At 37.0% G+C, this 144,179-nt stretch overlaps 5 protein-coding genes and 1 pseudogene across 12 annotated transcripts; 5 read left to right on the plus strand and 1 right to left on the minus strand.

The window, feature by feature from the left end:
• Window positions 1-8,699: 8,699 nt before the first annotated feature.
• On the plus strand, window positions 8,700-49,541 carry LOC113055215 (pleckstrin homology domain-containing family A member 6-like). The gene is given in 28 exon segments (XM_026221297.1): window positions 8,700-8,971; window positions 11,737-11,820; window positions 14,595-14,727; window positions 15,664-15,774; window positions 15,950-16,022; window positions 21,893-21,993; window positions 30,487-30,686; window positions 31,653-32,090; window positions 32,652-33,150; window positions 33,611-33,697; window positions 34,053-34,106; window positions 35,609-35,689; window positions 36,431-36,499; window positions 36,606-36,686; window positions 36,870-37,019; window positions 37,133-37,228; window positions 37,677-37,788; window positions 38,391-38,527; window positions 40,140-40,200; window positions 40,203-40,321; window positions 41,208-41,274; window positions 41,472-41,575; window positions 41,803-41,979; window positions 42,353-42,502; window positions 42,613-42,746; window positions 43,097-43,239; window positions 43,995-44,091; window positions 46,666-49,541. Coding segments are annotated over 27 exon segments (3,588 nt in total). The 5' UTR covers window positions 8,700-8,939; the 3' UTR covers window positions 44,090-44,091; window positions 46,666-49,541.
• Window positions 49,542-50,616: 1,075 nt separating this feature from the next.
• LOC113055217 (vesicle transport protein GOT1A-like) lies at window positions 50,617-52,342 on the plus strand. The gene is made up of 5 exons (XM_026221299.1): window positions 50,617-50,841; window positions 51,101-51,192; window positions 51,525-51,703; window positions 51,933-51,996; window positions 52,180-52,342. The coding sequence occupies exons 1-5, from the start codon at window positions 50,817-50,819 to the stop codon at window positions 52,219-52,221; spliced, it is 402 nt and encodes a 133-aa protein (XP_026077084.1). The 5' UTR covers window positions 50,617-50,816; the 3' UTR covers window positions 52,222-52,342.
• A 306-nt stretch (window positions 52,343-52,648) lies between these two features.
• kiss1 (KiSS-1 metastasis suppressor) lies at window positions 52,649-54,479 on the plus strand. Of its 2 annotated transcripts, XM_026221300.1 has the most exons (3): window positions 52,649-52,815; window positions 53,605-53,719; window positions 54,023-54,479. In XM_026221300.1, exons 2-3 carry the CDS (start codon window positions 53,635-53,637, stop codon window positions 54,283-54,285), a joined length of 348 nt encoding a protein of 115 aa, XP_026077085.1. In that variant the 5' UTR covers window positions 52,649-52,815; window positions 53,605-53,634; the 3' UTR covers window positions 54,286-54,479. The 2 variants fall into 2 exon arrangements, with proteins under 2 accessions (XP_026077085.1, XP_026077086.1); XM_026221301.1 differs by lacking the exon at window positions 52,649-52,815 and having other exon boundaries at window positions 53,249-53,719.
• A 2,279-nt stretch (window positions 54,480-56,758) lies between these two features.
• Window positions 56,759-72,573, minus strand: LOC113055216 (uncharacterized; annotated as a pseudogene).
• Window positions 72,574-74,879: 2,306 nt separating this feature from the next.
• On the plus strand, window positions 74,880-99,461 carry LOC113055219 (epiphycan-like). 7 transcript variants are annotated; one of them, XR_003277506.1, is made up of 7 exons: window positions 74,880-75,036; window positions 76,135-76,204; window positions 94,433-94,529; window positions 94,759-94,797; window positions 94,882-94,961; window positions 95,743-95,833; window positions 98,793-99,455. XR_003277506.1 is itself a non-coding variant. In XM_026221303.1 (5 exons), the coding sequence occupies exons 1-5, from the start codon at window positions 94,401-94,403 to the stop codon at window positions 98,807-98,809; spliced, it is 384 nt and encodes a 127-aa protein (XP_026077088.1). In that variant the 5' UTR covers window positions 93,919-94,400; the 3' UTR covers window positions 98,810-99,458. The 7 variants fall into 7 exon arrangements, 3 of the variants coding, with proteins under 3 accessions (XP_026077089.1, XP_026077088.1, XP_026077087.1); XR_003277507.1 differs by lacking the exon at window positions 94,759-94,797 and having other exon boundaries at window positions 74,883-75,036; window positions 98,793-99,454; XR_003277505.1 differs by having other exon boundaries at window positions 74,883-75,036; window positions 94,759-94,961; window positions 98,793-99,433.
• A 19,194-nt stretch (window positions 99,462-118,655) lies between these two features.
• Window positions 118,656-121,080, plus strand: LOC113055697 (vegetative cell wall protein gp1-like). Its single transcript, XM_026222089.1, has 2 exons — window positions 118,656-119,027; window positions 120,392-121,080. The coding sequence occupies exons 1-2, from the start codon at window positions 118,908-118,910 to the stop codon at window positions 120,707-120,709; spliced, it is 438 nt and encodes a 145-aa protein (XP_026077874.1). The 5' UTR covers window positions 118,656-118,907; the 3' UTR covers window positions 120,710-121,080.
• Window positions 121,081-144,179: the final 23,099 nt, after the last annotated feature.

Raw genomic sequence — 144,179 nt, forward strand, 5'->3', positions numbered from 1 at the left:
GATGAGGCAAAGGGAGATGGATTTGAGCTTCGGCCAGCAAACCTGAGAGTGGGCACTAATTAATCTTCACCGCGGTGATGTCATCAGGGTGTGTCTGACAGATTTACTGTCTGCTGGACGACAGGAGGGATATTCACAAAGACCGATCTGTGAATCTTTTTACAAAATATTTGTGTAAGCTTTGTGTTTTCGTGGCCCGAAGCCAGTTTCACCCACATGATTTATCCATTGTTTATGTGCGAATATTTAATATATCATGATTTATTGAGTATGTGGCAGGCTATGGGAAACTACTAACAATCAAATTAATAAACAAAATAGATGGTGAGAAAGTCTGAGTGATGAGCTTATTGAAAATTGTAGTGCTTTAGGATTTCATTACTTTATAACTTGCAGCATAAACCTCTTCATTGCAAGGGGACTGACTGATCCTTAAAGGGATTGCTCATGTAAAAATTAAAATGTGGTCATTATTTATTAAGCCATATATGGTCATTTTGTAAAAAGTTGGGTAAAGATCATTCAAAATGTTTTACTTTCATGATCCACAGAAAAATAACTGCAGATTTGACATGACATGAGGGTGAGTAAATGATGACTGATTTTCATGTTTGGGTGAACTGTTCCTATAAAGTCAGGTATTAAATGCTGTTAGATTAAAGGAAAAGCATTTTAACGGACAGTCTCATGCCACACTGAGCACAATACTCAATAGGATAGTCCTGAGAGAAAGCTTTGTCAGCAGCTTTTTTCCACCAGTGTTCATTGATCCATTTGGGTGAGTCTTAACAATCAATACTCACTGCAGCCTCCATCATTAATTAGACACACAGGTACATTTCCCCACCTCTGCTCTTTTATTTTATTACTGCTGCCTTCCTTTCTCTTGTTCTCTCTCACTTTCTTTTCTCTTCTTTCTCTGTGCTATGAGATCACACTTGGTGAAGGTACAGAGGCCTGGGCAGCTCTTGGCAGTTCGAAGATGTAACCTTAGCTTTGAAGAACATGAAGGGAAGTAGTGGGAAACTCCCTGTATCGGTTTCCATGATGCCTCCTCCTGAAGACAGCCACTCACAGCAAATTATACGCTGCTCTGGGATCAACCCCAGTATTTGCTTTTGTTTTCCTTTGGAGATATCTAAACTTTCTTAAAACAAAGTTGCATAAGTTTCCCAACCATTTTTGTCTTTTGTACCCTAGCTTTAATATCCCATTCCCAACCTGAAAGAAAATGTGTCCCTTTCAACTCATATAAGAGCTATTTTCAGAGAATGTTTTAAGTCAGATTTTTCTTGTTGTTTTTCTTGTTTCAAACATTATCCTCTCTTAACTTTGTTCAGATTACACTATTGTTAAAAAAGACTTTATTAAAAGTACATTTCTACTTTTATTCGACAAATATGTATTAAATTGATAAAAAGTGACATTAAAGACATTTTATAAAGTTACAAAAGGTTTTGATTTATAATAATAATACTGTCACACACCTGGACTCATTTAGTGTTTTTGCCCCAGTGACCCAGTTTCTGTCTTCCGTGTTTAGTTTGATTAGTTCCCAGGTGTGTCAATTCTATTCCTCATGTGTTCCATGTCCCTGTTAATTTAGTTATTCCATCCACCTGTGTTTCCCCATTATCCTTTGTACTTAAGCCTTGTCCTTTCAGTTCTGTTTTGTCGGGTCCTCACTTGTGCTCACTTGTGACCACTTGCTACTTACGTTTGTCTACCTCTGTGCTCCATGTTGGATATCCCCTGTGTTGGATATATTAAAAACCTTATTCCGTTTACCCTCGACTCCGTATTCCTTCAGGCAGCGTAAAACCGTGACAGAAGACCCGACCTTCAAAAGAGAAAATAGAAAACTGCGTGTTCTTCCCTCCGTTTTGCTTTTGTTTTTTCACAGTCTTTTCTTTTCTTAGTGTCTATGGATCCCCTCTATCGTCCCGAATTCCTCATCCTCCTGCTGAAGCAGGAAGGACGTTCTCTCGAGGACCATACCAGACAGTTTTTCCTATTAGCTAATGCCACCAGCTACCCGGACGGCGTGCTCTGCACCTTCTACAACACCAGCCTGAACTCCAAATGCAGAGCGTTGTCGTCCGAAGATGGTCCTCGAGAGGATTTCGCCGCATTCGTGGAGTGGACTCTGGCGAGAAATGGCTCATCTTTCACCATCTGCCCCATAGAGGACCTCGCCAGCCCCACTCCCGACCCAGAGACCAGCCAGCCACCATCACGCCGCACGGAGCCAGAGCCCACCGCAGCCGCAGAGCCCGAGCCATCCACTGACAGGGAACAGGATCTCGAGAGCGCGACTGACCAGGTGTGTGAGCCGGCCACACCGTGCATCGTGGGAGTCCTCGTGGAGATCGAGGGCATGGAGGAAAGCCCTGCCCACACTCCTGCTACTGAGGGTGAGCTGTATGCAGTCTCTGAAGATCATATGGAGCAAGTTCTGGATCTGATGGACTGGTCTATGGAGGTAATCCCTAATTTTCCTGTTTCCCCGCTGGTTCCGTCCAGCCCTGATTCCCCTGTATACCCTCTCAGTCTCCCACTCCTACCTCCTCCAGTCATTTCCTCTGCTCCATTTCCGCTGGTTCCGCCCAGTCCTGAGTTTTCTGTTTCTCCGCTGGTTCTGCCCAGCTCTGAATCTTCTGTTTCTCCGCTGGTTCCGCCCAGCCCTGAGTTTTCTGTTTCTCCGCTGGTTCCGCCCAGCCCTGAATTTTCTGTTTCTCCGCTGGTTCTGCCCAGCCCTGAGTTTCCTGTGTCTCCGCTGGTTCCGCCCAGCCCTGAGTTTCCTGTTTCTCCGCTGGTTCCGCCCAGCCCTGAGTTTCCTGTGTCTCCGCTGGTTCCGCCCAGCCCTGAGTTTCCTGTTTCTCCGCTGGTTCCGCCCAGCCCTGAGTTTTCTGTTTCTCCGCTGGTTCCGTCCAGCCCTGAGTTTCCTGTGTCTCCGCTGGTTCCGCCCAGCTCTGAATCTTCTGTGTCTCCGCTGGTTCCGCCCAGCTCTAAATCTTCTGTGTCTCCGCTGGTTCCGCCCAGCTCTGAATTTTCTGTGTCTCCGCTGGTTCCGCCCAGCTCTGAATCTTCTGTGTTTCCTGTATTCCCTCCCAGCCTCCCTCTCCCGCCTCCTCCCAAACCTGCTGGTCCCTCTACTCCTCTTTCGCTGGTTCCGTCCAGTCCTGATCCTCCTGTCCTTCCTCCAATCCTTCTCCTCTCTCCTCCTCCTAGACCAGCCAGTTCCTCGTCATCCCTGCTGGTGCCAGCCAGTCCCGCAGCTCACCCTCAGTCCGCGCCATCGGGGCGCGGTGGTTCGCCGCTGGACTGCCAGTCTCCAGCTCCGCCTTGGCGTGTTAAGGCCCTGTCTCCGCCTCCAGCCTCCGAGCCCTGGACTCCTCCTCGGTCCTTCGACCCAGCGGCTCCGCCTTGGCTCTTAGCTCCCTCGTCTCCACCGTGGCCTGTCATCCCACCTGCTCCACCGGGCTCCCTCGTCCCTCCGGCTCCACCTTGGTCAGTCGTCGACCATCCGCCGCCTCGGGACTCCACTTCTTCTGGTTCCACCTCGTCACTCCATCCCTCCGGCTCTGTCAGGCTCCTCCTTCCCTCCGGTTCCACCTCCATCCTCGGTCGCTCCGGCTCCACATCGGTCTGCCAGGACCCCGCCTCCGCCTTGGTCGCCTGAGCCTTCTGCTCCACCTAGGCCCTCCGGAACCTCGACGTCCCCCTGGCTCTGCGGCTGTGCTGCTCCATCTTGGGCTCCTCACCCACCGGTGCAGTCTCCGCCTGTCGGCCCCCTGGTGTCGTCGACCCCTCCTTCACCATGGCTCCTCCCGCCGTCGACTCCACCTTGGATCTCCGTCCTGGCTGGTCTCTGGTGGACCATCTGGCTCCTCCTGCTCCTGTCTCCTCCCTGGCTCCTCCCTCCGTCGTCTCCTCCCTGGCTCCTCCTTCTGTGGTCCCTGTCTGCTGGCCCCCTCCTGGGAGTCCGTCCTCCACCGGAACCTCCTCCCAAGTTCCCACCCACGCCTCCCTCTGTTGTTTCTACGGTGCGAGGACGCACCTACCGGGAGGGGGGAGTACTGTCACACACCTGGACTCATTTAGTGTTTTTGCCCCAGTGACCCAGTTTCTGTCTTCCGTGTTTAGTTTGATTAGTTCCCAGGTGTGTCAATTCTATTCCTCATGTGTTCCATGTCCCTGTTAATTTAGTTATTCCATCCACCTGTGTTTCCCCATTATCCTTTGTACTTAAGCCTTGTCCTTTCAGTTCTGTTTTGTCGGGTCCTCACTTGTGCTCACTTGTGCTCACTTGTGCTCACTTGTGCTCACTTGTGACCACTTGCTACTTACGTGTGTCTACCTCTGTGCTCCATGTTGGATATCCCCTGTGTTGGATATATTAAAAACCTTATTCCGTTTACCCTCGACTCCGTATTCCTTCAGGCAGCGTAAAACCGTGACAAATACATACAGAATCCTGAAAAATATGCATCTGAAAAGGTTTTCACAAACAATTTAAGCAGCAATGTTTTAAATATTGATAATGTAAAAAATGGTTCTTTGGGAAGGCAGCAATTAGATTTGATTCATGAACGATTTTTGCAAATTTAGAACAATTTGATTTGAGTCACAATTAAATTTGATTCGATTCGATTATAACAATTTAAATCTGCATTCTTAAAGTGTATTCACAGGAATATTTAATGTTTCCCCTAAATTGCAATCGCAATCCTGTGAAAGTCTCGGGTGGAAAACAGTGGAGCACATGAAGGACAGTTTAGAGGCACAATTTACGAATACTCTTCAAGGTCTCCATTAATTTGTGTATGTAGCAATTTAATGTGTATATATTTTGAAAGCATTGAATCGCCATAGAAATTGTGATTCATTCGATTCTTAGTGTTTTGAATCGATTAATGTCCGAGATCGGCAATTCACGATTCAAAAATCATGTTTCAAGATCGATGCATATGAATCATCAGGGTTAGTTATCGAAGCATCGAGAAAACGAGTGAATCGTTACACCCCTATGTAACACTGAAGAGTAATAAATGCTGAAAATTCTGATTTGTCATCACCGTTAGTACATTAAAATTAATTCAATTATATTTAAATTTCAACATAATATGATTAATTTACATATTTATATACAATATATTAAAATAGATAAGTTAATTTAAGTTGCATTTATGTTTCACAATGTTATGTTTTAAAAAGTTTTTACTGTGTTTTTATTTAAATGATTATTCAAAACTATGTTTTGGTGAGCATAACAGGTTTTCAAACACCCTTTTTCTTTTCTTTTTTTTTTTTTTTTTTGGTAGTGCACGTTAGGGCAAAAAAAAATGCCATTGCGGTAAAAAAAAAATTTTTTATTTATGTTATATTCTCTAGATTTTTTTTGTTTTGTAATGTTGTGCTCAAGTAATATTATATTGAAATGTCACTAGGCTAATATTACTTGAAAACGATACAAAAATAAGAATCAAAATAATAGCATTTACAAAGGTAAATAAAGTGTTTTTTTTTGTTAGTTTTTTTTTCAGTCTATCCTAACTTAATTCATCGTGTGCCGTATGTTTTCCTTTTTTTAAATTATGTTTATAAACACACACACACACACACATATATATATATATATATATATATATATATATATATATATTCCAGCTGGTGTATTTTTCTGTGAATGTTTGTGGTACCTCCTTCAATAGCTCTGTCCTTGACGTTCTCATTGCGAGATGAGTCATTGCATGTGAGTGTGAACACGCGTGTGCGATCTTAGGATTGCTGTTGCCAGGAAAACTGCTGAAACACCACGTTTACTTCTTCTCTTACCTCCAAGACAACAAATACTGTGTAAAATGATTTAAAGCTATCTCATTGCATAATTAATATCCATGATTAATTTAGTCTATGAGGTCATGCATCACTGTAAAACATCATGTGTAAAAACTGAATGATCAATGCACCTAACAATAGAATACAGTTTAAAACATTATTTTTAGAAATAATAATAATAATTAAATATTTTAAGTAAAATAAATGACATTTTCAATCTTATATTTTGAGTATTTTAAATATTAATATTTAAATATTTTTAATTTGGGATTCTGTATTTTTAACAATTATTTATTTAAAAATAATAAATAATAATAAATAAATAATAATCTCACATTTAAATCTCACGTTTTGAGTATTTTAAAATTAATATTGAAAAAAAAAATCAGTATTTAATAACATTTCCGTATTTTTATTGATTCTTTATTTAATTAGATATTAAATCCCATATTTCAAAGTGGTCTCACCCCACAGTATAGTGTTGACAGCAATAATTATTTCACTTTTCATTATTCACAAAAATAACACTCAGATTTCCATCTTGCCAATCTAAATGAGCAGACATTATATTTCATAGCCATAATCATAATTCCACCCCTGCACAAAACATAAACCACATATTGTTTTAAGTCTGTCTGTGGTGTTCTCAGATGATCTCTGAGTGGGCGTTTTTCGTGGAGACAGCGCTCATACGAGTCGTTTGAGTCCCTCAAGCACAGATGACAAACTGGCTCTCTGGCTGACCTTCACTCTTTCACCGCAAAGACGCTTTTAATTTGAGTGTGTAGCTCTCGATTCTGAGCGCAGCACAGAAGGAAGGTTTTTTAACAGCACAAACGCAGCAGGTAAATTGTTAGCAAATGGAAGTGCTGTTTAGACTCGGCATGCCACGTGTCGTTCTGTACAGCAAAAACCAGACACATTATAAGCTTATATGGTACATTCCATACCAACTCTGTCTCAGTGTTGAATGAATGTGCGCTCTTTATATCCAAGGTTAAAGAAAGGATAATAGCTGAGGAATGAAAGCTGACGTCTTACAAAACACAATACGGATTAGCTGGGAATGCAAATGATTAATGTGAAATCTATAGGGTTAGTTCAAATATTCAAGAGTTCAGTTAAAATATTCATAATATATTTATGACATCTTTAAAGAAAGCAAGAGATTGATATGAAGGTTTGAAATCCAGGGTGAGGAGGGCGTTTCAATATGTAGGTTATGCCTTCAGAGGGGCAGGTGACCGGCCTCCTTCAATTTGTACGTGTCCCTATCATATGTGTCTACAGCAGGGGACTGGGTACGGAGACCATCTGGTGAGACCACTTATATTTGAGGCCCACGGATAGAAGAACTTGGACGACGGCCGTGTGTTTATAGTGGATTTGACAGCTGACACATCTCACTAAGGCAAAGTGTAAGACTGACCTCAGCAGATGCCACAGGCTTCTTTTATCTACGTGGATGGAAACTATTAATTTCTTCTTGATCAAGATACACTAGGAACAGGTATTACATAATCTTTCCACGGTCACTAAGGGTTCTTGTTTTATCTCAGCTGCATAGAAACTGTTAACTTCAAAACTATGATATAACTAGTCAAGTGGTGCGTGACTGTATAAACAATGCTAGAGTGTGGTGGGTGTTTGCCACAGTGTAAAGCAGTCACTAGGATGTTCATAGTGGTTTCTAGGGTATCCTGGGGAATGCTATGGGGTTGCTGTGTGGTTGATTAATGGTTGATTGGGTTTCTGAGGGTTTGTTAGGGTGATGGGTTGTTTCTAGATACCTGCTAGAATGTTTTGGATGGTTGCTAGGGTTGAAATTGGCTGCTAGTGTGTTCTTGATGTTTTGAAAGGAACTTACTCGAAGATAAATGAGTCATTAGAGTGAGAGAAAATGGTTGTATGTCCACTGACATAATTAAAGTCAATATGACTTGAGTATATATGACAAAGTGGCATTTTAACCACATAAACCTATTGCATTACACCAAATACACCAAATAATGTTATTTTTAGCAATGTCATATGATTCCTTGTTGACAGTTGGTTGGTGCGTTTTTTGCCACGCCCCTCCTCCCCTGTGATTGGTTAGCTGACTGAAAACTGACGGTGATGAGCGGTGCGCTTTGCCCAAAGTTTAACATTTATTAGCACTTTGTTGTTCTGCTGGCATCCTAAAAATGTGGCGCTCCCATTAAAAACAATTTTAAGAATATGCTAGCCTCAGGAAAAAATGCTTTGGTGGATACACTGCCTCAGTCTGTTAAACAAGTAGATCCTCGGCTCTCTCGGGGCCTACCTGCAGTAATGATGTGCCACTGTTTTTCTTCATTCGACTGGTCATGACATTCTGGTGTTTATATTTCATGATTCTTCATTTAAGTGATTATTTAGCATTTTAGTGAAAATTCTAATAGTGTTTTTATTTTTCTAATAATTACTGCAGATAGAATATTTGAATATACAACTATTCGTGCACACCCCTAATTTTAATATGCTTGAATTTTATTGTTTTTAATGCTGAGCTTATCTCTGTGTGAGGTACTGATCTAATTATTTCCTTGTTGGTGTTATATGTGTGTGTCTCTGGGTAAGGTTTGACAAGGGGCTGGTACAGATGCAAAGCCGTCTACCTGTTTTTTGCCTCGGCCACTCTCCTTCACCACAGCCAAGGCTGTCATGGACATCTCAGGGGAGTTCTGGTCATGACTCCTCCTCGGTTAGGCTTGTGGATAGCATCTAAATCTCAATCTGATTTGTGACAGGAGGCCCAACTTGTGTTTGTGAGAAAGAGAGAGAGAGTCGAACGAAACCAGTAACCAAATAAGCTGAGCCGAGCAGATCTAGAAGGCAAGAGAGCCAGAATGAGATATAGAGGTTGAGCCAGTGAGGGAGAAAGAGAGAGAGAGTGTGTCTGTGTGAAGCTGGCTGGCAACAGCACACATGCTCAAGGGGAGAAAAGAGGACAGCAATTATTGTGTCCAGCACCCTACAGCTCCTGCAATAAAGGCTCGCTGCTGTCGATATAACAAAACTGCTATTCTCTCCACCTGGCCTCATCCCACTGATTTATATGATTGATCCGGAGGAAAATGCTGAAGTTCCGCGCGGACCGGCGAGTGAGGTAGGTAAGGCAGGATGTTGGGAATGAATTTATAGCGGCAGACAGCGGTGTGAGGGGAAACTCTGAGCTGGAGGTCAGGCAGGACTGCAATGCAGTGCCTGCTTTCCCATGGACTATCTTTACGAGATATTGAGGTTTATTCTCAGCAAGTTTGATTTGTGTTGACACCTCATTTGTGTCCCTCCTGGATTCCAGTGTGGATGCCTTCAAAAGCTCTATTCTGATGCTGCTGAATCATTTCGTGTTCACTAACAAATCAAGTATTGATTAGTGGTCATATTAGCGATGTTTATGAGCCTCTATGACTAGTGCCTCTACGTAGGTTTATAGGTTACACACGAGCAGGTGTGCTCCATTGCAAAACCACATTGGAGCACGCACATGTGTGCTCACACATCTCAACCTGATTTTGGTGGCTGGGCTGTTGTGCTAGATTTACCTAAGTGTTTGTCCTCTGATGTTAAATGGAGTGCAGGGCTCTGTTATACGTACCTTTTTGGTGTCAAGAGGTAGATGCCTTCGGCATGAGTGTATTCTTGGCTTGTGTTTCTTGTCCCCGACCTATCAGGCCACGTGTGTGTTGTGTGTCTACAGAGACTGCACAGAGTTTGTGTTCTTTTTGTGTTGTCCTTAAGTGGTTAATGCCAAAATTTGGCATGTTGTTCGAGTGCACTTCTATGGCCTATTTAAAGAACACTTATATGGTGGGTTTGCTGTATGTAGGAATACCATCAAACTGAAATGATAAGACAAGAGCAAGAGGAATATAAGGGCCTTGAGTCTAGTGTCTTTTCAGGAGAGCCAAGAAATTGTTAACTGATGGCCATTGGTTACCACATTGATCTGGGGTAGTCAGGATTTCAGATTACAAATGTGTAAACTTTGGGTTAAAGTTTCTTACTTGCAATATTTATGAGGTTAATAATATTGGTCAAATTGAAGTATGTGACTTTTGCACATGTGGAATTTTCATATCATAAATTCGCTAGTAGTGTTGGCTACTTTGTAACCTTTTCTCTGGTAATGAAATTAAACAGAGCATAAAGGTTTATGCAACTGAATATTTCATGCAGCAAGAATTGTAAAGTCTAAGATTCGTTGTCGGTTCCTGTAAAATGCTAGCACCTTCACAATATACATGTAGTGTGTAGCTGAGACAGTAGCAAGCAACTGGAAGAACTAATAAAATCGAGTTAATGTTGTTATGAACAAAAACATCTCCCAGTTGTGTAAATGTAGACATTTAGCACTTTGAATGAAGTTAGCATAACATTTAGCATAACATGCTAACCCCCTTTCAAAATGTGAAATATTTACTTACTCAAGGTCGTAGTGGTCTTAACTATGGGTTAGCTTTTTTTAACCCAAGGTAAAGCATAGTGTGAAAAGCCTTAAAGAACTCATTAAGACATGTTCGCCTGGCAATGATGTATGGTTTAAATGTGGATTAAACTCTAGCTAGTCACGTGACAGTCATGATATTAAATGTATATTTTTTTGCCTTCACTTATAAACATTTACCATGACTTTTAGACAACAAGGAAAATTAATTGCTAAATTATGCAAATAATGAAATGCATTTAGCCATGTACTATAATTCTGCATCATTACAGTAACATATTACGTAGGTTCATTATCTTTTATAAGGGAGAAGTTAATTTCCCTTACTATAAAGTTTGGTGTCAGTGTCAAAGTCTGTGTGTCCAATACTTTTAGCTTTAGCTGATTTAGCTTGTTAAATTAGACAGATGCCAACATGGATAGGTAGTATATCTCTTATTCTCATATCTTTTTAGTTATGTGTTTTTGTCTTTTTTTATTTGTATTACTTAATTTTCAAATATTTCTATCAAACTTTAATAACATTTTTATTTCAGTTTTAGTGTTAGTAATTTTTATACTTAACCATGTCAACTTATTTTATTTTAATTTAGTCTGTTTCTAATATTCCAGTTTTTTTATTTTTGTTTCTTCTCATATTTAAATTTTATTTTATTTTAGCTTCATTTAAATTAACAAAAACAATTTTAATAATTTAGTTTTGGTTCACAATAACAACGCTGCACTTGTCCAATGTAAAATCTGGTTCCTGAAGCAAAACAAGTCTAAATTTCACTTTACTCTAACTGTAGAATGACTGAAATTATATATTATGGCCTGGATCTCCTCTAAATGCTAGTTTGAATGTCTCTGCATGTCCCTCACAGAAAACAGAGAAAACGTATTTGCTTGCTCCCTGTTCAGCAGTTGTAAAATCAGTAGCCAGGAAAGTGACATGCAGCAATGCAAACACTTGTAGGATTTACACCCGAGACACAAGTTACAAGTGCACATGGGAGTACACACGAGCCGAGGTCAGAGAAAGTGTGACAGGAAGTTGAAGCTCCATTCTTCAGGCACTGTATGTGGACAAATGACACGGGTTCTCTGAATATAGACTCAATATAATAGGTGTGTAAGAGCTCTGACATGTTATGCTGCTAGAACTGTTCTTGTTGATATTTTGACACTTTACACACTCTTTCACAAGAGCTGACAGCCATTAATTTCCACAGCAGTTGTATTGATCGGACCTAATGTTGTAATGCTGAATTATTAAACAGGTTTTAAGCCACAAGAATGAATTGTGGAGCATCTTAAACAAATGGAAAATCAGTTCCCAATGCTGTTGGCTTCATATTCTTCCAGAGAAAAAGAAAGATGGTTGTGGATGGATTGAAATGTGTTTGTCAATGAAATTCTAAGCAGTTTTTTCTTCTTTTCAGTCAAAATGACCCTAATGGAACAGCTGGACACCAGCAAGTGATCCAGACACATCTAGAAGAGAACGGACCTTTGAAACCCTTTCTGTGAGTGAGCTTTAGTTTATTCATTTGTAAATGTGCTGCTGCTTTTATACTGCCTTTGTTAAATCTGTGGGGGACAAAATCTGTTTCTAATAAAAGCTGCTCTTTTCAACTTTATATTCTGAAAAATAACCTGAAAAACATGGTTTTCACAAAAATATTAAAGGGGGGGGGTGCTAAAATGCTATTTCATGTATACTGAGTTTTTTACACTGTAAGAGGGTTGGATTCCCATGCTAAACATGGACAAAGTTTCAAAAATTAAGTTGTACGTTTGAAGGAGTATTTTTGTTCCCAAAATACTCCTTCCAGTTTGTCACAAGTTTCGGAAAGTTTTTTCCGAGTATGGCTCTGTGTGACGTTAGATGGAGCGGAATTTCCTTATATGGGTCCTGAGGGCACGTCTGCCGGAAGAGCGCACGCTCCCGTATAGCACAGCACTGAGAGCACAACAGACATTCACTGATCAGAGCGTCGCGAAATGTCACAAAAGGAGTGTGTTTTTGGTTGCCAGGGCAAGACAACCCTGCACAGATTACCAAAAAAAAAACAGCATTAAGGGACCAGTGGATGGAGTTTATTTTTACAGAGCATCAGCGGAGTTGTGCAAGTGTTTTTGTTTGTTCCCTGCATTTCGAAGATGCTTGTTTTACAAACAAGGCCCAGTTTGACACCGGATTTGCGTATCGTTTATTTATTAAGGATGATGCAATCCCAACGAAAAAGGGTCACGATCGTCTGTTGGAACAGCAGGCGGAGAAGTAAAACTGCTTAAAATATCTCTGCCTCCTTGATAGTGCGTCCCCTCCCATGCCGGAGACCCGGGTTCGAGCCCCGCTCGGAGCGAGTCGTTGCTGCTGCTGCTCTCGTTCAGTTTCAGCCTCGGGATCTGATTCTGGATCATAAATAAACAGCTGAATCTGGCTGTAAGCCATGGTTTGTTTTGGATGATGGTTTTTCCCTCACGATAATGTCACAGTTTCCACATGCTATCAACGCAAAAGCCTACTGGCGCTCGTGATTCTTTAGCTCCGCCCACACGTCACGCCTCCAGCCGGTCGTGTTTTTCCGGGAAAAATCGGTACAGACTATCTTTCTCTTATGAATATAATAAAACTAAAGACTTTTTGGAGTTATGAAGGATGCAGTACTACTCTATAGGTACTCAAGATTAACAGGATATTGAGTGAAAACGAGCATTTAAAGGATTAGTTCACTCCCAGAAGAAAAATGTCCTGATAATTTATCCACCCCATGTCATCCAAGATGTTCATGTCTTTCTTTCTTCAGTCACAAAGTAATTAAGATTTTGAGGAAAACATTCCAGGATTTTCCCCATATAATGGACTTCAATGGTGGTCAACGGGTTGAAGGTCCAAATTTCAGTTTAAAAGGGCTTTACAGGATCCCAGTTTAAGAACAGGGGTCTTATCTAATGAAATGAAACATTTCAAATCAGCTGTATCTTAGGTAAAAATGAAATGTAATTTTATTTGGACAAGAAATCAGTTTACTTGCTGATAGAAACAGTGTTCTCAACGGTCACTGTCACTCACGTCGGTGGAAATCATCAACTCTCACTGAAAATGAATCATTTCCATCTCTTTGTTGCAGCAAACGTCAGTGTGAACGCCCTTGACGAGACAGAGAAACAGTTACTTGTCAGACCAGCCCTGTTTTGTCTGCCTTTTTGTATAATAGCCACTATACAGTAATTGTAGACTAGCGGAAACATAAATTAAAAAAAAGAAACAGCACTGTCTGGATAAATCACACGTAAAGCATTTTATTAATTAGTCTTGAACTTTATCATATTACATGTGGAGGATAAACACGTCAGGATTTCATTGATTTCGTCTATAAATTTACTAAAATATTCCTCTTGGACAAAGAAAATGCACTTACCTCTGTCAAGATCCCACTCTCCTTTGGATCGATGTAATGCTGAGTCGAGAGCCGAGAGCACATTATTAAGGGGCAATGCCATTAAAACCGAGATCCATCCAGAATTTAATTTAATTCATTTCCTGGTAAGACACAGGAAGCAGTATCTCCAGCGAAGGTGAAATAAAGCCATAGATCATTAGCACAGAGATGATTCTAGTGTGGGAATCATGTCCTAATGTATAATTGTTATTGTCATATGAGTGTTCCCACTTTGTGCTAATGATGGTGTGTGTTTTTATGTCTCCATTTGAAATGTGTTAATGCTCAGTTCCTTATGTTTATGTGATGTTCTTAGCTTCGGAGACTCATAATGACTTGCGTATGGCTGTAAACTGACTGCGGATGGTGCCGTGCACCACAGCAAGCTTTCCAAGATGGAAGCTTTAGCCACCGAGCGGCTTTAGGGGATTGTAAATTCATCTGTCTTGCTGATCGGTGGATCGAAGGGTGTTGGAGAGGGCCTGGGTGTCCTAGTAAGGAGATCAATATGATTGACCTGGGACTGCGGGCCTGCATCCACCAACAACTCTTTCTCTTTCTTCCTCTTTTCGCCCACTCCAATCACATTCTTTGTGAACCAACGGCCTGTTTTTAAACTGCAACATCAGGGGTGCGGCCTTTGCGATGGTGCCAGTTGGGAATAAAAATAGCTGCGCCCCAAATGCCTGTGTGCTTCCTTCCCATAAACCCTCAGTTTTTCACCAGTTTGAGCTCAGTACATTGGTTTGAAAATGATTCCCCTGCATTTGTGCGCTGAACGCAGGCAGATGAGAGGTTTGTTACGTATCAGAAGCTGGGATGGCTCAGTGGCTTTGTGTGTGTGCTCACAGGAGCTCTGATTCGGAAATGAACGGCAAGGCGGTTGGCAGGGGGCCAGTGAACAAAGCCAGTGAAGCAAACAGCAACACCAACAATCTCAGCATGGTGTCTGAGACGCCCCCGGACTCCCAGAACTACTCACGGGTCAGTACACATGCTGTAAATTAAATAGTTGACAGAACTAGAAATTATAATAATTATTTTTATTAGTATTGTTATTATTATTATTAGTATTAGTATTATTATTATTAACAGTAGTAGTAGTAGTAGTAGTAATAGTTAATATTAATGATTAAGTTAATAATAATTTGTAATTATTTGTATTATTTTTAAAATGAATTTTAAAATGAAGTATTCTTTTTGTATCCATTAATATTATTTAATGGACCTCAGCTAACATAAACTTATGTTTGTGAACTAATATTAACAAAGATGAATAAATACATTTTGTTGTAACTGTAGAGTTTTCATTATTTTTATTATTATAAAATATATTTTTAATAACTCATAAATACTTTGATAAATAATACTTAGAAATGATTGTTGTTGATGTTATTATTATTGAATTTTAAATCAAAAAAAAATATTTATTAAATATTTTTTTACTATATTACAATTTTGTAAGATTATAACTGTTAAATTTAAACTTAAAAACAAAGTTTTGTCTTGCTTTGATATTGCAACTTTAATATTATTTATATACTGTACTATTATAGTATTTGAATGATTTTATATTTATATATTTAATTTTATTTTATTTTTTGTATTTTTAATGTTTTTTTAATATTTTTATTAGTTATTTTTTATTTTTATTTTTTTTGCCTTAATTTATTTGCATGTCAAATTTCACTAATTTTTTTTTCAGTTAGCTTTTTCTAATTAATAAGAAATAACCTCTAACATTACCAGTTTTATTTGACGTCTTTTTGTTGGATTTTAATTAATAAATACTACAACTATTCATTTTTTTTTTTATTTAACAATTACAACACTGGATGTCTGTCATTTATCATTAGAGTGTGTGTGTGTGATTACTGTTAGTGTTATTATGTAAACACTCCTCCGTGACTCTCCCACCAGGGCACACGCACACCCACACCCAAGAGAGCAGCCACGTTCGGGAAGCGCTCCAACTCCATGCGGCGCAACCCCAACGCTGAGGTGGCCCGGCAGGGTTGGCTTCACAAACAGGTACTGTTGCTCATCCTTAAACCTCATCATCATCCACACAAACAAAAAACACATACACAGCCCAAAGCCACCATTCCATAATCCAAACTTAAGCAGCTCTCTTTCAACAACGTCTAGGCACTTAGATGTAATTTCAAGGCCTTGATTTTTTTTCTTCTCATTTTCTGTAATGTAGGCAAGCAGTGGTATGAAACAGTGGAACAAGCGCTGGTTCGTGCTGACAGATCGATGTCTCTTCTACTATAAAGGTAAGTTGTTTGTGTACTGTAGATGCTGGTTTATGCATAAGGCGTGAATTAGGTTAAACATTTAGTGAGTTCCCAAGAGCTCAGAGTTGTATGATTTTAATGTATTTTTTCCAAACCAGTTTGTTCTGCAAAACATTTGAATTTACCCCATGGCAATACTTCAGTGCTCAGGCTGTGTACTGCCAATAGTGAAGGAGAGAAGTATAAAAGTAGATCTGTAATGACAGTCTAGCACAAGCACACATCCTCTATGAAGGCCTTAGGAAACTCTTATCCATGTTGTATCAAAGAAAAATTACTCTTGTATTATGAAGCACTGTAAATGCATGGTAAACCAACCCCAGAATTTTGAACGTAAGTATATATATATATATACATATATATTATGTATATGAAAACTTAGAAAGGACCACAGTACAGCCACTGAAATTTTTTCGAAGGGTTATCTTGTACTTTTCATTACGTTAAGTGCTAAAAAAAATAGGATTTCATGTTTAGACCTGTTTTGTCATGTCTGTTATCTCTCTTGGACACTGTGATGTTGTCATGACAGCCGCAGGAGCTGATGTTGTCATGACAGCACTCTTGAGTTTTACATAAACCTGAAGTATCCACTGAAGTATCCAACTTGTGGTTGCCTTGCAGCCGAGGCATAGACAAGGCATTGGTAATTAAATTTGATTTGCTTTGAAATAATAACATGTTTTTACATGAGATTTCGTTTTTTTCTTATATAATCAGCTTGTTGTTGGAAAGAATTTAATGAAGTGTAGCTGGATTCCTCAGGAGTGTGTAATATTGGAGATCTAAGAAAATAAATTATATTAAGACTAAAAATATTTTTAAAAGATTACATAATATTTTATTTGTTTGGGATAAGTCCTAATAAAATTTAAATAAATAAAAAAATATATTTTTTTATAATATTCATCCAAAACAGTTTACTTTATTCAGTTTGTTTAGGTATCCTTAATTTGACAAAGTAACATTTGCTCTATCTGTCGTGAGTTTTGAATGGAATTTTCCACTCTTTGTCTGGCCAGTGGAAGACATTTTTGTTTTTTCAATTCAGTTTGGTGCAGAAGTGACACACTTCACCTTTAAGTGTGAAACAAATAAGTGGAGAATAGTTCCAACTTCCTATACTATCCAATCACATCCATCACACGCTCTGGACTGTGATCTGTGTGATGGGAATATATGACCCTCTCATTTAGACTAGCCTCAAAGGCCTTCACAGCTCATTCATGGAGAATCAATCTCATCCAGATGCACTATGGGATAGAGGAGGATGTTAGGATAGTTGGTATACAGCCTTGTCCAGATTTACCTTTGTGTTCTTCTCTCATTTAAATCCCAGAGTTCTGTTCTGCTCAGTTCTTCAGACACTGGTCACATCTGGGAGTTTCAACCCTTTCATGATGTCCATGCTTTATATATATATATATATATATATATATATATATATATATATATATATATATATATAATTTAAATTTAGACTCCATTGGCAGATAGCATGCCCTTTATAAAGGAGTGGGTTTGCACTGGGCATGTCAGTACATGAGAGGTTGCCCCGCAGGTGTGGATGATGCACGTCAGCTGACAGCCTGTCCAGCACATGTCCCGTCCCCTTTTCTGTAACCACAGACAGTATCTATCAACAGCAACACGCTAGTTCACTGGCTCTCATTCCTTTCCACCCTTCTTGTTTTTAGTTTGTAAAGCATGAATTTCTGTCTTCCACCCCCACCCACACACATCCCCACAAGAAAAGGTAGAAAAATATCTTTAATAACACTAATTTTATGTAATAATTTTGTCTTGTCTATATAAATATATATATATATATATATATATATATATATATATATATATATATATATATATATATATATATATATATATATATATATATAATATATATACATGACAAAAAGTAAGTCTTTGGAAGGAAAGAGGATGAGTAAATAACAGAATTTTTCTTTTAGTTCTTAATATTATTTTTTCTTTAGAATGTTTCATTAGAATTTTTATGTGTAAAAAATTACTAAAAAAAAAAAAAAAACAATCCAGTTGGCTTTTCTTTCCTTCTTTTTTTTTTATCTGCATAAATTCCCTCATTAATCAAAGTAGCACTGTACTTTGTTTTTATTTTGTTTTCTGTTCATAATTTCCTTACATGGTTTAAAATCCAAGTACTCAACTGTACTTTTTTTTTCATCTTGTTACATAATTTTACGACAATACTCTTGTCTGTGATTCATTGCGCATTGTTTAAAAAGCTAACAGCACTGATGGCACTACTATTCAGTCACGTAGTTCTGGTTTTCAATCCAATGACTGTATTTTTGTGTACTTATGTGTGCGCACCTGACAATAGTTGACAGTGATACTCTCTGAGGTAATGCAAATATGAGAAACTGTGTTCTCAGAGTCTCCCAGCAGCTCCAAACATGTCAGACTTCCTGTAAAACTCTCTTCGCTTGTTCTTGGTGTTGTTCTTAGTGTGTTCTCAGCTTTCAGAGACTGGCTTCTTGTTCCATGTGCATCTGTATTCTTACATTCCATATCAGAGACAGACTTGTTTTGTGAGATTGTGACGGCCAATCACCCATGTAAAAACAGTGAGGTTATCTTGGTTTTTGAGCACTATGTATTTGCTCAGAAGCATTATGCTAGCTGAAAGTGTTGAAGCACGTATCCCATTAGAATTCCAGCCAAAGCGGATTTTTAAATGCAACTAATTTTAAAATGTTATTTTTTTTTACTTACTATATGTTGCATGTCTGTTTTTGCAAAAAAAAGAAAAAAAAAAGAAAAAAGTCTTCTAATGCAATGCAAATTTACCATATAGTGAAATGGGATTGTTCACCCAACAACAAATCATAATTTACTGACTTTTATGTCGCATATAACACAAAAGAAGATACTTTCATAAATTTTGTCCAAATAATGTGTCCTTTGGGTCCATTGTTGTTTTGGACCCAATTAACTTTCAGTGAATATGGACAAACACATTCTGTCTGTCTGTTCAAAATATCTTCTTTTGTGGTCTGCAGAAGAGAGTATGTCTTCTATGTTTGAAACAACATGAGGATGAGTAAATTATGACACAAATATCATTTTTGGATGATCTGATTTGAGTAATTTAAACCATTTCCATGGCAAACAAAAACTGCGCCATGAGACCAGCACGTCTTACACTACCAAAGATGTTTTTAAAGCTTTCTGTGTGCAGCAGAGCAGGTTTAATAATATTGGTGAGTGCAGCAAGTAAGGCCTGTGGGGCTACAGCTGCATGATTCAACCCTGTTGACTTTGCCCACGTCTTTCTGGCTAATTACTTCACACTGCCTCTCTTTACCCTCATATTCTGAAGGCAACATCAAAACACGTGCTCCCTTCCCAAACCTATAAGCCTCCTGTGGAAATGGTCCCAAATGCATTGTGGCAACTCAATGAAAAAGTAAAGACAAGGTTGAAGACAAAGCAAGAAGAAATGATCATACATAAACTTTCATTTCTTAAAAAACGTGTCAATAAAAATATGGCTGTATTCCATACATCTCCATAGCTGCCCTAATATCTTGGTCATGGTGCAACACCCTACGCCCTCTTCTCACCCCGGATTCATCTACCCAACTGTGCTGTGCAAAAGAGCTTGAGAATGTGTGACAGAGCGATTTAATGCCTCAATTGGTATTCTGAACACAGAGAGATGATGAAAAATGGCCCGCTGTTGTCGTCGCTGCAGATATCAGAGCTGTATGCCAAGTACGAGGAAGAGAGGGTAACAGAAAAAAATGAAACTGATTGATAAATGTGAAAATAGATCTGGGCAGAACCATGGCAGCGCACATCCAGACTTTGGATCCAGTCCAGAAACGCGATCGCACAGAACAGATCATCTGCACGAAATGGCATAAATTAAACACTTGTATATTAAAAACTACCCAGCCTCAGCATGATTATGACCACTATTTGGTTTTACTAAGAGTTACATATTGAATCTTGGAGGCAAGACTGTGGCTGTCAAATGCGGCTTTACCGAGCTCAACGGCTATGGTGAGCAGATGTAAACAAAACGCTATTGGCTATTTTAAAAGGGGGCGGGGCTGCTAGATATGTGCCGCCCTCTCTTCCTGTTTCAGTTGAAATTACATCACCACATAGAATAATGTTGAGTGTTTTAAGGCACTTCAGGGGACCTTTAAGGTGCAGATGCATGAATTAAATCTTACCGAAATTTTGCAAGCATAAATGTCCATAGTCAGTAGCGATCTGTTGGCCATCGTGGAAAATTTGTGTAGCCAGTTTGAACCCGTTGAGAAATCTGTATATTCCTATATAAATAAGATTTTGGGTGCAAAAAGTTGATGAACCGTGGTAAACATGACATCATTTTGTTTATAGTTATATTTATTTAAATATTTAGTTTATAACTAAAATATAAAATAGACAATAATTACATTAAAGCCTCGCCTTTTGTATTGACATGCACCTGTTATTATGGAGGGAGTGATTGATATGTCAGCCCGTATGTTGTGTAATATTTCTACTGTAAAATGATCCATCAAAGAAAAAAATGTAGAAAAAGATTGGAAACTCTGTATTTTTACCTTGTTTTCCAGTGAACACATCTTAAAATATTTAACAGATAGTAAAAAAATTAGCAAAAGACTTGAATATGTCTTTTTTTTTTCTTGTTTTAAACAAACAATTTTTTTAAGTTTAAGTTTTTAAATTAACAAAAGAAAACATTATGCCAACAGGGTACATAAAATAAATTTAAAAAGTTAGTTTAATCATTTCATGCAATTGTACTTGTCAGGTAGATTTATCTTGTGGAAATCAAGATTGAAATGCTGTATTCTTCGCGAGTCAGGTTAGATTTATGCAGACAGCTAGTCAGTAACCACATTTCTAAGACTGGGAGACTAAGCATAATAATTCAGCCATTGAAAAAAAGTATAATTTGTTGACCACAAATCTGAATATGGGGAGTGACATTCCTTGTCAATGTCTGTACTGATTACAAACTTGACAGACAGGTTTGGATTGTGCTTTTCATGTTCGTGTTCATTTCATTGTGTTTTCAAGCATTTTTTGTTGTGGGGATAAAATAAATAGATTTCCATGTCAATATATGTTTCTTACACAGGATTGTTTTTGCCTAGGCTTTTGTTGACAGAATAATAGGCTCTGATTGGTTGTTCAGTGCAGGTACAGCTGGTAGAGAGCCAGAATTCCTGCAGCACTGAGTCACAAGAGCTATCTTTTGCCTTCTCTTTCTCTCTCGCTCTACCCACATCTATACAACACAAACAGCACCTGCTCCACCCCTCGTCTCCCTCCGTCCCTCCCTTTCTCTCATTCACACACAGTGCTGTCAGAAGACACGCGCGGGTGGGTTCACTGCATTTCCCCGACAGCAGCTCTCAGTACAGGAGAACGAGAATGTGAACGCTGGATCTCCGTTGGCCTCCACACTTCTGCACTTGCTGAAAATTTAACGATGTGCTCCATTATTTAACCAGACCGAGCTCTTCTCTCCAAGGCTGTGTGCTGCTTCTCGCTTCAGTGCCATTAGTGCTACGCTGAGATACAAATGGATATCTATTATGAGATTCACCTTCAGTTTACCTGCTTTTCTATTACCATTCCTTCTTACCACCAGTGTAGCGGCACACAACAGGAAGTTGGACTTTTCTGATTTAAGACGGAATCATCACTTAATTTTAGAATCAGCTTTTTAAAATCTAGGTTGGAATACAAATGTTTTGTTTTTATTTTTCATTGTCATATTTTCTTTTTACTTTATGATTAATACTTGTTTCCTTTCATTTTTCAATGTTTATTTCATTCAGACGAGAAGGAAGAAGTAGTCTTGGGCAGCCTTCCTCTTCTCAGCTTCAAGATTGGACCAGTCCAGGCATCAGACAACATCAACCGCAAGTTTGCCTTTAAGGTCGGTGATCTCTTTCAGTTCTGATCAGTTTTGAATCCTGTCAGGAACAAGGGATGGGCGGGGTGACAGGTAAACATGATATTTGGTGTCAGTGTAGGTCATATTATCATAGGAAACTGCAAACTGTGTGTCTGAATTAATCATGATTCAATGACCGCATATCTGTTTTTAGTCCAAACAACTGAATCCCTATTTACCCTGATTGAGCACCCACACATGCAGTGGACTTTGCATCTTTGCATGCGTTCCCGAGTGTGTTTGCACACCATGTGCCAAAAGGACATAATGTCAGATTATATTTTCATCAGGACCCCAGGCAGCTGGGTTTGAGTACATAGACCTTTAGAGCAAGCATTCTGTACTGTACTGTGATTTCTGAGGAGATACGCCTATGAGAACGTTGTTGTGGTGAGTTATCATAATTTAGAAAATAAGATTAAGCTTGTTTGCGAGGCTTTATTAGATTAGACAGGGTGCATGCCGGGTAGCATCTGAGGACAAGTATTGAACTGGGTTTGTAATGATAACATACGACTGTAGGTGTGCTCGTTCCACTTGTGGAGACCGTTATGTGTTTGGTAACTGTGTTTATGTCTCTTTCCTCTGACTCTGTGGGGGCCCCAAGGGTTGGGCTGGAGATGCTCAAGAATCTGAGGTCGTGTCTCTGCAGGTCTTGTTAGTTTTCTAGTAAAACTGCTTTTTTTTTTTTAAATAGCACCTGGCTTTCAAACTGACCAATAGAAAAGAAGTATAATCTGAGGCGTTGATGACCTTTAACACTACTTTTAAAAACAGCAGGTGGTAGTTATTCAGAATTTACTCATTTGAATATTTGGTTATATATTTGGAATATTCAGGTGTACTCGTATACATTTTTGAGTTTAATATTTAATTTTTTAGATATGCTTTTTAATTATACTTATACTTTAAACATTATTTTTTACAATTATTAAAAATAAAAAAATATTTTGTTTGACTTATTTTATTAATATTACTCATATACACTACAGATCAAAAAGTTTAGGGTCAATATGATTTATTTAATGATTTTTAAGAGAAGTGGTTAGCAAGGCTGCATTTATTTGATCAAAATAAAATATTATTAAATAAGGTAACTTTTACAGTATATTTTAAAATAAAGAAACATTTTGTTATTATAAATGTTGAAAACAGTTTGCTTAATATTTTATGCAAACCATGAAAAAACTTTTTTCGTGATACATTTGTTTATTCATCACTGATGAATATAAAGTTTAAAAGAACAGCATTTATTAATTTATCACTTTTAATTAATTTAATGCATCCTTGCTAAAAGTATTAATTTATTTGACAAAAATGTACTAATCCGAAACCTTTGTATGATATAGTGTTTATTTCTAATATAATATTTGTATTTATTTATTTGTATTTCTGAATATTTTGTGTGTATGTACAGTGTTATTAAATATGATTCTAAATAAATATTTTTTTATTTAGATGTCATATACTTTCGCTTCTATTTGAATTAAATTGCATTATCATAGACAACTCCTGTCTAATATCGTGTAGCATGTGGCTTGTCCTTTGCACAATATTGTCGTTGTCCATTAACTAATATTGATTTTTCAAGAAAGTTGGGGGTTTATCATTTCAGTTATTTGACTTTAAGATCATATTTACTTTAAAGCATATATATAGTTCTCAAAGTTCTTTTCTCAAAGTATTTTTACATCTCACATTTACTTCTAATGTTCATCCCCTGTGGAAATGGCGGGTTTGGAGACACAGCTTCACTAAAACCCATGTCTGCCTGTCCACGTGTTTTTGAAAACATATCCAAAGCTATTCAGTCTCCTACAAAAGAGGGACTATTTTATACTCTAGAGATATATTTGCAGAACAAAGCAAACTATCAGTCATAAGTATCCAGTAGCTTCTTGCATCTGCACCCTGAGGCAAAAGCTGTGCAGTGTGTCTTTTCCAAATCACAGACCCTTGTGCTGCGGTTTCAGTATGAAGCCATGTCAACGCAGTTCAGTGTTCTTTTCTTGGCAGTCAAAATAAAAATCATGCCTCCATCATATATGTCACACTGTATTTCTAAAAATGCCTGTGTGCATGTTTTGACCTTATAACCTTCCTCGGTGTTAATAATTAACCAGGAAATGATGAGACACATATGTGTGAGGGAGAAAGGAAGGTGTGTTAATTCAGCCATTCTTCATTGAGCTCTGTGACAGAGAACGGTTACATGTCTCATGTTGCCTTCACAAAAGACCCTGAAACACTGATGCACTGCATCTTGCCCTGGGTCTTTTTATTCAGTCTCGTCTCCTGGAAGTGTTGCCAAATCTTTTACGAATTCCTTCTCCGGTGTGCAAGGATCAAAAGTGCCGTTTGTCATCTGGGCGCAGGATTTTCTTCAGTTTCTCTTTGTGGAGTCTCATACTTTCTGGTTCTGCATTGCTGTAGGCCTTATACCTGTCTCTGTGTGTGTGTGCATATTTAGATACACTTTGGGAACAACACAGAAGTCATAAGTAAACCTGACTAAATTTCCTTCTTTCCTTCCTCTCTTTTAAATGTAAGATTGGAATTAATCCAGTTCACGCCAAGAACTATATCTATAAATATATTCGTTTCCATACCATTGGACTAAAATGCTCTTTCAAATTTGGGTGGATTCTGAAGTTGGACATTCTGCTTTTTCGTTCATCACCTCACCTCATCAATGTTGTGCCTCTGTGGACTTTGCTGTTGTCATAGAATTAGAACAATGTTTTTTATTAATAATCGTCAGCTAGATTTATTTTGCGTCCTTGTTGTGTACAACCTTTTAGTCTGCAGTACTTCTAATTGGCTGTATATAAAAACAATAACTTTACAGTACTTTAGAGTATGGGTCACCATATTTGGCCATGTCACTTTAACTGATCCATCCATAATTTCAGCAATTTATTTAATTCAAGTATTTTTTTTTCTCTCAAAATGTTGTTGTTGTTGTTTTAAACTTTCCGCTTTGAAATGGCTTCTAACACCATTGTCTTTTTTTCCTATAACTAATTATTATTATTATTTTTATTTTAATCTACCAAAGTGAACTTGGTAACACACACACAATATAAGCTTTTATCTGCAGTAGTTCTCTAAAATACGTTGGGCTGTCAAACTATTAAAAACTGGAATTAGTTACATTTTTTGTAACTGTTGACAGACCAACTTATTTCAGATGGGAGTAAACATTTATATGTGTGTTTATGTGTTCTCTTTGGTTGTTTTTCTTTTACTCCTCTCTTGTTCCCAGTATAGAGCTGCTGCAATATTAATGAGTGCTGGTTGTGTAACTGCTGTGCGGTTGTAACTCTTTTAGCCTAAGATTCGTTTTTTCTTCAAGGGATGGTCGGCAGAAACATGAAAGATCAGGAAGTGAGTCTGTGACTCAGGCCATCAGACTTACAGCTGAGAAATCCTTTCCTGAGGGAAAAGTCTTCAGCAGCTGAACCTGCATGTGAGATGCACAGATACGGCCAGACAGCTTTCATATAGTTTGTAATCGATTCGTGATAGGCATATTTGTCTGTGGTAGAGTGGACCATGAAAACAAGTTTTCGCAGCCAATCTGAAGGAGCTGTTGATGTGGATTTGGATCAAACCTCCCGTTCTCACCTGTCTCTGCTGTTGCTGTTGTCTGTCCCAAGTTCACTTTGTTCTTCCCGGCAGCCTTGGGCTGGTTACCTTGTCCTACTGTGTGGGTCTGAGGTGTCTTTCTTATCAGACATGTCTGTTTGCTGTGTTTGAAGTACACATCAGAGTTTTCAGAACCGAGAGACACTATCCAGAGAGTGCGTGTGTGTTTGTGAATTACAGTGGGAGACCGAACACACACACACACACATGCACACACAAGAGCCGTCCATCCCTGTATGACTCCTATTCATTAAAGGTTGCTGCAATCATTCATTTTGCATCTGTCCCCCATATTTTTGCTGTTGTTTGAGCTCGTGCTGTTAACTGCTTTGTCAACATGTTGGAGAGCATCAGATTACAGCTGTGGCTGTAACCTTCCTATGTTGCATGAGGATTTTTTTTTTTTTTGTGCATCTGTTTGCCTTCCCCCAGCTGTGTTGCAGGTTGGACAGCGGGGATAGGAGATTTTTGATTTATATAATAATAATAATACTCAAAAACAATCTTTATTATTATATATAGACTTTTTATAGACTTTCAAGTACTTGTCAAGTTAATATAAGAAAGAAAGTCAGTCAAAGGGATGTGTCTAAAATATTTAAATAAAAAATTATTTTAAATAATGTGCGTTGCTTTTTAAGTACTTCTAAATAAATGTATAATAATAATAATTACATTTAAAAGCAGATGCTTTTATCCAAAGTGACTTACCTATGATGTGTTCCCAGGGAATCAAACCCCCAACCTTGCGCTTGAATGCTCTACCAATTGAGCCACAGGAACACAATAATAATAAGCTATAATAGTATGATATATATATATAATATTTATAATAATAAATATTATATATATAAAACGTATTTAAAAAAACTAATAAATCATGCATCTAGCCTTTCCATTCAATTTGCATTCTTTTAAATATAATAGTTATGGATATGTAGTTCTTTGGTATTTTTGGTACATTTTTGGTATTTTGAAAGCCCCATTTGGTGTCATGCTTTTCTGAAAGCTTTTTTATCTACACAAGCACATCTCACATCCCTGAACTCCAGGATCAGCAAACATTTAAGCTCTGCATGACTGAGAGTATACAACTACCTGTCAGAGGCTCAGAAATAGAAAGAGAAGGCATTTCCATATCTGCTGAGGCTTGACTGTCTGCTTCCTCCACTATCTGGCACTCCAAAAAAAAGCAAAGGCAGTTTTAACATTGAGCTGCTCTGGGCATTGGTACCTGCTGTCCAACATAACATGTCCCGCCATGTCTCATGCTCATCGACTACTGAGTGTAGACAGGTGAGCTTTTCCTCCCAGATAGTTCTCAAGATGTGACAGTTTTGTTTAAATTTGAGGATTGTATGGGAAATAATACAGATATGATTCACTAATACTTTGCTAAGAAGTACAATTTGCGTAACCTTGCCTAACAGTTATAAGAGACCACAACAAAATTGGTTTCTTTCAAGAAAAAAAAAAAAAAAAAAGATTCTCCCTAAAACTGTTGTTTTGTTTGGTTTTGGATTTCAGAGGCCATTGAGGGAAAAAAAAATGGTAAACAAATCCCATCAGAAAATCCCATCTAAACTGTAGCAACATACTTTATTTTTTATTTTTTTGTAAAAAAAGCCAAGTTGAACGGCTCGGCTCGGCTCGGCCTTAGATCAAAGCAAAGACGGGAAAGTATGTCAGCTGATACTATACTGAAAGGAAATAGCCTACAGTGAGTTTCATTGTGACCTGTTGAAATATATGATCAAACATTAACAATAAATTAGCAATCTTGGACATTCGATTAAGTCTACAGTTTAAACATGGTGCTTTTCCACCACTATGTAATAGATCTGTGTAGATAATGTGTCCTGGGCCGCACCTCTGTGCCAGTGCCATAGGAGACGGAGAGCTCTTGGCACAGATAGAGACAGCAAAACACAATGAGACTATGTAGCTTGACCTTCCTTTATGTGCATTAAAAAGGTGAAATGATTGTCAGTTTTATCAGATCATCTGCTAGTCTGGTGTGTTACCATCACTTGCATCACCAAACGCACAAAAAGAGGGCGTCATTATAATAACACAGAACGAGATTCTAATACATGCTTTCCGATTTTCACAAGCACAGGCTTATATCCCCAGGCTAGTTACAATAAAAGTGATGTTGAGTGGCTTCTGTCTATGATCTTACCAAGCATGTGGTTTTACTGAGGACGATATTGATCTCTCACGTTCCTGAGAGAACTATGCATGTTATTTCTCTTCACACACCCCGATGATGACAGACATTTTCTATTAGGTCATAATTAAGGTTTAACTAAATAAAGTCCTGCACTGACATACTATGTGACAGGAAGTCAGCTCTTCTTTCTGATTTGAAAAGAAGGAAAGAAGGCACCTGTGCTTGTTTGGATAGAAGGGTATCTGGTAGTTAAGAGGAATTCTGTAAAGATAGATCAGGCTGACATGTGACGCCACATCTTCTGTAAACCACAAATATTTCTCTAGGATACACTTGGACTCGACTCAGGTGGTTATTACAAGCCACCTTTGAGGAAGTGATTTACAAGCATTGAAGCATCACTAAAAACCTGTTCAACATGGTTCATTTGTCATGCGTCTTCACAAAGCAGTATACTGTAAGATACCTTTTGCACACTTACCTCCTCCTACAGTTTATTTCCAAAAATAAAGTAGTGCTGTAAGGTTGGAAACACTTTAAAGAAGGTTTTAATGAAGACCGGCTATATTAAAGTTAAGCAAACATTGCCAAGCAAGTGCCAGCTCTGAGTCGCATAGTAATAATCTTTCACAAGAACAACGGCTTCTCTGTAAAATCAAACGCAAACAGTTAGCACAGAATTTGCCAAGCCCTGCAATGAATCAATTGTGCAGGAGTGTTTGACGGTTTCCTCTGGGAGAGGTTCATTCAAAGGAAACAAGGCATTCTTTTGGCAGGTACAAAGGGGATACAAAAGACTTGCAAAAGCATGGCTAGATTTTTGTATCAGATTTCTGTAAGTTTGTTGATCCACCACTGCAATGCAAACTTTTGTTTTGACAGTCTACTTCCATTGAGAAACAGAAATTTAAGCATGTAAACAAATAGGAAATAAATGGTTTGATTAGTCTAGGTTTGTTATTCTCGTTAATTGAAGTTATTTTGATGGATGAATGGATGGTATAATGAAACGCTAAGGGATTTTCTCCTTACTAGACATTTCACAAATGAGCATTTTTATCTATACTGTACTATAACTTTGTGTGTTTGTAAAACAAACCCTGTTCATCAGGTTTTGTCTATTCAGAAATACAGTTTGTTCCTTAATGGTTTGTAGTGTCAGTTAGCTAACTGTCCTGTGGAGCAGTTAACTATTAGATTGTATGAAACAGCACACCTTCAGATGACTAAGTGCAGGTTGTTGTTTTATGCGACACTAATTGATAATGTTTGGCATTAGTAGAGAAGCTTAGTTTTATGGTCAGATTATTGTAGCTTCCAGTGATTGTCTGGTTTCTCAGTGGTCACACACCCTTTTCATGCAGAACCTGCTGTGTGTTAAACTGTCACGTCTTTTATTGAAATCTGAGGTGTAATGGGCTTTCTGCATCATGACCTAAGATGCCACCTGAAAGTATGAAAAAAGGCCCCAGTTATTTAAACATTTCCTTTTATTTTAATGGTTTGGAGAAAACTGGTCTCTCAGGTAAAAGCTGGAATTGTATATTATATTTTATTATATTTATTGTCCCTAAATACCAAAGGTTAGTTTTAGACATTAGCCATAAATTATGCTTGTAGATTCTGAGGTTTGTTTATTTCATTTTGACATACTTTTAGCTGTGCATTTGTTGAACACTTTTCTTCTGTTTGCTACTGAATGAATTGTCCACAGTCAACTCTAAATCGTTCTGTATTGCCCCCATGTGGTAAAGTTCTGAACTGCAGGGTTTTGTATAAGCACGCGTGTGTGTAATCTATTGTGTTGCTTATTTAAATGTAACACATTAACACAAAGGTTTTACATTGTCAGGTGTGTGTGTGTGCTCCATAAAACTAATGTTTTGTATCTGTAACAACACAACAAAACCACATTTTTTACTAACTGCCATTTCTTTCAGGATATTAATACACATTATGATCACTCCATTATGATAAACCTGCCCACATCTAACCTGCTCTTAAAGTTAATATTTGATCTAGTCATCCTTATGTAGTTTTTTCTCCTCTGTTCCCAATCCCCCCATCTTTGCGGACCCCTGAGTGAGTTTCCTCCAATATTTGGATGAGCCACATTTAGTAGGTATTTCAGAGCACCTCTTTTTGCTCCAGTAACTGCATGGCAAGAATCAAGATCAGACTCACCTGCTTACATTCCTAACATGAGCTGACAGTAATAATTATGTTGACAACAGTAAATAAGTATCTTCAACCCTCTACATGTCATAGTCTAAAATGAATGTCAGTTGTTTATAGACAATAATTAAACTGGATTAAATTACTTTTTGAAAGTCTTCAATCGCATGTCAGCTAATGCTGAACTTTTAATCACTTTAATTGTCTGATCTGCATGTACAAAGCACACTTTTCTCCAGTGTTGTGCTGCATATTAAATATCGACACATTTAGATTCATGACTTTACATGAGAAATGTGGTCACTGCATGACCGATTTTTTTTGTTTGCATGCACTGCATTTTGCATGAGTTCTGTTGGATCTGTTTTGCATGCTCTGTTGTCCCTGTGGCATTTGGTTTGCAGTTGTTTTCTTGCACACTGGGAGTGGCTATATGACAGTACAGTAATATTCTCTTATTCTCTCTTTTTCTTTTGCAGGTGTGGTGTGAAACCAGCGAAGAGGAGCAGAAGGAGGAAGAGGAAAGTGAGGATTTAAAGGCTAGTATTGCGTTCTGTTTGCAGGTTGAGCACACAGGAATTCGTACATACTTCTTCAGTGCAGACAGTCAGAAAGAGCAAGAGGAGTGGATCCAAGCCATGACTGAGGCTGCCAGGGTCCACATCTCGGCCACATCCAGGTACACACACACACACACACACATACAGAGGCGGAAAGTAGTTAACTATTTTTCCTTTACTCAAGTACATTTAAAATTGTATATTATATTTAATAATTAAAAACAATATAAATGTAGCACTTTCTTGTACTCAAGCAAATCGCTTAATTACTTTTACTTGAGCAAAAGTACGAAAGTAATAGATTTGTTAATTAAATTAAGAATTCAATGATATTTAATATGAAATGTAGTGGAGTAAAAAGTACAATATTATGCTTTTGAATGTTGTGAAGTAAAGTTTTGGCCTTTTCAAAAGTGAAGAAATTGTTTTAAAAAAGTAACTAAAAAGGAATTAATCATTGTAAGCAACCAGTAACATGCTGTGTAGGAATCTTATTTTTCTTAAATAAAAACCAGGCAATGCTAATTTTAAATGTACTACAAAGTGAATATGGCATAAATAATATAACCACATAGTGGCCACATACTTGCCTTCTCAAGTGCATCCATGTGTGTTTTCTGTGCGTCTGCACTCAGGCACCATGTTTTCAGCACTGTCAAAATAAAAGTGCCGTTTGCAACACTTGTCGGTCAAACAATAAGACGTATTCTCCACTGACAAGAGCTAAAAAAATAAATAAATATAGTGCTTTTGCGAATCTTTATTCAGTACAAATAATAGTTTTTTTTAAATAGAGTTCAAATAGTAGTTATTCAAGATTTCCCCTTTTTTCATAGTTGAATGTTATACGGTTTTGGATGTCTTAATGTCTTAAAAGACACAGATACATGCAGAGCAACAACAGAAATAGCACAGATGGAGCAATAGAGTATGTTGTTAATGCTGCTAGCCTGGTACTCTGGAACATCCAGTCATGTGCACTCCTTTTAAAACAACATTTCACTGAGCAGATCAAAGGTATCACTCTGTTGATGAAAGGGTTTTAAAACAGATGTTTTGTCTTTCTCCTTCCTGCTGTTCTGCAGAAATCAATCTGAGCATGTCCATGCAGCAGAACAAAACGACGTAGTAGCCAAACGTCTCGAGCCAAACTCTCATGCAGAGAACGGCCAGAGGATAGATGTTCACGAGCTTAACGGCGTAGAAACCAGAGACGCCATGCCCAGCACCCCAGTGACCCCAGCTACCTCTTATATAGAGGGCAAGATAGGGGAGAAAGGAGGCCTGGCACCCCATCACCCCAACGGCTGGGGTACCTATGGTCCTCCCAACGGTTCAAGATACCAGTCCCAAGACAACGTGAGGGACATGCGGGAGCCGCATGAGGAGAATGTTGTGATGCGGAGGGGCTTTGTGCCTAGGACGGCACCGGAGAGACTCGCCCAGAGGAAGAGCTCCATGACGCAGCTGCAGCAGTGGGTCAACCAGCGGCGGACCACAGTGACTCAGGACGACGGCCGCAGGTGAGGTCCAGACTGCCTTCCAAACCTTAGCATTTTCTTCCCAGCAGGGTTTTTAGAGTTTATATATATATATATATATATAAGTTTAGTAAGTTTAGTTTTATATATACGTTTAGTAAGTTTAGTTTTAATATGTGTTAAACTATTTTTTTGACAGTGTTGAACCAAACTAAATAGAACAGGTACATTAAACTGATTATCGTTTAATTTCTCTGCGGTCTAGTTTTATTGCTGTGTCAAAGAATCCTAAATTAAAAATGCATCATGGTTTTCACAAAAATAATCAGCCGCACAACTGAAGACTGGAATAATGGCTGCTGAAAATGAAGTGTTGTCTTCACTGAAACAAATTATGTTTTAAAATATATTCAAATAGAAAAACTGTTATTTTGAACTGTAATAATTTTTCACAGTATTACTGTATTTGCTATATTTTCATCAAATAAATGCAGCCTTGTCACCAATAAGAGACTTCTTAAACCCCATACTTTTGAATGGTAGTGTATTTTTATTTACATTTTAATTCAGTTTTCTTTGAATGATAATTACACCTCTTCTTAGTCCATCCAGGTACTACACAGTAAACCGCGCTATGTCACCAGACTGTTACGGTGTGTACAGCGGCCCTCCGTATGTGGATGACTATCCCCTCTACCCACCGGGTGTGCGGCCTGAGAGCATCTGCTCCATGTCTGCTGCTTACAACCGACCACCTCCTCACTGGACCATGGAAGAGAGGAAGCGGTCATTGCGAGATGGACCCTTATATGGTCAACCCCGAGACCCGCAGTGGATGATGGGACCCCACGGTCCTGCCTATTACCCCCAGTTAGACTCAGCACAGAACTCTATGAGAGGGCTTTCCATACAGCCACGCTCACGGTCAGTCCCTCGTTCACCCTCCTCTTCATCAGGAGGACACTATTCTCCACACAGCTTCGCCTCACCTGCCCGATCGCCCAGCGCCAGGTTTGATCGGGGACCCGGAAGAATCAGTGAGGAAGGTATATATGCTGACCCCTCAGTGTACGGGCTCCGCAGGTCACTGAGCTCACCCAAGGTAAAGCACCTGTCAAGCAACTTAGTATCATAACCAATTATCTTGTGACAATTACAATTTATTCTGGCCAAGAACTCCAAAATATATTATACACTGAAAATTTATAATATATAAATTACCATAATTAATTCTTGTTTTAATATTATTTCCCTGAAGATAGTCACTCCTGTATTAAATAATCAAATATATGTGATGATTTCTATTATATTATGTTATGTTATGTTATGTTATGTTATGTTATATTATATTATATTATATTATATTATATTATATTATATTATATTATATTATATTACCCAACACCAAAATATTACAGAAGGACTTGCCTTTTCTTGTCTAACACTACTGTTTATTATTAAAACATATAATATAATATACAGTAGCATTATAGCATATATTCAAGCAGATCTTGCCTTTTTTTGTTTCTTACTTTAATTTATCATTATTATTCTTGTTTTAGTATGATTTCACTGGAGATCGTCGCTCCTACAGTCAAGGAATGTACCACTACAACTACCCAGCATCCCCTTCGGTCCATAGAAAAATGGTAAGTCAACACTTTTAAGCATTTGTGAATGTGTTCAGCATGGTACACTCCATTTACAGCCTTGTCAATTTAGAACCAGAAACCATGTGATCATGTGACTGATCATTGGTATGTGCAGCAGATCAAGTGCACTAGCTTTGCTAATTAATGATTGATGAGGGCATGTAATTGTCTGGTCTTATGAGTATGAGTGTGCTGCACCACGCGTCGCTGTGATTAGCAATGCCGTTATAAGCATGTGTCTGTCCTTACCTGTGTCTCAATTTCCATTTCTCCGTCCAATGCTTTTGCGTGCTGTATGCTGCTGCTGGGTTTAACACACTGGGCTTTGCTGCTGCTTCACTGCACACATCAGGAGGACATTTTAGACGTGCAGCTTCAGAGGAACCTGGAGTACCTTGATCAGCAGGTAGGAGGCTCGATCCAACAACCACAACTGAGATTCAATGCTGACAACACGTTAGCTCTGTTCCGAAACCTAGTGAGCTGCTCAACTAAGCAGCATTTCAAGCATGAAAAGAATATGTTCCGGTGGCTCTAATGGGAAAGGATTGCGTTAGCAGTGCAAGGTTGTGGGTTTGATTCCCAGGGAACATGTTAGGTAAAAAATGTTAGCCTGAATGCACTATAAGTTGCTTTGGATAAAAGCGTCTGTTAAATAATTTAATATATTTATATTAATAATAAAAAGGATGCTTCTTTAGAAAGCAGCTGCATATAGACATACAGAGGCAACTTAATAAGTTTTCAAAGTGAGCTTTTGGTTGTTGGCTTCACATTAAAGGATGATAAAGAACAAACTGACCGTTGTTTAGTTGTCCACCTCAAGACATTATCAACCATTAAGTAGTCACAGTCCTCTCAAACATTTTTCTGAAGCTCCACCTCCTGCTCTCACTTCTCTCCTGTCTCCTCTCTGTGTCAGTTCTCACATTGATTTGAAAGCGTTTTCTAATTTTATAACAGCTGCATGTTAACAGCAGCGGCTTCTATATACGGAAGGCTTCTTTGTAATTGTCACATGGGGAAGTTGTCACGAGGGTTATATCTCAAGAACTGTTAGGTTCTGAGTCAAGAGTCACAAATATGTGATTATTCTAGCAGTGTTTTTTTCTTATGTTGGTTTTGAAAAATCTTGATTAAAAAAACTGTTTTAAATCGTTATTTTGATGTCAGTTCTGGACATGATTTTTTTAAAAATATCAGATTGAGAAATTTTTACCCAACATTTTTATTGGGGCAAATTGTCATGTTTAACAGTTTGTAAAATGTACATTTACAATAATTAATTTACAGTTTATTTTGCTGTTTTGTGAATTGTTTATTGTTTAATTTATTTTACTGATTATATTTTGTTGATATGCCTATTATATTGTTTATTAAACCGGAGACATTAACTTCCTTTGCTTCAAAGAACCTGAGAAAAGTGAATCACAGCTTAACAAAAATATTAAACAACAATTGTTTAAAACATTGATTGTTAGAAAGGCTTCATTGTTAAAATCATTTCTGATGGATCATATGCCTGAAGACTGGAGTAATGGCTACTGAAAATTCAGAAAAATAGAAAATGATTTTACATTTTAATAATATTTCACAATAGTATTATTTTTACTGTATATTTACTTTATAATTTTTCATCAAATGATTGCAACCTTGGTAAGTATAAGATACTTCTTTTAGAAACATGACTGAACCACACTTTAATAGTAGTGTAATGACATTCAAAAATAAACCTACCATAAGAAAAATTCACTAGAGTTAAAAATAGTGTGACAACTTGCCCCGGTCTCTTCTACAGTATGTCCTCTGTCTGCTGTGGACATTGTAATATAAGCTGGGTTCCATCAAAGTCAGCCGTATTCAGAGTCAGGCGTATAGCCAGGTGAATGAAATTGTGTTCTGCCCTAGATGACAGATGGTGATCACCTAATCGGCATGGTAACCAGAATGGTTGAGCGTTCCTCTCCTCGAGCAAAACTATTTTCACAAGTAAGAGAGTCGAGACTCGTCCAGAGAGGCAGGCTATTCCTGCACTACTGAAGCTCAGTTCAGCCTCTTTCTGGAAAAGTTAGGCTCACACGAGGCTGTTCTGAGGCTGTGACGGAGCCTGCCTCTCTCTCTGTGCATCCCGGTCGATGTGGCATGTTGGCTGTTTTAATAGTGCTTTAGGTTTAAGTGAACAGAGATTTAGTTTTAGAGCCTTAACTTTTAAGTTCAGCTATGAGAGCCACAAGTTTTTTTGCTTTAATTTATAATATCTGAATCCCGCCATTTCCAGTGCTTGTTTGCCCAAAATCACATCCTCCATTGATTGGTCATTGTGTATTGCTATTGTCCTTTGTGTACAGTATTTGCCTCATCCACTCATACCATCAAGCAAGAAAGCCATTTTCAGTGGATTGCCTTCACACGGTGGGGCTAATCATTGACACAGCATTTGGGATGGTTTTTTGTTGCTGAATAATGCAAACAGCACATTGCAGTGGCTATTTATTTTATAAGTTTTGCAATTTATTTATTTAGAAAGGTTTTGGTCTTTAATTTTTTATTAATAAATAAAAACAATTTCATTCGTTTTTTTTTTTATTAGTGTTGTTTTATTGATTGTTTTTTTTCATTAGTATTTTAAATCTTATTTACTCCTTATTTATTCAAAAACTGCTGGTCTTTTCAAATGAGAAGACAAATTTTCACTATAATTTCCATTTTACTTATTCTCTCTTGTTATAGGTGCCTCCATTCCATGATGTGTACAGTGACCTTCATCCCGCACTGAAGCGCAATGAGATTGAGACCAGTGTACGTCACGTTGTCTGATCAAAGACGTGCATAGATGTACAGCTTTGCAAATCATTGTCATTCAATTAAACAGACCCATGAACTCATTCATTTTGTCTCTGTACAGAAACTTCTGCACGGCTTGTGTGAGCAGAATCGACTTGTGAGAGAGCAGGAGGCTGTAGTGCATCGCTTGCGAATGGAAAAGGTACATTTGTAGCTTTTAGGAGTTCTCTAAAAAACTGTTATGAAATACTATTATAATATATTTTAATATAATATTTAAACAAATATTAAAGCATTAATTTAATATTACATTCTCAATATAAACCACCCAATTATGCCTAAAACTACTGTCCTTACATACTTGACTGCTTTCTGCAATTTCCAGGACAGCCTAGAGGGGGTGCTGGTGGCCACGCATCAGGAGATGGAGCTGTACAGGAACCAGCCGCTGGCCATGGAGAAACTTCAGCTGAAGAAGGAGAGTCTACAAAACAAGCTGATTAACATCAGAGGAGAGCTGTCTCAGGCCTCCAGTGTAGGAAACCAGACAAATTTGACACTTTTATGAAAACACATTAGCACATAACAGAAGCTCATGTTTTTGATTAAATACATGTTGCTGTTTCTTTTGTTACTTGTACTTCCCAGGCCCTGACCAGCACCTGTATGGAGTTTGAGGCACTAGAGGATGAAGTAAACAGCATCCACGGGGACTTATGGGAGCACCTGAATGCTGGAGGGCAGGTATGTTGGATACTGGCTCCAAATTTATCATCATCATGATTAGTTACCAGGAAACATTGAACTGTTGCACTACAAGCCATTTGCCATCTTTCCATTAAGGCAAATCATGAGCAAATGCAATTATCATGCGAATGGCCTCCACTGCATGGTCATTTTCACATGATTGATATGGTGTAATGGGGCATTATTGTAGCAAAATAGGTGACCTTGATGGTAAAGAATTCATTTGAATATTAAATTAAGATCTGTTTAATGCAACAAGAACTGCTCAAATTCCTTTGAATGGAAATTAAAGATGCAATCAGTAATTGAATGGCACGTGATTCTCTCGTGAATTATTGATAAGAAGGAATATGCATTATTTTAATGATCCTGACAGTGCTTTAATAATGCACGTATCTTTCTGTTTCAATGATTGAGTTGTCTAACAGATTCTCTCTCCTCCCAGAGTGAGCTGGTACACAGGCACATTCATAAGGAGTTCTGGAGGGTTCAGGATGTTTTGGAGGGGCTGCACAAGAACAACCCGTCTCGCGGCACGGATACGGCCAAGCACAGAGGTCAGATGATCTCCATGCTGCACGGCATCACACATAATCTGCAGAGCAGAAGAATAACTGATTTCTGACCAATTTCTGGCTATTAATTATAGTCAGAATAAAATGAAAATTCACCTTATTATTGATCTCATTGTGAATGGTTCATCCATGTTTAATTAGTAAAATTGGTTTGTAATGTCATAACTGGTTCGTCTGCTGAAACAGCATACTACTTTTATTACTTATGCTTCTGTTAACTTATTTTTTTATTCATGTGGTCTACATAAACCCTGTCCCTTACTTAGTCAACTGCAAGCTCACATTCAGATTCACTGTACGTCACAAAACAGATTAAAAGATCTGTCGCTACTTCTGTTCTGTATTTCCTTTATAAAGCTGCAGATTTCTTATATAACATGAATGTTGTGAGACCATTGTGTGCCTGCTGTTGCAGTTATGCTCATGCAGTGTGTACAGTGTGAAACAGGAAACAGACAGCAGTGTCATTTGTTTTATGATTTGATCATTTGTTATTGGAATACAACTGCAGCAAAGTAGAGTTTATTACAGGAAAGAATATTAGGTTACTTTTGACGTTGTGCTCTGTTATCTGTCTTCTGTAGCCAGTGGAGCATCCGGCTCCTTCAGCACAAACAGTCCTGCAAGCCCCTTGAGTTCAGTGAGTCTGACGAGTCCTCTCAGCCCCTTCTCTCCCGTCCCTGGCTCTCAGGTCTCTCCAACTAAACAGCTGGCCACAGAGGTATTTCACACAGCATTATTCTTCAAGACTGTCTTATTTATTACAGTGTAAAGAATACATTGCAGTAGCATATACTGTATGCTGTAGAACCAGTCTTAGCATAGGACTTGCTATTTTTTATTTTTTTTATCCAAGACATCCTGAATTGTTCCTGACTCAAAATAATTTATATTTGCTGTACTATGCTCATTTAAAGAAACCTCTAACCATAATCTACTGCCATGAAGTTGTGGTGATAATTTAAAAAGGCTTTTACTTTTAAAAGATTCCAAAGGTTGTGTTATAGTAGTAAATATCCTATTCATTTTGAACGATAACTTTAACAATAACTTTTAACCACAGAGCTACTGTGAGCTAGAAGGATGTTAATTGATGGTATATGCTTTTGTCATCAGCCTGCATTAATTTTAGTTTCTTTTTTAAATAATCATATTTAACAGTGCAATTCCTGGTGAAATAGTATTGCCCATATTTCTGCTAAGAAACTGTCACCAATTAGGGAATTTCAACAAATAAATGAACCTTTAAGCACCCACTAACTCCCATGAATCACTGCAAATTGTATAATAATGGGAATTATTATATTTACATTACATAAATAAATTTATATATATATATATATATATATATATATATATATATATATATATATATATATATATAATTTTCAGTTTGATTATATGCTTCACAGTACTTCATGGGACTTTAGTTCTATCTTGTACCTTTGTCTTTTCGTCTGATTTTCAAATAGTTTCCCCTTCAAATCAAAGTTTGTGATCTTTTGATTCACTTTGTATTTGTTTGGTTGGTTGGCTTATAAATCCCGAACAAACACTTTTCCCTATGGGCAAAATGAATTAGAAAAATAATATTCACTGAAAAAGTAGATGGGCACTATTGAACTATTTTGTCTTTTTAGCTTAAGAGGAAGCAATTTTAATCAGTTGAATAATTCTACATGGAATGATGATCAAGTGACCTGAAATGGGATTCAAAGATTATTTCTGTGTTTAATACCTGTTTTCTGGCTATATGATTCTGTTTTTTGTTGTTACTTAGCTGTAGTCACTCTTAAACACTTGGTTGAGTGTGTTTGCTAGTATTCATAGGTGACCCACTCCCACAGTGATACACTACCAAAATATCCCCAGAGTTTTACGCCGTTTTGGCACATGCTGTTTATTCAGAAGAATCAGCCCCTGACTGAACTGCACATTTTCAGACTTCAAATTGTACATCAAAGTAGAATTCCCATGTTAAAGCGGATGGCCTAAGCCTTTTATCGGAGTTCACAGTTGCCTTTGCTAGCAGAGATTTGTTAAAATCACAAAGTTCACATGTGGGTCATGTGCTGGGTCATGTGCAGGTCATTGTTTATTAGTGGTTGTGGTGAGGGATCCATGCCTCTATGCTTCCCATGATTCTCTCCACCCTCCACCTGGCTTAGTCGCTCCTGATGCACAGCTCACTCTCCACCCTCTCCATCCCTTCTTTTCTATCCTCCTCCCTGCCTATCTTTCTTTCCCTTCTGCTTAATTTCTGTTCTATCCATATCTTTTACTCTCTCTTCCCAACTTCCTGTTTTTTTTTTTTTCTTGCCTTCCTACCACAGGAGGTTGGTCCTCCGAGACCTCCACTTCCTAAGTCTTACCAGCCCCTGGAGTCCTCCCAGTCCCCCCCCCCTCTGTCCCACTCCTGCCCTTAGAAAGCAATGCCTGGCTGCGCAGCATGGGCCCCCATTCAGGCATCCACCAGGAAGGCTACAAGGACAATGAAGATTTCCACAACAGAAAGGTACCTCAAAGAGGCGGCCGCGCTACGAGAATGAGGACTGTGTCCATTTTCACACCATGATCATCACTACAATGTCAACAACATCTTCCTTTCCCCTTCACCAATTAACTTCATTATTTCCCCTTTCTTTTCTTTTCACTACTTCACTTCATAAAATATCTGTTTGCATTCACATATTTACAGTTTTGTCACGTATTACTTTATCTCAAACCAAAAGGCATCACAATATAACATCTGTTGTAAGATATAGCAAATATTGGAATAAATAAATCAGAGTAGCTTGTCTTCCAACAGCTCCCATTTTTTTCTCTTTGTTTGTGTGTGGTAGACAGATCAAGTTACTTCATATACACACACTTGTGTAGTTGCACCATTTTTGTCCTTAGTACCGGTTTTATTTGTGCTTGCTTGTTTCTGTGCTAGTGTTGCATTTATTCAAGGTTGTGATAGTACTGTGATGTGTAAAATGCTTCCATGGCTTTTACTTTTAGCAATATTTGCCTCAAGAACCTAATGCATTTACAGGCTGCTATTCATCACAATGTTGAACAAACTGTAGAAGCCTCCACTGTGCCCCATGCCAACATTTTTTTTTTTTTTTTTTTGAGCATGCTAATATGAATTGGTGTGTTTTTTGTTTGTTTTTTTTGGAGGGGGGTTCCTTAAAAAATGTAGGTATGTTTTTTTTTTTTTTTTTTTTTTTTTTTTTTTTGAAACCAGTCTGAAAAGAATTTGATTAAGAATCAAAAATAGATTCATATAGTTTTTTTTTATTTTTATCCTGTCAGGATGGGATTGCTGGTTTCAATTATTATTTAATTAGCAATTCTGTATGTTACTTTAGGATATTTTTACTTGGGTTGACATTTGCTATGTTTTGTTCCAGCAGAACTACAGCTCACAGGGACAAAAGATCAGCGACTTTGATACAGAACAATCCAACCAGAATAGAGGTAGGAAGAAAAAGAGGCTGACATTTTTCATGATATTTCCTGAGCATATGAAATTAATTATATTTCACTTTAAGATAATTTATATTTAAACCACGGTTATAGTATGAACAAGTGAAAAACTCACAAACACTATTTTATTGCCTCACAATGGCGCCTGTCTAAAAAAATGTAGTTTGTAATTGACTTTTTCTTTGCAGTCGGAATTATTCCACCCAGGACCAAGTCGCCTTCAGAAGACAAGAACAATTCTGATGGTGTCCAACGGAGAAATGGGAAGGTGTCCAATGGTCACATTTCCAGAGTAAGTTAATTCTGTGCTAGTAAACTCTTCATGTTTTCAATAATAGCTTCACATTTTATGAGGAAATATGAGGAACTATAAAATATAGCCAGTACCATTAGTTTAATCAACATAAATAAGTTACAGATCCAATTTGTGGGTTCTGATTCGGTATGTATTGGACTAGGTGGCATTATAGGTAGTCTTTTATAAATGCGTTGTCTAATGGTGTTGGATGTGTGTCCCAGGAGAGGCCAAAGAGTGCAGTGTTCCCCGCAGAGGTGAAGTCTAAAATGAGTGTGGAGGAACAGAACGAGAGGATACGAAGAAACCAGAGCAACTCCGTCAGAGACAAGAGGCGCAGCCTCAACATCTCCAGCAACCAGAACACTGATGGCTACAAATCTTCTGCTAGCTACAGAGTGGTTAGTGTCATATTCTAAAGCATTTTTTTCTCCGTACTGAAGAAGTAACACATTATTGCAGGTTTAGCTGTTTATTAATGCACTTATTATTACTTTATATATTAATAGCTCATGTTTTTGAGACACTACTGGGAAAATCTTAGTGAACTTGGAATTTACTTGAAATAAATTTACTTAAAATGCAGCCAGCCTGCAAAATATACTATTGATATATTCTAAATATAACTATATCAGGTGCCATAAAGTATATGCTTAAAACAAGAAAAAATGCTGTAAGACAAATAAAAGATATTCTATGAAACCATTTTACAGTGTATTTTTGCAGTTTATGTCACGCTAAGCATTGATCCAGTTGTCCTTCCTGATTATCCAGGTGCGGAGGAGAGTGACGGCTGATGAGGTGGTTATTCAGGATCTCGAGGCGGCTGTTAGGGGAGAAGGTTTGGAGTCACCCAGGGAAGAAATTGCTCGTCTGCGACGACAGGTGGAACCTGAACATTATGACCTGGATCTCAACAAAGAGGTTAGAAATCTCATAGCAGCACTGCATCTTGCACCACGAACATTGTCCAGTTTTTTAATAACATTTGATATGAAGATTAGGCAAGGACATTTGTTTCATTGTTTCTCTAGTTGTCCATGCCGGACAAAGTCTTGATCCCCGAGCGATACTTGGAAAATGAGCCCAGTACACCACTCAGCCCAGAAGAGCTGCGGGAAAAACAGAAGAAAGTTGAAAGAATCAAGACACTGATTGCCAAATCTAAGTATGATGAACATCATGTCCTCATCCACTACACACTGAGTAACCTTTATTTTGTTTTGTCCATCCAAACCCATTTGCTGTTATGCCACAAACCATACGCAGCACTTGCCGAACAACCAGGGACTGCCAAAGTTCTAAAATCAAGTCAAGCTCTCAAAATATTAGTACAAAAAACACAATAAAAGATTTTTCACTTTTGTGTTCTTTGGAAAATACAAAAGGTTTGGTTTCAAACATCACTGAGTAAACGTTGGCAGAATTTCCTCCTAAGTGAAATCAATACTTAAAAAAATCTGTGTGTGTGTATACATATAATTTTTTTTTTTTATTATCCTGTCTGTCTTTCTCCAGCTTGCAGAATGTGGTGCCAGTGTTGGATGGGCCAGTGGAGGGACACAGTAACCCAGAGCAGCAGCTTCAGGAGCAGGAGAAACGCATTGAGATGTCCTGTGCTCTGGCTGCCGAGGCCTCCCGCCGTAGCCGGCTAATCTCCGGTGAGGAAACCTGCTGCCCTGAGGAGCCTGGGCAAACTGTGACCCCAACTGTCTGACCACTGTCTGACCCTATTGTCTTTCAATGTCACATGCTCCACAATGTCCTCAATTTACCCTTCACCACACTTCAGTGCTGAGGTTGCACTTTAATCATAGTTATTTTTTGACTTAGGAGAACTATTAGATGTGCTATTTTGCAGAAGAAATTTAAATTGAACTGATATATAATTGATCTGGTTCAGAATTCACAACACATTCATCTAGATGTGTGACCTCGGTACTGAAGCACACTGTCTAGTTCCATCTAAATTCACTGAGGAACTGCTGTAGAGTGAGAGATTTTCTCAAATTAACAACTATGAATATTGCTTTGTTGTTGTCACTTAATTTTAAACTTCAGAACATATGAATTGACAAAGGCAGAGAGGACGAACATCAGTTATAAATAGAGAGAAAAATTACAATATATATATTTTTAATTCATCGTGCCTTTGATCTCAGTTTCTAGATTAAGATTTATGGACAACCAGAATTTATAATCATACATTGGACTTTCCTTCATAGTTTTCTTTCATTTCATTCCCTATTTTTTGTAGCCAAAAATTCAATTAGCATGGATTAATTTTGCCTTGTGACTCTTTAGAGAGGACAGTATACGTATATCCACCTCTCTGTCCCACAATTCCTTTTTCATTTACTTCATGGCATATGTTTTCTTTTGACATTTTGCCCCCCATAATTTCACTGCATTGCAGCACAGTGCGTCCCCAGCCCCCCTGCCTCCCCAACCAGCCTGGTCCCTCCCCCTACTGCTGACTACTCTGACTCCTCCCACATCATGAAGGTGTGAAGGTGAGTCCCACCCATTGCACAACAATCCCCGCCCCTTCCTTTCTCTTCCTAGTTCCTCACACAAACTCTCTTCCTGGTCCTGCTCATCACTGCCCTTGCTTTCTTTTACTTTTAGTAGAGCTAGAAATATAACAACACTGAATATTGATGCATTCAAACCACCCTGTTTTGGTAGAAAAATATTCTGGTATGGAAACAATTGCAGCAAAAGTTCTAATTCTTGATCTTGGTTAACTGCACATTTATTACAGGACTTGTGGCTATTCCACAAACAGCTCCTACAAATGTCTTGACTAACTTTCATTCTTTCAATATTTCATATTATCAGCATAAGTTCCAGTGATCAAGTCTTAACACAGTGTTAACAGACTAACTGTAAACTTTGCTGCAATCAGCTCATGGCAAAATAATAGTCAGCCTTGATCAAAACCATGTGACAAAAATGTTGCTGAGTGTTTGAACTATGTTGATCATATCACAGTGGACTTTCATAAACACTAAATTTCTCTTCTGGTCCATTAACAGTTTATTAAAGAACATTTTCACCTGTTATAATCACAGAAACCAGATGCAGCTATTTTGGCAACTGCTGTACAATTTGTTCACCTTATGAATTGTTGGGTCAGAAACACTTGACACAAGTATGTGAATGCAGAAGTGAATGTATAATCATTCACATTGCAAAAGAACAACTATATTAAATGTATTGTATTTGTGTTTCGCTGTTGGTAGCAAACCTCCGAGTTCAAAAGACTCAGGTGGGTAGTAAAGTGTGCCATTAAGCCAGAGATTATTATTCAGGTAGCTATTTTTATAAACATGTTAGCTTTAACTATGTAGGCCCTATCACAAATGGTGTGTTTAATGTATAGTGGGTATAGAAAAGAATCACCCCCTTGAAAAAGGATCACATTTTGTTGCTTCGCAGCATGAAATGAAAACGAACGCAGTTTTTGTTTTATTCAACTGTATTTACTCTGTGCAGCTTATAACATCCAAGTGAAAGATATAACACCAACATGTCAGAATAATAAAAAAAAGAAAAATAATTACTAAGTTGGAAAAAGGACCATCCCCAGTTTTTTGTTGAACCACAATTTGCATTAATTACAACCTTTAGTCTGTTGGGATATGACTGTACTAACTTTGCACATCTAGACTTTGCAATATTTGGACACACAATGACAACTCTTTGTCATGCTTCAGAGTTGCTGTCGGCCTCTCTGACCAGTTTCCCCCTGTCTCTTTCATCCAGTTTGAGTGACGTCCTGATCCAGAGAGGGTCTGTGTTGTACCAAATACCTTTACTGTACTTCTTAATAGTAGACTTCAATTCTAGGCATTGATAAAGCCTTTTTTTATATCCATCTCCTGACTTGTGCCTGTCCACAACTTTATCCCATGAGATCTTTTGATAGTGCCTTGCTACTAATAGTTGATTGTTTGCTTCAGGTGCACTACAAGGACTGAAATGCTCCAGGAAAGCTCTTTTCATGCTGAGCTGATCATAAATACCACAGCTGACCACAAGCTAAAGTCAAATTTGTGTACCATTGAGGTGATAAGCTACACCTGATTGAGTTTATAAGCCATTTTTAGGAGCGGGGGTCACTTTTTTTTTACATGTTGGTCTTCATTTCAGGCTGCAAAACAACAAAATGTGATTATTTTAAAGGGGGTGATTATTTTCTATATACGCTGTTCCTCTTTAGTTCTCAACCAACGGTCGGGGGCCCACTAAGGGGCCTTGGCAAACTTTCAAGGAAACTTTTAATTGGCTTAATATTTATTCACACCCTAATTAATTAAATCCTTCAATACTTCAATAGCATTGTTTCTATTTATTCCAAGCTCTAAAATATTTAAGTGTGCAAAAAATTGTGAATACTTTGCATTCTTAATATGCTCTTTTGCCAAACCCACACTGATTGGACTTCCCACCGCACTACTACCCAGAAGTCTGTGTGGCCAAGTGTAGAACACATGGCTGAGAGTGCCATCTGAGACAGATTCATTCTTTTAAAATGTTTTGCTTTCCATGACATAATAAAAAATTGTCAGTATAAGACAATTTATACTCATGTCCACTAAAGCATCCCCTGGTGGCAGCACTTTGCATTATCAATTGCAGTCTGATACATCATGCATTTTTTTACCCCAAAATTAGAACTGTCATCATTTGCTAAGCCCTTTCACATCCTGTATGACTTTCTTCTGTGGAACACAAAATTATCAGTACAATGAATATCAGTGGGGTTCAGTGTTGTTTCAGACTCCTTCATTGACTTTGTATGGACAAATGAGTTGAGTTGAATCATTCTTCAAAATGTCTCCTTTTGTGTTACGCAGAAGAAGGTACTTCATACAGGTTTGCAATGACATGATTAAATGGTGACAGAATATACATTTTGGGAGAACTATCTCTTAAACATTTATAGATGCATTCACATTCTTGCAAAGAGTGTGTTTCAGCCCTCGTGAAAAACATTCAGCTGAACCAAAGAAAAACAAGTCTCTAACAATACATTTGTTCTCCACTTATCTTTGTTCTCTCTTCTTCTTCCATTTTCCCAGCTCAAGCTCTTGCAGCTGTCAAATTTGAGGTTGAGCCCTTCTGAGTATCCAGCAGTCAAAGAAAAGATCACTGAACACCAAGAACATTTTGTTTTGCCTCCACCAAACATTGTATTTCCTTTGATTATTTACCCAACACCATGCAGAGAAATATTTAAAAATGTTGGGATGTCTGTGGAGGGCTGTTCACAAGCGAGGTTATCTGCCTCCACATCTCCTCACAATCCTCATTCGGAGTACGTAACCCACGGCAGAACTTTGAATTCAATTAATCATCTGCTTTGACTTGATCTCGGAGGATGGCAGTAATATTACAAAAGCTACAAACTAGCCAGGAGTGGACGATGTTTACAGATTCATATCTACTCTCAGTCAGATTACTGACTGGAGTACATACAGCAGAATCATGCTACAAATGCTGGGTACAGCTGCTCAGGGCGGATTCTTGCAGACACAAGCACGTTTGCGACAGGACGGAGCATGACAGAGACCGAGCTGCAAACAGAGGAAAAAAGCCATGCTTGAGGAAGTTGTGAAAACCAGACTAGGGAATACAGCAAAGTTGTCAAAGCTCAGTTCATCTGTTAAACATCAGAAGAGGGATTTGGGACCATTAGTATGATAATGATCTGTGTTCAGAACTAGCCGCAATCAACCCCTGATTTTTGAACAGAACTCTCGGGCTACGCTTACACGACCACGATGTAGTTAAAAACAGAAAGGTTTTTCCCTTATGTTTTTAAAAAGTTGAATGTATACACAACATTTAAACATATCCGCGAAAATCGCCAAAAACGCTATATTACGTATGGCAGGCCAGTAGTTGGCGCTGTCACCTTGTTAGTAAACAGTACTTGTAGGGAAGTGATGTTTATATATTTTATATGATGCTTCTCCGCTGTTGGTTGTAATATTGGCGAAGTAAATCTACACAACAGTACCATGTGCTCCGGCATTGTTTTGTATGTTTGTTTGCGCATTTAAAATCGTCACATACTGCGCATGTTTGCATACCTAACACGTACTATGCACATGCATGACGCCATTGTTTTCAAAGATTGCAGTATTGGGTGTTGACACGGAAACGATAACGGTGGCGTTTTCAAAAATGTACGTTTTCACTCCCCTAATCGCCGCTGTCGTGTAAACGAACCGGCGAAACGCATAAAAAGTTTCCTGTTTTTGGCTGAAAACGTTGTCGTGTAAACGCCCCCTCAGTAGGAGCTTGGAACTGTGGATGAATCCGTTGTTGTCTTGATCCAAAGGATGTTGTTGATGAAAGAAGACTTAGCATTGGGCACTTCTCCTCCATCAACTTTAAGGCCAGACTCACTGTGACTCCTCCTGGCCTCCTCTTTTTCCACTGTCCTTTCTGGTTTCAAAATAGGGCTTGAGAACCCCCTTCCCATCAACACTGCAGTCTCTCAAACCATTGTCAGGCCTTTAAGTACCATGTGTATCTATTAATAAATCAGATATATTGATATGACTATTACTTTAATCTTTGCATCAAAGCCATGTGGACTCGTCATAGTGCTTTTACTGCTAGGAGAGTACCAAATATCGGTACCTTAAAACTTTTGAGCGTGTGTGTTAGATTAATAAGATAAGAAAGCCGAAACATTGAAAGTGTCCTTAGAGTTGTAAGTCTGCTTGTTGAAACAATGCGTGTTCATGCGAGGCCAGCAACTTGCATCACAGCCTGTACATACTGATGTTAAATTATGTAACCTGTTGCCCCAAAAGAATATCAAAGCCCTTATTTGTGGATCGTTGTCCCATTTGGAGATTCATTTGGCTGTTTCTTTTCTGCTGTGACACAGTTTTTGTGTAAATATAGATTAACGTGGAATGAAATGGAACAATATTTTGGATTATTTTTCTATCACAGGTAATTACCTCTGTAATCAAGCAGCTTGCTTATAATTTATCGTAAAGTAAAGAACAATTTGCCAAACCATATAAATCTCCAGTTTTTTTACTTTGAGGTGATATTTCCCCATATCGAAACCTCTAAAATGCCATGCAAGTTGTTAGCCCATTCTGTGCTTTCTAATTGTCTTTTTTTTCATGTGAAATTATTCTGTTTTAACTCTTGACTAAACACTGGCCTCAGCTTGTGTATGATCTGTTTTGTGAGAATTTGTTTGATGAAATTGCCATGTCATAATTATGTCTCTGCAAAATCATGTTATTCTTATTCCAAAGACAAAAAATTACCAACAACCTGAATCACGCTGATACACAGTGTGTGATCTGGGAAAGAGAAAAACAAAGAGTAGCAAATTATTCATTGTAACTTTTAAGCAAAAACAGCCCTGAATGGGAAGACAAAGATCTATTTTTTATCCTTTTTCAGAAAGAGAAAAACAAGATCAGTGCATCGCATATTTTTATATGTACAAAATGAGGTTTTAAAATGATTAAAGAGAGTTTTGATCTGATATATTATGGAGATACTGATCGAGGCTGATATATTTTTAATTTATTGATCCTTTTAAAGGCCTTGTTTAAAAGTCATTTTTAAGTGTTAGTTTGTACGTAATTGGACAAAATGGTTGCAGTTGGACAGTCAAAGCAGAGATGTCTAATATTTGATAATAAAAAAAAAATTATAATAAAAATTGTAGCATATAAACTGGAATTAACTACAGTAATTCAAAATAAGCACATTGGTCTGTGTAAATATGTTTAAATCAAAACACTGTATTTCTTCATATTTGCCGTAACTAATGTTATTTTAAGGGAAAAACGAGTCTGCTTGAGCTATGCAAATCAAACAAAAGACTTCATGTGCTTGCTTTAGAAGTACCCTCATGCAATAAAGTGAATGTATTTAAAACCTTTTTGTAATTAAAACTCTTCATTTATTCATATTCCTTCTCTTCAGTAGAGTTTGTACATCCATAATTGTATTTCGAACACTGTGTTCACTCTACCATACTGCAAATGTCATGATGTTACTTCAGGGTCCAAAGAAATCCAATTTGTCAACTTTAACCAAGAGACATGCTTCTAAAACAAAGATTTCATTCACTTGTCATTGCAAATATGCAAATCTCTCTGGATGTAGATAAGGTTACACTGTATTACAAGTTAAGTTAAACAGAAGCTCTTTTTAGCAACTTGTGAGGTACGCTGGATTAATTTCAGCCAAATAAATATATGAAGCCTATTTATTACACAAATTTGAAGCCTTAGTCTTGTTTTGGCAGTTGTAAATGTAATATGCCGCAATCAAACCCATGATGTTGAGCCAGAAGTCAGACAGCTCAACATTCCAACATGGTTTTTCACAAAATTCCCAGCCACTTATTAAGACCACAATTTTTTTTCTGGGCCACTTGTAACACTGCTTGTAAGAAATCAAGCTAAGTACTGAATATTTGCTTACATTTGCATTCAATTTAAGGATCAGACCTTGCTGGAAAGCAACTATAAACTCTGTGTATTCTGACAATAACAACACAAGCACAAAGTGAAAGCCAAGAAAAATGTGTTAGCAGTTAATGCTACATTACTACATACTACATTATGCGCTTATTTAAGGACTATTCATCAAATAAAGAACACAAATTATTGATTTGTATATTTAACACTGCAATAATATTACAGTAATATTAATACTGAAGTCTTTCATGATCATGCTCTCTACATTTGATAACATACAGAAGAGGACACCAGTTGTGTTTGCACAAATGAGAAAGCGACACTAATTTCTGAAGAAAAAAATCGGAATTATGAGATAATAACTGAGAAAAAGTCAGAATTGTCAGATGCAAACTTGGAATTATGAAAGAGAGAGATAGAAGAGAGAGAGATTTAATCCATGGAAGGAATATTTTTTCATGGGACGCTGCTCTTGACTAATCGGGATCAAGTATTCCAACAAGCCAAGAACTTTTTTTTCTTGTTTTTATTCTTTCATGGATGAGGGTGGAAGGTGAGTGGACACGAGTGAATGGACTGAGATTGAGTGTATATGAGATAAAGTGATCATCAGGCAGAGCGTTCGCTCATCTGTCTAATAGATTTGGTTAATGTTCACCCTACAGTAGGGTTCAAAAGTCAAGCATTTGTGTGAAAGACACAAACCAGTAAAAACCAAGGAACAAAATCCAGGAGATACGAGTCGACAACAGAGAAAAACCATGATCACAATCACAGAGTTTCAGAGTGAGTGTCTTTCTTTCACTGAATATACATTACCCCTGTATGAGTTACTGTACAGTCACAACTCAACTCAGACACATTGCTATTTTCACAATGTAAATTATTGGTGTTCAGTTAAATTAAAACAATGTAAATCAATACATTATGGCCAGTTGACATGTTTCAACACCGTGTTCTCCTTTTTAAATGAGCACAGAAATATGTGTTTTATTGACTAACTAAGAATGCAACTGTAACCAATCTATTCTGACTTGGATTCTAGAAATCGGTGTAGGTCTGTCAGGATTTGGCGTGTTCTTTGTGCTGTTTGGAATACTATTGTACTTTGACTCGGTCCTGTTGGCATTTGGAAATGTAAGTGAAGAAATGATCTGTTTAGACATGACGCAAGAAACTATGTAGATCTTTGGTCACGGGAAATGTTTCTTAAAGGGATAGTTCCCCCAGAAACTGAACTTATTCTGTTCAATCTTGTGTCACTTTTATCAAATATTTAAAATTTTGAGAGTGAGGGTGAAAGACATTTTTATTGGATATTCTTTACTTTTTTTTGGTTTGACTATCCATACATTGCCATCCAGAATGTGGTTCTGTATATATTTATATTCATAAGAAACGTCAAAAAATCTTTCGATAGTGTATAGGCATATATTGTGTATTTTCCAAACTTTTCACTCCTATATCAGATTCTGTTTCTGTCTGGTCTGACCTTCATCGTTGGCTTGAGGAGGACGGCCCACTTCTTTTTCCAGAGACAGAAGCTCAGAAGCTCCGCCTTCTTTCTAGGAGGCGTGGCTTTAGTTCTACTAAGATGGCCTCGTATTGGCATGCTAGTGGAGACCTATGGCTTTGTGCTTCTATTTAAGTAAGTAAATAGTTGAATCATATCCTGTCCTCATGTCAAGGAAGGCAGACGCCTCCAAGATGTTGCTACTTCTAACCAACCAAGATGCATTTTGCCTGAACTAACTGTGGAACCTTTATTTTATTATTCATTAACCTAAATACATGCTATTTCTCTGCTGGAATCATCATTGTTTTTAGATTGTTCCTCTCCTAAACTAGCAAATAACAAAATTCGTTATTGTTTGTAGGTCATTCTTTCCAATGGTTTTTGGATTTCTTGCAGCAGGCTTGAACATTCCTTTTTTAACTACGGTATGGAACAAAAGCCATTTAGCATGCTTGGATCAAAACATTGATAAATGCAACCTATTAAAGTGCAATCAGATGGATTGTTTTATTGTTTTGAATATATAACTCTGCAATTAAACATTCAGTGAGTGACTGAAAAATCTCTATTGTTTATATATTCTCTCTCTCTCTCTCTCTCTCTCTCAGATTTTAAACAAGTTATCTGGAAATAGTTCCTCAATGGTGTAAGAGCAGATGCTGGAAATCTGGAGGTTTTTCTACAGTGAACTGTTCGAATTTTATTTGTATTTTATTTTATTATTACCTGTATAATATGTTGAATAAACTCACCATAACATGTCCAGTGTTCTAGTCAAGAATGTTATTTTTGAGTTTATTTTAAAAATATTTCTTTTTTATTATTAAAAACAAAATTAGGATTTGAAGTGCACAAGATAAGTCTGCACTTTAGTATATTTCCCTCCCAAGATGAAATGTCCAGTGATCTTAAAATCTTGTTGCTCTCAGCCCGCCAAGGTATGAATACAAATGCTTTTCCAATCATCATCATTTCTATTTCATCTTTCTGCTCCCTACAACTTCAATGAACTACCCTCAAATAGAAAATGATATTGAGTTCAAATATATAAAGGCTTTGTGGTTCCGGAATGTGGAACCACCCCGGGGCAAAAAGACAAGATCAGAGGGAAACAGGGGAGGGTTGTGGAGGTCTGCGAGTCACTGAGGAGGCTATGACGCAGGTAATATTGTTGTGTGAGAAAGATAAATTGTATTTGAAGGTTGAATGAACCAAACACATCCTCCATACCTGCAAGTGTAAAGGTAAGCCATTTACTCCCATTGCCATGTCTAGTTGCATAGTTGTCAGTCTATGTGTAAGTTATATGTATTAGGGTTTGGATGGATGAATGACATACATTATTTACATTTGTGCATTTGTCAGATAATTTATCAAAATTATTTACAGTGCATATATATATATATATATATATATATATATATATATATATACACACACACACATACATATGCATGTTAACATTTTGATTTTGTATAGGTGGTTTGGTTAGCCAAGTAGGAACCAAGAGGTTCTGCTCTGAATCTGCTCTTAAATCCTTCTCATGGAGCTTTTTTTTTTTCTCATGCAATAGACAAATGTACAGTTGTTCAGTTACTGTCAATTTCAGCAGCATTTTAAACTGTTCTTATTTACCTTTTATGTCGTTGTATAATTATTGTTTGTTAGATAAATCAGTAGCGTTTTGGTTATTGCAAAATATTTGTATTATTATATTATTGTGTTATGTTATTATTTATTTGTATATTTTTTACATCAGTGAACAGCATTGCATAGGAGCAGATGTGAAAGGCTGATTTCTGATGCTTTTGATAACTCAAATTCTCTTTGAAGTGTGTATCTCCTCTCTCTGTTTGTTTGTGTGTGTGTGTGTTAGGGTTTGTAAGTGTGTGTCTGAGCTTATGAATTGTGTATGAAAAGATACATATAATGTCATTAAAATGTTTGATCTTATACATAAATCCTCTAAAAAGTACCCATGTTTCAGAAAATAACCATATGTGTTGGTTTCTAATTGCATTGCTTTCTTGCAGAAACTAGTTTTGGTTCCAAACGCATTAAAAATGAAGCTACTTACCATCATCTTGATGTTGTCAGTGGCAAATGGTGATCCATACCCTTCAGGCCATTTTCAATATTATTTAGAAGGTAAGTTCAGTGTTGTCTTTGTTAATTGGCAAAAACTTCTAACGTAGCATTAATATAGTTAATATACTGTAGTCTTAATGTAACAAAATACAATGTAACTTCAAAAAATATATATCTAAAATTCTGGATGCATTTTTAAGTTTAATGGAAAAATACTCTTCATGATGTTGATTAAAAAGTGGGATTATTATACATATTATAAGCCTGTATTGGAGACTAGATGAAATGCAGGAACTATAAAGCATAGCTTCGTAGGCCTTGGTCTCATAAGCTGTATCTCTCAATCTTTTGTTGTATTTCTAGATGAAACTCCTAAAGAATCACTCCAGGTTCTCAGGGGAACTGATACTCGTCCCACAGCTGGATCTCCATCTCCCAAGCTCTCAGTGCACTTCTCCATGAGTGCAGATCCTCAGCGAAACACACGGTGGTGGGCTCCTGTAAGACCTTACACAAAAAGGAAGCAGAATGTTGCATACTACAATCTCAATTCCTTCGGCCTCCGCTATGGAAAGAGAGAGCAGAACATGCTTGCTGAGTTTAAACAGAAGATACCTATGAAGTGAGGACCACTGGGCCATGCTAAATCTTGTGTATTGTTCTTTGAGGTTTTATATTAATTAGAAATGATCTGTAGATTGATTTCTAGACAAAACATTAGTGCAATAGTTCTCAGACTTTAGTAACTGTGAGGACACGTTTTGCTAGTAATAAATACAAATGTTTTGTCAAACAATCTGAATAAAAGGACTTTATTATATAATATGATTGAATCAGAGCCTTTTTTCATGGATTTGCAAACTTCTTGTTCACACATGCTGATTACAAACATTGTTTAAAAATTTTCTTATAGTATACATTTATTCAAATATTGTAACTTGAATAGATTTTATAACCACATTGGGTTATCTGATCATTTCCACACACACACACACACACACACACATATGTTGTGTGTTTTTCTTCAATGTGCTTGAAGGCCTGTGCCATAGGTTTTATTTTATTTTTGCGGATATATTTTCAAGTCAATTATGATGATAGTTGAAAACAAGAAATGTATACTATATAGTTTAAAATAAAGCACATCATAATAATCATAATAAAGCCTTTATTGCAAAATTAAACATTTTCTAAATACATTTTAAATCATTGAAAACTGTTAATGATGTACTGGATGTACCACTATATTACAGCAGTTATTTAAACAGTTAACCCGTTTCCTGTAAGATTTGAAAGTTACAATATAATAAAACAGATTTATTCATTTATTTATTTAGGCAAGCACAGATATACAAAAATAACATCAAGTTATTTATAACATCATTTTTTTTTCTTGACAGAATGATTTCATGTGAACAAATATATGAAGATATGAAGATATAAATGATGCTTGAAACAAATCTGTGACATGCAATTCGTAACTTTAGAACAAAGAAATATAGAAATTGAATAGAGAAAAACAGCACACATTGCATAGCTGATAAACTTGCGATGATTCCAGATATCAATATTTATTACTGCATTGTTTTATAAAACATCTTTATCCATCGATTTATGGCAACATCTGCTTCCTTGCTGCCATATTGTAGGCCTAGTTCAAAATTTCCTGATACTTCTGTAAAAAATGTCCATCCCGATGAAAAGTGGTAAATGCAGCACAGTATGTTTAATTGCTTATTTATTGCTTAATATCATAGTGAATGACAAGAGCTTGTCAGTATTATGAGGGAGTATTTTTTATTTTTTATCTTATTTATATTTACCTCATATGTTAGGTGAGACCCTATTCGCGTAACCAGCGACACAAGAGAATCAAATGCTTTGTGTCAGAATAATGCATTAGGTGTTTCCCCTACTTCAGGGAATGGTAAAAACACACATTTTACTATAAGTCTTACTGTTCATCCACTGAGGCTTTCATACTAAACTTTGGCCTTGTCAACAATTCAATTCGTCAACTGCAGATAATTCATCTTCTACTAGTTCTCTGACCACTGAAGGCTCCGAAAGTCATTTGAAAACCATTAACCTCTTCCTCACACATCTGAAAGCCATCCATGAGGTATTCCAGATGTGTTACACACCATTTCAAGAACGTTACAATTCTTAATTGCCATTTTTGTTGGTGTTGTTGTTTCATATATTTTTTTTTTTTTTTTGTTTCTGGATGTCAGCTGACAGATCTTTACACTTACTCTAAATGGTACGTAAGCCTAGACTGTCTTGTGGACTTGGATGTAAAACTGGATGTAAACTATGTGAATGTTCATGAAACCCGATAGAAAAAGATGGAAAGAAAAGGCCAAGTGAGCTGTATTAGCAGCGATGTGTCTGCTGTGAATTACTCCATGGTTGTCTTTACTAAAACGTGATTAGTAGAAACCATAAAAATCTCCCATGTAATGCACCATCTCTCAGGAGAATTGTTATAAAACAACCATTTTAAATGTAACTTTGATATATTCCAATACCACCACATTTTATATGATTTTTGCAGATTTAATATTTGTCACATCAAAAATACCAGTATTATGATGGATCCCATCAACTTTCACTGACAGCGTCCCACCACTTGGTGGTATCAATAGCTCTACATGCATGTAGTAAACACGATGAAAAGCATATTAGGATGTGAAATTTGTGTTAAGCTGTGAAGTTATCTGTTAAAAATTCAGCACACTGAACCAAATTCAATGTTATATCATCCTTCTAATTTGAAGGCCAATTCTAACCACACATAGCAATATCTGATCAACACAGACTCTGAAACTAAGCCATAAGGAGTGTAAAAGTCACCCTGTTTATTCTGATAAGACACAGATGGTTAAATAATTAGAGGAGGCATCCAAGTTCCAAGAAACCCTTCTATTTTGAAGTAGCATTTGAATTGAATTCATTACAAAATGAGTTGTGTATTGAGGCACTCCAACTGAGGCAGATTCAACCTTTTGTGCGACTGCTTTAAATTTAAACTTCCAGAATGGAATAATTCTAGTTCAGTGATCTTAAAGTGCATGTCTTATGCTATTTTTTATTTATTTTTTTTTGCAAATTTTGTGTCATAGAAACTTTGCAACAAACATGCCTCCTGCATGTGGTTCTGTTTAAGGTTGAAATACAGTTTATTTCATAACAGATGCTGAAGTTGAAGAGTGTTCTGTATCTTGTGGCAGGACAAGAAAGAAATGCCATTGCATTGCTCACATCCAACCAATAATGGCCTTTGAGTTTCTGTTTCATGAAGTCCTCAGCTGCGAGTGAATCATGTTGCTAGTCCAAGATAGATTGCTTTTAATAAATCCTTAATAAAATCCTATTTTTTAAGTGTCATTGTCACATAATCAAACTTTTAATTACAAAAAGTGCTTTTCCACAGGCAGTAAAAAGAGACTGACTATTGTGCAACGTAAGTCAGTGATACAGGGAGGATTCCAATCATTTTTGGCACGTCCACAGAGGTTTTGCATGTGAAATTGGAAGGTTTGCTTAAACAACAGCACTCTGTTCTCAGAAATCCACCAACACATGCAAGATCTGTGTCGCAGACTAAAAACAAAACCTAAAACACAACCTTATTGAGTTGATGCGGCCCTAAACCTGTTTTTCTTCCATTTTGCTTTCAATGTGGCTTCGTTTTATTCTCTTAATATAAACAACACAAATGTTAATTCCAGTTTCTGACATTTAAACACATCCTTTGCAAAAAGAAGCTAACTTTGTTAATAAGCCATTGAATAAAGTTGTAAAACTTGCGGTATAAACAACTGAAGATTAAAAGGAAAAAACAAAGAACAGTGGTGTATATCAAATGTTTTAAGCTGTCATTAAATCATTAAGTCTTAATTGCTCTAATCTTTGATGCTTTAGGCTTCAGTATGTAGACCGTATTGCAATGTCTTTATTTCTTGTGCACTGAAAGTTTGACTAACGAAACCTCACATCAATAAACTTCTCTATTTATATACACTCCATATAATTTATTTTTTTTTGTGTGTGTGTGTTTGAATATCCAGATGAGTACAATCTTAACTGATATGAAAGAAAAAAAGAACTCTTCTCTTTTTATAAGAATTAATGATACATTTCAACATTTCATGGTCAGTTTGCCAAGTCAAAACGTGCAAAGAGTAGATGAATGTGTCAAGTTTAGTTTGTGCAGGAATTTTTCATATTTCATATTTTTCATATTTCATACAAATGGACCATTTGCCAGATCAATAATTTCCTGTTCTAGTACTCCTCATAGCTGTAGACACCGTTTGAGCAATAAAATATGTCTTTTAAAATGTATTGTAAATCCATAAATATACAGAATGAGAAAAACCAACATGCCAATATTTTGTCTCATAATATTTAACTCCATCATTTCTCGGTTTCTGTTCTCCATGGTGTGTTTTTCTTCCATATTGGAAACTTCAAAGAATGTTTTATTTTATTTATTTTTTTTATGTTTATTTTTATGTTTGAACAAGATCACATGGGACTGAAAAGACCACCAGAGCGAGTCACCAGCAAATGTTTTGGCTACTGGTTACAGCATGTTTTTTAAGGCCAGTCCAACTCCAGACCAGCACTGACCAAGATGCCGTTCTTTTCAGCAGAGCAAAAATGAATTGTGAGTCATTTACTTTTTTGCTGTCTGTAAAACAATACAGTTATGAGCAGAAGTCCACCACTCCCTAATATAATTATGAACATGGTGCCAAAAGAGATGATTGTTCTGGTGGTTTGTTCTGTGGCAGAGTTCCTGTGTGTTTCTCTGTCTGGATGGTCTGGTCCCTCATCTCCTGCCTATCCTCCTGGGATCTGCGGTCTGTGAAAACCAAAGGCATCTTTGGTGAGTCATCACAGAATTATTAACACATGACTGAAGAGAAACATGTTTGATGTCTTCTATTTAGGTAGAATAGTTATTTAAAATGTAGTGTTTAATCAACTGTTTGATTACCAGCAATCTTCAGAATATCTTCTTTTATGTTCAATATAAGAAAGAAACTCATACAGGTTTGGAACGACATGATGGTGAGTAAATGATTTCAGAATAAAAAAATTTGGGTGAGCAATCCCTTTAAATAAAATAAATAAAATGAAGTATAAAACTTAAAAAATTAAAAAATAATTAAGCCTAAATAGTGAAGCCTAAAGAATGACAAAAGCACACAAAAAATTACAAAAAGATTAAAATGGAAATGGAAAAAACAAAAATGAAACCTAATTCAACATATTAATAAAAACTAAAATAATACTAAAATAATGCTTCTACTATCTTTCTCACTTTTTCGGAGCTTCACCTCATGAATGGTTCTCATGAAATTCCTTGGCACTCTCACTGGACTTTGGGTGTGTGTTTGGAAATTTTCAGGAGGGCTCTTTAAATGACCAGGCTGTTCAACGAGGGTGCTCAGGCCTTCTGATGAATGTGCATCTGCTTTAAAAGACAGAACTGTGGTTGTGACTGGTGCAATGTGTTTACACAGTTGAAAAATCTGGAAAGACTTGCCTTTTATCTCTGTGTTCTTAAGATTTTTATATGTTGACTCAGATGTTGCAGTATCCCGGTTCTGTGATGATTTCACACTTGATGGTTGTTCTTCGCTTTTGGAATCTAAAGACCTCTTGTCGAGTAAAAGCAGTGTACTCCTCTCCACACTGTCCTGCATGCTATCGCTTTTATGACTGTGGCCAGAGGAGGCTGACTCAGCTCTGGAGTCAGTTCTGCTCGAAAATACATCCTGAAAATTTGTAAGTGAAGGAAAAAGATCTGGTGAGGGCAAATGATCCATCTCTGAATTTGAAGTTTCTTCATGAAAAGATGGAGTGCTATCAAAGAGGAAGTTGGACAGATCCCCTTGTGTTGATCTCCATGTGGCAGGCGTCCCTAGAGCTAGTGGGACAGCAGACTTGAATTGTTTAGTTCTTTCATTACCACCCTGTAATGTTACCACAGGAGAAAAGGATGAATTTTGTGGGGATGGAGTAGGTTTCAGGTGAATATTCCAATGGCTTGTGGATGCAGATGTCTTAGATGATCCAATGCTCACTGCTGGTCAAATGCAGGGGCAATCAGAGGCACCTAGAGGAAATGTAATGCAAATTATGATAAAATCACAACTAAAGTAAGAATACCTGGGGCTACACAAATCTTTTGCTAATGAGATTAATTTTGAGAACCTGTTTTGCCCCATTTCAGGTTCTTTCCCCCTTTTTAATTTGCATTGTGTTGTGTGGTCTAGATAACTGTCTGGCTGCATTACTGATGGGTATTTGTAAAAGGATTTGATCAAAAGTGTTGATTCATTCAAAAATGAACAAACAAGTGATTGTTTATGAATCAGTTTTGGATCATTTTCTCAAACAAGTCATTCAAGCACACACATAAGTATGAAGTATGCCAAAAGCTCACCAGATAATGCCAGATGACATATTTTTTACAAACAAATAAACAAGTAGTTCTGAGTGCAGGTACAGTAACATGGAGAGAAAGACTCATTTGCAAAGCTCATTTGCATATACGCTAGTTGTATATTGGCAAATTTGTTCTTTAACTTCTTGTTAAACTGTTGCGTGAAAGCTTGTGAGCCCGATAGCGTGTGATTTGAGATGCAGTTGTGTTACCTGCTGTTTGGCTGAGAGGTTCAGTGTTGGATTCTGGGGGATCTTCTGTGTACTCCTCCGCACAGTTCCAGTCCACAGGCTTGTCGCTTTGAGTCATCAGACCCATAAACATGCGAATCACTTCCTCCGCTTTCTCCAAAGCTTCCCTGGGCAAAGTCATGTGGGTTCTTAGGAACCTCATCGGGCTATTCTGTAGGGTGTAAAACATGTTTGTTTGTTTTTTTTCAGCAGAATTAGGCTATTACTCTCTGCAGTGTACTGAACGCCAACAGCTGGCAGGCTACACAGGTCACTGGCTACGTTTACATGCACAATTTTTGGTTTAATCAGACTGAATACATTCCGATCGATGAATCTGATTGTAGTGTTTACATGAACGCTAAATAAAGTGATCGGCTTGGATGTGTGCATTTACATGTCACAAGTTTTTCTTAAATTTTTTTTTTTACATGTGTACACTGCATATATAGAGTTTCTCACTGTTTGCACATAATAACCACTCTCCTACACAGTTTTTAACAGCAAAATTAATATTTATCCATTTAAGAATAAATATACATATATAAATATCCAAAACAAGGACTGGTGGAAGAAGGTTGTCCTGCTCCACTTCACAGTTGCAGAGTGAAAGCAGAGTTTTATAATGACAGGACATTCCTTTTATACAACACTTTATTCAAAAGAAAGAGAAATTTGTTCCGCACGTCATACGTCATCACGCTATTTCTGCATTATTGCACAAACAAAGTCATTGCACTCTCAACCGTATTAGAAAAGGAATATACCACCCTCTTCAATCTAATTGAAATTTAATTCCGATCGAGCTAAATCAGATTGATTAAGGTGTTTACATGAAGGCTTTTTTTGTCCGATTGAGCCATCAATCTGATTACAAACAGATTATTTGGTTGCATGTAAAAGTAGCCATTGCAAAACTATTTTACTGCAAAGTTTTAATTAAAGCAGACCATTAAATGACATATCCATTGCCTTTTGAGGTTAAAACATTTTGGTTAAAAAGGATAGGTCTATATAAAAGTAGCTATGTGATTTACACTGGTTTTCCTGTGTGTGCATCCTGCCAAAGACAACAAACTGTCTGACTTTGGTTTTAAAATAGTGTTGACAAAGAAATATGATGCGCCATGGCAATTATATACGATTTAATTAGGTAATTAGGTTTCCTCTGCAGTTTTTTTAGACATGCTTTAGTAGAAATAATTTATTTAGCTGATACAGATCACATAAGCATGTGGTCCATTTAACTTCATGTTGGCAGAGGTTAACTTAAAATAGGCACCACTCTGAATTCCACGTGACCAGGTTGTACTATATAACTAGGCACAGTTTCAATATTATGTTTTCCAAATGTTTGTGGCCCCTTTAAGGAATTTCCTTTGTCCACAGCTTTTCTCGCGACATTATTTGTGCACGTGTGCACGATCAAATAAGCCATTTAGAGCTCCACGTAGTGCTTGCATAGAGTTAAGATATTACTGCAATGAGGTCGAAGTGCTGTGAAGTGCTCTTCCGGCATACATTATAGTTAACATTATTTTATCGACTTAGAGAATGTACACGTTTTATTTTGTGTCACCATACTTACTCGTGTAACTACGCATTTAACCATCTTTAAATAGGGAAAACATGGAAGTGTTTGGTGGCTTCCAAATTCATCCCTGTTTGGATCGTAAGGAATGAATGGTATTAAGCTAAGCTTTTCTAAACTTTTTGTTCAATGAAACTTTGTTCCCATGCATCAACCACTGTCACTTATCCAAACACAGCAGTCAGAATAAACCCCAAGAAAAACACATTTAGCTTTGGTATGTACTTCATAGTTCCCTCAGTTACAACCATATTACAAAAATGGCCAGAATGTAATATTTAGTAAAACATTTTAGCAATACAGTCCAACATTACTGCAAGAAAGTCATTGTTAACAAAAGCCAAAAAAAAAAAAATAATCATTGTTGCCAAAACTACTAGCTACTGTCCAAGACTCTTGGTTTGTTGACTCTTTCCCCTTGAAACTTTATACAAGTCAAATTAATGTACCTAGAATTCAATGCCTAATGTTTCTGCTTATTTTCTTTTTCTTTAGTTTTTCTCATTTTGTTATTTGTCATTTAAAAGTCTTGCAATTATTTCGTATAATTATCGTTCATCATTTTATCACAAACATTTCTAAACTGCTCCATGAAGTAATTACTCTTTCAGTTCCTGTTGACTATTTGTTGTTATATTTGTAGACATTGGTAGACATTCATGTTGTTAAATACACTAATGTATGAGGCAAATATCATCTTCTTCCATAACATTTAAGATTTTAAGAACCAATAAAGATGGACTTACTTACCTCATTCTCTTCATTGATTGGAGGGATGCATCTCTGGGAGTAAATGTTGTAGATCAAGTTTTTCAGTGAATTAGTATAGCGGTAATTGTCTGAGTCCTTAGCGTATCTGAATTGGGTGTTGAGTAGCTCCAGTATGTGAGGGAAAGCTGCTTTAACATAACACACAACACTCTGGAACACACAAACATATGACAACCTAAGTATGAGTTAAAATGTAAAAAAAAAAAAAAATGTCTGAACAAATAGTCTCTTATGCTCATTTGTCTGCATTCATTTGACTAAAATTATAATTTCCGGTTTGGTATGATGGTTTAGATCAATGGATGCCAACAACGTTTTATTTTGAGATGAATTGAGAGCTTTTAATGTGAAAAGTTTTAAAAGACATTTAAAAGAGTCTGAAATGTGTGGTATGAAATAAAAACTTTCAGTGAACAATTGAAATGTAAAGTAGGCCACATCAAATAATTATTGCAATAAGTTAGGCTCCATTGTGTAACAAGCTGATTAAAATGATACACATTTATTATTCACATTGTGGAAAGAGGAATTAAATGTTAGATTGTTAAGAGCATGACTCGTCACACACATATCTGTATCGAATTATGGCTGCTAAATCAGCAAAACAAGACAAAACGAATGTAAAGCAAAGTTGAGGCATATGGAGATGACGGTAAAGATGTTAGCTTTCGCCGCGTTTCCACCGCAGGAACTTTACCCAGGAACTAGGGACTTTGGCCTGGTACTCAGTGCGTTTCCGTCACAGTAAACAGGAACTAAATAAAGTTTCGGGTAAAAAAATGCCCCTCACAAAGTCCCTGCTGGCGAGGTGGTACTTTTTCAAAGTTCCAGAACTTTCAGGGGCGGGACTTGGGCGCTAAACATCCTGATTGGTTGAGTTCAATCATTTATTCTGATTATTTTCAAAATATTACTGTTACTGTGTCATGAAATGTAATTTTAAAAGTATTTCAGGCGAGAATGTAGTTGTTTAAAACTCAGCGCCTATTTAAATATGTGTTTCGCCGATCTCGGAGACGGTGAGCTCCACGCGACTTTAATGTTTCTTTAGTGGTTAAACATAAAATATAATTAATTTTGGGTAAATCTAACAGGTTATCTTTGGTCTGTATTAAATTTATTTATATGTTAAAATGACAATAAAAAAGGCAAATTTATATAATATTTTGTTTCACTGTAATGGCTGTATATTTTCACATATCCCTGAACTAAGTACACAGCTGTTATTATGTTTAAATGAAAACGAAAGGAGGCAGTGGTATTTGATATCCTTTTTCGTTTTATTGTCAATATACAGAGAGGAAAATTGCAGTAGCCATGGTCAGTTGACTGAAGTTATCAAGTACGCTGCTGTTTGCAGAATTACCAGACTTGCGTCGTCGCGGACATCACACTCCTGAGTCGAATGCACAAAGTCTGAAATACAGAGCAGGATGCAGGTCCAAAATCAGCGTACTTTGTATTGAGAAACGCGCGCAGACCTACGTCACCAGTCTATTTGCCTAATCTTCCTGGTACTTTAAACCACGGTAGAAACGCTGAAAGCAACAGGTCTGAGGGGAAAAAAATTCCTGGTACAAATGTTCAGGGTAATTTCGGTGGAAAAGCGGCAGTAGTAGCTATATCTAACCTCCTGGAGGAGGAACACTGGGCTGCTCGCTTTGGAGACTTTAAAACCACTGTTTCAACACTCAAGATAAAGCTGGACAAAATTCAAGCTACTGTGATGGAACATGCCTCAAAGATTGCTTCGCTGGCAAATTCACAGGACGAGTCAACACACGCCTCAGAAACTACCTGTGCTATGTTATCAGAAAGCAATGCTAAACTGCTTGCCAAAGTTGTGTCGAGTTCCATAACCAGCATAATACCATAAGAACCATTGGATTACCTGAATCCAGTGAAGGACCTCAGCCCTGTCTTCTCAGAGCTACTCGCAGAAGTGTTTGTGGATGGAGTCCTAGAATCTCCACTGAAAAGTAATAGAGCGCATCGGTCGCTGTCTGACAAGATGAGGCTGGGGCAGAGGCCTTGGCCTGTTATTGTCTGGCTTCAAAGTTACAGCAGAAGGCCAGATCGGCACTCATCTTGCTATCTACGAGGACTAGGCTCTGTAGATACTGGAACAGTGTTCAGAGTACAAAGAAGTGCTGTCTGAACAAAAAACTGGGCCTAAACCAACGCTTTTGTTCCTGGCCAGGCTTACTATCGTAATGAAGGATGGAGATATAGGAGAAGGCTTGCGTAGGTCACTGAAGCCAAGGACTACATTAAGTCTGTACGTTCTGCTGAGGACTAAATCCAAAGTGACTGAGGCAGTGATTTGTGACTAGTTTAGTTAGTGACTCAAGACGCAGCATTTGCTAGATATTTTGATTCCTAGACAGATTTAAGTGGATGACTGGCTATTGCTTGGTTGTCGCATATGAATATGCTTATGTTGTCTTTATTGTAGATGTATGGATAGCTCTCATTAGGCATTAGGCATTAGGCATGGGAAGTCGTGGCCTAGTGGTTAGAGAGTCGGACTCCCAATTGAAGGGTTGTGAGTTCGAGTCTCGGGCCGGCAGGAATTGTGGGTGGGGGGAGTGCATGTTCAGTTCTCTCTCCACCTTCAATACACGACTTCAAGGCACTGAACCCCCAACTGCTCCCCGGGCGCCGCAGCATAAATGGCTGCCCACTGCTCCAGGTGTGTGTTCACAGTGTGTGTTAGTGTTCACTGCTCTGTGTGTGTGCACTTCGGATGGGTTAAATGCAGAGCACGAGTTCTGAGTATGGGTCACCATACTTGGCTGAATGTCACATCACTCACTCACGCATTATGGATGGGCTGAGTGCACCCTCGTGTTCAAATTACCTGTTCATTTTTAAGGTTTTTTGATATACACACCCACTATAATATGTACTTTTATAATACTTTAGATTGGTTTTGTACCCTTCATGTTTATATTATTTGTATATTCAGTTAATGTCCTTTATATATGGGTAGTTAATTTTGATTAATTTATGTTTGAATGTACTCTTATTTATTATTGTTATTATTTATTCTGTTTTGGTTTTCTGGGTCTGTTAAGCTGTTATTTGTCTAGTTATTTATTTATTTAATTTTTTTACTTTTTTTTTTTACATTATTTACATTTTACCTTTATGTAAGTGGTGGGAATGAGACGTTGGAAGTCTTGAAAGCATTGAGTTGTATTGCTTGCATAATGTTTGAAATTTGTAGGATATCTTTAAGGTCACAATTTTTTCACAGTTTTTTTTCTTTCTATCCCTCCTGTTTTCTGTCTTCTTTCCCTTCTTTGTTCCTTTCACATTGCAGGAGGTCATACAGTACAAGTCACCTCAACCCTATACTGTACATTGTTCTAGATGACTGCTGATACTACAAAGATGGGTAAAGGTGTGTGTCTGATTTCATCGAATGCAAATGGAATGAACAAGGCCATTAAGTTTGGTAAGGTAATAACACAGCTGCATCATTTGAAAGGGGGTATTATATTTTTATAGGAAACCCATCAAAAGGGACGTATCAAAAGGGCTTGGATGAGTCATGTTTTATTCAAAATTCTCTGCTAAGACTAGAGGGGCTGCTATCATAATCATACTATCATATCATAAGTAAGAATGTACTGTTTGAGCCAGTACAAGTTACTGAAGATGTTATTGTCTGTTATGTCATATTATCAGGCTTTATAAGGCAGGTACATTTTTAGCCCAGCAGGCTCATGCAGCCAGTGTCTTTAGGCTTATTCCAGAAATTTGCAACCCCGAGTGTCAATCTCACTGCACATCTGGCTGATTTCAACAATACTTTTTGGATTTCTACATTAACCTTTATACCTCCGAGCACTCTTCAGATTCAGAAAATATCCCCAACCCCTTAGACCCTAGAATAAATAAAGAAATGGCTAAAGTATTAGGTAGCCCCATTTCCCCTCAGGAGTTCTAAGAAACTATTGGGTGGGTGGGTTTACAAGAGGGACAGGGTCCCCACATCTTTTGGATAACTATCATCCAATAAAACAATAATCCAATAAATCTAACTTGGAAAAAGAGCCATTTTAGAAAAAAAAAAAAAGACTACATTGGTGTTCCCCAGGAAAAGACAGTACATGATTCATGAGTTCTGACTTTCTGGCATTGTTGATTCAGACAAGCCAAAAGTCTCTTTTAAACAAGTCCTCAAAACCATTTATTTTGCTCAGGAGGATTTTGTATTATTCACAGTCCCTCAACCTGCAGTAGAGCTACTGAGAGACACAACCACATAAAAGTGAACTCCAGGATCATTCCCCTGTGGAAGAATTGAGCTTCTGCTTGTGCAAATTGTTCAGTCATGTTCCAAAAATTCAGAGAGTTCTAGTGCAACTGCTTCGGATGTCATGAAATGTAAATGTAGATGGTTAATGTAATGATATATGCTACTGTGTGTGTGTGTGTTTGTGTGTGTGTGTGTGTATATATATATATATATATATATATATATATATGTATATATATATATATATATATATATATTGTGGCGAGTGGGGCGAGGCCGAGAGGCGTGGGAACGAGGAGTGAGGCCAGGTGTAGTGATTGAAGATGAGCTACACCTGCGCCCCACCGCCGGTCTTGAGTCCCACGTAGGAGATGGAAGGATATAAAACTGGAGTGACGACCGTGAAGGACGAGAGAGGACCAGGCCTGGGACATTATTTTAATGTGTGTGCTTTTTATTTATGCGCACCAGTCGGCCGTGAGGGGCTGGTGCGCCGTTTTGTATTTATTTTGGATATTAAAGTGCTTTTTGATTGTGCGCCGGTTCCCGCCTCCTTCTTCCCGATGAATATGGAGATTTGTTTATTACAGTGGTGTCGAAGCCCGGGAGAAGGAGGGACGCGCTGCTGAAGATCCCTCGCCACTGTGGTGAATCCGCGGTGCCCTCGAGCTGGCGAGGTATGTGCCGCCAGGGACGCTCGAGGCGGTGGGCTGGAGCGAGTTGCCGGGGACGGGCGAGCTCGCTGCTGGCCGCCCACGATATGGAGGGGCGGCTGCCGTCCGTGAGGGAGCGGAGGAGTCGGCGCCGTTCGCCAGGGGGCCGGAGCCTGCCGCCTCCGTGACGGAATCCGGAGGGGCAGGGAACGGGGGACTCCTGCCGGCTGCCCAAAACCGGAGGAGCCGTCGCCGTCCATCGGGCGGCGGAGGAGTGTCGCGCCGTCCGCCGAGGGCCGTCCAGTGCCACCGCCGGGCACCGCGGAGGAGATCACCCAGCTGGTGGAGGGCCGAGCAGCAGTGCGTCTGGGAACCGGATTTTTTTTTTTTCCTCTCTCCCCTCTCTCGTCCTTGTCGCTCCTCCTTCCATCTTCTTTTCTCTCGCCTCGTCTGTCCTACCCCCAGGTTCCTGCAGGTCCCCGTGAGCGGTCCCCCCCGGAGGGAAGGGGGGGGGGGGGAGTAGAGCGCAGTCTCGAGGGTACCCCCCCGGCCTGCGAGGGGCGATGGGGGTATGTGGCGAGTGGGGCGAGGCCGAGAGGCGTGGGAACGAGGAGTGAGGCCAGGTGTAGTGATTGAAGATGAGCTACACCTGCGCCCCACCGCCGGTCTTGAGTCCCACGTAGGAGATGGAAGGATATAAAACTGGAGTGACGACCGTGAAGGACGAGAGAGGACCAGGCCTGGGACATTATTTTAATGTGTGTGCTTTTTATTTATGCGCACCAGTCGGCCGTGAGGGGCTGGTGCGCCGTTTTGTATTTATTTTGGATATTAAAGTGCTTTTTGATTGTGCGCCGGTTCCCGCCTCCTTCTTCCCGATGAATATGGAGATTTGTTTATTACATATATATATATATATATACTATATATTAGTTAGTTAGTATGACTGTTAACCTGCTTAAATATGGTTTTGCTGCCTCTCTGGCTTGAAACATGATCTTATGGAACATCTGTTTCAAATAAGTGTCTGATTTTGTGGCATAGTAGGAGGATCTATTATACCAGAATTTCAATGACGATCATATCAGATCGATATATTTACGATATATTTAAATATACGATATATTTTATATACTGTTCATAATGGTTGAAATGCCCATAGGAATACTGGGTAATCCATATCTGCCATTACATGAAAAAATTGAAAATGTGCGCACCAGGTTCTGCCGCTCAGTGAAGGAGAAGGTTACAGAACAACCATTTCGCAGCTGGTTCTTCATCTGCAAAGGAAAGCATTGTGTGAAGAAAAAACAAATCATAGTTTGCCATATGTTAATCAATTTTAATAGGTCAGACAATTTAATGCAACTTTTTCCCATTAGATGACATTTCGACTGTCAGCACTATTTAGTGCACTGCCATTCATTTAGAAAAATTTAATGCCAAAATATTTCTGAACTCCATCTTAACTAATGAATTATGCATGAGTGATCATTACATACAGCTGTGGTTTGCTGTGGGATTTTATAACAAAGCATAATGAATCCCTTTCTGTATAATTTTATAAGTACATTTTGATAAGCAGCTTATCTTACCAGACGTCTTAAATTTAAGAGATGGTCCCGGGTGACAGAGTGCTTACATGGACCTGGCACACCAGCACACACCAAATAAAAGCACATGATAAGGAAGATGCACAGATGCCTTACCTACAATCACAAAACAATTATGAGTTTTATTTACAAAATCGCACCTGAATAGAAGTAGTTTGGTATGTATTTGTTCATTCCTATTGCAGCTTTTAAGTTGTCAATTCTTATTTTAAGGTCATGTAATTCAGTTTCCCCATCGATTGAGTTTTCACTTGACGTCACACACTCATAGGAATGCCCACCTTGAGGGCAAAACAACGCTTTGCTCCACTGACCACCAGTTATTTTTACGCAGTTTGCATTAAGTAGTAATGTTGTAAATCGCAGATATTAAAAGGTGAAATTAAGTTAACACCTTATTGATGATGTATATTTTTTACAGGCAAGCAGATAAAGCCAGAATTTAAACACAATGTGCAATGGTTGATGTTAAATGGTTTCCCATAGAAAACCATAATAAGGAAAACACTAGACCATTAAAGGGATAACATTAGTTCACACACATTTTTTTTTTATGTTTTTCTGTTTACCCCCAGGGCATCCAATCCACCATGTAGGTGACTTTGTTTCTTCAGTAGAACACAAACAAATATTTTTAAGTCAAACCATTGCAGTCTGTCAGTCTTATAATGACTCAAAACACAGCCTTATAAGTGCATTACCGCTACCTATCTCTTAAATGGACCATTGACACTCTATCTACAATCTCAGTTAGGAGTGTCAGTGGTCCATTTGAGAGATAGGTGGTGGTAATGCACTTTTAAGTCTGTAATCCACTGTAAAGCAAGAAGAAGAAGACACCTCACCCGCAGGCTGTGTTTTGAGTAGGTGCTCATACAGTTCAGACATTCCCATTGCCTCCCTTTGCTTAGATTGAATTACATCATTCCCTTAGCATTCTCTGAACTACTTAAGCCTGGTCGCCACGGGTGTGGAAATGTTTTCATGTGCTTCAGACGCCAGTCATACTGATGGCATTCCCCGAAAGTGTACTTATTATTGCAGTTTTGGAAGCTTTTAAAAATGATAGGCAGTGGGTTGTACATAGCGATGAAGAAGGTAAAAATTGTAAATAATATAATTAAAATAATATAAAACATCACATAATCAATAAAACAGCAAATGTGACTGGTCATAAGTAATGTTGTTGACCAATTTCACATTGTATAGGGTCTGCAAAATAAAAAAGGCCATTTCTTTGTAATTATTTCTTTGTAACTCCCCAATCAGTCATGCCAAACTGGGTTTAACTAGAAAACATCTAATTCTTGCAATTTTTTTTTTATGAAAGTATGCTGATTTAGTTACTGCTTTGACATAACTACTGAAACTAAGTTCTGTCTCCAGAATCAAACCAAGATTCCTGACTTGATTTTTAGTTGTTTGACCCCTAGAGTCAAGGTATGCATTCACCTTGAAAACATCATCTTTGTTTCCAAAAGAAACAACTTCGGTTTTTTTCTGAAAAGTTCTGGCACATCAAACTATTAATTTCATCAGTGCATTGTTAGAGGGAATCAATGGGACTGTAGTCATTTGGAAATAAGGCTAGGTAAATCTGGGCATCATCAGCATTGCTGTGATAGGCAATTTGGTTCTTCCTCATTATTTGACTTAGTGGAAACATACAGGCTAAACAAGAGTGGTGCAAGATTTGAGCCTTGTGGAACTCCACATGTCATGGCGTCCACTTAGACTTATGCTCTACTAGACTCACATAATAACCTCCTCCTTCTAAGTATGACCTGAACCATTTGAGTACCATCCCAGAAAGCCCGGCCCAGTTTTCCAGTCTCTCTTGTAGTACGTTATGATCGACAGTGTCAAACGCAGCACTGAGATCTAGCAGATATGTAGATAAATATGTAGAAAAAAAGGGATTATTTTACAATACAATAAGAATAATACTATTGCAGTATTTTTTTTCAGTCTGTAATGTTTATTCATTGTGTCCCTTGCTATAATAAAATCTATAGAAATAAATGAATATAAAATAGATGTTGGAAATAAATGTATGAATAATTATATTCTTCAGTGTGTTGAAAGTCCCCAACAAATAAATGTACTAAATGTATCATTCAGAGTGTTGAATGAATGAATTCTTGTGAATGAATGATATATATATATATATATATATATATATATATATTTTTTTTTTTTTTTATTTAGGTTCAAAGAAATAAAACAGCTTGAATAAAAACTGTAAAATCCAATGGAAACCGTGTTTCCCGCATGGGTCTGGGAAGTCCTGGAGTATTTAGCCAATAAAGCATAATGATATCAGGTGACATGAATAAAGACCCCATAAAGTGAATGTTTCCATCACCTGATCTTAAAGCCTGTATTAAACAACTTGTGTGTAAGACGAAATAAGAAATACAAAGGAGTAAAAGTGGACATAGCAACTCAACAATCGACAATCATATAGCCAGAATATCTATCAGGAATTACTCAACAGTTGCCTAAAAGGACAGCTTGCTGAAGCAATGACGTTTCACAGTCCACAGTTCTCCTCTGTAAGTTCTGTCTCGTAAAATTTGTTCCCAGTTATATAATAATTTGCCATTCTTACATTGAAAAAGTTTGATGACAAGAAATAAAAATCTATGGTAAAAGGTTCAACAAGAAAGGAAAATCGTGTTCTCAAGTTTCACAAGAGGGAGATCAAATTGAGTCTCTTCAGGGATTGTATCTGGCATTAAACGAACCTCTTCTACACATCAATCTAACATATTAATCGCACAGAAGGCAGAAATAGAAAACGGGTCTTAAAAAAACAATGATATTTTTAAATGACACAAGCAGTCACTTCAACACTTCCCTTAAGTAACAAGCATATGTCAAAGGAGAGCAGCAGACTTACCTTGGCTTTGTGGGCTGTTATGTGTCTGTTCATCTGGCTGACCTGAGCAAATAGAAAGCAATGAAGTCCACATGTAGATTCATTGGATTAGTCTTTTTGTTTTACGTTTGATTCTAATGAAGATAATGTCTGCCCCTCTGAAGATTTTTGTAGGCTTCAAACATCCAGATATTGATGTCTGTTTTGAACAAATCTGCATGTGAAACAGTTGAGGTGTGCCACATTAAGAGGGTGAATGTTTCTTTCTCAGGTCTGGGGTGGACCAATAAAGGGAGCTGTTGTAAAGAGCTCCTCCTCTTTCTCCCCCTATTGGGCTTTCTGAAAAGATCTCACTTTCTCTTCTCTCAGATAATTGTCACCATCCTTCAATTTTATTGATGAAGAAAGTTTTAGCTCCCTCCAGACCAATATAAGTGACCTCCAAACCTTTTTGGGGATGAGTTTAAAATCCAATGAAGATGCCAAATCATCTGCTCATTCTACAATTGTAATGATTTTTTAAAGGCTAAGTTTTCATTGAAAGAAACTTGTAAGATCGTAAGTAGTTTTCTTATGAAAGATATATTAGAAGGTAATGGTATGTTTTTATCATTTACTCTCGTGTCACTTCAAACCTTGTAGAACTTGCTAACTAACTATTATTTTTTTATGGAGATCAAGTAGTTGTCTAAACTGTGATCAGAACCTTCTAGTGAACTATGAGAAAATCTATTGAAAAATTGTGTCTAGTCCATCTTGACCTTGTCTTCTACTGTCTTCGAAATGGAGTCAGTGCAGAATTATAAGTCACATTCTGTGCATGGGTGAGTAAAATATGCATATCTCACATGAACATCTTTACACCACAGTAACCATATGCACATGGGTCACATATGTGCTGTCTCTTTCAAGATGGAGAGAGCGAAATCCATTACAGGTCCAAAGCATGTGTGCTGTCACTGTAGATCACTGTTCTTTTCTTCCCTTTTTGCTTTTAGGTGACCCTGGTTATTTCATATATGTAAGTAGCAGCTCTCAATAGACAATGTAAAGCTCTGCTTTTGCACATGTTTGGCAGAGTGACATAATTCTGACAAAACCTAAATTTGTTTTTACTTAGATTAATCTTTGTGATCTTTTTCTAATTAAAAATTATTTGGCATGTTTTAGAATATTAACAAAATGCAAAAGTCTTAAAATATGCACATAATTAACATGTAGATTTAAATGTATTCAAGTTGCCTTGGTATTAACTTTCCAACATTCTAAATTATGATCACTCAAACTCATTAAAGGAACAGCAAACTTTAATGATTTTGTTTTCAGGTACATCACAACTTGTAGCTCCTGAATTAGTCCTGTGAGATGAACCACTGTGAAATCTATTTGGCAGCGAATCTGTCCAGGCACCCACCGTCCTCTTTTATCCACTAGCTCGATGTTGTTTTCCATTTGGAGGCTTGAACAGATTCCGCATTTTAATCCAATAACTCCAGATGTTTCACATGGCCTTCAAAATAACATCTAACTTTACTGTTTTTAGAGCTTTTAGTTGTTCTTTCCCTCTCTCTGACACACTCTTGCTCTTCTAGCCTTATACCATCTGATTTTCTTTTAAATGATCAAATTTCTAAAGCAGATGCACATTGTGTCACATGACTTCCCAACAATGGATATTTCATAGACTACACTGATGTCCTTTTGGATCTGTTTTGGCTTTATAATTCTTTCATCAAATATTCCATTCATCTTGGAAATTTGGCAAGCTCATTCATCTGTTTTCAGGGATTTACTTCAACCTTGTCTCAAAAAATATGTAACTCTGTGAACTTTTCGTGCAACACCGTTTTTACGTACCTCATGCACATTTCACCGCAGTTTCAAAGAGAATTTGTGTGCATCGGGAATAATATTTTTCAAATAAAGCCAGGATAACCCTCACCTTACATAGAGCACACAGAGAAAATTACGTGAAAATGTAGTGGGCAAATGCCAATTAAAATTAGGGCAATTGTGTGGCCAATAACTTGTTCCTAAATACATAAAATAATTTCTATTCAGGCGCAAAGCCTTTACCATAGCATTTGCAAATTATGATGTTTGCAACAAAAAAAATATATATAAATACACACATATTCATGTATATATTTAAGAATAAATATTGTTTATATGTAACATATGTTTATATATAATACAAATTACATGAATATAAATATATGTAAATATTTAAAAAATATATACTTTATGTGTGTGTATTTATATATACACAATAAATATACACACTACACAAACATAAACAAAAACATTTATTGCCCAGCACTAAGTTTTTAATATATTTGAAACATTTTTATTTATATAAAATAATGAGGCTTAAAACTCAGAACACTAATACCATATACATACTAACATAAAACAACTTAAGTTAGGATGTTAGGATGCAATTCGTTGAATAATTTTACCATGGGCATGTATGAATGTCATTTAAGTGCTGAAAAACCACAGCTTAGTTACACAATGACCATAACAATCAGCGTTTATGATATGTGGTGGTTCCTTTGCTGGGGAAGGAAAATGTTTGGATCAGTTTTGAGCAGAATAATACACTGTTAAATGTCGCTGTAGATTTAGCAGCACATTACTGTAAAAACCTATAGTACAATACTTCTTTTTTATATTACAGTAAAATACTGTAATTTGCATTGCATTCTGAGTAATTGTTTGAGCGGGAACATTTTTCAGAATATTTTAGTGTTGCTGTAACCTAGCTTTAACTTGGCTGTAATATGCCAGGCAATAATACAGAATTGCTGTAAACACCGCGTCACCTGACAGACGATGTCACAACACAACTGCTGCAGCTCACTTACAGATGTCTGAACGTCTCTCTCTGTGGAAATCTGGAAGTTTGGTAAGTTAATTTAAAATTTTATAATCAGGTTTAAGGAGTACATAGCTTTTAGTGTGAAATGACAGTGGAAGTTTAGCCAGCGAACGTTGCAAAAACACCGTTAGAGAGTTAACTTTAGATGTCTAACATTATTCGCTGTTTCCCGCTTGTCCCGTCATTTTCATCTAACGTTAACTCGGTGAATTATACCTGATTTATTTCGACCAAACAAGACCTAGTGATTGTTGAAACAATAAAAAGACAAATCAAGATGGTTAATGTGAGTTTTATTTTGTTTATGTCGAATTTGAATGTAGTGTGTTTTAGGATGGTCTGTGAGGTAAAATTACTATATTTGCTTATGGAGTCTGGTAGGATTAATAACTAATATGTCTCTGTAGGGATCCTTTCCATAATGTTCGATCCGAGCCTGTCACCAAGAAATTATAGTATTATAATAGACACTGTGCTCCAACTGCTAAAAAGATTTGCAGTCTATGACTGTTTCCCGGATGACTGCAGCGCGTCGCGGTCTATTTGAATAAGTCCTTTAGAAAAAAAAAATCATCTAAAAAAGGCTTAAAAAATACGTTATTTTCATCTGCAAGGTAAATATGTGATTTGGGCTTAAGGGATTTCATTTAATTTAGGCGGGAGACCCAGTTCTGTAGCATTGCGATTGCGATATTTTTGATCCAAGAGGTATATGACTCGTCCATAGACAGCAATAGTTTTCATGGAATTTTACAAAATAAATACATTTATTGATTGATTTATTTAATTATTTGATTAATCAAATGAATTATTTAATAATTAATTATTTCATAAGAAACTGGTACATTAAAATTGTTTTATTGAATTCATTATTTAATTATTTAATTTTGCCTGCAAGGACATGAAAAAGTTTGTACTCCGCCTGAGTTTTTGTACAATGACAATATTTTAAATATTTTTATTAAGATAGGAAATTTAAATAATAAATAAGCAGTGGAAAAGTATTTTAAAAGAGAAAAATATCACTGACAATATTTGACAAGTTGTACTCCTTATACTCATGTTTTATGTATAGTAGCTACTTCATATTCTGTACTTTGATTCATGTTGTTTTAATATGTTTAGGTCACGGCAACCCAGGCAGATATTGAGGCACAGCAGGTGATACCAGACACACCCAGGCTCATTATGCTTGGTAAGTATGTGGTTTTTCACTACAATTTATTATTTATGTACACACACATATATCAAACATATCATACACACTGAAACACACTAACACACACTTTGTAAACTCACTCACACAAACTCAGACACTCTCACAGACACACACTAACACACACTTTGTAAACTCACTCACACAAACTCAGACACTCTCACAGACACACACTAACACACATACTTACTCATACACACTCTCACAGACACTCACACATACATGCTCATTCACCCACACACTCACACATATGCATACTCATAAACACTCTCACTCTCATAGACACTCACACATACAAGCTCATATTCACCATCATACACCCACTTACAAATACTCTCAAACATTATTCACACTTACATATGTTTGTAACGTTACATCTAACATATAGTAAAAAATTATAAGCCTGTTTCTACATTTTTTTTTACATTTTTGCACTTTTTTTGGCATGCATTGGTCTTTGTTGACTAATAGATCATTATTAACTTTGATAAAGGCAATTTATACCTTTATTCATATTTTTAATTAACAGGGCTTAAAGTATTCCGGCACCGTGCCGGATCTCCGGCGTGTGGCCGTGAGGAAAAAAAAAAATTATATTTGAGAGCCTGCGCATGCAGTTTAATATTTTTCGAGCCAATTTATTTCTTCTACCAATCATATGAGAGGAACGCAGCTTTAACTAACGTTGCAAGCAGAGAAGAAGCAGAGAAGGGCGTGTCCTTGCAACGCAGTATGATTGACGCCCATACGTCAATATCACGTTAGCGTTGTCGGAGAAAAAAAAATGGAGCGCAAGTTTATGAAGCCTGGGGATGCTGTCCTAGACTTCTAGCAATAGATTAAAGGACTCAAAAATAAATGGCGCTTTTTGGCAGTTGGTGCAAGAAACAGAGAGCCCTGGGCTTGTTTCTGCATTATTTGTTCGAGGAAACTTCTGTATGCCGGCAGCGGTAAGAAAGTGCTTGCTCGCTATGATTTATGTTGCGTTCCAGGCAACCCGTAACCCATGTTTTTCCAACCTTAAACCCGGGAAAGTGCACTGGAACGGCAGTCATATCCGTGACTTCCCATCCGTGAACTCGTACTAGAAAGATGTACTCTGGGTTTTGACGTCACAGCACGCGAAACAACAGTGACAGCTAGGGATGCACGATAATATCGGCACAATATCGGTATCGGCCGATAAAAGCTTAAAATGACCATTATCGGTATCGGCCGATATGAATATTTCTGCCGATGAGCCAAACCGATATTCTCCAAGTGAAATAATTGACCTGTTTTTCAGATGTGAATGTCTGTCTACATTTGTAAAATAATAAATTTATGGTAGAATCAGTACAGAAGAGATACATGGATTTCTCTTCAGTAAAATTAAAGTTTAAATATATCAGTATATATTTGTATATATATCGATATCGGTATCGGCATCGGCCAAAATTATTTTGAAAATATCGGCATATCGAATATCGGCCAAAATCCAATATCGTGCATCCCTAGTGACAGCCCCTACGGATAACACTGCCTACAGATGCAGTGTTTATGCAAGTGGTACATGTTGAAAATTACATTTTAGGACACTGTAACGTTGCAATAAAATTAATAATCTAGCTAAATTTCCTTGCGCACAGAAAGTTTGGCGTGACTTGCCTGGAATGGTACAAAGTCGTTAGTCATGGTTTGAAATAGTGACGAGCTCAAAAACCTGGCAGGAACGCAGCACCAAACTCTGGTCATAGAGTCGCTGCCTGCCCGTGCACTCAAACTTACCACGACGTTCTCCCGCTCCCGCCGCAAAATCCCACGGGTAAACATATAGCAGTTTTTCTTTTTTTTAATACATTGCATACACTGTTGAATATAAATTAAAAAATAAACGGAAAATAAACAAATGTTTAGTTTTATTTGCGTTTCATTAAAAGTATGAACATGAACAAAGAACAATTAGAACATAGAAATACAGTAAAAAAGTAAGAAATGTAAAAAAATATATATATACCTATAATAATTAGGCTATATAGCCTAATAAATTATATAAAAATAATAAACCTGGATTTATTTCATGTTCAAAGGAAAAGTAGCTTATGGGGCCTGCGCAATTCCTTCAAACATTTAACAAAAATATCCTTATTCCTCAATAACAAAATAGACCAATTTTAAATATTTAGCTAAATAAATAAATAAAAATAAACTGAATTTACAAAAAAACAAACAAAAAAAAACTGTATGACTACTTGTGCCCATGCAGGAATATCATGTCGTTGACTGTTGAGAGCTTCAGTTTAATCCGTCTCTGCTCCAGATAATGTTTCCCTCTATTGATAGCATCCACTTGGATGCTGTCATAATTGAATGTCCTGAAAATGAAAGAACACAATGTTAATCACCTAAAATGTTTTATTCCAAAAACAACATTGTCAACAAAGTCTGTGAATGACTTAACTGTGGGTGTATGCATGTGAATATGAATTTGTATATGTGAGTGTATGTGAGTATGTAGCTGTACAACTATCTGTAAGTATGTACGTGTTTGTATGTGTGAGTGAGTGGGCGTATGAGTGTCTGTGAGAGTGTGTGTAAGTGGGTGTATGTGTATGTGTGTTTATATATGAGTGTAGGTGTACAAACATATGTAAGTGTGAATAATGTTTGAGTATGTTTGTGAGTATTTGTAAGTAAGTGGGTGTATGATGGTGAATATGAGCTTGTATGTGTGAGTGTCTATGAGAGTGAGAGTGTTTATGAGTATGCATATGTGTGAGTGTGTGGGTGAATGAGCATGTATGTGTGAGAGTGTCTGTGAGAGTGTGTATGAGTAAGTATGTGTGTTAGTGTGTGTCTGTGAGAGTGTCTGAGTTTGTGTGAGTGGGTTTACAAAGTGTGTGTTAGTGTGTTTCAGTGTGTATGATATGTTTGATATACGTGTGTGTACATAAATAATAAATTGTAGTGAAAAACCACATACTTACCAAGCATAATGAGCCTGGGTGTGTCTGGTATCACCTGCTGTGCCTCAATATCTGCCTGGGTTGCCGTGACCTAAACATATTAAAACAACATGAATCAAAGTACAGAATATGAAGTAGCTACTATACATAAAACATGAGTATAAGGAGTACAACTTGTCAAATATTGTCAGTGATATTTTTCTCTTTTAAAATACTTTTCCACTGCTTATTTATTATTTAAATTTCCTATCTTAATAAAAATATTTAAAATATTGTCATTGTACAAAAACTCAGGTGGAGTACAACTTTTTCATGTCCTTGTAGGCAAAATGAAATAATTAAATAATGAATTAAATAAAACAATTTTAATGTACCAGTTTCTTATGAAATAATTAATTATTAAATAATTCATTTGATTAATCAAATAATTAAATAAATCAATCAATAAATGTATTTATTTTGTAAAATTCCATGAAAACTATTGCTGTCTATGGACGAGTCATATACCTCTTGGATCAAAAATATCTCAATCTGTGTAGAAGATGAACCAAGGTCTTAGGGGTTTGGAGAGACGTGAGGGTGAGTAATTAATGATGGAATTTTCATTTTTGGGTGAAGTAACCCTTTAAAACATTGTATTAAAATGGCTAATACTTACAGAAAACTCATTCTCAGGCTGCAAAAATAAGTGGCTCACACTGTAGAGCTGTAAGAAATCATAATACATTTTATTCAATTATGCGTTACTTGCCGTGGATGTACAAGTTAACACATCACTGTATTTCATTCATTCCAACAGTAACGTTACATCTAACATATAGTAAAAAAAATATAAGCCTCTGTTTCTACATTTTTTTACATTTTTACACTTTTTTTTGGCATGCATTGGTCTTTGTTGACTAATAGATCATTATTAACTTTGATAAAGGCAATTTATACCTTTATTCATATTTTTAATTAACAGGGCTTAAAGTATTCCGGCACCGTGCCGGATCTCCGGCGTGTGGCCGTGAGGAAAAAAGAAATTTATATTTGAGAGCCTGCGCATGCAGTTTAATATTTTCGGGCCAATTTATTTCTTCTACCAATCATATGAGAGGAACGCAGCTTTAACTAACGTTGCAAGCCTATCAGAAGCAGAGAAGGGCGTGTCCTTGCAACGCAGTATGATTGACGCCCATACGTCAATATCACGTTAGCGTTGTCGGAGAAAAAAAAATGGAGCGCAAGTTTATGAAGCCTGGGGATGCTGTCCTAGACTTCTAGCAATAGATTAAAGGACTCAAAAATAAATGGCGCTTTTTGGCAGTTGGTGCAAGAAACAGAGAGCCCTGGGCTTGTTTCTGCATTATTTGTTCGAGGAAACTTCTGTATGCCGGCAGCGGTAAGAAAGTGCTTGCTCGCAATGATTTATGTTGCGTTCCAGGCAACCCGTAACCCATGTTTTTCCAACCTTAAACCCGGGAAAGTGCACTGGAACGGCAGTCATATCCGTGACTTCCCATCCGTGAACTCGTACTAGAACGATGTACTCTGGGTTTTGACGTCAAAGCACGCGAAACAACAGTGACAGCCCCTACGGATAACACTGCCTACAGATGCAGTGTTTATGCAAGTGGTACATGTTGAAAATTACATTTTAGGACACTGTAACGTTGCAATAAAATTAATAATCTAGCTAAATTTCCTTGCGCACAGAAAGTTTGGCGTGACTTGCCTGGAATGGTACAAAGTCGTTAGTCATGGTTTGAAATAGTGACGAGCTCAAAATCCTGGCAGGAACGCAGCACCAAACTCCGGTCATAGAGCCGCTGCCCGTGCACTCAAACTTACCACGACGTTCTCCCGCTCCCGCCGCAAAATCCCGCGGGTAAACATATAGCAGTTTTTCTTTTTTTTAATACATTGCATACACTGTTGAATATAAATGAAAAAAGAAACGGAAAATAAACAAATGTTTAGTTTTATTTGCGTTTCATTAAAGGTATGAACATGAACAAAGAACAATTAGAACATAGAAATACAGTAAAAAAGTAAGAAATGTAAAAAAAAAAAATATATACCTATAATAATTAGGCTATATAGCCTAATAAATTATATAAAAATAATAAACCTGGATTTATTTCATGTTCAAAGGAAAAGTAGCTTATGGGGCCTGCGCAATTCCTTCAAACATTTAACAAAAATATCCTTATTCCTCAATAACAAAATAGACCAATTTTAAATATTTAGCTAAATAAATAAATAAAAATAAACTGAATTTACAAAAAACAAAACAAAAAAAACTGTACGACTACTTGTGCCCATGCAGGAATATCATGTCGTTGACTGTTGAGAGCTTCAGTTTAATCCGTCTCTGCTCCAGTATGCGACCCAGTATGCGACCGCAAAGCCCTCCGCTATCCGGAATGCAAAGTACATGGCGTGTTTGCTTAATCTTGGAAATTCGTCTTTTCCACCACTGGAGGACATCATCCGGTCGCGTGCTTCTAATCCATCCAATTTGACCCTTAAATATGCTATTTTGGAATCGAATTACACGTAGCTGTCTATGGTATCATCCGCATTCCTCCCATTCCGCAAAGTCTATTTTATTTTATTTTATTATAAATAAAGGTCTATTTGTTTCTAGTTATTTTATTTTGTTAGATATTTCCACTTTGAGGGAGTCCCGCAAATAATTTTATTTTCCCGCAACCCGCACACAATAATATCTTGCTGCCCGCATCCGCATTCACCCATCAATTATTGTCCCGCGCCGCAATCGATGGCGCTGGGTCCTGCGGGGGTGCAAGTCTCTAGCCGGCAGCAACTATTAGCTGACACACCGTTGTCTATGACTGACCATGTCTGCGATTAAAAAATACGTTTGTGCACATTTATACCAGAACATGATTTGTCATTCAGAATTTCGCAGCCACTGGTCACCCTGTGTATAAAACTGGCAGAAGACAAAAAAAAGCGTTAACTAACCTGATGGTTTCAAATCAACATGCGAGTTATCCCAGAAAAAAAAGTGATAATACACTGTAAAAACTAATCTATAGAATTTACCCAATAAATGTGAGGTAACAATTTGCATCGACTTTGGTGGGGTAGATTTAATCCCATATATTGAGTATAAACTATTTAATAGTAAAAAGCTATTAAATGCTTGCATAAATTGGGTAACAATACCACACATTTATGTATATATTCAACAGCTACTTTACTCATTAAAATTAGGTAAAAATTATCTCAGCAAAAATAAAATGTAGTTATTAAAAAGTTAAAAAGACAGTTCAGCTCATAATTTATTCATGCCGCAATGCATGATGGGAGCAATGGATGAGTTTTAATTGGCTACAACATGCTTTTTTGATGGTCACTGTTGTTGTGATGCTCACACTGATTCTTGATCTCTGTGTTTCTAAACGTAATAATTCTTTCTTTATGTAGAACTAACTTTTAAAAACGTCATATTATGCCAAAAAATTCTAGATTTTACTGCATTTTTCTATGTGATGGTTCTTACTGTTGATGAATGGGTAGCATATGTAGAATTTACCCATTACTTTAGAATTCGTTGGCTGGCTGCAATAATCATGTACATTTTATATGGTTTCCACAGATTATATTTACAACTCTCCAAAATCACTTTTTTAAGTGTAGCCTGGATTTCACTTCTAATCTTCAGTTTAGCAGTTCAGTTCTTCAGCACTTTGAGCACTTAATTATTTAAGCACTTTAAGCACTTGTTATTGTTTAGAAGATAACACTTTATTTGACATAATACTTTTAAATAAATGGTGCCAAACATAATTATTGAAGAGATTCATGTCTATCTCAGTCTATTTACCATTTTTTAATCACTTTAAGCTCTTGTTACTGTATTTGTGTTATTATCGTCAATATTTGAATGAAGTCTGTCTTTGGAGTTTCTCTTAATCCTACCAGACTCCATAAGCAAATATAGTAATTTTACCTCACAGACCATCGTAAAACACACTACATTCAAATTCGACATAAACAAAATAAAACTCACATTAACCATCTTGATTTGTCTTTTTATTGTTTCAACAATCACTAAGTCTTGTTTGGTCGAAATAAATCGGGTATAATTCACCGAGTTAACGTTAGATGAAAATTACGGGACAAGCGGGAAACAGCGAGTAATGTTAGACATCTAAAGTTAACTCTCTAACGGTGTTTTTGCAACGTTCGCTGGCTAAACTTCCACTGTCATTTCACACTAAAAGCTATGTACTCCTTAAACCTAATTATAAAATTAAAATTAACTTACCTAACTTCCAGATTTCCACAGAGAGAGACGTTCAGACATCTGTAAGTGAGCTGCAGCAGTTGTGTTGTGACGTCGTCTGTCAGGTGATGCGCTGTTTACAGCAATTCTGTATTATTGCCTGGCATATTACAGCCAAGTTACAGCTAGGTTACAGCAACACTAAAATGTTCCCGCTCAAACAATATTACTCAGAATGCAATGCAAATTACAGTATTTTACTGTAATATAAAAATGAAGTATTGTACTGTAGGTTTTTACAGTAATGTGCTGCTAAATCTACATGACATTTAACAGTGTGCATATTACATCTTTTATGCTTTTGTCATTTTTTATTAATTTTTAAACGTCTATTAAATGTATTTTTATTTTAGTTTTTGTCATTCTAATCTTTCAACTTATTTAGTTGTCAAGTCAACAATTATATTTTATTTCAGATTTATTTAAAAAAAATAAATCTTAAGTTTTAAGTTCACAGTTCATATGCTTCTTCGCTATTTGAAACGATACAAATGAATCAAATGATCCATTTTGTCCTCTTTAAATAGAGGTTATTTTTACAGGTTTGGGATTTTCCAAATATCATCTCCTCTGTAAGAAGTATTGTGACATGTCTTCACTAATCCAATGAATTTGTAATTGTGTGTGTGTGATTGTTTCTCATGAAATGCTGCTGAGAGCCAAAGCCAACACGCTGACTACTGTGCTATTGTTGAACTGCCTCCAGAGCACACTGCTCCTGAGAAATGGAGGATACATTTACCTCAGCTTATCAAGCACCTTTTGAGAAGTTTTTTTTTTGAGAACATCTTTAAAATGGACATTGTTGCTTTTTTATCATCTATGAATATATTGGTAAAAACTTCTCAAACGCAATTTGTGTTTGCTTGAAGTGAATAACGGTAAACATGTTTTCGATTAATTTTCACTAAATGAAGAATGAGTTTGTGGTACTCCACAGCAATGCATACGACAAATGTTGTCCACAGATGTTAAGGTAAATAATCCAGCATTAGTGCACAGGAACAAACATTACATACTTCTATGTTTTTGCCAATTATACTAGGATTGGCTGCATTTCATGTGGCCTGTTTATACCGCAATATTGTTAAATTTGTGATACTGGCTGACATCTTTTCACAGGATGTTGATTAATTTTGCATACTGAAGCACCACATTTGTTACAAATTAGGGACAGGTTGCGTGTAATATCCTCCTGCAGAATCACATGTGCTTGGACTCCAAGAGTTAGCCCTTTGTCATGACTGATCATTACGTTTTGGTCTTTTTGTTCACAAATTATGAAAATGTTGTTATAAACACTGGCAGCATGAAATGAGGGTACGCAAGGCTGGCAAGCGCATCATTTAGCACTATGCTCAGCTTGTAGGCTAGGCTGGTACCCCACTAGCCAATTTTTTTCAGCCGATGATCAGTTGAAAGCTTTATTTACATGATCATTATTGAATCAGCAGGAGTAGATGTAATTGGTCGCATCTGTCAATGTGTGCACAGCTCTAACAGCCGCAGTGACTCAACTCCCTGCAGAGTTAACAGTTCGGTCAACTCTGTGTTTGATATTATTGTTGACAGACAGTGGAACGGTTAAGCTACACTGTTAACTATTTTCTTGTATTTTTACAGTACAGTACTGGCAGCACTGTTGCCAGCAAGTTACTGTATTGTGATTTTACACAAGGCAAGTACTGTAATTGTAAAAAACAGTATTTTACTGTATTTTTACAACATTTTCTCATTTTAGTCTGCTTCTGCTGTAATTAATACGGTATTGTACTGCAATATCTATATTGATTCATTACTGCTAAATATTACTATAATTTTCTAAATAATTACTAATAATGTTAATATTATAATTATAATATGTAGTTATTACAGTATATAAATATATAGGAAGTAATATTATAATTATACTTCAGAATACCTGTGCAAATCAAAAGACAACCCAAACAATGTTCTTGTCAAAAATGTTTTATTCAATCAATTAAACTATTACAACCATTTAATTTAAAACCATTGGATGTTCAGTGCATCAGCAATTCACAGGTATTAATGGCTTTTAAAGGGATAGCTGACACAAAAATGAACATTCTGTCATCTTTTACTTACCCTCATGTTGTTCCAAACCTGTATGAATGTATTCCTTCTGTTGAACACAAAAGATGATATTTTCAAGAATGTTGGTAACCAGACAGTTGATGGTAGCCTTTGATTTCTATAATAGGAAAAAAAAAAACGATAGAAGTCAGTGGGTGCCGTCAGCTGTCTGGTTACCAGTATTCTTTAAAATATCTTCTTTTGTTTCCAACAAAAGGATGAAATTCATACAGGTTTGGAACAACTTGAGGGTGTGTAAACAATGACAGAATTTCCATTTTTGGGTCAACTATCCCTTTAAGTTTGCACAAATGTAAATGAAACAAAAACATACAAGAAAAGAGAACTTGAGGATTGTGTTGAGTAAAAGAATGACAAATGAGCAATAACAACTTAAAACAACAACAACAACAAGTGTCCCACTAACAATGGGTGGTGAGTGCAGGCTTCAGTTTGAAGTTTTCCATTCAAACTCCATCAAGGACCGAATAAAACTATTAACATGTGTGCTGATGGCTGTCACCTTCCTCTGTACCAACCTCTTGGTCCTCTTGCTATAAAAGACAAAGTGAATGATCTACTCAGTACCTTGTCATTTTGTATTTGTGATACACATTTGAGACTCCTTATGGATTCAACATCACTGAGTGTGGTTTTGGCAATGTCCTCTTTATTTTTATTTTCTTCAGGGATTTTACTATCCGCAGGCAGGAGCTGTTTGTCTACAGCCCTGAACGCCTGTCACTCTGATGTTTGTTTAACCTTTAAAGCCATTTCTTACCGACTGCCCGGACATCCATAATAACCAGCAACATTGTGATCCTTAATAGCCAGAAACATCACACAGTGTGTAATTTCAGACACTTTGGACGCTCCACATATTTAAAAACATAAAGCAGTTGCATGGTTTGAGAAATTAATACGGTTGTATTTGTGTATGGAATGTGACTTAACCAGCAGAGTTCTGTAAAGAAGGGTTTACTTTAGTCACTTTCAAGGGTGTGCAAGCTAAAGTATGGGTTTTCCGCACATTTCTTTTTTATTAATAAATCCTCACATGGCAAAAAGGATCTAACTAACCTAACAAATATAACATAATAAATCCAAACCATGCATCTTCCTCCATACTAAATCAGCACTGATGGAGTCTATAATACACATGGTCTCAGTGCTGTGCAACCTCGACTTCCCATGAACTCCTAACAGTTAAAGCCTGGCATTTCAATATTCAGAGTTCTCCTGGGCCTGTTCAATTATTCATGTAACTCCTAATTACCAAGGAGTCTTCACGCAGCAGGAAGGGAAAAAAGAAACCTACCTTTGATGTTTGTCTGTGAACAGCCATGGCCTGAGAGCAGATCTTAGGGTAACAGTTGTATAGAAACTGGCCTTGTGTTCTTCTGAGGTTTAAGCAATGAATAACTGCCCCCGGACTGGGGACGTGAGCAGGTAAGGTGAGGGGGAGAGGTGGGATCTCAGCTGGGGGATGACCAGGTCACTTTGCTTAGCTGTCACTAATTCTACAGCTCTGTCAGTGGTGTAGTTTCAGACTCAGTCTGGTTTGGTAATTTACCACTCCTTACTGGTAGGTTGTTATCTTCATGTGGATTTCAGATGCATGTCCTATAGCGAGATGCAAGGATTCCTAGTTTTGCCATGCTTTCTAATGTTTTAGTGTTCCAGAAGACATCAGCTTCTAATTCCTGGAAGCATCTTGAATTGTTCAAGGAGTGGTCAGTTTACCCTTGTGGTTACCAGTCTATTCAGTTTTAAACATTTTAGACCTCTTAATATAATAGTGAGAACTTCTGTGTTTTCTGAAAAACTGTGTAAGCTGAAGCATCAAAACTGGATCTGACTGAACAACCTTTAAAATCTGATTTAAATTAATGGACTAAATGTTATTTCATGCTGGATTAAGCAGGTCAGTGAGGTCTGCTGTTTGTGATTTGACTCAGACTGAGGGTCCAATAGCAAACCTAGTGGACGACTTTTGACATCCTCTGATTTTTTTTACTGGCGTCTACCTGATGAGACACAAACAGACACTCCTGCTTCATTACTTTTTTTTTTTTTTTTTTTATAAAGAGATCTTGCATCACTTCTCAATTAGCAACTGTGTTTCAGCTATATAAGATTTCTTTGCTAAATACTTTGTACAGATCTTGACTAAATAAGGAGGAAGTACTGATTAACAAGACAGATATAATAATAATATAATAAATATAAAACTTCTTTCAAAAACATAAAAAATAGTAATGTTTCCAAACGTTTGGTCTGTACTGTATATATATAAATAAATAAATTCTTGCTATGGCAAAGCTGAATTTCAGTAGGCATTAAAGAAATCATTCTAAGAAGCTGGTTTGTTGATCAATAAATATTTCTTATTATTATCAATGTTGAAAACAGATGTGCTTCATTTTTCCAGGATTCTTTGATGAATAGAAAGTCCAAAAGCATTTATTTGGAATTTATTTTTTAACATTAAAAATGTCTTTACCGTCACTTTTGATCAATTTAGTATGTCCTTGTCGAATAAAATTATTGATATAATTCAAATTCTGACCCCAAGCTTTTGAATGGGTGGGTATAATATCTGTCAAGTATGTAAGTGTCAGCTTGATGTTAATGTGCAAGCATGCCGCTAACCAGTCTGCTAAACCACAATCCTGTGGTGCCTGGCTCTTGTCTTTTTACTGAAATGTTCTCAGTTCTTATGTAATAATTAAATACACATTGCGGTAAGAGGGAAATATGCAGTAAGGCCCTCAAAGGTGCATTTCAGTGAATAACACTGGTTTTAAGATACAACGCCTCAAGGAAAACAAAGTCAGAATTTTATTTAGAAACTGTTTGAAGGTATTTTTTTAAGAGGCTAGTAGGGCCTTTTTAAATCATTTTATTTTCAGAATCTCTTTAATATTTTTTTAGAATATGAATAATTTATAATGTTATTTTTTATTATTGGAAATACTTTCTATGAAGCTCGTATTTATAATACATTCTAATGGTATTCTTAATGCAATATTTAAGAGTATGTCATTTATAACACACAATGAATACCATATTAAATATATTTAAAGGGATAGTTCACCCAAAAATGAAAATTCTGTCAGCATTTACTCACCCAATCATGTCGCTCCAAACCTGTATGAGTTGCTTTCTTACAGTATTGTTCAAAATAATAGCAGTACAATGTGACTAACCAGAATAATCAAGGTTTTTCGTATATTTTTTTATTGCTACGTGGCAAACAAGTTACCAGTAGGTTCAGTAGATTCTCAGAAAACAAATGAGACCCAGCATTCATGATATGCACGCTCTTAAGGCTGTGCAATTGGGCAATTAGTTGAATTAGTTGAAAGGGGTGTGTTCAAAAAAATAGCAGTGTGGCATTCAATCACTGAGGTCATCAATTTTGTGAAGAAACAGGTGTGAATCAGGTGGCCCCTATTTAAGGATGAAGCCAACACTTGTTGAACATGCATTTGAAAGCTGAGGAAAATGGGTCGTTCAAGACATTGTTCAGAAGAACAGCGTACTTTGATTAAAAAGTTGATTAGAGAGGGGAAAACCTATAAAGAGGTGCAAAAAATGATAGGCTGTTCAGCTAAAATGATCTCCAATGCCTTAAAATGGAGAGCAAAACCAGAGAGACGTGGAAGAAAGCGGAAGACAACCATCAAAATGGATAGAAGAATAACCAGAATGGCAAAGGCTCAGCCAATGATCACCTCCAGGATGATCAAAGACAGTCTGGAGTTACCTGTAAGTACTGTGACAGTTAGAAGACGTCTGTGTGAAGCTAATCTATTTTCAAGAATCCCCAGCAAAGTCCCTCTGTTAAAAAAAAGGCATGTGCAGAAGAGGTTACAATTTGCCAAAGAACACATCAACTGGCCTAAAGAGAAATGGAGGAACATTTTGTGGACTGATGATAGTAAAATTGTTCTTTTTGGGTCCAAGGGCCACAGGCAGTTTGTGAGACAACCCCCAAACTCTGAATTCAAGCCACAGTACACAGTGAAGACAGTGAAGCATGGAGGTGCAAGCATCATGATATGGGCATGTTTCTCCTACTGTGGTGTTGGGCCTATTTATCGCATACCAGGGATCATGGATCAGTTTGCACATGTTAAAATACTTGAAGAGGTCATGTTGCCCTATGCTGAAGAGGACATGCCCTTGAAATGGTTGTTTCGACAAGACAATGACCCAAAACACACTAGTAAACGGGCAAAGTCTTGGTTCCAAACCAACAAAATTAATGTTATGGAGTGGCCAGCCCAATCTCCAGGCCTTAATCCAATTGAGAACTTGTGGGGTGATATCAAAAATGCTGTTTCTGAAGCAAAACCAAGAAATGTGAATGAATTGTGGAATGTTGTTAAAGAATCATGGAGTGGAATAACAGCTGAGAGGTGCCACAAGTTGGTTGACTCCATGCCACACAGATGTCAAGCAGTTTTAAAAAACTGTGGTCATACAACTAAATATTAGTTTAGTGATTCACAGGATTGCTAAATCCCAGAAAAAAAAAATGTTTGTACAAAATAGTTTTGAGTTTGTACAGTCAAAGGTAGACACTGCTATTTTTTTGAACACACCCCTTTCAACTAATTGCCCAATTGCACAGCCTTAAGAGCGTGCATATCATGAATGCTGGGTCTTGTTTGTTTTCTGACAATCTACTGAACCTACTGGTAACTTGTTTGCCACGTAGCAATAAAAAATATACTAAAAACCTTGATTATTCTGGTTAGTCACATTGTACTGCTATTATTTTGAACAATACTGTATGTAGAACATAAAGCAGATATTTTGAAGGTTGCTGATAATCAAAGAGTTGGTGGTGACTTCAATAATATATATTTTTCCTACTATGAAATATAATTATTGTAACTTAAGTGGATGCGACATGTGCATTGTGTGTTATTAATCATCATACTCTTAGCTATAACCAAAAATATAGGTTTTATAAAACATTAAAACTGTTCTTATGATTATTTATGAGATGATACAACATATTATGAGTTTTTTTTATAACACATTATTCATTCATTATAATACCTAAAGAATATATTTATAATGTATAAATACGGACGTCATAAAAAGTGTTACAGGGATATTTTTATTACAGAATTCAGAATTCATTCACGGACCATTGAAGATGCAGTGATATTTAATGAAACAATTCAGTGCCACATTCAGTATACAATAATAGAAGTCTTATATAATATTGGAAAAAAATATATATTTAAGATGTACAGTAATAGTTATAAAAAAGTAGTGCTCTTCCCTGTTCATCTGAATGATTTCCACTACAATGACCTGCCGGGGGAGCAAGAGTGCACCGTTAACTATTTTCTTGTATTTTTACAGTACAGTACTGGCAGCACTGTTGCCAGCAAGTTACTGTATTGTGATTTACAGTAATTATACTGTAATTCAATTTACAGTACACAAGGCAAGTACTGTAATTGTACAAAACAGTATTTTACTGTATTTTTACATTTTCTCATTTTAGTCTGCTTCTGCTGTAATTAATACGGTATTGTACTGCAATATCTATATTGATTCATTACTGCTAAATATTACTATAATTTTCAAAATAATTACTAATAATGTTAATATTATAATTATAATATGTAGTTATTACAGTTTTTTAAATATATAGGAAGTAATATTATAATTATACTTCAGAATACCTGTGCAAATCAAAAGACAACCCAAACAATGTTCTTGTCAAAAATGTTTTATTCAATCAATTAAACTATTACAACCATTTAATTTAAAACCATTGGATGTTCAGTGCATCAGCAATTCACAGGTATTAATGGCTTTTAAAGGGATAGCTGACACAAAAATGAACATTCTGTCATCTTTTACTTACCCTCATGTTGTTCCAAACCTGTATGAATGTATTCCTTCTATTGAACACAAAAGATGATATTTTCAAGAATGTTGGTAACCAGACAGTTGATGGTAGCCTTTGATTTCTATAATAGGAAAAAAAAACTATAGAAGTCAGTGGGTGCCATCAGCTGTCTGGTTACCAGTATTCTTTAAAATATCTTCTTTTGTTTCCAACAAAAGGATGAAATTCATACAGGTTTGGAACAACTTGAGGGTGTGTAAACAATGACAGAATTTCCATTTTTGGGTCAACTATCCCTTTATGTTTGCACAAATGTAAATGAAACAAAAACATACAAGAAAAGAGAATTTGAGGATTGTGTTGAGTAAAAGAATGACAAATGAGCAATAACAACTTAAAACAACAACAACAACAAGTGTCCCACTAACAATGGGTGGTGAGTGCAGGCTTCAGTTTGAAGTTTTCCATTCAAACTCCATCAAGGACCGAATAAAACTATTAACATGTGTGCTGATGGCTGTCACCTTCCTCTGTACCAACCTCTTGGTCCTCTTGCTAACTCCCTGTCTGGCAGTACACTTTAATTGTCTGGCATTTCCATCTTCAGGGTTGATTCTGACCAGGAACCTGTTAGCAATATCATACCAATGAATAAATATGTTTAAAAAAATAGACTAATGCACTCAACCTTTTTCTCAAATTCCTCCCGTCCTCCAACTTTTATTTCTTACTCAACTGTTGCACACATGATTTAAATACAATACAAAAGTGTAATGCAGAAAGAAATTCACTTGCCTCGGAACAAGCTCTAGCGTACAAGCAGCAGACTCCTGGTACTCGATGTTGAAGATGAAGTAGCTTGCGAAAATCACTGCAAAGGCGGTTATAAATGTGTTACTGCTATCCAGTGTCAAGATAATGTTTCCCTCAATTGATAGCATCCACTTGGATGCTGTCATAATTGAATGTCCTGAAAATTAAAGAACACAATGTTAATCACCTAAAATGTTTTATTCCAAAAACAACATTGTCAACAAAGTCTGTGAATGACTTAACTCCATTCTTAAATGTTGCAATTTATACATTACTGTTTGTACACATTCATAGAGTATAATAAAAGTGAATAAAAATACTTATGTTGATACAGCTGTGTGTGTGAGAGTGAGTGTATGAGTGTGTATCTGTGAGTGGATATGAGGGTAGCTGTACGAACATCTGAGAGTATGTACAGCATATGTACGTGTTTGTATGTGTGTGTGAGTGAGTGGGTGTATGAGGGAAAATGAGTGTGTATAAGTATGTATATGTATATGTGTTTATATAAGTAAGTTTTTGTGTATGTGAATGTGTGTGTTTGAGTGAGTTGGTGTATGCATGTGAATATGAATTTGTATATGTGAGTGTATGTGAGTATGTAGCTGTACAACTATCTGTAAGTATGTATGTGTTTGTATGTGTGAGTGAGTGGGCGTATGAGTGTCTGTGTTTATATATGAGTGTAGGTGTACAAACATATGTAAGTGTGAATACTGTGTGAGTATGTTTGTGAGTATGTGTAAGTAAGTGTATGATGGTGAATATGAGCTTGTATGTGTGAGTGTCTATGAGAGTGAGAGTGTTTATGAGTATGCATATGTGTGAGTGTGTGGGTGAATGAGCATGTATGTGTGAGTGTCTATGAGAGTGTGTATGAGTAAATATGTGTGTTAGTGTGTGTCTGTGTGAGTGTCTATTAGAGTGAGAGTGTTTATGAGTATGCATATGTGTGAGTGTGTGGGTGAATGAGCATGTATGTGTGTCTGTGAGAGTGTGTATGAGTAAATATGTGTGTTAGTGTGTGTCTGTGAGAGTGTCTGAGTTTATGTGAGTGAGTTTACAAAGTGTGTGTTAGTATGTTCCAGTGTGTATGATATGTTTGATGTGTGTGTGTGTGTGTACATAAATAATAAATTGTAGTGAAAAACCACATACTTACCAAGCATAATGAGCCTGGGTGTGTCTGGTATCACCTGCTGTGCCTCAATATCTGCCTGGGTTGCCGTGACCTAAACATATTAAAACAACATGAATCAAAGTACAGAATATGAAGTAGCTACTATACATAAAACATGAGTATAAGGAGTACAACTTGTCAAATATTGTCAGTGATATTTTTCTCTTTTAAAATACTTTTCCACTGCTTATTTATTATTTAAATTTCCTATCTTAATAAAAATATTTAAAATATTGTCATTGCACAAAAACTCAGGGGGAGTACAAACTTTTTCATGTCCTTGTAGGCAAAATGAAATAATTAAATAATGAATTCAATAAAACAATTTTAATGTACCAGTTTATTATGAAATAATTAATTATTAAATAATTCATTTGATTTATTTAAATAATTAAATAAATCAATCAATAAATGTATTTATTTTGTAAAATTCCATGAAAACTATTGCTGTCTATGGACGAGTCATATACCTCTTGGATCAAAAATATCTCAATCTGTGTAGAAGATGAACCAAGGTCTTAGGGGTTTGGAGAGACGTGAGGGTGAGTAATTAATGACGGAATTTTCATTTTTGGGTGAAGTAACCCTTTAAAACATTGTATTAAAATGGCTAATACTTACAGAAAACTCATTCTCAGGCTGCAAAAATAAGTGGCCCACACTGTAGAGCTGTAAGAAATCAAAATACATTTTATTCAACTATGCGTTACTTGCCGTGGATGTATAAGTTAACACATCACTGTATTTCATTCATTCCAACAGTACAGACCCCCGTCTGTCAAAGTCACTTTCACTCTAGACTTCCAAGGTCCGGGCCTGTTTGGGCCTGACACAGGCATAGGTAGATGGATAATTGGTTTGAAGGGGAGAAAAATGTTGTGTTTTCAGCTTCATTTGTGAATGTTTGCCTGCTAGTGGTGTAAACCGTCATAATATGGTCCTTCTCCCTCTCTACTGCATGGATGCCCTCCTGCCTGCTGTGTGTGTGCATCAGCGGCAGTGTGCACTGTGATGACTCAGATCTGACACAGATCCCCCCTCTCCCCAAAGAAACCAAACACTTCTACGCTCGGTTCAACAAGATCACAGAGGTCAGGGCCACAGATTTCATCAATATCAGTAAGACTCAAAGAGACATTCTTCTTTCTTTTAAATACAAATGTGGTTTTTCAAACACGTGCTGTATTACACAGTTTACATCAGGTCTGAAATGCATAGATAGTAAGCTAATGAAGAGTCTATAACTAGATTTAAAGCTTAATGTATTGTATTATGAATCAAATTGAATATAGAGAAAACTGCACTTAACGCTGTTCCCAGATCTGCTGAAACAGATCGACCTCAGTGGAAACCAGACAGGTAAAGTGAACGAGGATGCTTTTCGTTCACTGCTTCAGCTTCAGGATCTCATGTTGGCTGACAACAACATCTATGCCCTTCCAGAACTCCCAGCTACCCTCAAGCACATTGACGTTGGCAATAACCAGCTGAGGAGTTCAGGCATGCATGCAGAGGCCTTTAAGGTACGTAGACATCCAGCAGGATTTTTAATGTTTCTGAAATAAGTCTGATCAAAAATACAGTATAAACATATTTACACTTGGAATGTGTGAAAAATACACTTTCACTTAACAAAATGCACTTATATTGAAGATACATTCTCTGAAAACAAATTGTGCTTTTTTAATTGCTATTTGAGCTATTTGGTGATTTCAAATATAAAATTTTATCTTAAGCTCTACTTTCTCAGTGTCGGACTCAGGTTCAAACATGTACGGCTGAACACCAGTTCCCTCACTCTCTGTCATGTTGCTATTGCTGTAGGTATGCAAAGCAGAGATGTATATGCGAAGCCCTCAGGGCAGCAATGTGCAGCTCATTTGCATTTAAAGTGAAACACACCAAAACAGCCCTTTGTTATTGCATGCCCTAAAAATGACATTTTCAGCATGTTATAATATGTAATCTGTGTATTTGGAACGAAAACTTCACAGACACATTCTGGGAACACCCAAGACCTACAGATCTTGTAAAAAGGGGAAAAATAAGTGCCTTTTAATTTAGACCTGCTTAATGTTACACCATGATTCTTTTCCAATTCCACTTTTGAAGGTACAGGTAATAAAGGTAATAATAATACAAAATTTATTACATCTGAGAACATGATTCGAACATCTCTGCATGGTGAAAACGAAATCTCCCGTAGTTCCACTCTCCTACATAGCGTCAGCAAGCTTCACCTTTGTTACTGTTTTTAAATGCTACCTCTTGCCTTTAATGCTACTCCTTTCTCTTTTCCTCCAGAACAACAATATACAGAGCATGAGCCAAGATACCATCTGCAACACCCAGGACAAAAACAAATTACCCTATTTTCCACAGATTGTGTGTATATGTGAGTATTTTCTTCATTTCTAAACTCCTCTGTGACCACAGTAAAATCATATGAAGCAAAAAGATCAAGTACTTTAAAATGAAGTATCAATATCTAGGAAAAGGGTTTTAGTTCTTATTTAGCCAGTCACACTAAGTATGTTGTTCCAAAATCCAATGAGCTCCCACAGGGATACTACTACATGAAAAGCCACCATAAGTCACCAATTTGGAACAGTCTATAGGCAGTAACACTTCACAAACAGGAGACACGACTCACACTTTTAACAAATTTTAACAGTGTTTACCTACAAATTTCCCAAAACATATTACTGCAGTTTCTAGCTAAAATGAACACTAGAGGCCGTGAAAAACAGTTTACTCCCTTTTACACAAATCATGATTACTCCTAGATATCAGTAAGTGACCGTTTCTATGACCTCAGATGCTTTTGCCATAGCACATGATTTGTAAGCTAGGTACAACAGGGCTTTTCTGACACAGTAAACTGGCTCAGTAGCTATAGTGCTGCAAAATGTGAAAAAGGCAATATAATATAATTTTGCAGAAATTGATATTTTATAAATGATTCAACCACCATGTTGGGTGCATTTTTTTCTTCTAATGGCACTGCAATATTTTCTGGGATTGCCTTCTCCATGGAGGAAAGCCTATATGTGATGCTGCTTTACGATTTGTCCATAAGATGCCATCTTAAAAAGTAGTGTAATCATTCTAACTTCCTTTTGGGAAATCCTTCATGTTGTGAGCACACCTATTTGATGCCTCAAAATATATTTATTTAGGATGACCACTAAGTTTTGAAACGGAGACATTGATTGGTCATGACAAAATTGCAGAGGAAGCCAGAGCAAGAGGATAAAATACAACTACAATTTTCACCACAAGGTGGCGCCATTCTCCAGTACTTCTGTCTGCTGTAGCATATTTCTGCATTTCTATAGACACTTAGATCCATCTGTCAGGTGTTTGTGTCATTTAATCTCAAATGGATGCTAACAGTCTTTGAGCATGCACTGTTCTTTATTAACGATGCAGTACATTTGCTTAATTTGCTCTGTTTCCCATTCAGTAGTTTTAAGGACGTAGGCTATAACTCAGCTGCATCTATTTTTAAATCAATTCGTTCGTGTACCACTGCAGGTGGTTTCTGAGGTTACTTAGCAACTGTCAAATATTTATAGTCTGACATTTACCCATGAGCGCAATGTAAAGATACTCCTAGATTATTTGCACTAGACGTTAAGCACCTGTAAAGACACAACAAATTAAATCCCATGAGCATGAACAGATGATTTTCACACTTCAAAATGTGTGCGGTGCACTCATTCTTTCAGCTTTGAAGCTATGGCATAAGCATGATGTCCAACTGGACAAAGTACCGCACAGGTCTTCACTGCAAACATCCCACACATATCCATTTAATGACACATTTTGAATGAAGTCCAGATTTCTGTCCAAACTCTAAATTAAACACAACAGCAGAAAATTACAGTCTGGCTTTCTTTTGTAGCACTGTGATCAACGTGATCAACAGAAGTGGTTCTCAAATGGTTTGTTTTATATATATATATATATATATATATAATCAAAACTATCCTTAAAATCTAACATTGATTTAAGGAGTTCAATACAAGTTAAGGTCAATTTGCAGCATTTGTAGCGTAATATTGATTACCAAAGGATTCATCAATCATTTTCTTACAATGGAAGTGAATGGGGCCAAACCAAGTGTAAAATACTGTTTAAAAAAAGGCACAAAATGTAAACTACATGTATTTACATGATGTTTTGTGTAAAAAATCACTTGACATATACACTGTTAAGTTATACCCAATCTTCTCATCTTGTTGGCATGACACCATAACTCCTAAAATATCTAAACAACTGTACATATGGTGAGAACATTACAGAGTCAATTATTGTTAATGTAATGCTAATGAGATGAAATATTACAATTGATTTTATAAAATTCTAAGCTTCACATTTCTGCTCCAAATATTGGCACCATTTACTTTTAATTGTAAATGCGTCACTTTAATCCTGATTTTTGAATAGAAATTATTGTAATGTAAATTACTCCAAAAATGTTCCCAATATTTTCCTTTAATTTCACCATGAATTGTATAGGCCCAAGATGTCATACGATAAAGTAAAAAAATACATTAATTATTTGTATAATTTTTAATACTGTTATTTACTCACCCTTGTATCATCCCCAAAATTGATGACTTTCTTCTTCTGTGGACCATAAAAGAAGATGCTTTAAAAAAAATTAGATTTTCTTTTTGTGGACCTTCAATAAAAAGTCAGTAATAACCAAAACAGTTTGGTTGGCAACATTCTTGAAAATATATTCTTTTATGTTCAACAGAATAAAGAAAGTCAAACAGGTGTGGAATAACATGGGTGTCAGAAATTAGATTTTTGGGTGAACATTCCCTTTACATCAACATTTTTGTAAATGCATAAGTTTCCTTATTTCCTTTTAAAAACTTACTGGCTTTATAGCAATCAAATTTAGTTTTGTTTATGGTTTGAGGCTGGAGGCATGTTATGCAACCTGTTCATGTTGGCATCTGTGTAATTTGGGTAGTTTACCAAGTGAGAGACTTGTGCCCAAATACTGATTTGTGGACTTCAACAACAAAACATATGGAAACCGTTTCCATTGCATTCAAATCCCCTGCTCTGTCAGAACAATCCCACGACCCATGTTTGGTTCACAGCCCACTAGTTGAAAAAAAGAGACAGAGAGCGAGGCTAAGCGCTGCTAATCTCCCAGTACGGTCAAGCTTCATGATCGGTACCATTCCTCCTCCTCCTCCTCCACTCGTTTTCACTGGGCTCCATTCTCCTCCTAGCCCAAAGAATCCTTCCATTGTTATTTGCTTTCATGAGGGCTTATATCATTCCTCCTCTCCTCTGTGACATATTACTTTTTTTTTTACCTCTTCCAGGCAGCCATTGCCAGTGACTCACTTGATGAATGAAGACGAGAGAAAACTCGATCCCTTTCCCTGCTGCTGCAGGGGCATTTACGGTGAGGGAGGGAAGGGGTGTTTGAAGCCCGAACACTATCAGCGACTAATTGGTACATCAAAAAGAGGAGTGTCTGAGATGAGAACGCAAAGAAATAAAGCTATTTTGTAAACAATGGTTTTGAAATCACATCACATTGCTGCATCGAGGGCAAAGTTTGCACCTGCTTTAATGCCACGGATTCTACATAGCTATCTTTCTGTTTATCTCCTGCGCTGCGCTGTGTCCATGAAGGTGACCTTGCATTCTGCCTGAGCTCATCCATTGATCTCATCACTGAAAGGACCTGCGGGCTTCCCTCCCACATGATTCAGGGAAGGGAGGGGCCAGAGATAGGTACATAAGCTGTGGGGGTGTATTTCAGCCGTGGGTGCACGTGTGTGTGTATATGTGTGTTTGTGTAGGTAGTAGGTGAAGAGAGGGGCTAAGACAAGAGGAATGTTTAAAATATGCATCTATCCTTCTTTCAGTCTCACAGAGCCATTCGAATAATTGAGTCAAGCCCCTGCCTGAACAAGACACACTCACACATACCAACATACAAATGCTCTCTCCACCCTCCCACATGTGGACAAACTCACTCCATTACTATGATATCTAAATCTTAGGGGGATCTGGTTTGCATTCTATTAAGCATTAAATATAAGCAAGAGTGGGACAAGATGTGCCACTTCTTTGTGAAATGAGACATATAGAGAGCTCAACTAATATGCCTACTGTGTTTTAGGATGTTTGCTGTCATTTTACATTGTATTGATAGCATCTACACGTAAACATGACTTTTCAAACAATAGGGTGCATGTGGTTTAAATGTTGAGTAAAAGTAGTTTATTAATGCAAGTTGCTAAATAACAATTTACTTAACATTAATTTGCTTCACATTATTTGTATATTTACAAACCAGCCAGATTTGATATTCAATATACTTCAATAAATTAAAATAATTACCATTTTATTTCTTAAAGGAGTATTATTATTATAATTATTATTATTATAAGTTCATTATATATTAACCCAAAACCCATACAGCTGTTATTTTGGTAAAAATACTTTATTTAAAAATTACTAAACAACACTGAGTTATTTGCATATTTTTATTCTTTGAACATTCGCCAACATATCTTTTATAGACCTAAATACGTTTGCTTCCAGGTAAAAAAAATGCCCCTCATAAAATCCCTGCTGGTGAGGTAGTACTTTTTCAAAGTTCCGGAACTTTCTGGGGCGGGACTTGGGCGCTAAACATCCTGATTGGTTGAGGTCGTGCATCATTGGTTGAGTTCAACCACCATTTATTCAGATCATTTTTAAAATATTACTGTTATTGTGTCATGAAATGTAATTTTAAAAGTATTTCAGGCGATAATGTAATTGTTTAAAACTCAAATCTGTGGTTTATTTATAAAGACAGCGCCTATTTAAAAATGCCTATTTTTCGCCGATCTCAGAGATGGTGAACTCCACGTGATCAGCAGGAGCTCGGTCCTCATGTATCCGCTGAGAGCAGCCTCACCTCAGCTAGACCTTCTGATATGTGCCGCTGGCTCTGATGTTTCTTTAGTGGTTAAACATAAAATATAATTCGTTTTGGGTAAATCTAACAGGTTATCTTTGGTCTGTATTCAATTTATCTATATGTTAAAATTAAAATTAAAAATGGCAAATTTATATAATATTTTGTTTCATTGTAATGGCTGTATATATACACATATCCCTGAACTATGAACATTTCTGCAGATTTTATTTTGTTTAAATGAAAACAAAAGGAGGCAGTGGTATTTGATATCATAATTCGTTTTATTGTAATTGAAATACAGAGAGGAAAATTGCAGTAGCCAAGGCGAGCTGACTGATGTTATCAAGAACGCTGCTGTAGAATTACCGGAATTACATCGTTTCGCACATCACACTCCCGAGTCTACCTACGTCACCGGTCTATTTGCCTAATCTTCCCAGTACTTTAGACCGCGGTGGAAACGCAGAAAGCAACAGGTCGGGCGGGGGAAAAAGTTCCTGGGGAAAAAAGTTCCTGGTACAAATGTTCCAGGTAATTTTGGTGGAAACGCGGCATAAGTATATATAGCTAACAATTTTGATTTTAAGATTGTTCTGGAAGTGTTAAAAATGATTTCTAGAATGTTAGGAATTGGTTCCCAAAGAAATATTCATACAAGAACCATACAACAATGTAAGTTAACCATTCTAAGTTTTCCGGATCCTTCTGAAATATAATGTACAGTTTGCTAGATTAAGGGGGCAACATATCACCCCATTCTCCCTACTTCTGAGTGATAAAATCAGAGAAGCACACACCTCCCAAATTTAAAATGTCAGATTAACAGACAGATGCATCCTAATCAATGTAAAGACAAAAGAGAGGAGAAGCCATTGAAACGTCAAAGCATTGTTTCTACTGCAGGGTAGAGTGACGTTTGTGCTGTAGCAGGATGGAGGGAGGAAGAGGAGGAGGAGGGAAAAAAAGATGGAAAATAAGAGTATAAGAAATAATAACAGGGAAAGAGAGACTGAACAGAGAGAAATAGCTGTATGACAGGCAGGAACACTGGGGGCTGAAGTGGGTGTGCGATCAATAACTGAATGTTATGCGGAAAGAGAGAGAGTGAAAGAAAGAAATAATGAAATAAAGAAAAGAAAAAGAAGTGAATTAAAGCACATGTAGCAGTTCAGCTTAATGTGGGACATAGATGAAGAAGGAAATCAATTCTGAGGCCATTTTCGGAATTTTCAGGGTCGCAAAAATTCAAAATGACATAATGCCTCTTGTTCCTGTGAAAATAAAATGCACAAACAGTGCAAAATTTCACTGACAAAAAGGGGTCAAGTCTGGGAGGACAAATAAAACTGCATTTGTGTGGATGGAGACGACAGTCTCAAAAGTATGGAAACATAAGAACAAACGACGGATCCTGCAACTCGCTTTTCCTTTTGTGGTAGAGGTATGCAGTGAGCAGAGGCTAGCCTTTGGAAAGATACTCACTCCCCCAGAGAGTAACAGGACAGGAAGACTAGAGAAATGAAGGGAGATAGAGAGCTCCAGATCCAAAAGCATGCTGCCCCCTCACCCAATCATATCCAAGTATGGCAACTAGCCCTTCTCCTCCACTGTGGAGACATCTGTTTTCAAAGCCACTGATTTGCATAGAGTAAGCATTTTGCTTGACCATTTAAGGGAAGGTTTTACCCTGCATAAAGCAACGAGAGGAGCTGCTTACCATTACACCATTACAGATGATTAACAGTTTTCCCAACCTGAAACCTGACAGCATCTTTAAAGTGACTGCATGAACAAGAACATTTCAATATTAATCAGAATTGAATTATTAATCTTGTTCAAGAGAAAGTGTGGGCAGGCGTGGAAGAATTAAGAGCTAGCAGGATGGTGGGAATGAGACAGCAAGGAGCTTGGACTAAATGGGAAAGTGTTCAGCTATGTAAGATCTCCTGGGCCAAACATCTGGAAAGCTTCCATCGTATCAATGTCTTAGTCCAAACTGACTATGACTTCCTGCCAAGTCCAAAAAGCTGAAGAGTGCAGGAGGCAGGGCTGGCAAAACTCGTTGTGAGCCTGCGTAAGTGGGCTGCAGAAGATTTGCAGGACGATCACTTAGGAAAGTATTTACACTACTAGGGATCAGCGGGCAGGCTAAGAGCAAGGTGATCAGATCTGAAACTGAAGCCTCAGAGAAAGGTGGCTTTGGATTAAGGGGGCAGAACTGTGGGCATACGCTGTTAGGACACAGGTCAACCCCAAACTGATCTGACAACCGATCAACCCTGGCTGGGTCACCTGGGTGAGGGTGTCTGATGTTGAATGAACCGAAAGACCCAGTGACCCCAGGTAACATCATTGATAATGTGCCCCAGCGTATCTGCATGATTTATCTTTCATATTCAAGTTATGTAAAAGCATTAAACTGGTTCCTATAGCCTAACTCAGGGGTGACCAACCTTGTTCCATCTACCTTGTTGCAGAGTTAATCTCCAACCCTGATAATTGCATAATTCAAATATATATATATTTTGAGAACAATACAACAAAATTAAAAGGTAGGCCTTCTTTCTTTGCGTGAACATTTGGGCGGCGTTTTGCAAATTTTCCCATATAGTGACATATGTGGGGGGCATGTTTAAACGTGCTTTTTTAGGGGAGTGTTGTATTAAAATGTATCAAATGACCCCTTTAAGATTTTCTAGTTCATGAAGATCATTGATTATCCACAGGGGTAGAAGACATGTAAGTAGATTGTAAACAAACAGTTTTTAGTAACATATTTGTCATGGTAATGATCTAGAGGCTTTAGAGAGCTGTGCATGAAATATGATATGATATATATATTGTTTTATAAGGTTTAGCAAATATTCCAGTTCCTAGAAATCAGAATAGGACAGCTGACACATGCCTGAATATGTATTCAGAATATCCACTTAACAGAATATATATATCAGCAATTGTCCAAAACAAAGGTTATTCTGGGTGTTATTAGATACAGACAGTATCAAGCTAATTAAAACACTAAATAAAATTGAATCAAGGAGACTTCAAAAAAAAAAAAAAGAGCTACATGAAATACATTTCACAGTCCATTGCTCCAGTCTATTCAATATTTTTATCAAAGACATTAATGAGAGTTAATTTATTTCAATTGCTGTACAAAATCACCAATAAATGGAATGAGCAGGCATCTTCCAGAACAGCAGGAAAAAATAAAATCAACATCATAGTTACTCGTATAAAGAAATATTGAAGTAGCTGAAAAGCATGTAAACATAATTTTCACTATAAATCAGAAAATGTTGTCCAAGCAGGTGTGATTTGATTCTAGGCTGAATTTACATTTTTACATAGCCAAACCCTTCAAACTGTACTGCAAATCAAATTTCTCTGAACTCGGAAGAACTTCAATACATTTTTAACATCCCTTTTATATGTCCAGAAACAAAATAAATCATATTTTGCCATATAAATCAAAGATCTGCCCAGGTAGTCTATGCATGCAATCAAAAAGATTTCTTTGAAAGCACAATGTTTTATATACTGTGGCCCAATCATCATCAGACTCACATGAAGACTCATCTAGAAGGCTTTCAGCAAGCCGTTAGCCTGGCTTCTCCCACCATCTCTTCCTCCTTTTACTGTGAGTTTCTCAAAGAATGACCTCTTTAAACTGTCTTACCTTCAGAAAGGAAAGGTTTATCGTTTCATCGACTCCTGCCAGAGATGTTATCTAGTCTGTGGCTGGAACAAAAAGATCAATGTGATACTATCTCTGTTTCTTACTCCTCTCTCTTTTGCTTCTCAATCACTTAAAAAGGACAAAAATGTAATTCTGGTAAGTGGATCAAAAGTTTTCTGATCAAAAGAATATTAAGCATTAGACACATTATAAATTAATTAGATTTCAGAGCTGTATAACACATCGGTCAGTCAGTCAGCTTAGACATGGTGATAATTTATTTGATAGTGTTGATTCATGCAATTTGATTCTAAATGTGCTGTATCCAAGCAAGTGGAAAGTGTTACAGGCAATTACAGACATTTAGATTTTCAAACCAACTGCACAACTGCGCGTGTGATATTGCTTTTATACTGTACAACATTTTAATAAATAAAAAGTTAATATTTAGTAACCTACATTTTAAACACTGTTTTCAGTTTCACTTTCAGAAGCCAAAGCAGGACTGTTGCATCTCAGAGTAAAAGCAGTAGCAGAGTTTAGCTTGTGAAGTAATCAGTGGTTTTGATTAAACATGTTGAGTGAATTATTCAGTGTCTCCCCCATTGATTCAATTTATTTGCTCATAATCTGAATCATTAATTCAAACATTTCATTCAATGAAAGTCCCTAGTCGCCACCTACTGGTACCAATGTAGCATACAGAAAAAGTCTCAATAAAAACCCCCACAATGTAAACATGCTATACACAAACATGTTTGGTTGTTTTTTGCTCGCCTCACATTTTTTGTAATGTTTTAGAACATGAGTTCTTAAAATGCACTGCTCAAGGTAAAAGTAGGTCTCTAAGCCTTTTTTTTTTTTTTTTTTTATTCCACTGCCCTGCACCTTGTTCTTTATGAAAGATTGATGTTTACACAAAATGTGCTTTTGCATTTAACTGTGCTGCTTTTCAGTTGTCTTTCTGTGCCTTAACATGTCCCTTGCATCTTTTGCAGCATCTCACGCATGTTAACATGACATTCTAAAATTTTTTTAAAGTAACCAAAATTAAAAGTAGTAACTTTTTTTCTAAAAAACAAAAACACATTTTCTTAATTCCACTGCCATGTGTCTCACATTTTTAACTGCAAAAACATGTCAAGAATAACTGCTATACAGCTGAAGCGCCACTCACCCAATCAAATTTGTTGATAAGAAATAACAGTTGCATTGTAAAAATAATACAGATACAGTTACTGAATAGCTAAGGGTGCAGCTTAAAGCTTGATGTATATTTGTGTGTACACCAATGTAAGCTACAAGATGAGAAGCATGCTCTGTACATCAATAACTGCTCAGGAATTTGGTTTGTGTTGGCCAGAGGCTGACAGACTGTTTGACAGTTATCGAACAGCAGAAGTTGCTGCTTAAAGCTTTGTGTGTATGTTTGTGTTTGAGAGCATCTGTGGCATGTACACACTGTCTGATGACAAAATGGTTTCCCAGCAGGTGCATGAATGAATGAGGCATCTATGTAGTAGCTCTTAATTGTGTAGTGCTGTACACCCGAAGCACTTTACAATCATATCAGGGGCCTCTCCTCACTGATGTTAATTTCATTAATGAAAACTATGACTAAAAATGTTTGTTGATGAGTTCTTTTCCCATGACTAAAATGACATGACGACGAGATGACAATAAGGTCAATGAACGATGTGACTACGTATGTTTTTTCTTAAACTTTCACCTGCTGCTAAACAGAGACAAAAAGAAGAGATAATGACACTTACAGATATATTCATGCTCACTAATTACATAATTATGCAATCTTTCATCTAGAGAAAAACACAACACAGTTAAATTCTTAATTTATTTCATTTGTGCTGACCCGAGGTCAAATGATTGCAAAAAGACTTTAAGCATTTTCTTTTATCAAGGGTATAGTCAAACATAAAACATGCACATCTCAATTCTATCTCTGCAGAATATTACAGCATTCATTATAAGTCCTCGCCATGCTGCGAGCTTTGTAGGCTTTTATCTCTTAGTAGTCAGCATCACCAGGCGCTTCTTCACTGTGAGATGCATCTAATTGAATTCATCTATTCTCCAGCGTGGCCACTGAGGAGATGGTCACTGAATAAAACACTGCAGATGGAGGCCTGCTAGCTGCTAAAGTGGGTGACAGAACTGATCTCTCAGATATGACTTCTGGAGGGCTGCCTAGGAGAGAGTGTAGAGGACAGGCGGTCAGAGACGATCACTTCTAATACTCTGTTTTCAGTTGCACATCAGCACACTGATGTGAAGTGGAAAATAGCTGTGGGTTTTTAATAATGGGTGTGCCTGCACTAGGTTTCTTCCACAAATTACACGAGTTTAACAAGAGTGCCCGATAATGACAGTAGAAGCATAATGGCAGTTGTAAGTGTTAAATGATGATTGCATTTCTGTGTTCCATGATTAAGTGTTCAATTAAATACATCAAGCATGTAGTCAAATATTTAACAATGTACTACATCCACAGATTGCAGTTTAAACGGGTAGGAGTAATATGTGCATTTCCTTAAACTCCAAATTACCAAGCCCCTAAAGCAGGTTGCAAGATGCTAAATAATAGTTTAAAATATATCTACTGATAAAGTGAAGTGACATTCAGCCAAGTATGGTGACCCATACTCAGAATTTGTGCTCTGCATTTAACCCATCCGAAATGCACACACACAGAGCAGTGAACACACACACACACACACACACTGTGAGCACACACCCGGAGCAGTGGGCAGCCATTTATGCTGCGGCGCCCGGGGAGCAGTTGGGGGTTCAGTGCCTTGCTCAAGGGCACCTAAGTCGTGGTATTGAAGGTGGAGAGAGAACTGTACATGTACACCCACAATTCCGTCCGGCCCAAGACTAGAACCCACAACCCTTCGATTGGGAGTCCAACCCTCTAACCATTAGGCCACGACTTCCCTAGGTATAAAAAGTATACCTCGAATGCTCTGTAAGTTACTTTGGATAAAAGCATCTGGCAAATGTCATTTGTTGTTTTTATTACAGGGCCGTTTTAATCGTGCAGATATTTTTGTATTAGCATGTCTACACAAACGCTCCATCTTCAAAGCACATACAGTAACAAGATGGAGACACAGTACCGCCTGTGTAACCGTAGTCATTAATGGGATGTTGCCATTGGTTTATTAGCAAGGCAGTGTTTGGGCTGTAATCCAATAATTACAGTCAGAGGACCTGACAAGGCCATAACTCAACCTCTTAACAGATCTGACCCATCTATTCCACTTCCCCTGCTTCCCAGTTTGTGTTCCCCTGAGCCTAAAGCTACACAAAAGCCTGAGGATTCTCCTCCCAGTGTCCTTGGGGCTTCTGAGTTTAAGGGAAATTGCTTAATAGTCCACCAAATCATGTTAAAGGATTGGGTGAGTTCGAGTTCTATTGACTTTGGAATTAGATTCTAGCCAGTAAAATATCCATGCAAAATACACTAGCAATCATGCTGAACATCAGGAAAAGAGTACTATGAATGCTCTCAGTCTCTCTTCTCTACAGTCTCCCTGCCGCTACAGTTTCATCTGTTCTCTTGAGAGGCATCTATACCTCTCAGCCCAAGAGTGATAAAATGGCAAACCAGATAGTTCATGGTTTTCCTAGCCAACCTAGCATTCCCCTGGCAATTTGAGCCGCAAGTTTTTACAGTGACTGTTCTAAAGTTGTACATCATCTCACTGACAAGTCCTGTAGTGAATTGAGTACTTTCTGAGTCTCGTAGCTAAGACTCTCCCAAATGTTAGCTACATATAAGTAGCAACATTAGCTCAGCTGTTTCTAAACTAGTGTCATCTCAGATGTGCTGTCAATGTCCAAATGAGAGTGGCACACCCTCTGCAGACATTGTTTTCTGTTATCCCAGAATTCAGTTGGTCCCTTCTGGTATAGCCCATTTTTCCAGCCTTCTTTCACAGTCTGTTTGTAATCAACAGTCTGTTTTGTCTCTGCGACACCATTTTTGTCTAGCATTCTGTCAACTCTGAGGTAAAATATAGCTAGCTAGCATAATAAAACATTCTAAGAAAAGTCTTAGATAAGGGATTAGCATTACAGCATTAAAGGAAATATCTGTAAACTGAAACTGAAAATTACCAGTACATTTTATGTTTTTCTATTTTTTTTTTCTTACAGTGCCAAAGCATTAACAACTGCTTGTTTAGGTAGAATTTGTATACAGATTTAATCAGGTTGTCACTACCTGCATTGTTCAGTAGCTGTGCCCTAAATCAAGCTTTGCATTTACAGAATGGGGTTAGACAGTCCATGCACACACTGCAGCTACATTTGGGTTTCGGTTCACTTTTTAGTGTTTAATCTTTAATTTATGTGAGTGACAACCGCATGCTACAACCAAATTAACTCCTGAAAAATTCAGGTAGTGACAACACATTTGCAGAAATTCTACACAGTGTGTGAACAGACCCAAACTAAACAACTACTTGTTAATGACGTATATTTAAATACGTATCAGAAATATGTCTGTGGTTTGTTTTTCTTCAAACATTAAATTCTTAAGCATCTTTAAGGAGAGGAAAAGTTTAATCCAAACTGCCTGTTTAGCCCTATTCGAATGGTAATTGTATTTAATGTGGACAAAAAATGAAAATTGGAACAACACAAGGGAGAAAATATGATAACAGAATTTCTCATTTCTGAATTACCCCTATTGTGCATATAATGATATAAACCAACTGCTCTTTTATTACAAAACATCAGACTTTTCTTGTTATGCCAATCATCAGCAATATTTTCCTCTTACCCCACTCTACTACTAACCTTAACCACTGGGCAACAGGGGTCAGTAGTGAGCAGGCGTGAGAGTGTATCGTTCATCAGCATTCTAACAGGGTGTTTCGTAAATAAGCAAACCGCGGAGCACTGGCTGACGGGGCTGTCTGGCCACGTACCCCCTGGAGTTAAATTGACATGGTGTCTGGAAAGCTGTCACACATGAGGCCCTTCCTACAGGCATGACTCCTGACTGCTGAGTGAGACAAAGAGATACAAAGTGACAAACTAGCCTGGCAGATTCCTCAGTCAGCTCTGTCTTCACACTGAAGCAGTTATGTTTAATGAATACCATAACATGATATGCACGGCACTGCACCATTACACATGCATAAGTCATTGTCTTTCTTAGGCATTATTTGGATTAGTGTTCTAAAATGATGATATAGCAAATTAGCTCAAGAGGCAAATATTCATAATAAATAGTTGCCTTTTGAGCTAATTTGCTACGTTTTAACATAGTTGTCATTTCATGTGCAAATTTGGTCAAGATTGTGATCGAGAAAATAAGATTTGAAGTGTGGTCTGGATGTGGCTGTTACGGAAGGTCATGTACGCTGAATGTGTGCATTTATGTGTTTAATTATACAATTATAATATTGTGTATGTCATTAAAGGAACACTCTACTTTTTTAAAAAACAGGCTCATTTTCCGACTCCCCTAGAGTTAAACAGTTGAGTTTTACCGTTTTCGAATCCATTCAGCCGTCTGGCGTTAGCACTTTTAGCTTAGCTTAGCATAGATTATTGAATCTGATTAGACCATTAGCATCTCGCTCAAAAATGACCAAAAAGTGTCAATATTTTTCCTATTTAAAACTTGACTCTTTTGTATATATATAGCATAGCGAGACTGACTCGATTATGTCCTTTTTGCAGTGCTTCATGCAGGCTCGCCACAACTTTCTAACTGATGGAATCTACTCTACAGCATTACATGGTAGAATTTGCCACAAATTAATTTCATGAACATTGTTTTTAATATAAGTTGAAATAATGCAAATGGATGTCTTCAACAAAAGCTTTATTAAAATAAGTATCACTGTAAAAAAAATATTTATCAGGAAAAATAAAAATGTCACTAATGTGGTCACTAATAATAATAATAAAAGTCATTGTTTAAATGTCAGATCAGGTAAAAATAGTTCTTTAAATGTCTTTTTAGTATACATCCATAAAACACCATTTTCTCTTCAGGGAAAACTTTCTCTCTCATGAATGCCTTAATCTAATAATAATAATCTAAAAATATTCTCTAGTCCAGTCACACACCTCACAATGCCTAAAAATGGATTTCTTCGCTTTCTCTGTCTCTCTCTCTCTCTCTCTCTCTCTCTCTCTCTCTCTCTTTCACAAACACTCTCATACCCTTGATCATACATGCATGGCTATCAATAAAAAAAAAAAAAAAAACACTGATAGCCTCCAGCCAATCCGGCAGCTAGAGGAACCCTAGTAGTGAATGAGAGCCTAATGGATTGGTCTCTTTTAAACACACCAGCATCGTTTGGGGAAAAAATGAGCAATATCATCCTGGCCATCATGTGCCCTTCATACTCACTATGCTTCCTATGGTGCTGACACTCTATTTGTGTGTGGCTCTGTGCCCATATCCAACAAAGTGTGTGAAATGTGTCAGTGCTGAGTCTGGGTGTGCTGATTAAATCCACTCAATACTCACCTTCATCTTTCGCTCTTCTCCCATTTCACAACCCTTATTTCAGACACATCACAAATGCCTTCTCTACTCACACCTTTTCCCCAGTAAATTGGTTCCTGCTTGATCTCATTATAGAGGTAGCTCTCATTCATTGATCTGCTCGCGGTTCTGGTTACGCAAAGGTCAGAGTGGAGACTCTGTGGACAGGCCCTTAAAAAAAAAGTTGGGAAAGTTAAATAGTAACAGGGTCATTCAGTCATGAAAAAAAAACATTGTTTATCTGAAAAATAACTATATAAAAGACTTTATCTGTCTATATATTTTACAAATTAGATTCAGATTATTAAATTCAGATTTGATATGGACTATTTAAACTAAAGGACATCTATCACGAAGTGTCCTTGCTCTGCCTCGAGGTACAGTAACTGATCTACACTTGACAGATTGAATATGCAATCTAAAGTGAGCATCTGAGCAAGCCCATTACATATTTATATTTTTTCAGTGTTTGTCATGCACATCCGAATCAAATTACAGTCAGTCTCAGACAACTGAATGTATGGAAGTGATGTTGCGATTAAACCTCCCAGATGAAGTCAAGGGGGAAACACAAAGGTAGACAGAGACTCCATTGTGTGAAGAACATCAAAGCACAATGAATAAGAATTCAACAACCAATGAACATTACACTACACATCAGCCTGCCTTTTTTATGGCACCAAGGGGTGTAATTTTTCCTTTTCTATGGGGAGCTTTTTAATATGGCAGCCATCCAAACTTTCATGGAAGAACAATTCCATTTTTCTCATTGTCTTTTTTTGCATTTGATCATATTGCAGTGTTGTGTGAGAATCAGTGTATGGTCATAAGGGCAGAAGGGTCTACTGGATAGAACATGGAAGTTCATACTTTGGTTCCCATGGAGACCTTGTTCTCTGAAAGAAATATGGTAACGAATAGGAATTTCATTTCATGAGCCAGGCATTTGTTTGTGCTTTCATTTTCCTCAGCTACTCTTAAAAAAGGGGGGAGAAATTTCCATTCACAAGCAACCATCAATTACACTTTTAAAGGCTGTCTAACTTTTGCTAAAGTAGCCCAACGACATTTTTTGTACAGGTATGTGTGTTTGCTTAAATGTGTGTGCTTCCTTTATGTCGAGTGGGGAAAATGGTCACACTTGTACGGGGTAAATGGCAAAAATCCTTTCTAAATCAGAGGGTCAGGGAGAAAACAAGTAGGCTGTAGTCCTGTAGATTTTCTTATCCCAACTTGATTTGTGGCTGCTCTATGTCAGTATAATAACGTCTGCAGTGTTTTCTGTTCTAGTCACTTGCCTGAAACTGTAGTGCATTTACATAGAAATTGCATTGGCCAATTTTTTTTTCTTCTTCTCTTTCTATTTAATGGCACACTGTTTAGTGCTGCTGCAGGAGTCTAACGGCGTCTGGGATGATGGTGATTGGAGTGCACTCTAAGAAAAGTCTGTAAAAATATGGCACAAGTGTACTGTGTTAATGTAAAGGAATTTTCTGCATCAATTTTCCCAAGTGTTTTGCCCATATTTTGAATTATGCATTGCGTTGTGTTGTGTTTAGGGTTGAAGGAAATATTGGATAAATGGATAAATGTCTTGAAATTGGACAAACGGTAATGTCCCCGCAGAAATTGACCCGATTTTTTCTTACAGTGTGGGAGTACATTAAGTTAAGTACATTTCAAAATGTAATAATTCTTTCTATTACCATGATAGTATATTGCTATTTATATTTAAACAGAGTAATTATGATTAATAATCCATTTTAATCAACTAATCATGCAAATAACTAGGGCCAGTGCCGTCAGTGCAATTTCTGGGCATACTTTCTGTTCTTACAATAACTTTGCAGAAAAAGTCAGTGTGTATATGTGAAAAGTGCCTAAATAAAATCACGCCGTTAGTACTGTTATTGATAATCCAACAGATGATTCGAATCAGCTTCAATTTTGATACATTTGGTAGGCCATTACATTTTTCTTACACATGAACGTCTCTCTCTACCTCTTTAGGCCAGTGTTTCAGACTGAAATACCAGCAAATTGGTACGATCGATCAGCAAATTGATTGAACTTAAAGAGACATTACTTTCTAAATCGGACTAAATAGATCATGCTGTTTTGACTCAGTAAAACAAAAAAAACAACAATAAAAAAATGGCTTAAAAGAGACATTCGTTTTTGGAAATTGTTGCTTTTGCATGTTTTGACACACTTACTGGTAAAAGAACCGGCTCATAAGAGTCGTTTGCTTGTGAATCAGATACACTGTTCGTACTGTATATTTTAGAGTCATTTGTTCATGACTTAATGTACTGGTTTGTGCTGTGTATTTTTAATTGAATACTACTGCTGTTACAGTGTTAGTTCAGCAAAACATAATACATGATGGAAACTGCTGTACAAAAAAAAAATACTGAAAATAGACAGTAAATTATCAATCTTGGAATTTTAGCAATCAAATTTGAACAATCTTTCTTTTTTATATATATTTATGAAACTTTCATAACAAAATCATGTTGACTACAGTTTGTTTTTTTTCTCCATACTTTTGTTAGTATAACTAAATTCTTTTTTTGACAGACACGGTGCCACTTTTTTTTTGTTTTTTTTTTTTTTAGAAGTGATAACATCAAGAACGAGAGTATGTGAAGCGTTTTATTAGATGATAATGTTAGGTTGTCATCCCCACGGACTTTCCACCTGTTACAAAATGTGAAAAGCCACATTGGAGCAACTCCCAGTTTTCCTGGTGTGCTCACTAGCACAAAATAATCAGAGGCGGGGCCGACATGTCCTCGCCAGCTCCTTATGGAGGCACAGGCACAAATATGCACATACGTACTCACTCAGGGCCGGCTGGAGTCTCTCGGGATAGGTATACGATGCTGGGGGAGTTGCTGAAAGGTCAAAGCGGATAATTGTGTTAGTTCCTACTGTGCACCTCAATGCCACTGAGGACTGATGAAGAACAGAGCACTGCCAGATTATTACAAGTTCTCATTAGCTTTGCGAGTATAAAGCGAGAGAAAGAGGGAAAATACGGACAGAACAGAAGGGAATTAAATAAAGAGATTATTCATTTACAAAACAGGATGAAAGTTGAAGTTAAGGAATTGTTCATCCAGAAATGAAAATTCTGTCATCATTTACTCACTGTTTTGTTGATCAAAGCACATCATCATCTCCCAGAGCTTTCAAGCTTCAAGGATGCAAATACACTTTCAGAGTTTGCTAAACAACCCGTGCACAATGTTTCAAGTTTTCCAAAGTAATGTGAGTTATTGTAAGAAACAAACTAAAATTCATTTATAATAACTGATCAAATTCTCTGCCAGCGATTTTGTGCTTCACTGAATATAAATGGGATTGTTCACAAATCACATCAGTGTTGTTATTGTTAACTAAAACTATTAAAATGCATTGAACTGAAATAAAACAGCTGAAATACTTAATGACTAAATTGAACATCACTACTTCTATCATCAGTTAATAACAGACTATATTTTAATGTTACTCACGTTTTGTATACCTTTATACAATGCAGAATGTAGTGCATTATTTGAACACATCATATGGTGATTGTTTTTTTTTTGTTTTTTTTGTTTTTAGCACCTAGTCCCTTGTACAATTCATTATACTCTTTAAAAATATTATATGGATATTTCTATTAAAAGGAAATTTATATATATATATACGTATATTATATATATATTACGTATATATATATATATATATATATATATATATATGTATATATATATATATATGTATATGTATATATATATATATATATATATGTATATGTATATGTATATATATATGTATATGTATATGTATATATATATGTATATGTGTATATATATATATATATATATATATATATATATATATATATATATATATATATATATATATATATATATATATAAATTGTACACCATTTGTGTTCTGCAGAAGAAAGTAAGTCATGCATGTTTGGAATAACATAAGAGTGAGTAAGTGATGACAGAATCTCCATTTTTGGGCAAATGGCTCCTTTGAAATGACTTAATTTTCCTCTCTCTGAGCACTGGCACATGTGCATCTATATCTAGTATCATCTCTTGATTCTTGTTGTTCTCACTCTCCTCTATCTCACCCCCTCTCTCTCCTTCTGTCTATATCCCTCCCTTTCTTGCACTGCTGCACGTACAGTAACTCAGCCTTAGTCACAACCAGCCTCCTCTCACCCCTCCCCTTCTCACTAACATGCTCTATTTATGTGATATGCGTGCAAGCTTGAGTCTGGGTGTTTGAAATGTGATATAATTTTATTCATACTAATTACGAACCACACCAACATCACCTATATGAATTAATTCTTTCAATTTGAACAATAATATGGTGGGAACTTGAAGGGGGATTTAGTGCCTTAAACCAAGCAGAGAGAATATGCAGGCTTCATTTCAGGAACTTTGTGGGAAAATTTCTCTTCTGCACATTTGTGATTGTGCCTGATGCATAATTCTAAACAAAAACAAAAGCCAGGGGGAAATCCTAGCGAAAATGGGCAGAATGCTAGAGCGAGCACTTTTCATTGTTTTGGCCCTATCGGTTTGTCCTGAGGGTGGAATCGGGTGTCAGACAGATGACCGTGTGAACTCTGAAGAGGACCGCAGGCGCAAACTTCAAACTTTTGTTGACACCTCAGGAAATGGTATTCTAAATTAGCTTCATGTTGTTAAACCCAGGGGTCATGGTTTGTCTGCATTTGCCAATTACCCCCTGCTTTGTAGATGCTGTTTATATATCTTACGTAGACAAAAGTAATCTTTTCCTGTGGTGAAATAGCAATTACAAATGGGTCAATGACATGACATTTACATGTATTAATATATGGCACATGCTTTATCCAGAGCGACTTACAGTTGAGGAATACAACAAGCAATTTATTATAAGATGTCCATTATACAAGGTTTCAGTCATCGTTCAAAATAGTAAATAGCTAGGACAGGAGGATAAGAGAACAGAAAAAGGGAAGGCATAGAATTTATTATTTTTTTTGTCCTGGCTGTAATGACTTGAAAACACGTCCTCAAGGAAGAGCAGATTTTTAATTTCTAGATTAAAATTACTTTTAATTTAAAAAACATCAGAGGTGATTCAGTTGACCTTGTATAACAAAAAAGAAAAAAGGCTTATCAAAAGTAAAATTAATTAATTATTTTGATTAATTATCTTTCATTCTAATAAAATAACAATAATTATACATTTTTTAAACCTGTCGAGCTGCTTATTAACATGAAATGTTATTAACGTGTGAAATGTTTCATACTCTTATCGAGGAACTGCCATTAAGATGAATGGGAATGCTAAAAAAGAACTTTCTCCTGGTATTACCGACCTCCTTGGTTTAAATCATTCTGCAGTATATGTGGGGATTTCTTTATGATGGTATTGGCTATGACAGAAACATTTGGGAGAGCTTTGTACACATATACATACCAACTGCTGCTGGTGGACAGGAAGACACAATGAGTTGTGGTCCCCTAGCCTTAAGTAATAGCAGCACATGGGCCGTTAATCTGGGCATGTCATCAACTAGAGCAGGCTGAACTGTCCATCAGACTTTGCCCCACACCAGCGGTAGCATCTTGTTCCAAGAAGTCGTGGAAGGATTTATATCTGCAATGGTGTTGGAGGAGATTATGGAGAGACTTTTCTAATTCCCCATCCTTCATATCAAGCCTGGGCCAGAAACCAGCCCATATCAACTACTAGCTGGTGCACAATACAAGCATTGGCTCAGCTAGATTTCCTTATTCTTTTTGTATTTAGCATATAATTTTTTTTCACTTCAGTGCTATATCAATTCCACATTGTGCACTATAACTGAAATATCACAGTTTTTAAAGACCATAGCTTTCACTACTGTAATGTTTAGGCTAACCACTCTGTTCCTTGAGAGATGTTAAGAGGAACAGACTTTGATCATAATAACAAACAGCTGGAGATGGTCGTGCTGTTCCAAAACCTAATGAGCTGTCTCTGTAGGCAGAATTTTAAGGTATCACAGGCAGTCTTCCTACACAAAGAGTGTTTCAAAATATAACTTAATCATGCCTCTGAAAATGTTTTTGCCCAATTCTGTGGTGGCTTCATATACTTCATAAAGAAGGCTTTCAAATAATGCATAACCACAAGCTCAGGGAAAAAATAAATCCAAGATGGCAGAGAGGTTTGAGAGAGTACATAAATGTTTTTCAATATTAAAAATATTTAGAAAAAAAAAAACTAAAACAAATCCATATTACAAAAATCACTTGAGTTGTGTTTTCAGTGTGCCTTCTGTATAAGTTCTTGACCATGCAGACAGGCTTGTGAGCCATTCACAGCTAAAATGAGAACTGAAGTGCCTTTTCAATTGTATTTAAATTCCTGAATTTGAATTGAGGTAGCAAAAAAAATAAGTTAATCAGAGACTTGAATGCTGAGAATGCTGACTTCACAAAGCCTTGTTTGAGAGCTTTTAAAGTTTTTCTTTTTTGTATGTGTGTGTGTGTGTGTGTGTGAATACTCGCTTATTGTGAATACTAGACATATTTGCACTCCTAGTATTTGTTTAGTTTGAGAGCGTCTGTTGTTTTATTCATAATAGCAGGGTACAAAGCCAGCAAACACAGAAGCTCTCATCAAGAAGAACCTCACTGCTCCTCACCACAGCAAACAAAATGCCCGCAAGCAAGAGAGAAAGGGAGAAAGAGAGAGAGAGAGAGAGAATGAATAACTTATAATGAAATTAAAACAATATCTCATTATGGTCATTAGGGGACCTTGTATATGTGGTACTGAATCCAAATCACATCTATATCCTTGGATATTTACTTTTGCGTGAGATGCAGAAGGCATCTTTTGATGTCTGTGCTTTCTCAAAAGACGCACTGTGGTGCTCTTTAGATGGTGGTGGAATAGATTCAGTTTAGATATAAATGGAAGGTTGATCGCCCCATCTGTTAGCACTGCTACTTTGTCCTTATCACCTCTCCCTGCTTTAATTTGCAGAGCAACACAGCTTTGTTATTTTGTCATCACACTGCTGTAATGCTGACAGCACAGTGTTTGAATCATGGAGGCTTACAACTAAAGCAATTTGTCAAAAATACTGCAGGAAACCGAGCAAAATTCAGAAATGTTTTATGAAGAATAACTACTAAATGCTTTTTAAAAGTCAGTGTGTCCTGACCTAATGCATCATATTTTGGTGATGGAATGCTGAATAGACTTTTGGCTCACTGTTATTTGAGGGTGTACAGCATCACTCACGAACACCATTATTAATCATAAAATGACAAATGGAACACATTACAGTCTTCGGAGAAATGAGAAAGTGAATGTCTCTAAAACAGCAAATACACATAAAATACACACTCACAACCCATTCTACATCTGATGTTTTAGCAAGTATATTCAATGAGAAAAATGTAGGATGGGACTTGACAGGTTGTGAAAAGTAGGCATTAACAGGAAGGGGATGAAATTGATGGTGAGACTGGTGCTGCCATCTGAAAAGAAAGACGCTTATTTTTTTTATTATATAACATATTATCATATTCATTATTGAATGGCATTATTTTTGTATTGTTTATTTTATTTATTTATTTATGTATTTTTTGTTTGGAATAATTTGCAACAGCGAACAATGTTAATTTTTTTGTATGTGTTTTTTTGTGAAATATTGGAAATATTTAACATAGCATATCATATTTATCATTGAACAATACTGAATTTTCATTTGTAATAAGGTACAACAACAAACAATGTTTAGTAATTTGTTTTAAATATGGTCAATTTCGATTTTGGTAAAATATTGGGAATATTTAATATTTAGTAGGATAATATTTATTATTTAATAATACTGCATTTTTAATTAGAATAAGGTGCAACTACAATCAATGCTTAATAACATGTTTTAAATGTGATACATTTAGATTTTAGTAAAATATTTGGAATATTTTATAGTATTATAATATGTTTATAATATGTTTATTGAAAAAAATCATCATGCCCCTGGACTCATTTTGTTGTGTTTTCTCTCCATGTGTTCCCTGTCCTATGTTGATTGTGTCATTCCTATCAGCTGTGTTTTCCCAGACATCCTGTGTTTATAAGTCCATGTCCATTCAGTTCAAGTTTGTCGGAGATTGTACGTCTACCTTTATGTTTGCTGTGCTCCTGTCTACCTATGTATTCCAGTGGATTACTGAATTAAAAGAAGATTGTTCCATGCATTCCTGGTTTCCAGTTTCCGAAGCCCTCCTTCGTCCATGGTTCCCTCGTCCAGCCCTGAGGGAGCTTCTGATTCTCCAGTGCCTGTTCCTAGAATGTGTCCTTCAGTGCCCGCTCCTCGAAAATGCCTGCCCTTCCACCGGTTCCAGCCAGTGGTGGTAAGTAACGAAGTAAAAATACTTTGCTACTTTACTTAAGTATTTTTTTTCGGGGATCTGTACTTTACTTGAGTATGTTTTATTTGCATCTACTTTCACTCTTACTCCACTACTTTATTAAAGACAAAGTTTACTTTTTACTCCGATACATTTCCCTATGCCCGCTTCAAGTATTTATTACACTGATTTTACAAACCAATGAAAAATGTGGTTTTCTTTTGAAAAAAAGAACACACGACTTCGCGAGTTCTTTGCCAACATACGCTCATGCAGCAGTTAGTTTGAGGTGGAAGATGACCACTAAAACAGGTGATAGTGCAGCTCTTGCTGCCCCAATGATCCCGAGATTCCATACAGTGATCACCCATGGCCATATCTCAAGGATATGTTTGAATTCACTGAAGTCAAGGGAGATTGGCTGAAATGTCTTCTTTGCCTGCCACGGGTGAATTAAATTTCAGTAGTGCTGTGCAAAAAACCGAATGCAATTTTCATGCTCATCTCATCAGTAAAGATGCTCCTGTAATTAGAAGTATATCTCCTGCACGTGCGTTCAGATCAGTGTTACCAGGTTTTCACAACAAATCCTGACCAGTTGCCTCTCAAAACTAGTCCAAAACTAGCCCAAACGCGTTTCCAGGAGGTCCCCGATAACAAATTTCACCGACAACTACCACAAAATCGCTTTCAAAATCGAGAAAATTCGATTTTACAAAAAAACATTTTTGTATAGATTGTCAGTGAATTACGGCTCTGTGTAGTATATGCCAACCAGTGTTGCCAAGTCTGTGGTTGTTTTTCATGTTCGCAGGTCGAAGCGACAATACCAATAATGTGATATTTAGCCCTTAAAATGCGAATGACAGAATTTTCATTTTTGGGAGAACTAACTCTTTAAAGAGGTGGTTCTTCCTCATTGAGGATACTTCATTGATGGATTCTGAAAAAGTCTTACTTTGTATCTTGCACATCTTCTGTTTGATGCAGCTATAATGTTATGGAACATGTCTATTGAAAGTTCAATCCCTATACTGCGATAAGGTTCTTCATTGTCTCTTTTGATTGTAAATCTAACAAATTCTTAAGTATCTAATCTCATCATTTGTTCAATTAAAACACACACAAACATATCCCTCCCAAAATAACAGATCTGCTTAATTATTGATATTTACAGTTAATTTGAATATTTACTTTTTACTTCCGGTACTTAAGTATGTTTTAAATCGGATACTTTTGTACTTTTACTCAAGTCAAGTTTGAATAGAGGACTTTCAACTTTTACTGGAGTCATTTTTTTTTTATTTAGATACATCTACTTTTACTTGAGCATAACTTTTGAGTACTTTTACCACCCCTGGTTCCAGCCTCCTCCACTGCTGTCGTCTGGCAGCCCCTCTGCTTGCCCTGAGTCCACCATCATTGCTGTGCGAGCCCCGCGTGACCATCCTCCAGTGTCACCGTGGTTGGAGTCTCCCTCACCTCTACCTCCAGCTCGGCCCGTATCCCTCTGGCTTTACCTTGGTCTGGCCTCGACCATCCTGTGCTTCGGTACTCCATTCCTCTGGATTCGCCTCGTCCCTACATCCCTCTGGCTCCATCAGGCTCCTCCATTCCCTTGGCTCGACCTCAGCCCTCTGTCGCTCTGGCTACCCCACGGCCTCCTGGATCCACATCTCCAGTAACTGTTGGTTGGCCCTCTGGAGTCCGCAGCCACTCCTTCTCCATGGCTACTCCCTCCTCAATGGCTCTACCGTGGGCCGCTGTTATGGCTGTGCCCTGGGTCCTGCTGAGCTCCTCCTGCTCCAGGTTCCTCCTGTCCCCTCCCTTGCTCCTGCATCCATGGTCTCTGTCTGCTGGCCCTCTCCCGGGGGTCTGTCCTCCACCAAGAGGTCACACCTTCTGTGAGGGGGGAGTAATGTCAAGCTGCTGGACTCATTATGTTGTGTTTTCCCTCCATGTGTTCTGTGTCCCATGTTGATTGTGTCATTCCTAGCACCTGTGTTTTCCCAGTCATCATTTGTTTATAAGCCCATGTACATTCAGTTCATGTTTGTTGGAGCTGTACATCTACCTTTGTGTTTCCTGTGCTCCTGTCTGCCCCATCTATTCCTGTTTATTTTTTTAATTAAAATAAGATTGTTCTCTGCATTCCTGGTTTCTTCGTTCCTATAAAATATTAGGAATATTTGTTATGTAATATTTAATTTTATAATATTTATTACTTATTGATATTGATAATTTGGAAGAAGGGGCAACTATGATCAATGATCAATAAGTAGTTTTAAATATGATCCATGTTGATTTTGGTAAAATATTAGGTGTGCATATACATCTCACAAGCAAACATAGACTCATTCACATCCTTCTCTTCACTCTCTGTGGCAGAAGTCTCCAAACTTATCCTTTCTAATCATCCTACTACCTGTCCGCTTGATCCTATTCCATCTTATCTACTTCAAGCCATTTCTCCTGCAGTTGTACCTGCACTCACTCAAATCATTAACGTATCCCTCCACACTTTTTTTTCCTTCATCATTTAGACAGGATCTTATTACTCCACTACCTAAGAAACCCACCCTCAACCCATCTCTTTTAGAGACCTACAGACCAGTTTCCCTTCTTCCTTTCATTGGAAAAACACTTGAACGACTTGTGCTCAACCAAGTCTCTGTCTCTGACATTCAACTAAGACTGCCTTGCTCTCAGTTGTTAAAGCCCTAAAACTGGCAAGAGTGGAATCCAAATCTTCAATACTTATATTGCTTGATCTGTCCACTGCTTTTGACATGGTTAACCACCAGATCCTCCTGTCAACCCTACTGACAAAGGGCATCTCAATAACCACACTCCAGTGGTTTGAGTCTTACAGTACCTATCTAATAGGTCCTTTAAAGTATCTTGGAGAGGTGAGGTGTTCATGTCGCAACATCTAACTACTGGGGTGCCTCAGGGACCACTTCTCGGACCACTTCTCTTCTCTGTCTACATGGCATCATTAGGTTCTGTCATTCAGAAACATGGCTTTTCATACCACTGCTATGCTAATGACGCTCAACTCTACCTCTCATTCCATCCTGATGATACGACGGTAGCTGCTCGCATCTCAGTTTGTCTAACAGACATTTCTTACTGGATGAAGGACCATCACCTTCAACTCAACCTTGCCAAGACAGAACTGCTTGTGATTCCCTCAAACCCATCGTTTCATCACAATTTCACCATCAAGTTAGGCACATCAACCATAACTCCTTCAAAAACAGCCATAAACCTTGGAGTTATGATTGATGATCACCTAACATTTTCAGAAAACATTGTTAAAACTGTCCAGTCCTGCAGATTTGCTTTATTCAACATTAAGAAGATCAGGCCCTTTCTTTCGGAACAAGCTTCACAACTCCTTGTTCAAGCTCTTGTTCTGTCCAGACTGAATTAATATATACATATACTATATTACAGTTAATATTATAGTGTTTATGTTTATTTATTTATCGGAATGAGGTGCAACAATGTTCAATGCTCAATGTATACTGTGGTTTTGACCTTTGCTTCCAAAACCCAATATAATGTCACAACTTATTGTGAGAATCCAAAGTCTTAAATTCATTCGGAGAGAGAAGAAAGAATAAAAATGAAGCTAACAGACACAGAAAATGAATCAAGGATTAGAAGGGGGGGGGGGGGGGTGTCAAGGCGAGCAGTGTGTTAAGCAATCAAGCAGAAAATGGAGGATTTGATTTATGCACTCTTTCCTTTTCACATACCATTGCTCTTAATGAAGAAAGACCCTGTTTCATCAGGTCAAAAGCTACATTTTACTTCTTGATCACTGCGCCTTTGTGCTCCAAAGACATTTTCTTCAGTCCTATAAAAGACAAATTATTTTTAGTTTAAGCCAAATGAATTAAACTGCTCTGATACCTTCACAGACTGTTTCCATTACATTAATTCTGTGTGGGATCCACCATTTTGTCCAACTTACCATACATTTGTTTGGCAAAGTTCCAGCAGTATGTCGCTGTTAAAAATGTATCATAGTGCGTTTATTATTATTTAGTGATTTAATAATGGATAAACATTCCTAAAGAAGGCCTAATGATATTCAGTTGTGGTGATAATGTGGTGATAAAGGAGGTTACTGATTCTTTTTGAATGTGTCCTCTTTGGTGTTGTTGGGCACCTGCCGTGAGGAGTCTTCCCGTCTGCCTTTGAGAACTTCCATCCATCAGCTACATTGCCATTTGGCATTGTCATCAGTTACGTTATGCTTCTTTTCTTGCCTGTCTTTCCATTTTTCCACCTCTTTCTCTCTTTCTTTCTCTCTCTCATTTATATATATATTTTTAAACCAACACATACTTCTTCAACAGAGCGATATTTTCCTCTCATTAATCAGTAAAGAACAATGTTATTTTGGTTTTGCTCTTTTAGAATAAATCATGCATGTCAGTGTTTGTAGACAGACCCTGTTAAACAGATCCTGCAGTATGTTTAAAAACTCTCCATCTCTTGAAATGACATAATAAACTGCAATCAAATACACCAGTAATACAGCAAAAAAATAAAAAATAAAAATCTGTCAGTCAGGCATGAACACAGGTCCTATAGCTCTTAAAGCAAAAACCAACCCTCTTAGTCACAACAGGGTTTTTTTTTTTTTGAAGTTAAAGCTAAAGCTGAAATCCAGAATGTCCACTGGAATCCTCTCTTGAGCATCCTCTCACATGCATTCATGTCTGATGTGTTTCATTCATGTCCTTACGAGTTGAGTGCCACCATAAAGATATAATTACCAGTAGGCAACCGCTGATTTTCCTTAATCCCAGACATTCCAGTATGACGCCATGTCAATAAATAATTAAGGCGGAAGAATTGTTCATTATATGTTGTAATTGCAAATGTTGGTTTAATTTAGTTTAGCCTTAGTTTTAGAATTTGGAGTGAGATTAGTTTTTTTCAAGGATACATTAAATTGATTGATAGTGACTTAAAACAGTTGTTCTTCTCACACAATACGCAATTGACATTTGTCATTTCTATTCATCATAAAATCCTGAATTTTTTTTATCATGTTTTCTACAAGAATATTAAGCAGCACGATGGTTTTCAACATTGATGATGATAAGAAGTTTTTATTGAACAAATCAACATATTAGAATGATTTGCGAGGATATGTGACACTGAAGTCAAAAGCAATTCAGCTTAGCCATCGTAGGAATAAATTATATTTAAATATATTCAAATATAAAACAGTTATTTAAAATTTGAATCATATTTTCACTATATTAGTATTTCACAGTACAGCAGCATGAGAACAAGGAAATCCTTGTATAAACATCAAATGCATAATTAGCTTATTTTGTTGTATTAGCATTAGCACTAAATTCCTTTCTTCAATAGCTAGGAAATGAAAAAGGAAGATGAAATTGCTCAGTCAGTTTTAATTTTATCCCTAAAATCTTTTAAATACATATCACATTTTTATTATGATTTCTAAACTCGTGAGGAACTTCCCAGAAAAAACTTGAGCACAGCTATACATCCCTTCAGCATCTGAAGTCGTAGTGGTGAGCTGTGTTTAGTGTTTAGCACTAAAAATGTGAATTTTCTGATATAGGTTTCTCAGGGGAACCAGGAACATAAGTTCAGAGCAGTCATCATTAATTAGCTTAAACAGCATTCTAAAAAAATAAAATAGCTAGTGAGTTTAGGGTTAAAGCCTTCCCTCTTGAATCCAAACAGATTTCAAACGGCTTCTTTCCCCTCTTCTCCTGCACTTTCCTTCTCATTCTCATTCCTCTCTTCTCCCTCCACTCTCTCTTTCTGCACCACTTCACACAGACCTGCTCGCTAGCTATCAGGACACATAATCAATAGAGCGAATGCCAGGGAGAAAACCACTACATGGATTTCCAATGGGTGGCCACTGGCGTAGAGGAAAAAATAGATGGACAAAGATAAAATATGAGTACTATCAGCACAACCACACACGCCAACCTTTCACCTTTCACTCTAATTGGGTCGAATGGTAAACTGAGGTGATCCCTGCTCTTTAGCGGGCATTGATATAGATGAATAGATGTGAAAACTATGGCAACAAGTGAAACTGGGAATTGTTCACAGCATGTGATGCTCAATGAAGCTATGCAGACTGTAAACAGTGCTCAATAAACGGTTCAGTTTATTACAAAAAGAGTTTCCTTCTCATTTAAATTGATGTTGAAATAGTTGCTTCCATCATGAGGGTTTATATTATTGCATTGTGTTGTGTTGTGTTTGGATTAACTGTTGCCAAACCACAAGTCCTGCAAGCGTCTTATCTCTCAGAGACTATAATGTGGATTAAATGACTCATCAAGGCAGTTTAAATGTTTTTTTTAATGTAGAGTGTGAGTTGTTGATGAGTTGTATTCCCACCACAAGGCAGATTTGGGATTGCTGATTGGTTTGGTTGAGTAACATTAGTGTGGTTATGGTAAAGTCTTCAACAACCCTGCTCCCTTCTTATCTGGAATATCACTGAGGCAAGCTGGTGTCTGTGAATGAGTTTCCATCTGACCCATTGGGCAATCTGACCAATCAGAGGAGAGTAGTCTCACAGAAAGGAGGGGTTTATAGAGAATAAATCTCAAACAAATTGTTTAAGAATAGTTGGAAGATGAGATGATAATAAATGCAAATTTTTAGACTTTTTTGATTGTAGGAGACTCCCAAAACAATATAAGGAGCCTTAAGAATGGCATAAATGGTGGCACTTTAGTATTTCTTGAGCATCTTAGTAGACATGCACATTGTAGAAAAAGGATAACATGCAGTAAAAACTAAAATTGCTCAGTAGCTGTGCCAGAATTGCATACTCTGTGAGTAGGTAGGAAGTAACTTTGTGACTGTTAAAAAAATAGTAGGTTCTTTATAGTTTGAATGTGTATAGTTGAATGTAATCCAGGTCTACTACATTTGTCATGTTGTGGTTGTCGTGTGACCTATCAGTGTTGGTTAAGTTGCATTGCTATTCACAAATTGTTCTTGTTGCTTCATGGAAAATGAATGTCCATTATATGCACACTTCTGAATTTCACCAGGAATAGTATTTATTTATTTATTTATTTATTTTGCATACTGTTTTAAGAATACTTTGAATTTGTACATACTCCTCTTTTCACATACTTTTTTTGCAAACCATATTAGAGAATAGGGGTGTAATGATACACAGAATTCACGGGGTCATGGGGTCATTTATTTGGGGTCACGGTTCGATACAAATTCAGTAAAACGGGAAATGTATAATTTTTTGCTTATGGAAAAACAGAGATACAGCATTTCCTTGTTTAACACTGTAAACAAAGCAGTTGCACTTAGAAACACTAATATGCATTATATGGAGGTAAGAGGAGAAGAAAATGCCATTTAAACATTTCTGAACATTTTCTCTCAAAGATACATTCATATAAACCACCACATATACATCATCCTATATTTCAAGCATTGAAACAGTGAGCTTGATCTGCCTGGTACAGGTATTTTCTCCTCTTTAAAGATTTCATAAAAATGACAAGCAACATTTTAAGAATTTATTGCAATGCAGTATCTTTAGAACCTGAAACTTTTCCTCACTGCTGATTTAAAACAAGCAGGCGGTTCTTTGAGCCTTTGCATGCGATCTGAATTGGCCATTGTTGTTTTGGGTTGGTGCATTGATCGTCTCTTCTGTGACTGTTAGCGTTGCATTACCACGCGCATCCCCTTCTGGATTGATTGCCTTTGACTGACTGTATTCGTCGAACCGAACTGTGACGTCCATTCCGTGGCAGTTCAGGACAAATACATGTACCATTACACTACAAAAAACTAGAAATGCTAGGCTAGTAAAAGCACTCTTAAAAGCATTCTTAATGTCTATATTAACTAAAGAGGTATTAATATAGCTCAGCTGATATACTTGTTTAGCAAAATAGATCATATAATAGAATCTGCATCAAAAAATTATATAATCAAGAAACTCAACTTTAAAGCGTAATATTATAGTGTAAATCAACATGCTACATTAAGAGAAGTACATCTGAGTGTGCATTGATTACGCACATAATTGCATCAAATAATAAGGTATTCTAATGTTTAGTAATGTTTAATGTGGATGTGATTGCAAGAGTGTGATGGTATCCTCATTGTAAATTTACAGCAGCCTGAAACATAAAAATTCAGCATATGCTTGGCTCCCACAAGCTTACGCAGAGCCTTGAAGTGGAACTGTTGAACAAAATGCAGGTCCTCTTAATCTAGGTTAGGGATGCATAAATCTCTCTTTACAATTAAAAAGAGCAGCTGAGATTTGATTTTTACCTTAAAGAACCCTAACCATTATATAAAAGCTTTGATCATGCAGCAAAACTATTTGAGTAAATTATATACATTTTATATTGTGTTTCATAGCTCTTTAGATTATTTAATCAATCAAGGTCCAATGTACTAGATTCATTAATTTGAGTACTCATTACTGAATTGATTGCAACCTGATCAGTTGCTAATAAGGCTTAAATAGCAGATCAATACAAAATTCACACTGCGGTAGCTACAGTCTGCTATAGTATAGAAGTTATATCTCACAGAAAAGAAAAAAATAAATGCAGAATGATAAACCCACAACAGGGAGTGAAAACCTTTTGAACACAGACTTTTAATGAGCTCCTTTTTTCATTCTCCACCACTTGGTTATAGAATGTTCCGAATTTCCGTAGACCCAAAATGAAAGACTTCTTCCCCAAGGCATAAGGCATGCAAATCAATTTATGCCATATTTCTTTTATTGAGACAGCGGTGCAATTTGAATTTAAAGGAGCAGTGTTCATGACAGCAGATTTTAAATAGGTCTCACAGTTTCTTTCTAGTTCATTGAGGCTTAGGATATTCACTTTTGTTGGTGCTGAGGGAAAACCCTAGAAAACAGTGTAAACGGGTTCTGCATGCAAATGTAAACTTGTAAAGGCAGAAAATGTGTGCATTCAGCATCATCAGTTATGTGAGAACAGCGTGCAAAGAGGCTAATGATCACAGAGGTTAAATAATTTCAAGAACAGGGTTTTCTGCTGCATTATATATATATATATATATATATATATATATATATATATATATATATATATATATATATATATATATATATATATATATATATATATATATATCATCATGTAGACCATTTATACAGTGAGAGAACATTAACAATTTGTTTGGAAAAATTAAATTGTGGCTTTTAATGTCATTGTCCTAAAACCAAAAGATGAAATGAAAATATCATCTTAAAATTACAATACATTTGTAATATTTATTAGTAAAATATAACAATTGACTATGGATTTCCTATAGAAATATGTCTTAATTTTAAAGGACCCTTGCTGTACATTATAATGAGGAATAATGTAAACAAACTGTTCAAAGCTAGCATGAAATCATAAAAACTTTTTACCCCAAGACTTTCAGCTAATGTCAAGGATCCATCTGACTCTTTATCCATTTAATCAGCTGGCTTCATTGTAGTTAGCATGTAATGCCTACATTAGATTACAGATTGATTAAATGCTATTTCATGTTGACTACACTTTAGACTCTTCCCTTTAGACACTCCCAGAGATCACTGAGTTTGCTTTTATCATTTAAGAGCGAGACAGAACTTCTACTCACCAATAAAATGATCAATACTTGCCAGTGTTGGATGGCAGCTTACATATTTTGCATTGATTTTTCCATTGGGCTTAATTCCCCTAAAGCTGCACATTGTGTTCATCTAAATAAAACTTGCTATTTAAAGTACAAACTGTTTCTGCATGCAAAAAAAGAACTATATATATATCTATAATAAAATGCAAAGCAACCAAAAATCATATGAATATATTAACTGACCACTAATATCATCCATTTCATTATTATATGTATAGCTCTAGCTTTGTAATACAAACCTCACCTGAAGGGATTCCCAGCAGCTCTCATCTCTCTTGCTATCGTCATAACTCGGCGAGCACTGGACCAGCTCCATGCTCCAGGGACAATGACTCCCCTGCCCATGCTGACTCAGTCTGTTTCCTGGCAAACTTGTTCTCTCTCTCTCTCTGGCACAGAGCATCAACAGTTGGACATTTGGAAGCAAAACAGCTTTAGGACAACAGTGGGGCACTGTGGACAATGTGACAAATACAGTCTTGCAGCGATACTGAAAAGTATATAGTAGTGTAGCATAAGAATACATCAATATTCAGTAGAACTCAAAAACAGTGATGTTGGAAGCAGTTGATCCTACAAAGCTGAGGGGCAAGTTGACTCTGGTGAGGTAAACTTGTTAGGTGCCATTTGCAGAGGTAATAAAGAATGATGAAGAAGAAAGGTGTCACCAGAGGGGTCGGATTCTACAAAAGGTGCACCTGTAAATGGGTTTATTAATGTCAGGATACCTGAGCCAAAAGCACTGCTGTAATTCAATAAATCCAACACTGCTGCTACTACCTGCCTTCATCCAGTAGCCATTTGCATTGTCACTTTTATCTAATTTTAGGCTTGAAAGGTAAACATATGTGTACAGAATTGACTTTGCTATTTTGAAGTATACCCCTTGGTTACAATTACCCGGAATACATTATAAAGGACATTACTGTTATGTATAGCATACAAAGGAGTTTTATTTGTGTCCATTTATTTATATTTCTCTCAGGCTTACGTTTTTGTGTTCAAGAGACATGGTGCACTCTTTTATTCCTACTGGAGCATTGAGCTTTATATGAGCTTCATATGATCACAAATGTCAGATAAACAAAGCCATCCACTGGAACTCATTCTCCAATGAATGCCCTCAGGTTACTCCCTTTTGGTCAAAGAAATTGTGGGAGTAATTAGAAAATGTAATTTGTGACTCGCACATCGGCCTTGAGACTCACTCACTGTGGTGATGAATGGCTGTAGCTCTTTCAGGCCAGCGAGTGTACATAATGAATGCCACAGGCGTGCAGTGCATCAGAGTAATTGATAGCCTTGATAACTGTCACTTCGCCTGTTCTACGAAATGGTTTGTATCTGATAGTCGTGGCTTTACAGTTTCTCACAACTTCTCACTTACTGCAAGGCATGGCTAGACTTCAACAGAACTCCAGCTTACACAATACAACTGGAATATGTTGGCTGTTTCATACATATTTTTCATTCATATCTTGTTCTGCTTGTTTATGAAGTTACATGCACCATTAATTATGTTTTGTAAGAGTTATGGACTTTTTGTTGTGTTTCACTTTCTTCCTGTTCACATGCCCTGTTTAGTTCTATTTCCCTAGTTTCCTATGAGTCCTGATTTGTCTCTATGGTGATGAATTAGTTTCAGGTGTGTCTCATTTATTTACCCAGTATGTATACTCCCTGTTTTATTTTGTTCTGGGCTGGTTATTTGCTATACCATTGTGTGTGCTATGTTTGCTCCTGCGATTATTCTGTGTGTATTTTGTTCTCGGCTGGTTATTTGCTATACCACTGTGTGTTGTATGTTTGCTCCTGCGATTATTCAGTGTTAATTCTTCTTTGTTGTGCACTTCACTCACAACAATCAACCATAACCAAAGAACGGACCAATATAGTTTCTAGCAGTGTTTTTCTTTCTTTTTCAGATTTAATTGACTGGTTTGGGGAGGTAATACCCACTTTTTCTGAGTCTCCGCTGGTTCTGCCAAGTGCTGGGTCTCCTGTTTTATCTCCCAGCCTCAATCTCGCTCCTCCTCTCCTAGAACTAGCCAGTTCCTTAACTCCCTCAGCTCAACCTCAGTATGAGCTTAATTTGATCACAAATGTCAAATAAATAAAGCCATCCATTGGAACTCATTCTCCAATTAATGCCTTCAAATGACTCCCTTTCGGTCAAAGAAATTGCGGGAGTAATTAGAAAATCTAATTTGTGGCTCGCACATCGGCTTTGAGACTCACTCACTGTGGTGATGAATGGCCACAGCCCTTTCAGGCCAGCCTCATTCTCGTGCCTCCTCTCCTACAACTAGCCAGTTCCTTAAGTCCCTCAGCACAACCTCAGTCAGTGCCATCGGGGCATTCTGATTTGCATTGGGCCTTCCAGTCTCCAGCTCTGCCTAGACGTGAGGATCCTCTGCCTCTGCCTGTCTCAGCTTTCGAGTCCTGGGCTCTACACGAGTCCTCCAAACCATCAGCTCCACCTTGGGTCCTTGCTCCCTCGTTTCCACCGTGGCCCGTCATGCCATTGGCTCAATTTGGCTCCCTCATCCCTTCAGCACCACCTTAGTCAGCTATTCAGCTACCGCGCTATTGACAAGCAAACTGCAGAGGAATGAAAGAACCGCAGCATTTGCAATTTTTGCGTATTTTCTTTTTTCGTCAAGTAATGCCCTTCTCATTTTACTCTTCATGAATGCAGCCCTAGCTATGGGATTCCACTCCTCCATATTTGCCTCAGTCACTCCGTATCCCCTTCTCTCCTTCGGTTAGTTCTGCCTTGACCCTCCTGATCTCTGGTGTCACCCTGGCTCTCCACCTCCAGTGGCTCCATCTCCATCGCTCATCCCCATGGTGTTGTCAAGGCCTTCTCCACCATGGCCCCTCCCTCCATTCCTTGACTCTACTATGTCAAGTCACCTTTATTTATATAGTGCTTTATACAGTACTGATTGTGTCAAAACAGCTTTACAGTGTCAAACAGGAAAATAGTTTGTCAATAATTCTAGAGGAGGAATTTTCCAGAAATAACAAAGAGTAATTTTTCACGCTAAAGTCAGTTCATTGATGATTCAGTTATGTCATCATCCTCTTCAGCTCTCTTCCAACACAAATCAGATCCATATAAGGGCTTTCCATAGCAAATCACCTATCTCTACCTCACTGGCCAGGGAGTATTTGCTAATAAAACGTACATCAGGTCTTTTGGAAAAAGAAGACAAGAAAAGCACCCAGACTGCGTTAAACCAGCATGTTTTAAATTCTGTGCTGACTACCTGGTCCCTGTCTTCACAAAGATCTTTAATGGATCACTGAAGTCTTGCTTCAAATGTTCCAACATCCTCCCCATCCCAAAGAAAACCAAGTCACAGGACTTAATGACTACAGACCTGTGGCTTTAAAGGTGCTGTAGGGAACTTTTGTAAAAAAAATATTTTTTACATATTTATTAAACCTGTCATTATGTCCTGACAGTAGAATATGAGACAGATAATCTGTGAAAAAAATCAAGCTCCTCTGGCTCCTCCCAGTGGTCCTATTGCCATTTGCAGTTACAGACCGCTCCCGGTAAGAAATCAACCAATCAGAGCTGCGGTCCGTAACTTTGTTTGTGTTCAAAATGTAGAAAAATGTATATAATAAGCGAGTAAACCATGAATCCATTTTCCAAACCGTGTTTTTGGCTTGTCCTGAATCACTAGGGTGCACCTATAATAAGTGTTTATATTCGGACTATTTTAGATTGCTTCGGGGGTACCGCGGTGGAGTAACCCAGTACCTTTGTGATTCTTCATAGACATAAACAGAGAGAAGTAGTTCCTGCTACGATGTTCTTCCGCAAGACGCAAGCAGTTCTGTTTATTAACCGCTAGAGCGTCAAAAGTTCCCTACCACAGCTTTAACATGTGTGGTCAAAAAGTAATTTGAAAGGCTGGTGCTGACCCATCTGAAGGACATCACTTGACCCTTACTGGACCCCCTGCAGTTTACTTACCAAGCAAACAGGTCTGTGGATGATGCAGTCAACATGGGACTGCATTAATTCCTACAACATCTGGACAGACCAGGGACTTATATGAGGATCCTATTTGTGGACTTCAGCTCTGAATTGAACACTATCATCATCACTAACACTACCTGCATTTGTCAGTGGATCACCAGCTTCCTGACAGACAGGCAGCAGCTAGTGAGGCTGGGAAAATTCTCATCCAGCACCCGCACCTTCACCATCACCAGCATTGCCTCTCAGGGATGCTCCACTTCTCTTCTCCCTCTACAACAACAACTATTCTGCAAAGGACCCCTCTGTCAAGCTCCTGAAGTTTTGCAGACGGCACCACACTTTTGGCCTCATCCAGGACGGTTACGAGTCTGCTTACAGACATAAGTTTAAAGAGCTGGCTGTCTGGTGGAGTTATAACAACTGGGATCGGGACACACTCAAAACAGTGGAGTTGCTAATGGACTTCAGAAGAAAAAAAAATCCCCCCCCATCAAGAACAGCTCTGTGGCAACAGTAGGCATGTGCTGGTATGAGATTTTGACAGTATGATAATCTTAAGCAAAAATATCACGTTTCAAGGTTTCATGGTACTGTTGTTACAGCTCTAAAATTTGTTATTTTTAAATGACTAGGTAAAAAATATATATATTGCTTTTTCCGCTGAACACAATATTATTTAGATTTTGAGCAACATACAGAATATTTGGAACAGTAGTATTTGTTTATTTTTTTCTTTGAATAGTTTCCTAAAAAGAAGAAAAATAAAAACTGACATCCTAATTTAACCTAAATCTTTAATTACAGTTATTTAATTTTTGTTATATAATTCATATACATACTGTATCATTCATATAATTGTATATGATTTAGTTAATTTCATATACATAATTAGATTTAATAATAACCCAATCTGAAGCAAAAACAGAATGTTCTGACTAGCTTTGTGAAATTATGCTACATGCCTGAACAAAACGAACAGCAGACAGGCTGAATGAGATGCAGATTCACTTTCTGATGGCAGGTGGCGCTAATGGAACAGCAGATACAGTGTTTCCTTGGTTACAGCTGTATACAAAGCAGCACTGCACTGAAACACTGTTTTAATATGAATTATACAGAGATGAGATGAAAAGAAAATACAATCTTAACTTTTGTCAAGACATTCAAGAAACAGATTCAATGACATTCTAATTTATTGAGATACACCTAGTGTACTAGTATTATTATTATTATTTCCTATTTACTTATTCTATTTTTATTTGGAACTGTGGGGCTCTCTGTCTGACCTCAACAATGTTACACCTTACAGACGTAAGCCTTATCAGTAGCCTTCAGATAAGCTAAACTTCAACTTAAGCACATTAATCCACAACGAGTGTTTCTCTTGCTCTTCTTTCTTTCAGTGTTAACACGAGAGAGATTGAGCCTTCTAAGGAACTTTTTCTATACCCTCTCCTTTTTCATGATGTACAGTCACAATAGAAGCAGTCTTTGTAAAGCAGGCACTCCTTTTCTCTTACACCTGAAGGCATAACTCTCACACCAGTTCACATGACTAAAGTGACTTTTATTTCAATCATGTATCAATGATATTCTGTCAGCATATCTGCAATAGACCGTGATTGTAAAACTTTGCCGCATTCACATTTAGGACTATAACCATGATAACTGGAGCAAAACAGAGCAATGACGCAGTGGGCTTCCAGTGAGTATCTGGGCTTGGCATACGATTCAGAACGTGCCATTATTTTGTTGTTCATGCATTCGGGGTCACATGCATCTTAGCTGCTAACAAGTACTAAAGTTCTTGTGGTAACCCCTGCAACATCCTCTGTTGCACAGTTCAACAGAACCACAGTTTGATTTATATTATTGATCTGGTGCAACAGACAGAGGATGAAGCGTGAATGGTGTGAAAACATTTTAAGACAGGATTGACAGTCCACAGCTAGAGACAGGAAATAATTAGTAAAGATGCATACTGAGATGATCTACACATACTATTTACCAGTACTTTAAACAAATACTGCACATTTTGGTGCCCAATGACTTAACAACAAAAGCAAAAATTGCATGTTTTTAGAGATGCCTAGTGGATATCTTTGATAAACTCTTTTTAAAGGGTTAGTTCACCCAAACATTTAAATTTGGCTGCATTTTACTCACCCCCAGATGCATCCTAGGTGTATATGACTTTCTTATTTCTGACAAATCCAGTCAGAGTTATATAAAAAATGTTCTATGATCTTATAGCCACAGTTTTGTATCCCAAATTTTGGTAGCAGGGTTGCAAAAACAGCACATTTTGAATATAGAGTGCTGCTGAGGTTATGAACCATGCAAATATGTAAAAATATAGTAAGTGGATGATGAAATGGCAGAATGTAAGCACTGCACAGTGGAAGAGTCTCTTTTTATATTAGGAATATAAAGGAGCTAGGCTTCTTTTGTCATTCTGGCTGATACTCAGTAAGCGTTTTTTGACTTGCTCCCCCTGCGCTTTGAACTTATTATGATTAAAAGTAATTCTGGAGTAGAATTCTATCCGAGCAGCTCCGTGTAAAATAGGCCACAGGCAAACTCAAGCATGTAAATGGTTTGAGAGGTACATTACATTTGTGAAAGAAAAGCACGATTCAAGAAAATGATTGGAACCTACATGTTTGTATACTCAAATTTTGCAGGCCACAGGCTGTTGTGGGTTTTGTAACACGCATATGTTCAAATGAGCATGTTTATCTGTTTCACATGCATTTGGCTAATTGAACTTGTTTATGTTCATGCACAAGTTCCTCATTTGCAAACATGCCTTTTACATATTTAGTTTCCTAACTGCAGTATCCTGAGCTCTGAAGCTGCGCCTGTGTTTGAAGTCAGTGCCTCGGTACAGGATTGTGTGTGTGTGTGTGTGTGTGTGTATGTGTGTGTGAGTGTTTGTGGTTTGCATGCTAATGATGAGGCAGTGGTACTAAGCGTGGGAGAGAGGGAGAAAGGTCTAACAGCCCACACTGGTGACGTTACTCAAGAGAGGCTTTGCAGCAGCAGAAACACAATTTCACACTTTCCTTTTAGGATTACGGATTTCAGAAAACATATCATAATTCAAACCAAATGTGCGCTACTGCAAGCACATTTCACTTCAGCTGTATAAACTGGAGGATTTGATTCAGAGTTTACAAAATAAATTGTTGTTATTCAATCATTTAGCATGACTTGACCGAAAAATGGTTCAGGATGGCAACAGAGAACCATCATAACAAATACATAGATGGAATCTCTTGGGTCCCATCTAAGAGTGGAAATCTTTAAATGGATTCTCTTGTGTCGTCTCATGCTTCATAGTCTCAACCACTTCAACTTAAAGGCAGAATATGGCTATAAGATCGTCCATATGGAAGAACTGTTGAATCAGAAACAGAGAAGGTTGGCGTTTTACTGGTTTACTAGCACTAACGGTCAATTCTGTTTTCAGCAAGCTCATAAAACAAGACATTATGCTTGTCATAAATTACATAAAATGTGCCTTTTTCTGACTGGAACATGATGACAGAAATAGTCCTGCACTCTTCTGTAGCTATAGTAACGCTAAAGTATCCAAATGCTTTTGTTCTAGCCTTTCCAAAACTCTGAAAATGACAGTCATTAGCAAAATGCCCCATTAATATCATATTATGGCTTTAAAAATGCAAGGTATTTCTTATCCGAATGATTTCTTATGCCAGATTTGTGTTAAAATGTTTATGTACAGTGTACTCAGCTTGTTTCATGGAGTCAATAAATCATGAAAAAGCATATGTTTATGGTCAACATTAATTTGTGTCAAATTTTTTCAAACTTGTAAATAAAAAAACAAGGATTACTGGAGTAAACATAAAATTGTAGTTCTTCAATTTAAAATTTGTATGATTAGTTCAACGTGTCTCTTGCCGTTTCTTTCTGATTGTTTGTGAAATTTACTAGCAATTTATGAGTGAAAATTGTTTTCCCACCCATTTATTTTTTGAGCGTATGACAATAGTGCTATTTTGTACTAAAACCAATGAGCTAATGATTATGCTCATGACATGGATGGGTGGACAAAAGGAGTCCTGCTGGTAGTGTGTGATGAGGTGCACTTGACACTCACTGGAACTCTAGTGAAATTAGTCTCCGACATACTGTCCCGACTGCAATCACATGCTCATTTTCAGCCACACTGTGGGTGTTCTGCTGACGGTAGATCGCAATTCATTCAAAAATCAATGAACTGAAGAATGAAAGTGCACAAACTTCAAATTAGCGTTTGGCATCCTCACAAGGATACAATCATGGTTAAAGGTGTGCTGTGCAGTAGCTTATACCTAGGTGTCCATATGCAGCCTGTTTGGAAAAAGCTTTGTCACAGCTGCACCACAGAACTCATGATATTCTGAACCTCAAAATCAGCATGGCACCACATCATTGTACTGCTGGCAGTGAAAGGTTAGAGCAACAATTGTGGCTGCAGGCCAGAAAAATATTTCTCTGAGGCTGTCATACTTTTTGAAAAGTCAAGTCAACCCTGTAGATTAGGAAACATAAAAAAGTATAATAATATTAATACAATTATTTTGCGAAAAAAACTGTTTTTAGGCTACTAGCATAGATATTCTGAATGGTGCATTTAATCACAAATGACATGCATTATTTAGCTAAATCATTCCACATTCACAGAACCATTCCAAACAGAGTTGGTTGTGAACAATTCAGAAGCAATGAGAATTTTCAAACCCCTTTTAAACTCATTAAAGTAAAAATCCACCCAAAAAAGAAAATTTGCTGAAAATGTATTCACCTTCAGACCATCTAAAATGTAGAGGAGTTTGTTTCTTTATCCTAACAGGGGTGCATATCCCAAACGCATAGTTAGCCAACTACAGTAACAAATCATGTCATTACCAACATAGTAAATGCCTAAGGGAACCTGATGATGTAAGAGAGAACCTGTGATGAATCAAACATTGAATTAAGCAAAATGACAGGTAAAGAAAAAAGTCGTCAGGCACCATGTTTAATACAGCAGCATCTCAGATATCTCAAATCAATTAATTAGCTGAAGTTATTAATCCAACGTGTGTGTGACATCAATAAGAATGGACCTACACTGTTGAACCAATGTGGTTCAACCGACAGAGATGTGAATATGTTTGGAAAACAGGCATGAGTAGCAAGTTTGTTTCCATAACAATGCATGGTACTGTGGTGGGTAATCAGCCAGTTACTTCGTTGTATAGGAAATGCACCCCAGATTTGCAGTGGATCCTCTGCAATGAATTCCTGGTGTCAAAATAAGTCCAAACAGCTGAGAAAAATATCACAATAATCTACAACACAACTCCAGTCCATCAGTTAAATTCCTGTGAAGCAAACAATGTGTTTGTAATAAATAATTCCTTAAATCATTAAGATGTTTTTAACTTCAAACCATTGCTTCCAGCTAAAATAAAAGTCCATAATCCATAATACTGCTTTCTCCAATGAAAAACCATCTCATCTGAATCAGGAGATAAATATGCAGAAATCAAGAAGAGTTAAAAAGTGAAAACATCCTAAAACATTTCTAAACATATATTTCAGTGGTTTTTGATATGAGAGGACAACAGGGGATGGACCCATTATGGACTATGGACTAGTATTTTGGCCAGAAGTGATGGTTTAAATGCCTTGATGATGTATTTGTTTCTTACAAACACACAGTTTTTAACTTAACAAGATGTTAACTGATGAGCTGGAGTCATATGGATAACATGTGGATTATTGTGATGTTTTTATCAGTTGTTTGGACTCTCATTCTGATGGCACCCATTTACTGCAGAGGGATCCATTGGTGTGCTAAACTTTTCTAAATCTGTTTCAATGAAGAAACAAACTCATCCAAATTTTGAATGGATTAAAGGTAAGTAGATTTTCAGCAAGTTTTCATTTTTGTGTGAACTATCTTGATTAGCAAATAATAACATCAAATTATAATAACAATTTACATTGCTATTATTGTTGATCATTTTTGTGTCCACATCTTTTATCACTATGCATTTTATTTTATTTTATATCCAACACTTGTCATCACATAGATTTTATTGATTTTTTCTGAAAATGTGAAAGGCAATCATTAAAGAGTCATAATTTGAGAAATCTCATTTCCCCTTGATCTTTTGACATATAACAATTAAATGTACTATAAAACAACCTGCAAGTTTCAAAACTCAAAACTTTCTTGTTAGTTTAAAAACAGCTTTTATTGAAACCAAGCTCAGAATGTATGTATGATGTAATAGTGTTCTTCATCACTGCCTCTTTAGCCTCTCCCAATGATACATGCTTACAGAGAAGAGGAAATACTACAGAGACTTCACACAGGATTACTCCATCAACAGTACAGATGATATTTCAAGTTAACAAGACACTATAGAGTAAGTTGTGAAATATGGTCTTTGAATTGCCTTCCTTGTGGTCCTAACATATCTAGATCAGACACGAGCGCTGTTGCATCATGTCCTTAATCAGTTTCTCTTTCAGATCAGAAGCGGCGCATATGCTGGTATGTCAGAAATAGAGCAGGACATCAGTTTACTTTTGTGGATTTTTTGGTATCAATCCGTACCACATAGAGTGTAGACAGAATCGCTAATTATAATAGGTTCTGTTGTCTGTAGTCTATTATAATTTCTGTTGTCAAAAATTAGCAAAGAACTACAGATCACGTCAGTGAAACATTGTTTGCATGTTTCTTTGCTTTACTTTACTACGGATTAATTTTTAAACAAGACGGTATAATTGAAGGCTTTTCAGCTGAAAGTAAAGAATGATGCAGTGCTGAGTTTGACTACAGTGGATCTAACAGTAATGTCGCAACACTTACATGTGTGTAAACTTGCTTTTATCACTATTGCATTGTCTGTTCCAGACCGTTTTATATATATACTGTGTATTTATATGTTTTTTTTTTTTTACCTAAATGACCCATGTTGTTTTCAGAGTAGGTCACAGCAGTCCATCTGTTATTTTAATAAGCAAAACTGTTAGCCAATCATTGCAGTGGCCGTTTACATACGAGTATTGAATGTGCCCCGCTTATAAAAACAGACTGTGAGAGGCTCAAAAACAGGAGAGAAAATACAGTAGCCTACTTCTACATTTTTTTTAAAAGTAAAATCATACTAGCATTATAATTGAACCTCAGAGAACACTATATAAAAAAAATGCAGTTAATTTTTTCATCTTTACGAGGTCAAAGCATGCATAGCATGTTGCAGGAGAGAAATAAAGGGGCAAATTCCAAAATACTTTTTTGTTTTCACTTAGGGAGGGGACGCCATTTGTAGGTAACTGAATCCCTTCGCGAAGGCCCCTTCCAGAAGTCCATTGGAGAAAGGAACATCTGATGGTCACGTCACAGAAGTCATTTGTAATCATGTGATCTTTAGGAGATCTTGCAATGCTTTTTAAAGCAAAGTTTTGCTTGATTTAGACTTCACATACAAACGTAAGCAGAATAGGCTAATTAAATTTGTCTTTATTTTAATACAAAATATTTTTCATCAGAAATATTAAGATGGTAGTGTAAACAAGTTTAGTTTAAAAAGGTTAATAAGACACAATTAGACAATATTTTAATAAAATACGAATAATGAGAAGAAATATATATGCAACAACTGGTGAAGTGTCGAATGCTGCATGCATGTGCATGCATTGTCAAGGTAACATTTGGTCAGTCATTCCCTTTGCCAAGGGAGTTCCAAATGCTTATATGAGATAGTAATGCCCTACCTTCAATGAACACACTTAAGGGCTCTGCCCTTGAAGGGAGTAGGGCATAGGGAAGCTCACTTCCATTTGGAATTCGCCCATAGGTTGCCTGTCAGAGTAGCCATGGAGACTACTTGAGACTACTTGCGCACACTCACACCCCCAACCTACCCACTCATACAGTGACAGTTATGGACTGTATTATCACAACCACTGGCTCACATTCTCTACAATATTTCCTTGATAAGGAATGATATAATAGGTGTTTGTGAAATCTGATGTTCAACTTCATCTTGTAAGATACTGAAAACGTTAAAACACATTGAGAAAAAAAAAAAAAAAACACTTTACCATAAAGACAAGGTCTTTACAGGGGATCTGTATCAGAGACTCTAGTTGTCCTGGTCCCCGCTGTCTTTCAGGGCAGTAGAGGTCTTTTCTAGGTGCTGATCCACCATCTGGTCTGGATACGTACTGGATCCGGGTGACTGCAGTGACACTCTGATCTGGATACAGACTGGATCTGGTGGCCACGGTGACCTCGGAATAAAAGAGAAACAGACTAATATTAGCATAGATGCCATTCTTCTAATGATGTAGCAAGTACATCGGGTGTTTTGGGAAGTGTTCCCCGTTCCGGTTTACCTAATTAATGCAGCCTAAAAATCCTATAACGGATTTGGATATTAAAAGCATATTAGTATGTTATGTGTAAAACAGGTTAAAGAGATGGGTCTTTAATCTAGATTTAAACTGCAAGAGTGTGTCTGCCTCCCGAACAATGTTAGGTAGGTATTCCAGAGTTTAGGCGTCACATAGGAAAAGGATCTACCCAAATAAAGATATACCTACAGTAGAGAATACAAATGTCAATATTTCAATGAAATTTATAAGCGATTATAAATCCTATCTGTGTGCCTACAGTATGTTTACATTATGTAAACCCATTCAGTATGTGCTAAGTGCTGTTGAGAGTGATTTGATGGAAACTTCAGCTGATCTAAAACTATCACAGATACATTTGGAAAGATCAGCTAAATGGCTTCAATTGTCCCACAGAAAGATAAAGAAAGATTTAAAATGACTTGAAACCTAAGGAAAGAGTTTTTTTAGAAAACATTTTCAAAGCTAAGCTTTTTAGTTTTTCTTGGCAGCTTTCTTCAGTAGGGTGCCAGCTATAGTGAGACAAATCTTGCCACAGACTGTGTGTGCATATCGGAGGCAAAACCCTAACACCCAAGAGCCCTGTTTTCTGAAGACTCCCTCTAGAGAAATTCATAAATAATAAAACAAACTACAGTGCTTTTGCACTGACAGATAAACAGTGTGCCTTCTTTCTGCAATCATCCTCATAGCTGACTCTGTGCATGTGAATTCTAACCCACTGACAAAATATCTACTGTGAGTCAATAGCGTGATCCTTGATTTTCTTTTCATCCTATCTATTGGTTTATTGAAACATACTTTAAATCATAAAGTTTTGGGCGGATGTAAAGTGAAAACAGTCATGAATAACTGTCAAAGAAAAAAAATTTGGATTTTGCATTGTCATTTATTATTATTGTTATTTCTTATATAATATATAAATACAATAAATATATTTTAGCAAAATGACTTTACAGATGATTAATCTTTGAAAAACAATTGTCCATTAAATAAAAATGCTGGAACCCACAAACAGAATAATGAATGAATACATACATTAATGCATCCATATTTCAACTTCTTTGGATTTTATGTTCTCCTGATCAGTACTTATGACCCCACAGCCCATTTTCTTTCTCAAATATTTGCCAAAATTAGAATGTAAAGGTAATATTTGAACTCACAAAGGAAAACTACAATTGAGAAACACCTTTAAAGCTTCAGGCAGACATCTCATTTCCTCGTCTCTGGTTGGGCTACATGCTTACTCTTAAGCTTACGCTTACCATACTTTTCTGCAATTCTGTGACTCCCATAGCTTCCGCAGATCATAACAAACACAAACTCAGTACTTTTATTTTCATATTTTGAATACTTCTAAATCTGCAAAGATTTTTTTTAACTGCTCTAATCATCGCGTTTGTCCTTTGGTGCATCATTGAGTCATTTGTGTGCTTTAATAGCGCAAGCAAAAGCAGGCTGTTTTGAGAGCTCTGTTTAAAAGACTCCATTATAGAGATTATTATCATTACTATAACATAGTGAGGACTGTTTGTCTTAATTGTTTAGTTAACTGACCTTGCAGAGCTGGTTCATGAGACCTAAAAGAGGCAAGACTATTTTTATGGCACAGCTGAGATGAACAGTAAGGTTTGAATGAATCATCTTTCAACCCATTAGCAATGAAGGTCCATACATCATAAGAAAGCATTGCATTTGTCACTTTAAAGAAGATTTTTGACCATCTGTGCAATGTGGCTGTTCTGTAGCACTCATACATCATCATCCATCCCATGTGTGTTTGGTAGGAGGACAATCAGCGGTTTATTCTTGGCTGCCAGCTGCATTCTCTAACCTTCTGCAATCTACTGCTGCAACAACACTTGTATCAAATGTAAATATGCCATTTCAAAATCAGATCTATGACTTATAGGAGCAAAAATGTCTTTTGGGATGTTCCCCTATGCTTCACACCATACATGTTGAGTTTCTGCTTTCCAATGGGAACATTTGTGTATTGGGAGCCTACACTCTCAATGTAGTTCTTCAGATCTGTTGATACCCTGCCTATGTAAATACTGGTATGTAAAATAGCCTTGAGCATTGACGTGAAGTGTAGATGAACAAATAACAGAAAACCAAATACAGCAGATGATTATTGGAAAGGAAGGAACACTGATATTTTTTGCAACACTATTTGGCCTGTGAACTTTTAAGTGGTGCCTCAAGATGCAAGGAGAAGAAGATTACTACATGAAGTTTTAGTTCTCCTTAGCATCTAAATAAATGATGACTTTGCACAGTGTAACAAGCCTGATGTTGCAATATCATCAGCCGTGGGGATCTAATCTTTTAAAATGATCACAAATGTCTGTGCACCAATGCAACATTTCGACCTCTTGGTTTTCATCAGGACTGAGTGGTGGAAATTTGTTGACTTTTACTTTGGAGTATTAATATCAGTGTGAAGTTTTACCCTTTTCAATCTATGTTGGTTGCATTGTGCCCTATACATGATATAGCTGATATGGATTTAAATTTCATAGTCAAGCATGTACGTATGTGACATTCATGAGAGTATATCTTCCTTGTCCTATCTTGCTGCTTCAATTCCTGTCTTCTGTTAAGCATTAATAAAATATTCTTAGCACTTTCATCTCAGAAAGATGAAGGGTTTTCTTTTTAAAACAGTATTACAGCTTTTCTAAACTAAACAGTGCCAATCGCACTATAATTGTGAAACTCATAAGGCCCCAGCCTCATTATATAAATGCTACAGTTACAGAACTGTCCAAGGAATAAAAACATCTGAATCTCAAAAGACATGGTGCAGTCACCCTTTCAAGAGTATGCAATAATGACAGAATTATAGGTAACCATGGCTACCAAACAGTAATGGGCCACCTGTGGGCTACTAGTTAAAGTGAGGAAGCCAGCATGAGCTTAGTTTCAAAACACTGATAAAATTGCATGTCTGGCTATAATATAAATGTTGTTTGTTCACCACTATGTAGGCCTATTTGATTACAGTT

The sequence above is a fragment of the Carassius auratus genome, chromosome 36 (assembly GCF_003368295.1).
Source record: "Carassius auratus strain Wakin chromosome 36, ASM336829v1, whole genome shotgun sequence".
NCBI classification, from domain to species: Eukaryota; Metazoa; Chordata; class Actinopteri; order Cypriniformes; family Cyprinidae; genus Carassius; species Carassius auratus.

Bases quoted from the DNA above. Each gene is read 5' to 3' on its own strand.
- LOC113055219 (XM_026221302.1), top strand. From the start codon at position 94,401: ATGCCCTCCTGCCTGCTGTGTGTGTGCATCAGCGGCAGTGTGCACTGT. The intron at 94,558-94,758 runs GTAAGACTCAAA...CGCTGTTCCCAG, and splicing joins CACAGATTTCATCAATATCA to ATCTGCTGAAACAGATCGAC. The intron at 94,962-95,742 runs GTACGTAGACAT...CTTTTCCTCCAG, and splicing joins TGCATGCAGAGGCCTTTAAG to AACAACAATATACAGAGCAT.
- LOC113055217 (XM_026221299.1), top strand. From the start codon at position 50,817: ATGATCACAATCACAGAGTTTCAGA. The intron at 50,842-51,100 runs GTGAGTGTCTTT...CTTGGATTCTAG, and splicing joins CACAATCACAGAGTTTCAGA to AAATCGGTGTAGGTCTGTCA. The intron at 51,704-51,932 runs GTAAGTAAATAG...TATTGTTTGTAG, and splicing joins GGCTTTGTGCTTCTATTTAA to GTCATTCTTTCCAATGGTTT.
- kiss1 (XM_026221300.1), top strand. From the start codon at position 53,635: ATGAAGCTACTTACCATCATCTTGATGTTGTCAGTGGCAAATGGTGAT. The intron at 53,720-54,022 runs GTAAGTTCAGTG...TTGTATTTCTAG, and splicing joins TTTTCAATATTATTTAGAAG to ATGAAACTCCTAAAGAATCA.
- LOC113055697 (XM_026222089.1), top strand. From the start codon at position 118,908: ATGGTTCCCTCGTCCAGCCCTGAGGGAGCTTCTGATTCTCCAGTGCCT. The intron at 119,028-120,391 runs GTAAGTAACGAA...CCCTGGTTCCAG, and splicing joins ACCGGTTCCAGCCAGTGGTG to CCTCCTCCACTGCTGTCGTC.